Here is a 144,179-nt window from a genome sequence, read left to right on the forward strand (position 1 = left end):
CATACACTTCCCCCTCAATTTCACCGTTTAGAAAACCACTTTTGATGTCCATTTGGTAAAGAGTAATATCATGGTGATTGGCATAAGCAATAAGGATACAAATGGATTCAATTCTAGAAACGGGGGCATAGGTCTCACCATAGTCCATACCTTTGACTTGTGTGTAGCCTTGAGCTACAAGACATGCCTTGTTGCGTACCACTATGCCATATTCATCTTGCTTGTTGCTAAACACCCATTTTGTACCAATGATGTTGTGATCGTCCTTGGGCTTCTTCACTAGTGTCCACACTTCATTCCTCACGAAGTTGTGTAGATCTTCGTGCATGACATTCACCCAATTCGGGTCTTGAAGTTCTTCTTCTACCTTCATACTCTCAATGCTACATATAAATGAGTAGTTCTCACAAAATTTAGCTAATCGAGTTTTAGAGCGAGTGATTTTCCTGGTTTGTATGTCGTCGAGAATTTGTTCGACGGTATGATTCTTGTTCACGCTTGCTCAAACGCATGGTAGATTTTTCTTGTTGGATGGTGGAGCTTACTCTTCATCATCTTCTTCTTCGTTGTTGAAGGTGTCATCTCCTTGAGGTGGTGGTGAAGGAGGTTGAGGTGGATCATCATGATCTACTTCCTCCTCCTCTTCATCTTGTCGTGTACTACTTGTGAATGCTTCATGTCATGTTGTGGTTCACCTTGACGTGGCGTAGGAGCTTCCACTTGTGTTGATAAAGTACTTTCCTTCACCTCCTTGGGACGGGCCTTGCCGATGGACAAGTATTGAATGGCTTTTGAAGGTTCATTATCTCCTACATCATTTGGCAATTGTTTGACTTGCGAACCATTATCTTCATCAAACATCACATCTACCATTTCTTCAACTTTTCGAGTGAAGTTGTTGTAGACACGGTAAGTTTGAGAGTTTGATCTGTAACCAAGTAGGAAGCCTTCATGAGATTTAGGAGAAAATTTAGAATGATGATGCTTATCAAGAATGTAGCACTTTCAGCCGAATACCCAAAAATATTCAACTTGTAGTTTGTTACCGGTGAGTACCTCGTATGCCATTTTACCGAGAAGCTTGTGAAGGTAGAGTTGTTTTGTGGCATGTCAAGTTGTTTCGACGGCTTCTTCCCAAAAGTGTCTTGGTTTCTTGTATCCGACGATCATCTTTCTAAGCATCTCTATGAGAGTCCGGTTCTTCCTCTCAACAACTCAAATTTTGTTGAGGTGTGTACGTAGCCGAGAGCTCATGTGAGATAACCTCTCCGTCAAGAAAGGTATCCACATTAGTGTTCTTGAACTCCGATCCACTGTTGCTCCAAACTTTCTTGACCTTGACTTCAAACTGATTTTGGGCTTTCCGAGCGAAGGTCTTGAAGTTCGTTTGTACCTGCGACTTGTCATCAAGAAAGAATACCCACACAAATCTGGAAAAATCAGCAACAATAACTAGACCAAGAGAATTTGCACTGAGGCTCTTGTAAGCATTGGGACCAAAGAGATCCATGTGAAGCAGCTCGAGTGGCCTCCTAGTAGTCATGATGTTCTTCACAGGATGACTTCCACCTACTTGTTTCCCTGCTTGACAAGCACTGCAAAGTATATCTTTGTCAAAGATAGCATCTTTAACACCAAGTATATGATCACCTTTTATAAGCTTGTGTACATTACACATACCAACGCGCCCTATTCTTCTACTCCCTCCTTCCGGTGAAGAGTGTACAATTGGCTTAAAAAATTATCCACAAAAGAGTGTACTTTTATCTTCCCAGTACACTTTGAAGTGGGAAAAAATGTTTCTATCTCATCATGCGGCAATCAAGACCAATGATATTTTACATATGGTCTCCTAAATTTCTACATTCACTTAGCTCACTGTGTGTTGGGTAACTAAAGGGAAAAATGTTTCTATCTCATCGTGCGGCAATCAAGACCAATGATAATTTACCTATGGTCTCCTAAATTTCTACATTCACTTAAAAGTTGTTTCTATCTCATCATGCGGCACCTTTCCAATGCATTTTTTTACTTCATTCCGTAATTTGTTCTAAATTTTCTATATGCACACTTTTCACCAGATGGAGGGAGTATGCCATAGCCAACCTTTGGAAGATTTTTCAATGAGACATGTACGAGGTTTGAATTTTTTAGTGAAATCGAAAATGTATAGACCATCTCCATAGAAACCGATAAAGACTATGTTACGATTATCTTGACGAAACACTTGGCTATCAACTTTCGTAAATAGTACACTGAAACCAAAGTCTGATAGGCTAGATACAGAAAGAAGATTGTGGCCAAGGGATTCAACAAGCATCGCATTTTGAATGGAACTATCATGCGATATGGCCACCTTAGCAAGACCTAGTACCTAACCTTTGGAGTTTTTTCCAAAAGTCACATACCTTCGTTGTCCATGGTTTCATGTGATATCTGGAAACATATGTCTATCTCCGATCATGTGATCGGTGCATCCACTATCAAGAATCCACTCTTTTCCTTCGGCCATGTAGTCTCTATGGTTCACCATAAGACATAGGCTTCTCATGGTCTTCTCAAATTCGATGTCAAACCTCTCATCATCATCATAGAAGCCATGCTCCACATTGTCATCGTCAAATGGGATATCCTCCTTACAAGAATCAAGAGATTTGTTAGAATTTTGATCATAATAATGTTCAAGTTTATGAATGTGAATTGCTTCCACAATGAACTTATTGATGGTAATGACATCTCCTTTAGCACGCATGAGGTCATGAAGCTCAAGCAAGTAATTATCAAAGTTTGAATCATTGGGCTTCATTTTGTGAAAGACAATAGATTTATGGAAAATGACATCAAGATTTTTCAAGGAATAATTGGGATTTCTTTTATCCAAATCATTCCACAAAGTATAAGCACACTCAAAGTTCTTCATTTGATTAAGCACAATTCTTGGGAACCCTCTAATGATAAGATTAATAGTTCTAAGATTGCAAAGCATATCAAATGCTTCCTCATGAGAAGGATGTAAGGGTTAAATGGGAGGCACATACGGGTTTTCAACATACTTCCTCAAGTGGAATTTATCAAATATATCAAGCATTTCGTATTTCCATTGACTATAGTACTCCCCATTGAGAATACGCACTCTACAACCAAGATTCCCCAAACTAAACATATCCATCTTCCTCCAATGGTGGTTAAACTAAGGCTATGGAGACCAAAGCTCTAATACCAATTGTCGGAAGACTAGTGGGGATGTCTATTATGGAGGGGGGGGGTGAATAGAGTACTTGACAATATGAAAACCAAACCTTTTCCCAATTTTAATGATTGGTAGATTTTAGAAATTATAGAAAGTAAAGCACACCCTACACATGCAATTCTATGAGTATAGCAGAGGAAAGTAAAGACATGCATATGAATGTAAGGAGTATAGTTAGGAAGATCAAATGCAAGGATGACATGGTGATTTTTGGTGTGGTTCTGATAGGTGGAGCTATCGTGCATCCACGTTGATGGAGACTTCGTAACGATCGCGAGAGTCCACAAATAGGTCAACCCGTAAATGATCCACGGAGAAGCAACCTTGTCTATTCCACCATGGATTATGTCCGCGAAGGACTAGCCTCACTCGGGGTAGATCTTCATGAAGTAGGAAATATTCTTGCCCTTACAAACTTCTTGGTTCAACTCCACACAAAGTCGAAGGCTCCCAAGCGACGCCTAACCAATCTAGGAGACACAACTCTCCAAAAGGTATTAGATGTGGTAGTATGATGAACTACTTGCTCTTATGCTTCAAAAGATAGTCTCCCCAACTCTCAATCACTCTCTCACAGATTTGGCTTGCGTAGAATCGATTGATTGTGTGGAAAGCAACTTGAGGAGGCTAGAAAATCAAGATTCATATGGTTGGATTGGAATATCTTGATCTCAACACATGAGTAGGTGGATTTCTCTCAGAAAATGAATTGTGCAAGTGTTGGTTCATTGTGAGTGCTTCCTATACGAATAAGAGGTAGGTGAAGGGGTATATATAGGCATCTCCAAAACTCAAACCGTTACAACATTATTGCCCAACTCGGTGAAACCAAAGTAAAAACTCGGTTGCACCGACTAGTGCAAAGTGTGGCAACTATAATCTTTTCGGTGAGACCGATATATTAATCTCGGAGGGTCCGATTTTGGCTGGCCTAGGGAGTTATCAGACTCGGTGGCACCGATTTGCAAAACTTGAAAATTCCGATTTTAGCAAGTGGTCACTGTTTTTCGGTCAGACTGAAACTAAACTTGGTGGTACCGAGATGTTAAAGTTTGGCATAGGTTCTATCTAGGGTAAAACTCGGTAGGGCCTATTTCGAAGTATTAGTGGCACCGAATTTGACTTTGGAGTTTGGACAGAATATTTGTGGGCAAATTTCATGAGTATTTTTGGTGGCTAATCTCTAAGCACTTGAGAAACCAGATCATCATAGACACCTCATCCACTTTTAATAGTATTGACGTTCTTTTGGACTCAAACGTGATTTCTCACAAAATGTAAAATGTACAGTCTTGAAGCTTGAAGCTTGGTCAATCCTATTCCTTTCCTTCCTTGGGGCTTCTCCTCACAATCCTTCGACAATCCTATCTCTGGACTATATCTAAAATAAACTAGACAAAAACATTAGTCCAACAGACATTGTATGTTGTCATGAATTATCAAAACCACCAAGGGAGCATATGTGCTTTCATGTCCTCCGTAGGTGCCCTGGCCACCATGTGCACCTCGTCGTCATGCTTCGCTGGATCAAGCACAATCCTTGTCGTCCAGTACATCGTGGCACGATGGTCTTTGGGACGCTTGTACTCCGTGTACTTGGCTCACTTGGCCCTCTTTTGAGCGTCACCATAGTCGGCCAAATCCATGTCCTAGCGATGGTAGTCGACTGACATAGCACCCTTTGTCGGCATCAAAACGGCGGATCTTGGGTAGGGGTCCCGAGCTGTGGTCTTTGGATCGATGGGTTGGTGGAGACGATGGAGACGATGTTTTACCTTGGTTCGGGCCCTCTTGATGGAGGTAAAACCCTATATCCTGCTCTTGTTTATATTAATGAAGGAGTATCGAGTACAGAGTTCATCTACCTCAAGATCATATGCCGTGGTCTAAACCCTAATGATGTAGATGTTTTGTCTAATTAATATGAGATTGGCTATCGACTAGCCTGGCCTCGGTTTATATATGCACGAGAGGCCTAGGATAACATGAGTCCTAGTCGCCTACGTCGGTGGAGAGGAGTCCTTGTCTTGATCACCAACTTTTGTGGAATCTTCCTCGTATATGTCATCGGCTGCCCAAAGTCACTTCAGGAATCAACTTCTTTGACATCTGCCATAGCGGATGACAAAGAGGCTGTTCACGGACAACAAAGCCCTTTGTCGCCCGTCTCTGGACAACAAAATTCCAATGCCAACTTTCGACGGCAAAGGGCCTCCTTTGCCGTCTACCGGCTGGAAGCGGACGACAAAGGGCTTTAGCGTCCGCCTTCCGTGGCAAGCAGACGGCAAAGCCCTTAGACGGCAGCCGACAAGGTCTTTGCCTTCTGCAATTTTTTGATGGGTCTTTGTCGTATGCCTTGCGAGGACCTTTGCCGTCTGTTGGCCGTCAACATGGGAAGCCCTTTACTGCCGCCAGTTGGCTGCTCTTTGCCACCAGCCTGCTATTGGTCTTTGCTATCTGCCTCATCGACCGTTTGTCGTGTGCTGGCCGCGGTAGTAGACGGCAAAGTGACCATATGGGTCAGCCACCTGCTACCCCAGGTTGCACAGCTGGGCGCCACATGTCCCATTTGCCGTCCGCTGGCTGATGGCAAAGCCCTTTGCCGTTCGTTGGCAGATGACAAAGGGGACATATTGTCACTGTTTTGTTTGCTTTTGTTTATTTCCCTGCATTTTTAAAATACATATAGTTTCACATATAGTTTCTAACACCCGCATATAGTTTCAAACATCCACATATACTTTCAAACATCAAATAAGTACCTTAGGACATGTATCGATCATCATATAAGAGCAAGAACATCGTATAGGCCATAGGCCATGTATCGAACATCATATCTCCATACATACACATAATTTCATACTATTCATCCATACAAATCAAAACAAAAATTAAACAGTAGCAGTCCAACAATGCTGGCTTCCACGAATGCCACCTTCCATGAGTGAATGAAATTTGCAAAATGAGAATAAGGAAGTGAGAAGAAGAAGAAGAATAAAACTAGTAGAAGAAGAATAAAACTGGAAGAAGAAGTATAAAACTAGAAGAAGAAGAAGGAGGAGACAAAGAAGAAGAAGGAGGAGAATAAGGATAAGGAGAATCAGAAGCAGAAGAAGAAGAAGAAGAAGAAGAAGAAGAAGAAGAAGAAGAAGAAGACGAAGGAGAAGAAGGAGGAGGATAAGAAGAACGATGAGAAGAAGAAGGAGAAGAAGAGGAAGATGATGATTACATCTTATTTTGAGCTTATTATGTCATTTAGGAGGAAGACACATTAAGTTATGAGCTAACCAAGGTTCTTGTGCTGTTTTTGACCAAACTAAGCTAATTATGTCATAAATGAACTAAGTAAGCTAATTATGTCATTTTGGAGGATAATTAGCTAAGTATGTATTTCTTGGGGAAAATAAGCTAAGGAGAAGAAGAAAGAGGAGCAGAAGAAGGAGAAGAAGAAGAAGAACAAGAAGGAGGATGAGGAGGAGAAGAAGAAGAAGGAGAAGAAGAAGAAGGAGAAGAAGAATAAGAAGAAGAAGAAGATAAAGAAGAAGAAGGAGGAGGAGAAGAAGAAGAAGAAGGAGAAGAAGAGGAGGAAGAAGAAGAAGGAGAAGAAGCAGAAGGAGAAGAAGAAGAAGAAGAAGAAGAAGAATAAGAATAAGAAGAAGGAGAATAAGAAGGATAAGAGGAAGAGGATGATTACAATACTTATCTAACTTTGAGATTATTATGTTATTTAGGAGGAAGATACGCTAAGTTATGAGCTAACCAAGGTTCTTGTGCTATTTTTTACCTAACTACGCTAATTATGTCATAAATGAACTAAATAAGCTAATTATGCCATTTTGGAGGATAATTAGCTAAGTATGTCTTTCTTGGGAAATATAAGCTAAGGAGAACAAGAAAGAGGAGAAGAAAGAGGAGAAGAAGAAGAAGAAGAAGAACAAGAAGAAGGAGGAGGAGGAGGAGGAGGAGGAGGAGAAGGAGAAGAAGCAAAAGAAGGAGAAGAAGGAAAACAACAAGAAGAAGAAGAAAAAGAAGAAGAAGGAGGGGAAGAAGAAGAGGATGATTACAATACTTTTCTTATTTTGAGCTTATTACGTCATTTAAGAGGAAGATACTCTAAGTTATGAGCTAACCAAGGTTCTTCTGTTGTTTTACCTAACTAAGCTAATTATGTCACAAATGAACTAAATAAGCTAATTATTTCATTTTGGAGGATAATTAGCTAAGTATGTCTTTCTTGGGCAAAATAAGCTGAGGATAAGAAGAAAGATGAGAAGAAAAGAGGCGAAGAAAAAGGAGAAGAAGAAGAAGGAGGAGGAGGAGGAGGAGAAGGAGAAGAAGGAGAAGAAGAAGAAGAAGAGGATGATTACAATACTTTTCTTATTTTGAGCTTATTATGTCATTTAAGAGGAAGATACACTAAGTTATGAGCTAACCAATGTTCTTGTGTTGTTTTTATCTAACGAAGCTAATTATGTCATAAATGAACTAAATAATCTAATTTTTTCATTTTGGAGGATAATTAGCTAAGTATGTCTTTCTTAGGGAACATAAGCTAAGGACAAGAAGAAATAGGAGAAGAAGGAGAAGAAAAAGAAGAAGAAGAAGAAAAAGAAGAAGGAGGAGAAGGATAATAAGAAGAAGAAGGAGAAGAAGTAGGAGGGGGAGGAGGAGAAGAATAAGAAGAAGAAGGAGGAGAAGAAGAGGAAGAGGATGATTACAATACTTATCTTATTTTGAGCTTATTATGTCATTTATCAGGAAGATACTCTAAGTTAGGTTCTTGAGATGTTTTTTACCTAACTATGCTAATTATGTCATAAATGAACTAAATAAGCTAATTTTTTCATTTTTGAGGATAATTAGCTAAGTATGTATTTCTTGGGGAAAATAAGCTAAGGAGAAGAAGAAATGGGAGAAGAAAGAGGAGAAGAAGAAGAAGAAGAAGAAGAAGAAGAAGAATAAGAATAAGAATAATAAGAAGAAGAATAAGAAGGAGGAGGAGGAGGAGAAGGAGGAGGAGAAGAAGAAGGAGGATAAGGAGAAGAAGGAGGAGGTGAAGAAGAAGAAGAAGGAGAAGAAGAGGAAGAAGATGATTACAATACTTTTCTTATTTTGAGCTTATTATGTCATTTAGGAGGAAGATACGCCAAGTTATGAGCTAACCAAGGTTCTTGTGCCGTTTTTACCTATCTTAGCTAATTATGTCATAAATGAACTAAATAAGCTAATTATGTCATTTTTGAGGATAATTATCTAAGTATGTCTTTCTTGGGTAAAATAAGCTAAGGAGAAGAAGCTAAGTATGCCGTAGAACACTAGAGAAAACTTACTGTCATGGTCGTCAAGGAGGAGAAGCACGAGGGTTCCTTGGGGAGAGTTCATTTGGAGAAGGTTGCCCTGGAGAAGGGTCGTTCGATGTTGCTCAGGAGTTATTCTATAGAAAATATATTTTGCAATGTCTCATTAGCATGATGACACTCAAATGTTAATACTAGTTACTAATGACCATTCAAATGAAACTCACCATTCCAACCACAGAAATGAACGACATCGGCGGAGGGGTCTGGCCGGTCTTGTCGCACATAGACTCCACATTTGGTTTTGAAGAGTCAGTCATATTAGTTAGTAATGAAACAAACATTACACACATGATTTGGGTAATGTGAAAAGGAAACTTACCACAAAGAGCTTGTACATGGCCCGGTGACCTGCCTCATTCCGTGCCCTCTCCTCCTCCAACTGCCGAGTCGTGGTCTGTGCTGCCAGTAGTTCCTTCTCCGCCACCTCCCGGTCCCTCTCCTCCAGAATCACCTGAAGAACAGCCTGTTTGCCGCTCTCTCTTTCTGAAGGGCAGCCTCCAACACCACTCCTCGTTAGCATTGTAATCATCGATGGCCACACACACAATGAAATGGATGAAAGTTTCCTGAGTCCGTATAACTACCTCAATGGCGAGATCGACTGGCCGTGGACGAGGCCTCATCTCAGGACAGGAGCTCAACTGGTGCGCCTTGATCTCCAGGAGAGTGAGTGTACAACGTATTAGCCCATCTCCAATGGCTATCGAGCCATGGGGTCTCCTGCCACCAGATATCATCACCAGCTTTGGATCCAAAGGTTCATGGCTCAGGTTAAAGTCCTCCCCTTTCCTAGCCTTCCCCTCATCCCTGTATCTCACGAGCTTGTTGTGGAGGAGATGTTGGTAAACTTCTCTGGATGATCCAGGTCAGACTCAGAGAATGCCTTAGCCTTCTTGAAGGAGGCAGTATGGGCCATGCCATAGAGGTCTTACAACACTCGCACCTCCATCTTATTGTGATGCGCCTAAAAGAGAGGAACAAAGTATTAGCAAAGGGCTCAAGCTAGCATGAAGAATGAATTGTATGAATCATGAAGCAAACCACATACCGATTTCCGTCCGAACTGAGTTAAGTTGGCGCTGCCTTGATGGTGTGGCACATCAACCATTTGGGCACGCCGGTCCTTCGCATTATCGTGGACGGCTTGCTAGTTGCCTGTGCACCACTCGTCCACCAACGTCTCCCAACAATCCATCATATCCTCACACCATCTCGGGGGCACCTATAAGTTAGTAAAGAGAATTTTGAGTGCTACGCCTATGAATCAAATCAATAAAACTACGTACAAGGCCTTAAGAATAGGTAATTAACTTCATGTACTGCTCCTTCTTCAGATACTTTGCAAGACACTCCTTCTTCTCCTTCTTAACACCACGCATGGCGTAGTAGTCTCCAATAGCCTGCGATCGAGCCTTGTGGCATAAGTTTTGTAATAGCCGCCTGCACTCGGCCTCGAGAACCTTGGCCGCCTCCTCCTCATATCCCTCCTCACACCTGTAGAAGGACTGCAACCAAACGAGACAACACCGATTAGTACAATAACTAGCTATATTGTTAATTTTAGATTGTGTAAAAGGAGAATTTACCCAAAAGCTGTTGATCACCATCTCGGCCCTCGTGTGGCAAAAGATACCATCTATAATCTCCTCCAGCGGGGCCTGGGTAGCCTGGTAGTGCTCCCAGGTAAATCCTAGTGTAGGAACCCGACCTTCACCGGGCAACATGAAAAACCCCGGGAAATTTGTCCGGGAAAGCATAGTAAGGACGGTGTTCGGCTTGTGGACTCCAACGGGCTGTTTCCAACCCCTGCAGTATGAAAAGGTCAACGCATTAAATATTTGAAGAAACTTGAAGGCAAAAGGTAAAAAAAGAGTAAAACACTTACCTCTCCCCTTCGGGGCTAATCGCCGGCCTCTGCTCGCGGGTCACCGGTACGACCGGGAGACGTGTACTACCACGCTTGTACATGGTGACCCTGTCCACCACCTCACCCTCACTATCCGTAGACTCATCCCCACCACCATCATATTGGCCACCCGACCCCTCGGTCCGATGTGGCCAGGCACCCCATCCTGACATCCCTGCATTGGCCGAAGCCTCTGGGCGGGAGTATCCTCGGACGTAGCCTCAGGAACTGTAGTCTCATGGGCTGAATGCTTGTCGACCCGAGAGTCCTGGACCGCAATCCCCGTAGCCTCCACCACAAACGGTTCCACCATAGTAGTCCTGTGCTCGGGGGAATGAGCTGGTGGTGGTGGAGAGGACGGCGTAGCAGTCCGCTTACCTCTCCCACGACCACATCATGTACCCTTCTGTTTCTTCCCTGCCCGACCTCCTCTGTCGGTGGGCAACACCGCCGACCAAGAATCACCCGCGGGTGGTGTCACAGACTGTCCGCCAAGGCTCTATGGAGATACATGTGTGGAATGGAAGTACCACCCCTCGTGCGGGCCACCGTCGAAGAAGTACCCTCCGAGCGATGTGGACCCGAGCCCACCATCTTTCAACACCTGCCATGATAAAGAATAAAAGAAATTAGTACAATAAAAAAATTGAATACCTCACATGAATAATAATATGTACATATATAATTTAAGTTGGGACGCATACAAACTAATAATAGTGTGGATCAATAAATTCATCATCATCATCACTATCACACGTGTCTTCATGAATGAAGTGCTCATGGGGTTCACCGGCATCAACTTGTGGAAGGCCTTTATGAAATCGGTCAAGCATTGATAGGTCATCCGCAACAGTAACCTCTTCTAGTTCCGGCTGTGCTGGTTCCATCTCACAGGTGAAGTCGGATTCACTATCGATGTCTACTTCGATGTTCTCGGGTGCAGTACAATGGTTATTGAAACGTTTCTTGGAAAGACATGTTTTTTGGAAGAATTCTTCGTCATATGTGTGTGGGTTAATGTGAGGTTCATCATCCTCTTCATCTGGGGGAGGTGGTCTAGCATGTGGCCGCACTTCATAAACAACATGCCAACCATTCAGATTGTTATCATATTGGCAGGCCCACGGTAGATAGAAAACTTGGGTCGCCCATTGAGCTATAATATGGACATCGGGAACATCTAAATGGGTGCTTAGATTGATTTTGACTAGCCCTATATGTTCATGAGTCCTTCTAGTATCCTTCAGCTGGAACCAATAACATTTGAAGACGACAACGTTCGGTGGGTTTCCACCATAGAATTGAAGTTCATAAATTGCATCAACTCGTCCATAATACTCGATACCTCCTTCGCTGATAGCAGAGACACAACAATTTGTAGATTTACGGTCGGACATAGATAGCTCTTTGCCGAAGGTACGAAAGCGATACCTGTTGATGTTGTATTTCTCAAATGGACAGACCTTACACTCAAAATCATTAGCGGCTTGTCTCAATTCGGCGTCCATAGACTCTGAATTAGCCTACAAGTTTAATACGAAATGATTGTTGCATTAGCCGCAAATTAGACCAAGAAATGAAATGGTCCATTATTGATAATTACCATTTGATTGAACCAAGAGATGAAACTAGGATAGCCGCCTCCATGCTTTGCGAGAAGCTCATACTCTTCGACAGAATCATTTTGGATCACTGCTCCATCCGATATTTTGGCAACGTATGGGTTGTATCAAATATCCGGGAATAAGAGGAGTTCAAAGGAATTAGAAGTTGCAGAAAAATGTACCGGTAACTTACTTGATGTACAACCGCACTTCTGTTAGGTTGTTGAAGATATACAACGAAATGTTCCGCCATTCTTCAACATCCAACGTTATTGATTTTGAAGCACCGGTTGGTGCGAGTTTCCCTTTGAATAGGCTGAGGTTGGATCCACCTTTTTAGGGTTGGCATCATTGTACCGAGGCTTCGGATTATGCAAATGACAATTTTTGGCTTCGTAGTGTGTTGTCACAAATTTTGCCACCTCCTCAGTAATGAATGCCTCAACCGTCGATGCTTCAATTCTACGTTTATTTTTGCATTTAGCTCGAAGCGTCTTCTGCATCCTCTCACTTGCAAAGCACCAACGATTTTGCACGGGCCCACCCAATTTTGCCTCCGTTGGGAGATGTAAAATCAAATGTTGCGTTGGATTAAAGAAGCCCGGTGGAAAGATCTTCTCTAACTTGTAGAGAAACTCCGGCACGAGCTCCTCCATGTCATCACCACGCCAGGCGATAGTTTTTTTGCCAAAAGAACATAGAAGAAATAGCTCAGCTCCGCCAGTACTATCCATTCATCATCGGGAATAAATCCACGCAACATCACCGACATTACCCGCTCAAGCCAGATGTGCCAATCATGACTCTTGAGACCAAATATTTTCAATTTTTCAAGACTCGCTCCCCTCTTTAGATTCGCTGCATACCCATTGGGAACATGAAGTGCATTTTGACCCACAAGATAATTTCCCTCGTAGCTGGCCTTCCAAGATTGAACCAGGCCTTTGTTTTTGACTAGTTCGTCTTTCCTTTCGATTGTCGCATGTTTTGTAATGGTCTATCACATAGAGTCTGTTGATCGACTCTAGCCTTAGTATTATCCTTTGACTTCCCCTTTATGCCGAACAATGTACCAAAAATGGCCTCTCCAATATTCTTTTCGGTGTACATCATGTCGATGTTTTGTGAAAGAAGGAGGTCTTTGAAGTAAGGCAAATCCCACAAGCATGGATTGTGAGTCCAGGAGTGTTCTGAATTATACCCCTTGAAATACCCTGGATGCTCTGGATCAGGCTCGAGGGAGTTTAACTGATCTAGGATCTGTTGGTCTGTCAATGCAGGTGGCGCCGAGGTTTTGACAACTTTACCTTTGGTAAAGTTCTTCTTGTCTTTTGTGAACTAATGGTGAGGATCCAGGAACTGTCTATGCAAGTCAAAGCAAGAATACTTCCCACTCGCGTGCAACCAATGAAACTGAAGAGCAGCTGCCTTGCATGTGGGCCACGGGAACCTTCCATGCACACACCATCTAGAGAATAGCGCATACGCGGACAAGTCATGCATCGAGTACATGTACCACACATGCATTTTGATTTTTTTTTCTAGTGGCATCGTATGTCTTGACCCCATTATCCCAAGCTTCTTGCAATTCATCCTTAAGCGGCTGTGTGTACACATTCATATTCTTCCCCGGATAGTTGGGCCCTGGAATTATCAACGTCACGAATATGTTCTTTCTTTGCATAATCTGCCCCGAGGGGGGAGACTGACTAGAATGACAAATACAGGCCAGCAACTGTATTGGGTTGCCATCATACCGCAGGGATTGAATCCATCCGTGCCGACGCAGACTCAAGGATGCCTTGGATCTGCCGCTTAATCCGGATGTAATGCGTTGAAATCCTTCCATGCTTCCCCATCCGATGTGTGTACAACCATCTTATTCCCATCTGCATCTAGTTCAGTTCTTTTGCCCAATTAGTTGCATGTCTGGCCGTCTCTTCGACCATGAAAGTATGTTGAAGCGTTGGTATGATTGGCAGATACCGAAGAACATTAACTAGGATTTGTGTCTGGCTCTCCTCACCCATACCGTTGTCTACCACAACATACGTGCAAGACTTGCAAATGGGACAATAGTTCAAGTTTGCATACTCAAGCCTAAATAAGGCACAACCTTTCTCACATGCATGTATCTTCTCATAGGGCATTTTAAGTACGCGGAGTACTGACGGGTACATGTTTGCAGGCATGACATGGCCTTTGGGTAGAAAGCATCCAAATAGTGTCATCATCGCGTCGTAGCATTCTCTGACCAAGTTGAACTAAGCCTTCAAAGCCGTTACTTGTGCAATGGCATCTAGCTGACAAAGCTCGGTGTGCTCGTGGAGAGGACATTTTGAAGACTCCAACATTTCATAGAAGGCCTTTGCAGATTCCTCCATGTCATCGTTCGAATCCCGAGCATTATCAAAGTCTTGCACCATGTCTTCGATCCCGGTACCATGCTCGTAGGTGCAACGACGAACCACCTCAGCTCAGGTGCGTTGTATAGACTCACCATGAAATATTCACACCATATAATTAGGCTTAAAACCACTCCTCTGCATGTGTTTAATCATTACAACCTCTATCCTCTTTTTATATTTGTTGCACCCAGGAAAGGGGCACCCGTTTGTTTCCTGGCCAATTGCAAATGCGACTTTCACAAACTCCTTGGTTTTTATAAACCATCCTTTGGTCATCTCTTTCTGACTAGTGTGACCAGTGTACAGCCACACACGATCACTCATCTTGCGTATGTGCTAAATAAGAGGAAGAGGATGATTACAATACTTATGTTATTTTGAGCTTATTATGTCATTTAGGAGGAAGATACGCTAAGTTATGAGCTAACCAAGGTTCCTGTGCTATTTTTGACCTCACTAAGCTAATTATGTCATAAATGAACTAAATTAGCTAATTATGTCATTTAGGAGGATAATTAGCTAAGTATGTCTTTCTTGGGGAAAATAAGCTAAGGAGAAGAAGAAAGAGGAGAAGAAGAAGGAGAAGAAAAAAAGAAGGAGGAGGAGGAGGAGAATGAGAAGAAGAAGAAGAAGAAGGAGAAGAAGGAGGAGGAGGAGGAGAAGAAGAAGGAGAAGAAGAAGGAGAAGAAGAAGAAGATGAAGAGGATGATTACAATACTTTTCTTGTTTTGAGCTTATTATGTCATTTAGGAGGAAGATACGCTAAGGTATGAGTTAACCAAGGTTCTTGTGCTGTTTTTACCTAACTAAGCTAATTATGTCATAAATGATATAAATAAGATAATTATGTCATTCTGGAGGATAATTAGCTAAGTATGTCTTTCTTGGGGAAAATAAGCTAATGAGAAGAAGAAAGAGGAGAAGAAAAAGAAGAGGAAGAAGAAGGAGAAGAAGAAGAAGAAGAAGAAGAAGAAGCAGAAGTAGAAGAAGAAGGAGGAGGAGGAGAAGGAGAAGAAGAAGAAGGAGAAGAAGGAGGAGGAGAATAAGAATATGACGAAGAAGGACACAAATAAGGTGAAGAAAAGGAAGAGAATGATTACAATAATTTTAATATTTTGAGCTTATTATGTCATTTAGGAGGAAGATACGCTAAGTTATGAGCTAACTAAGGTTCTTCTGTTGTTTTTTACCTAACTAAGCTAACTATGTCATAAATGAACTAAATAAGCTAGTTATGTCATTTTGGAGGACAATTACCTAAGTATGTCCTTCTTGGGGAAAATAAGCTAAGGAAAAGAAGAAAGAGGAGATGAAAGAGGAGAAGAAGAAAAAGCAGAAGGAGAATAAGGAGAAGGAGGAGGAGAAGAAGAGGTTCTTCTCCTTCTTCTTGTTCTCCTTCTTCTTCTTCTTCTTCTTTTCTTATTTTCTTATTTTCTTCTTCTTCTTCTTCTTCTTCCTTCTTTTCCTTTTTCCTCTTTATTCTCCTCTTCTCCTCCTCCTATTCTTCTTCTTCTCCTCCTCCTCCTTTTCTTCTCCTTTCTCCTCCTCCTCCTCTTCTTGTTTTCTCCTCCTCCTTCTAAACTAAACTAAACTAAACTACCACTATACTAAACTAAACTAAAAAAGGAAAACATCAAAAAATGAACAAAAAAGAAAAAAAGTACAAACAAAAATAAAATACCATTAAACTAAACTAAATTATCACTAATTAAACTACGAACTGAACTACAGCAAAAAAAGGAAAACAATACCTTGTAGTGCAGGGCAGTGGGTGGCGGGGTAGTGGGGGGCCGGGGCGATGGGGGACCTCGCGGTGCCGGCGTAAGCAATGGCGCCGGGCAAGGCAGGGGCACCGGTGCGGGGAGGAGGGGTGGCCGTTTGCGGGGAGGGGCAACGCAGGGAGGAGGCCCGGTGAGGGGTGGCCGGTTACGGGGTGGGGGCGGCGCAGGATGGAGGCCCTGCGAGGGGTGGCGGGAGTGGCTGCGGTGGTGCGGGGGCAGCGCTCGGGGTGGTGTGGGGCGAGAGAGAGTGGGAGAGAAAGAGAGAGAGAGTGGGGCGTGTGGGGTTGGCGCTGACCTTTATGGGGTCGTGCCCTTTGCCGTCTGCAGGGAGACAACAAAGGGGTGGTGGCAGACGGCAAAGAGTGGGGTGGGGGGGGGGGTGGCGCCGACCATTATGGGGATGGGGCATGTGCTCTTTGCGTCTGCGTGCACCTTTTCCGCCGTCCGCTGGCACACGGCAAAGGCTTGGCTGATGGCAAACAAGTTCTTTGCCATCAACCATGCCTTTGCCGTCTGTTTTTTGGTAGCTGGCGGTAAAGATGCCCTTTGCGATGAGCCAACACACGACAAAGAGGCCCTTTGTCATCAGCCAGTAGACGACAAAGAAGTAGCTGATGGCAAATTCCCCGATTCCAGTAGTGAGTAGCCCAGGAGTCCAACCCATAGAGATAAGCCAGCGTCCCGAGGACCCCTTAGTCCATGACGCCCTGACTAGCCCCTGAACTGGCAGCCGATGCCGTAATCTAGATCCTCAATAGCTTCACACGTACAAAGTCTTCGGCTTGAGGGGCGAGTTCTTCGCCCCATTTATGTTCAGCCAACACCAGTTTGGCCGCCATTGACTTCCAGATTTCCGGGCACAGGTCTTGAAGTTGGGGATGCTCCTCGGTTCTTGAGAACTGTTCTTCGTTTTCGGTCGCCGGTCTTGAAAATTGGTTCAACAAATCTTCCTATCTTCGATCTTGAGGATCGCCAAACTGAATCCGAAGAGTTCACACGTCGGGCATCCGAGGAGCCCCTCTAAGTTATCGGCCTTTATTAATGGCTAGTAATTTTTCACCCACACCCTGGGTTTGGAAAGTTTCCCGTGTGGTGGTGTCCTCTAGTGTCCGAGCTCTAATGCCGAACTGTATTCGAGGTGTCCTTTTTTAGCCGAGCTCCAACGCTGGTCGGCATCCGAGGTGTCATAGAATACCTCGGTCTGTGAAAATTTGAAGGAATTGCTTCGAGCTTAAATGTCGGAATAGTATTTAATGGAGCCAACCATTCGCATTTGAACTATATGCCGGACTGCTTCTGAGGTGATGCACCACCTCAACCATGGTCTCATTTCGATCAGTGCAATTCTATTACTGTCGAGATATATAGCTAGTAGCCCTCAAGGTGCGAGTCGGTCTAAAACCCGAGATGCTCCTAAAGGAAAAACTAAATCCGCTAATCCGAGTAGCCCATGAGACTTAGGTCGATTCGTGAAATCGGCCCGAGGATCAATTCTTTGCTCGACATGATACTTTAGGAATTAAAACGCGGTGTACAATAGCCCCCGAGACTCAGGTTGGGTGCGGCCGACCGACCCGAGGTCGAATCTCCTCGAAAACCATATTGCACTTGTTTTGTATGTTGTAACAATGTTGAGGTGCAGATCGACCGGAAAGATGCCAAACTGCGGGGCGGAAAAGATTTTCCGGTTGGTGTAATTTATTTTCGGACCAACTATATAAGAAGTAGCCCCCGAGACTTGGGTTGGGTAACATGGCCGACCCTAGGATTGTATCTCCTCGGAAACTATTTCATTCATTAGGTGTGTTTTTACAACACCGAGGTGGAGCTCGGCAGGAAAGATGCCGAACTGTGGGTCAGAAAAGATTTTTCGAGCAGAACCACGACGTAGAACACCTCGAACAAGAGGATGTCCCGCCTCCTGAAAGAAAAACATAAAAATACGTTAAAGGTGTCTAAAGCACGGAAAACCAAAAAACTTCCGCAAAAACATTACGTTCCGAACTAAATCAAGTTTCTTGGTGCCAATCCAAAAATTGGTCCTAAAATTAATATGTGCTTCGGTTATGCTTTAACAAGATACATCCGATCTCTCAGACTTTAAGCGGGCCAGCCTTTGGCTTCAACCTCCATATCCCGAGGGCGGAGTGTTTCTCCGAGGCCTGTTTAGCGAATAAACTCAGGCGGCTTTCGGAAAAATGAGTAGTAGAAAAAGTCTTTGCAACGACCATGAAGAAAACATGTATTATAAAACAGCTAATATAAATTCTTAAGATCCCCCAAGTAACATGGGTAAAGGAAGTGTTTTAATAGACAATGCTCTTAACAAGCTACATTTTTAACAAAGAACTTATCTACTTAACACAAATATAATGGTTGGTTGAACCACACATAAATTAGAAATTGAAAAAAGTTGACCATGAAGTGACTTAGTTGGTTAATGTGCTCGATGTTGACGATGAGGGCCGAGCTAGTGGAGGATCAAGGTCACATCCCCTAAGTCGGTCACGAGTTAGCCAACGAAGAGCTCGGCATGATGAAGTGACTAAACAACACTTCTGAAGGGCTGAGGCGAAACCTTAGGTCTAGCCGAGGAAACATAGTAGTTCAGCAGTGTGACGGCGAAGCCCCCACGTTACTCGACCATGTTGATGATGCAGTTGGGTTGACGAAGGCGTGATGATGACGTTGGTGCGCCGAGGTGACTATCTAACACGGTCGGAGATGATCACCTGTGCGCATAAAATGGTGCAAGCCAAAAGTAATATCAAATAATAATAAAAATCATCTACTTATAATTAATTTAAGTGAAGTAAATAATTAGAAAAATATAGCCTCAACACCGAGGTGCCCGTGCGAAAAGATCGGTTGGATGAAGTTGCGATGCGGCATGGCCGATGTGGCGAGGCGAAGCCCTTAGTCTAGCTGAGATGACGAAGTTGGTCGATCGGTGACGCCGAAGTCCACGAAGCAGGTTGATGAAGAGATGGTGAAGCCCCCGGTCTAACCGAGGAGACGAAGTAGTCTGGTAAGGGGGCGCTAGAGCCCTCATGCCAGCCGACGTGTCGAAGCAGGTCAGCATGTTGAAAGTCGACTTGAAGAAGCGATGGCGCGGTGATGCTGACGCAGGTCGAAATTTATGACGTGATCAATACTGGCTTGATGAAGTAACAACGCGCCCGACCCATGCAACCCATGGGCGACGAGATTCTCCAGAGATTATTCGGCCCTCGCGATGCCAACTCTTGGTCGGATCGCCGAGGTGTTGATCCGCTTAGGTTGACCTCGGCTCGACGAAGCGATGATCTACCCATTGCAGGTCGGCAGCCGTGGAGCAACATTGTCGGGCTGGTTTGACACCAGCATAATGGTGAAGGTTTCCTTGAAAAAGGATTAAAATTTACGGGCATGTGTTTAAGAACAACACATAATACCTTAAAAAGTTTCATTCAAAAAGGATGTCCAAAACCCCGTTTATGAAGAAAGATGAAGTCGGGTCGGATTCATTTTCGCGAAGAAAACAGATCCAAAATTCGTTGTACTCATCGAATGTTTCCCAGAGTTTGGATGGTTGGATCGGGCTGAAAGTTTGAGGGGTGATCACTATAGCAATTCCGCAGCCGATGAATGGTGGGATTGTCCAACGGATGTGCGAGCTGGATACTGGACCCCTCGCTCTAAAATCCTACAAATTCCCGTCCAGATTCAATAGGGCCCTAGTATATCAGAGATCGCCGAAGATTCATCCATGGGAACACGACAAAATTTTGCAGGGTTATTGTAGATACAATTCCGCAATATTCCACCCGAAGCAATCGTCCAAACGATTCTCGAGGAAATGGGACAACAAACACAAATTCGCTGCCCAAAAAAACTGCAATCAATCTGCAAAGGAGGCATCAATCCTTCTGCCGATCACACAGCAGTACTCTCAATGAAATCACCAATGTCGGTGTCAAAACCAGAGGATCTCGGGTAGGGGGTTCTAAACTGTGGACCTTGGATCGTTGGGTTGCGGGAGACAATGGAGACGATGTTTTACCTAGGTTCAGGCCCTCTTGATGGAGGTATAACCCTACGTCGTGCTCTTGTTTATGTTGATGATGAAGTATCGAGTACATAGTTGAACTACCTTGAGATCATATGTTGTGGTCTAAACCCTAATGATGTACACGTTGTGTCTAATGAATATCTATCAACTAGCCTGGCTTCGGCTTATATAACACACCGGAGGCCTATTATAACAAGAGTCCTAGTCGGCTACGTTGGTGTAGAGGAGTCCTTGTCTTGATCGCCAAGTTTTGTGGAATCTTCCTGGTATGCGTCATCGGCTGCCCGAAGTAGCCCAGTAGTCTGGCCCATAGAGATAGGCCAGCGGCCCGAGGTCCCCTTAGTCCATGACCCCCTCACCCTTGGGTGGGTCAGGAATCAACGTCTTCAACTCCTTCACTCTCGCCTTCTTCACCATACTATCGGCCTCCTTGCCACTTCTTCCATGATCATGTAGTTCAAGCACACTTCCATTGTGTCCTAGAACTTTGCATGATCACTGAGCAAGCACCCGAGGAAGAATTCCTTCCATCCCATGCGCCAAGGGAAGAGGTTGGGTTTGAAGTTTGATAATCCCCAAGTGCAAGGATTCATCGTAGCACTTTCCATAGATGGAAGTCGTAAGTATGGAGTGTCGAACCAACAAGGAGCTCAAGGTATGCATAATACTCTCTCAAGTCCTATTTGCCATCGATACGACTCTACATACACCAAATATTTTCTTCTATCTAGTAATGAGAAATAAAACTGTGTTGTGGGTATAAAGAGGATAGCTTTGCATGATATGGGAGAACTAAAACATGAAAATAGTTGGTACACTAAATAGAGTTATAATATATTACAAATAGCAATTGTGGAATAATGATGGTATGGTGTGTGGAATCATCCTAGGCAATTGATAATAAGATCGGTAATCATTCCTGCAATTTTATACGAGGGAGAGGCATGAGCTAACATAGTTTCCGTACTTGGATCATATGAACTTATGATTGAATCTCTAGCAAGCATCCGCAACTACTAGAAATCATTAATGTAAACCCAACCATAACATTACACATCAAGCCCCCTTTACTCCCATATGTCAACCACCCCCTTACTCGGGTGTAAGCTTCCGTCACTCTAGTCACCTACTATAAGCAAATCTTGAACATGTTGCAACGCCCTCCAGCGTGAATCCTTCACATGTGCGCCTCACGGAAGGCACCCTAGGATGACACCAAAATAAAACACACATTCAAACAAATATAGATCATCAATCAACCCAAAGGACAACATAGATCTACTCAAACATCATATGATGGCAACACATCATTGATTAATAATATGTGGCATGAAACACCATGTTCAAGTATAGGATTACAACAGGGTGGGGAGAGTGGACCGCTAAAAAGATATCAGGAAGGTGATGAAGACGGTGATGTTGATGAAGACGATCACCGCGTAGATGGCTCGCCTAGTGGCACTTCGGCCCCATCGGAAGAAAGGGGAGAGAGTCTCCCCCCTTGGGATCTGATACGTCTCAAACTTATCTATAATTTTTGATGGTTCCATGCTGTTATCTTGTCATCTTTGGATGTTTTATGTACCTTTTATATCTTTTTGGGACTAACTTATTAATTCAGTGCCAAGTGCCAGTTCCTGTTTTTTCTGTGTTTTTGGCTCTTTTCAGATCTGATTTTGGAACGGAGTCCAAACGGAATAAAATCCCCGAAATGATTTTTCCCGAACGGAAGAAGATCACGGGGCTTGTGGGCCAAGCCAGGAGGGCTACAGGGAGCCCACAAGCCCCCATTCCGCCACCAGGGGGCGGCAGTGGACAGGCTTGTGGCCTCCCTGGCGCCCCCCTGACCTAGATCTTTCGTATATATATTCCCTAAAATACAGCAAAAAAATCAGGGGATTCACGAAAATACTTTTCCGCCGCCCCAAGCTTCCGTTTCCGCGAGATCTCATCTGGAGACCCTTTCCGGTGCCCTGCCGGAGGGGACTTTGGAGTTGGAGGGCTTCTACATCAACATCATTGCCCCTCCAATGACTCGTGAGTAGTTCACTTCAGACCTACGGGTCCATAGTTAGTAGCTAGATGGCTTCTTCTCTCTCTTGGATCTTCAATACAAAGTTCTCCATGATCTTCATGGAGATCTATCCGATGTAATCTTCTTTGGCGGTGTGTTTGTCGAGATCCGATGAATTGTGGATTTGTGATCACATTATCTATGATATATATTTGAGTCTTTGCTGATTTCTTATATGCATGATTTGATATCCTTGTAAGTCTCTCCGAGTCTTGGGTTTTTTATGGCCAACTAGATCTATGTTTCTTGCAATGGGATAAGTGCTTGGTTTTGGGTTCTTACCATGTGGTGACCTTTCCCAGTGACAGTAGGGGCAGCAAGGCACACTTCATGTAGTTGCCATCAAGGGTAACAAGGTGGGCTCTCTCGTAGATATGAGATTGTCCATCTACATCATGTCATGTTGCTTAAAGCGTTACTCTGTTCTTTTGGACTTAATACACTAGACGCATGCTGGATAGCGGTCGACGTGTAGAGTAATAGTAGTAGATGCAGAAAGTATCGGTCTACTTGTTTTGGACGTGATGCCTATAGATATAATCATTGCCATAGATGACGTCACGACTTTGCGCGGTTCTATCAATTGCTCGACAATAATTTGTTCACCGACCGTCTACTTGCTTTCATGAGAGAAGCCACTAGTAAACACTACGGCCCCCGGGTCTATTCATATCTAAACGTTTTCACTCTCGCGTTTACTTTGCTTTGTTACTTTTTTGCTTTCAGTTCTCACTTGGCAAACAATCTATAAGGGATTGACAACCCCTTCATAGCGTTGGGAGCAAGCTTTTGTGTTTGTGCAGGCTCTTGTGATACTCCTTCACTGGAGCGATACCTTGGTTCTCAAACTGAGGGAAATACTTACCACCGCTGTGCTACATCACCCTTTCCGCTTCGAGGGAACACCAACGCAAGGCTCCAAGGCCACGGGGGAAATCCTTTGCATATTTGCCTAGGAAGTCCCTTAAGGCGTAGCTGTAGCAGAAGGATTCCTCGTGCCGTCGACACACCTATTTCTGGCGCCGTTGGAAGGTCTTTTGTTGCAGTAGCAGAAGTATTTCTGGCGCCGTTGCCGGGGAGGAGAGATCTATCCAAGTAGGTCTCACAAACTCATCTCTTGCATTTACTTTTTTGCCAGTTGCCTCTCATTTTCCTCTCCCCCACTTCACATTTGCCGTTTTCATTTGCCTTTCTCCTTTGCCTTTTTCGTTCGCCCTTTTCTCTCACTTGCTTTCTGTTCGCTTGTGTGCTATGTGCCTTCATTATGCTTGCATCTTCGGTAGCTGAAAATCTATTGATATGGATCCTCATCCACTAGCTAATCTCTTTAAGAGACCCACTTATGTGGAACAAATTGCTAGTGAGTTGAGTGCATTTGACTATCTTTATGGAGTTTTGCTTGAGATGCGTGAATCTGAAAATTTTGAGGACGAAATTTATGAAGTGATTCACGAGGGCTCCTTGGATGAAAAGCATGATTGCAATGGTTTCACTATAAATTCTATTAGTGACAATCATGCTAAAAATATGCAAAACCCTAAGCTTGGGGATGCTAGTTTTTCTTTGTCCACTACTTGTTGCAATAATCATGATTGGGGTGATGATCTTTCTTATGATCTTGAAAATTTGTTCAAACCTCATGATGAATATGATATTTGCAATAACATTGAAAGTGGGTTTGGAGAAGTCATGACTTTAGTTGATGATAATCCCACTATTTTTGAAGAGCGTCAACTTTGCATGCATGTGGATCATGAAAAGAATATCCTATGGGATAGCTATATTGTTGAATTTGAATATGATCCCAGATGTAATTGCTATGAGAGAGGAAAATATTTTGGTAGAAACTTTCATGTTAGCAAATTACCTCTTGTTATGTGGAGATTGTTATTGTCTCTTTCTTCTTCCTTGCATATGGCAACTATTGGTTGTCTTGACAATCTGTTTTCCTATAAAATTCCTATGCATAGGAAGTATGTTACACTTAGATGTGGTTTTCACATGCATTATGATGCTCTCGTTTTGCTTCAATTCTTGCCTTTTGTGTGAGCATCATTGAATTATTGCCTAGCTAAGGGCGTTAAACAATAGCGCTTGTTGGGAGGCAACCCAACGAATCTATCCTTTTTCTTTCTATTTTGTGTTTTCCACACTTTCATAATTCTGTTATAATTGTGTTTTTTGTGTTTCTTTTTGCGTTTGTGCTAAGCAAAACCGTTATGATTAGTCTTGGGGATGATCGTTTGGTCATGCTGGAAAAGACAGAAACTTTCTGCTCACGAAAAGAATTTTCATTTTTTTTCAGTAAGCGCTTTTGAGTTGATTCTTTTTGCTGCTGATTGCTACACAAATTATTCAGACTGTCGTAATTTTGCAGGTTTTGTGAAGTACCAGAAGTATACGAAATATACAGATTGCTACAGACTGGTCTGCTGTTAACAGATTCTGTTTTTGTTGTGTTGGTTGCTTGTTTTCATGAAACTATGGACAATATCGGGGGGTATTAGCCATGGAAGATTGAAGATACAGTAACCCAACATCAGCATAAGTAGAATTTAAGTTTTCTACAGTACCTAAGGAAGTGGTGGTTTGCTTTCTCATACTAATGTAATCACGAGTTTCTGTTTAAGTTTCATGTTGTGAATTTTTCAAGTTTTGGGTGAAGTTCTTATGGACAAAGAGATAAAGAGTGGCAAGAGCTCAAGCTTGGGGATGACCAAGGCACCCCAAGAGATTCAAGGATGTTGAAAAAGCCTAAGCTTGGGGATGCCCCGGGAAGGCATCCCCTCTCTCGTCTTCAATCCATCGGTAACGTTACTTGGGGCTATATTTTTATTCACCACATGTTATGTGTTTTTGCTTGGATCGTCTTGTATCATAGGAGTCTTTTATTTTTGTTGTGTCACAATCATCCTTGCTGCACACCTAGAGAGAGACATGCACTCACCGTGATTTTGTCGAGCTTCACTTATATCTTTTGGTAGACAATTCAGCTCACATGTGCTTCACTTATATCTTTTGAGCTAGATACTTTTGCTCTCTGTGCTTCACTTATATCTTTTAGAGCACAACAGTGTGTGGCTTGGAAGTTGATCTATGGTTTTAAAGTAGTCTCAAAAGGGGTAGTTATCCAAAGGGATACGAAAACTTCCACCTTCATGTCCATTGAATAGTTAGAGAAGTTTGATTCATCTCAATTAGTTTTGAGTTGTGGTTTTGGTAATATTGAAGTTATGCTAGTAAGGTGTTGTGGATCTAGAAATACTTGTGTTGAAGTTAGTGATTCCCGTAGCATGCACGTATGGTGAACCGCTATGTGATGAAATCTGAGCATGATTAGTCTATTGATTGTCATCCTTTGCGTGGCGGTCGGGATCGCGCGATGGTTTATACCTACCAACCCTTCCCCTAGGAGTATGCGTTGAATGCTTTGTTTCGATTACTAATAAAACTTTTGCAACAACTATATGAGTTCTTCATGACTAATGTTGAGTCCATGGTTTAGATGCACTTTCACCTTCCACCATCACTATCTTCTTAGTGCTGTGCAACTTTCGTCGATGCACAAAACCCACCATTAGCCTCCCTCAAAACAGCCACCATACCTACCTACTATGGCTTTTTCAAAGTCATTCTAAGATATATTGCCATGCAACTACCACCATGACATGTGCCACCACGTCTACATTGACATTGCATGATTGTAAGATAGCTAGCATGATGTTTCCATTAATGTCTGTGCCATGCTAGATCATTGCCACGGTACACTACCGAAGGCATTCCATATAGAGTCATCGTTGCTCTAAGTTGTGAGTTGAAAGTGTGATTATCATCATTGATGGAGCATTGTGCCATGTGAGGAAATAAAAGAGGCCAAAGAAGCCCACCAAAAAAAAGAGGCCAAAGAGCCCACCAAAAAAATGAGAGAAAAAGAGAGAAGGGACAATGCTACCACTTTTCCACACTTGTGCATATTAAGCACCATGATCTTCATGATTGAGAGTCTCTTGTTTTGTCACCACCATATTGCTAGTGGGAAATTTTCATTATATAACTTGGCTTGTATATTCCAATGATAGGCTTCCTCAAAATTGCCTTAGGTCTTCGTGAGCAAGCAAGTTGGATGCACACCCACTAGTCTTCTTTAAGAGCTTTCACATACTCTTAGCTCTAGTGCATCATTTGTATGGCAATCCCTACTCATTCACATTGATATCTATTGATGAGCATCTCCACAACTCATTGATATGCCTAGTTAATGTGATCATCTTCTCCTTTTTTTGTCTTGCAACCTCCACCACACTCCACACCATCTATAGTGCTAAAACCATGGCTCACGCTCATGTATTGCGTGAGAGTTGAAAAGGTTTGAGAAAGTAAAGGTGTGAAACAATTACTTGGCCAATGTCGGGGTTATGCATGATTTAAATTCATCGTGCAATGATGATAGAGCATAGCCAGACTATATGCCTTTGTAGGGATAACTTTCTTTTGGCCTTGTTATTTTGAAAGTTCATGATTACCTTGCTAGTTTGCTTGAATTATTATTGTTTCCACGTCAATAGCAAACTATTATTTTGAATCTAATGGATCTGAACATTCACGTAACATAAGAGGAGTTACAAAGGACATCTATGCTAGGTTGCATGAAAGCATCAAAAATTCATTCTTTATCACTTCCCTACTCGAGGATGAGCAGGAGTTAAGCTTGGGGATGCTTGATACGTCTCAAACGTATCTATAATTTTTGATGGTTTCATGCTGTTATCTTGTCATCTTTGGATGTTTTATGTACCTTTTATATCTTTTTTGGGACTAACTTATTAATTCAGTGCCAAGTGCCAGTTCCTGTTTTTCTGTGTTTTTGGCTCTTTTCAGATCTGATTTTGGAACGGAGTCCAAATGGAATAAAATCCCCGAAATGATTTTTTCCCGAACGGAAGAAGAACAGGGGGCTTGTGGGCCAAGCGAGGAGGGATATAGGGAGCCCACAAGCCCCCACTCCACCACCAGGGGGGCGGCGGTGGGCAGGCTTGTGGCCTCCCTGGCGCCCCCTGACCTAACTCTTTCACCTATATATTCCCTAAAATACAGCAAAAAATCAGGGGATCCACGAAAATACTTTTCCGCCGCCGCAAGCTTCCGTTTCCGCGAGATCTGATATGGAGACCCTTCCCGGTGCCCTGTCGGAGGGGACTTTGGAGTTGGAGGGCTTCTACATCAACATCATCGCCCCTCCAATGACTCGTGAGTAGTTCACTTCAGACCTACGGGTCCGTAGTTAGTAGCTAGATGGCTTCTTCTCTCTCTTGGATCTTCAATACAAAGTTCTCCATGATCTTCATGGAGATCTATCCGATGTAATCTTCTTTGGCGGTGTGTTTGTCGAGATCCGATGAATTTTGGATTTGTGATCAGATTATCTATGATATATATTTGAGTCTTTGCTGATTTCTTATATGCATGATTTGATATCCTTGTAAGTCTCTCCGAGTCTTGGGTTTTTTCTGGCCAACTAGATCTATGATTCTTGCAATGGGAGAAGTGCTTGATTTTGGGTTCTTACCATGTGGTGATCTTTTCCAGTGACAGTAGGGGCAGCAAGGCAAACATCATGTAGTTGCCATCAAGGGTAACAAGGTGGGCTCTGTCGTAGATATGAGATTGTCCATCTACATCATGTCATCTTGCTTAAGGCGTTACTCTGTTCTTTTGGACTTAATACACTACGTCCTGATTGGTGTTTGTATTGATGATGTTTCGATTACAAGGGGGCGTAACTCGCCTGACCTAGCACTCAATGATTTCTAACCTGCCCTCTCCTTCCCTGGGACTCGCCTTTATATACAGGTCGAGCCCTTAGGGTTTACAAGAGTCCTTTCCTTTATATACATCGTGATTCTTCCTATCTCTAAGTCACCATCTTTCCAAGACTTGGAGATCTTCCCTACAATGGACTTCTCCCGAAGGTCCTGAACCGTCATACGACTCCCGGCCTCACTAACCAAGCCCAGAACCACTTGCAGATGAGTCGCCAGCTTGGGCGACCCGGCCCAACTAGGGCGGGTTACCCAACAGATAATATCCCCAACATTAGGCCCCAGATTGACTTGAATGTTTTCACACCAATATCCTCACCCTAGTTAGGGGCGATTCATCTCACTCTTTTTACGCACCATGCACTTAAACCGCCATCTGTTGCAGAAAAACTCAAGTCGCCGAACCACTTCTTCTTGGCGCCTTCTTATCCCTTTAATCTCGGAAGAGATGATGACGTAATCTCCAACGGATCCTTCGGTATCGCTATCCCGAAAATTTTGGGCGCCGTCATGTTGAATCTTTATCTTTTGGCAGTTCCTGCTCGTGGCGCCTCGATCTCAGCGCCAGACCCAATAAATAGGCGGGAGGAGGGGGCAGGGCGCATTTCCATCTACCCATCTTGTCGCCCCCTTCTTCCTCGCCGTCGCACCAAGAGCCTCGCCGCCACCCGAGAGCTTTGTCACTGCCCGAGCACTTCGTCGCCGCCCGAGAGCTCCGCCGCCGCTCGAGAACTTCGTCGCCGCCCGAAAGTTTCGCCGTCGTTTGAGCACTTCGTCACCGCTCGAAATCTTAGCCATCGTCCGAGCACATCGTCGCCGCCCGTGAGTTTCGCCGTCGTCCGAGCACTTCCTCGCCGCCCGAGAACTTCGTCGCCGTCTGAGAGCTGCTGAACGTGCGACGCTCGCCGCGAATATTTCTTCGGACGCCTCCAGCTGCATTTACCAGGGTCAGCCTCCACCATTGAAGGCATATCTAAGCTTCTCGAGGTTCATGTCCACTGTTTCTTTAGAACATCTCGAATAGCTTTGTAATTCCCGGCTAGTTGGTGGTGACGAGAGTGAGTACAACAACATTTTCCATACCCTTAGTTGCTTAGCCTTGATTTGCAGACTTAGAAAGGATTTCACCAGATCAATTGTACTGTTTTCATCTTAGTCATAGGCCGTTTTACCCAGACCTTTTCGCATTCATTTCTGCCTGTTCTGTAGATCCATGTATTACTGCCGGTCGCGTGAAACCTGTTTATAGAGTCATACTTCACCATTTTGGCGGACACTACTGAAGCTCTGAACCATTTTTCCTTGAAGTAGTAAGAATTTCATAAGTCGCCCTGGTATCCTGACCCGGACCCTTATCGGCAAGTCAAAAAACTCCCTCAGCTATCAGGCAAATTGTTTGGCGAGTCAAATGAATCCGTTTCACCATTTAGTAGGTGCTTGGCGAGTTAATTTACCCGTAATTTTGTCCCTTTGTAGCATGGGCACCGTTTTCAAAAATGATTGGCTCCCGACCAAGGTTGATGATACTCTCCTTAACAACTGTGTGAAAACGGGGAATCTGGACCCTCAAGAGGTTATCGGTTGGCGTTCTGGGTTAGGAGAGGAGATCCCCAACCCGAAGGAAGGGGAAATTGTTGTTTTTGTTGAACACCTTGAACGGGGTTTTAAACGGCCCAGATCAAAATTCCTCAGAGATGCCATGACCTTCATGAATGTCCGCCTCCAGGACTTAGGACCCAACTCGATAAGCAAGTTATGTCAGTTCCAAGTGTTCTGTGAAGCCTACTTGCGGATGGAACCTTCAGTTCCTTTATTCTGGTATTTCTTCCATTTGAATCGCCAGACAAAATTTTCCAATGGTCCTAGCTTGGAGCTTGGAGGTGTCAATGTTCAACGCCGTAGGGATAGTTCATTCCCATCACTCGCCATGCCAAGCCACCCCAAAGGCTGGGGCGAGCCTTGGTTTTACTGCCAGGAAACTTCGCCTGAGGGTGAAAACAAGATTCTTGGTTATAGGAAGGAGCGTCTTCCAACAAATTTCAAACTCCCAGAGAAGCTCACCGAAGAAGAGGACTCAGATTTCATCCCAGTACTGTCCGAGTTAAGATCTGTGACAAACAACAGACTTCTGGGGTTGACTTAATCTGTTGCTGGGTTGAATGGCGTATCCTCTCCTTAAGTCGCCGAGACCGATTAATGTGTGATTTTGACGGTACCTTGGATCACCCCCAGTGCTATTTCCACACAACACTAACAGAAAATGATATTGTAACCATCATCAAGAAATTGAACGGTGAGCCCATGGCCAAGTGCGGCCAAATAGGTCTTAAGCCGTTCTGCAAGATCAACCAGGCACCAAAGGTAAATAACTTAACTCGCTTTTACCTTATTCCTTTCGTCTTACTTGAGCCATGACCTCTTATAATAAAAAAACGCCTTTTCAGAAAGGTGACAAATTTTGGTCCAGGAGGCCAAAAAAGATGGCCTTGAAGCAAGCCAGACCGCCTCCAAAAAAGAAATCCAAGGGCAAGGGCAAAGCCGCCGTTACTGAGCCATCTGACGCCGACGAATCCCAAGTCGGCGACGTACTTTCAGAGGTAAAAATCCATCTTCTTTGACTCGCCATGCATTGTTGATAATTTTGTGTTTACGCCTCTTGTATCTCTTGTGTAGAATGAGGACAATGAAAGCCAGGAAGACTCCGTAGAGGTAATTTCTGTTTCCTCCGACTCATCTTCTTCTCCACCTAAGCCGGCCAGGCGAATTTGTGGGAAAGTTCCCTTCTCACACCCACGTGCTTGTTTGGATCCAAATTTCCTTTTGAAGAAAGCGCAACATGCTTCCAATCGGAAAACTCGGAGTCATTCTGGAGACTTGGTGTCCGGGTTACCAACAAAAACCGAGAAAAGGCAAAATGAGGTATCTTTTAACAGCACCTCTTCATTTCCTTTTGGATTACGTTTATAACTCGCTCACATCTTGAAGTGTTTATTTTGCAGAGTTCTCCTCCTTCATCAGGCGACTCAGTAATGTCAGCACTTCCACCGATGATCCGCTTCCCAGGGTAAGTCTTTTATAACACTTACCTTATTCTGATGATGGTAATGTCTATTTCTTTAAGCGCACTCCCTTTTCCTTTTAGGGCTCAGGCGAAGAAAAGGAAAACTGGCGGGTCAGCTTCCATTACTGCTTCGGAGCCTATTGAAAAATCGGCGCCGATCCAAGATAACCCGGCCCAAGATAAACCTGAAAATCAAATGAATCTCCCAAGCTCGCCCAAGGAAACCATGGAAACGCCTAATCCGCCAAGTCCATTAAAAACAGCAGAAGACCCAGACGCTGTGGTCATCATCGGTACTCGCTTTTCTAAGCCGGCCTCAGCAGTTTTGTCAAAGCATGTATCATCATCATCAGCTCAACCTGCTATTGAGTATGAACTTTCCAAGGCTAAGCTCTCCCAGTATGAAAATCTGAATTCATAGAACTTTGCTCGGGCTTTGCAAGTCACCTGGAGGCGAGTTATGAAATGGAAAAAAGTCTGTGTCTTATGCTGAAGAAAAACATGAGGTATGTCTTATTGAATATCGTATTATCCTTATTAACCCCCAAGGGCCGGGTCATCTAAAAAGATGATCCGGGTCTTTAATAGTAGAATGAGTCTGTCGACCTGTAACCCCCAAGGGCCGGGTCATCTGTAAAAATATGAGCCGGGTCTTGATAATTGAAGAAAACTTTCGACCTTTAACCCCCAAGGGCCGGGTCATCTGTAAAAAGATGAGCCGGGTCTTGATAATTGAAGAAAACTTTCGACCTGTAACCCCCAAGGGCCGGGTCATGTGTAAAAAGATGAGCCGGGTCTTCATACTGTATAATTTATCTAAAAAATTATACATTAGCCACCAAGTGTCAGGGATGTTGCTTGAAATAATTCTCAGACTTGCCCCTTGACCATATATTTTGACAGGAATCAGTTACCCAAGCCAAATCAGCATTTGGCGATTTGAAGAAAAATTTAACCGATCAGCAGGATGCCCGAGAAAAATCAGAAGAGAAGTGTCAACTGATCTTATCTGAGATGGAGAAGCTAAAAGCCGACTTAAAAAAGGCTCAAGCTAATCAAGATACCCTGATAAAGCGAGCAGAAAAAGCCGAAGCTAAGTTGGATACTGTGCAACAAGAGCTGGCCGGCTTAAAGCGACATATCTCCAACATGGCACAAGCCGTCTTTGGTAAAAAACCAAACCCTGACCTTGCACTTTGTAAATAAATAACTTGTAGAAATCGCTGACCATCATTACTCCTTATGCAGGTCCGAGAGCCGCCAATCTTCAGAACGATTGTGTCCTGATGCTCAAGGCGATTTACACGTTAACGGAGCAGCTGTATACCGGAAATGTGCTGACCGTGAAAGAAGTGATGGGTGCCAAGGAACCCATAACATCGATAAAGAAGATGCTTGGCTGCTTCTCTACTCTTCCTCTTCAAATTGGTGAGCTGACTCGGTCTGCTGCCCAAAAAGGGGCCCTGACTACGCTGAGTAGGTGTCTGGCATATGATCCAGAAATAAACACTAAAGAAGTAGCGGCAGGCTTTCCCCAACTCAAGGATGACGGGTCAGAATTTGCTGAAGAAGATTACCAGCGTGATGTCAAAGAATCCCATTTGGCAGCGACTCAGCTTGCCGCAAGCTTGGATTTATCAAAATACCAAGCCGCCTATGACAACAAGAACAAGAAAGTTAACCCGCCAACCTTTGTAACGACCAGCTTAACTCCGCGTCGACCCAAGAATCCTTTTGACTTGGAGGTGGATCTCTCATCAGTGCTGAACGATGAAGATGAGTTCGCCGCGTTATCCAAGTGTGACTGGGTACTGGGCGACTTGTGAATTGAAGTCGGCCAGAGCTCGCAGCAGGCTGACCCGAGGACATCAGTAGAATAATCCTTCATAGATTTGGCCATAAGAGCCATGTAATAAGTCCTTTAGAGATCAAACTGCTTCTGTGATGTCTTGAAAACCCTTATGTCGCCCTTAAGGCGCCTTAGACTGCTTGACCCGCCCTCAAGGCGTTTTTATGATGCTTGACCCGCCGTGTCTAGAATGATTTTGATCATCAACCTGTTAGGCTTAAAAACATATATCAAATCATCTCAGTGAGTAATGGATGATAAAATAATAATCGACCCAAGATATTTGTGGCGAGTCAGAAAAAAGTCTGAAAGACCTTGTGGCAGTGCCAGGAAGGTAAAAAATAGCAATTTCATCGGCTCATCAGGTCGCGACAGGATAGGACGAGTTATATAAACTCAAGTGCTACCCGAGGGAGACTTTTGTAAAAAAGCTGAAGTATTTAGACCGGCTGATCAGGCGCGAGTCAAGCTTCAGTGAAGAGGGTTTAGTGAACCAATGGTTTCTCTATTTTCCATGTGAGGCGCTAGCCGGTACCAGACATGTTTTAACCAAGGCGAGTTCAGGGTCCATAAGCGGAGTAACTCGCCAAGAGTTCATGGGTCCATATGGCGATTCGGCCAACACACAGTCCAGTATAACCATTTGTAATGCGGTAATTTTTCGCTGGCCAAATGGGTAGTAAGGCTGATCTCAGTGAGAGGAAGCCCCCAAGTGACCTATGATTAAGGGAAAAACCCGTCATAGGATTGTAGAAGCGTATACGCTATTACCAAAAAACGACTTGAGAGCAAACTGCCCTCAAGTAAGCCGGCCTAATCCACAGAATCATATAAGGCACCTATGTTTGAATCGCGCGCTTGTAGCGACTTCGATCCTCTTTGGCTTATCGATACCCAGTTTTGTAATAAGTGCATCATGGGGACTTAAGCTGTTTGGTATAGATAGCATCCATGCTTGGGCGACTTTTTGAAGAGTAAAATAAAGATCCATATTTTCAATAAGATGAATCAGCAGGAAAGCCCCCAAGCCTGGAGGCATCAACTTTATTGCTTCATAAGAAATTAAAAAACCTACAAAAAGGCAGAGCTAATTAGCTCAAGTGTAATAAGGCCGCAAGTGGGCTATGTTCCAGGGGCGAGTTGACTCAGCCTCCGTGGTTGGCCCATTAGGCCGTAGATCCACCAGATAATAGGACCCGTTGCGAAGGCTTTTGCTGACAATGAATGGTCCTTCCCATGGTGGTGATAACTTATGCATGCCAGTACGATCTTGTATCAATCGAAGTACTAAGTCGCCCTCCTGAAAGGTTCGGCTCTTGACCCGGCGGCTGTGATAACGCCGCAAGTCCTGCTGATAGATCGCCGAACGGGCTGCAGCCAAATCGCGTGCTTCCTCCAAAGCGTCCAAAGAATCTTGATGCGCCAACTCGTCGTCCTGTTCCACGTAAGCGGCGACTCTGGGCGAGTCATGCCTAATGTCAGTGGGAAGAACGGCTTCTGCTCCATATACCAGAAAGAAGGGAGTAAAACCCGTAGAACGGTTTGGGTGGTCCGAATGCTCCATAGTACTGAAGGCAACTCCTCAACCCAACACCCCGGGATGCGTTCTAGGGGAATCATGAGTCGGGGTTTTATTCCTCGCAACACTTCCTGGTTCGCCCGCTCGGCCTGCCCATTAGATTGCGGATGAGCTACTGCAGAAATATCAAGCCGGATATGCTCACGATGACAAAAATCCTGCATCGCTCCTTGAGAAATATTAGTGCCATTGTTAGTAATAATGTTGTGTGGATATCCGAACCGGAAGATCAACTTTTTCAAAAATTTGACCGCTGTCTCCGCGTCGCAGGCTCCAACAGGTTCTGCCTCGACCTACTTGGTAAACTTATCAACCGCCACCAGCAGATGAGTTTTTTTGTTGGACGACATCTTAAAGGGGCCAACCATGTCTAACCCCCAGACCACAAAAGGCCAAGTGATAGGTATCATCCTTAACTCTTGAGCCGGCACATGGGCCTATCGTCCATAACACTAGCATCCGTCACATCGACGAACTATCTCTTCTACATCTGCATGGGCCGTCAAATAGAAGAAACCATGACGAAACGCCTTTGAAACCAAGGAACGTGACCCGGCGTGATGTCCACAATCTCCGGAATGAATGTCGTTTAGAATTATGCATCCTTCTTCAGAGGAAACACATCTTTGGAAAACCCCGGAAGTGCTTCGTTTATATAATTCACCATTGATGATCACCATGGATTTGCTTCGCCGAACGATTTGGCGAGCCAATACTTCATCCGAAGGTAACTCGCCTCGGGCGAGATAGGCCAGATACGGAAGAACCCAATCCGGCGTAACATGGAGAGCCACCATGAACTGAGACTCAGGGTCTGGTATTGCCAACTCCTCCTCCGAGGGTAACCTTACGGAAGGATTATGCAGAGTATCCAGAAAGACATTGGGGGGAACCGGCTTACGCTGCGAACCGAGACGCGAAAGGGCATCAACTGCTTCGTTAAGGCGTCGGTTGATATGATCGACCTGATAGCCATGGAAGTGACCCGCCACATCAGACACAGCCCTCCTGTAAGCCGCCATCAGGGGGTCCCGAGAATCCCAAGTACCTGAAACTTGTTGAGACACCAAATCAGAATCGCTAAAACATCTGACCAGCGTAAGGTTCATCTCCTTGGCGAGTCGCAAGCCATGAAGTAAAGATTCGTATTCCGCAGCGTTGTTGGTACATGGAAACATGAGTCGGTGGACATAGCAGAATTTGTCTCCTTGAGGTGATATCAGCACCACGCCAGCCCCCGAGCCTTCCAACTGTCTAGACCCGTCAAAATAAATAGTCCAGTATGTAAGGTCAGGCCTGTCTTCCGGGATCTGTAACTCGGTCCAATAGTTGACGAAATCAACCAAGGCCTGAGACTTGATAGCCGTGCGAGGGGTGTATCGCACGTGGTGCGGCCCGAGTTCGATTGCCCACTTGGCGATTCGCCCTGTCGCTTCCCGATTCTGGATGATGTCCCCGAGGGGAGCGGAGCTAACCACCATGATGGGATGCTCTTGGAAATAATGTTTGAGCTTTCGGCTTGCCATAAAAACCCCATAAACTAACTTCTGCCAGTGTGGGTATCGTTGTTTGGAGAGAGTTAGCACCTCGCTAATGAAGTACACCGGGCGTTGTATTGGATACTCCTTCCCTTCCTCCTTCCTTTCGACGCCCACTGCCACACTCACCGCTTTGGAGTTTGCCGCAATATACAGAAGCATGGGCTCTTTCTCAGTCGGGGCGGCCAAAACCGGCGGGTTGACCAGCTGCTGTTTTAAGGCTTCGAAAGCTTCATTGGCTTCGTCTGTCCAAACAAAATGGTCAGATTTTTTAAGCAATTGATAAAGGGTAATAGCCTTTTCACCCATACGGCTTATGAAGCGACTTAAGGCCGCAATACGACCTGCCATCCGTTGAACTTGATTAATATTCGCTGGTTTCCCAAGGAAAGTAACCGCCTCGATTTTGTCCGGGTTAGCTTCAATGCCGCACTCAGATACCAGGAAACCCAACAATTTTCCTGCAGGAATACCAAAGACACTTGGTGGGATTAAGCTTCATCTGGAATACCCGCAGATTATCAAAAGTTTCCTTTAGGTCTCCCAGTAGTGTTTCCTTCCTGTGAGTTTTAACCACAATGTCATCAACGTAAGCATGAACATTGCGTCCGATTTGGCCACAGAGGCAATTTTGGATGCAGCGCTGGTAAGTCGTCCCTGCACTCTTGAGTCCAAATGGCATGGACACATAAGAAAAAGCCCCGAAGGGGGTTATAAAAGCTGTTTTCTCCTGATCTTCCACGACCATCTTGATTTGGTGATATCCGGAATAAGCGTCTAGGAAGCACAAACGTTCGCATCCCGCCACCGAATCAATAATTTGATCGATGCAGGGAAGGGCGAAAGGATCCTTTGGACAAGCTCTGTTAAGATCCGTGTAATCAATGCACATGCAGAAGGTACCGTTCTTCTTGAGCACCAGGACCGGGTTAGCCAACCATTTGGGGTGGAAGACCTCTAAGATGAATCCGTCGGCCAAGAGACGGGCAACTTCTTCCCCAATTGCCTTGCATCGTTCCTCATTGAACCTGCAAAGATATTGCTGAATCGGTTTTTCCTTTGGGTCTACATTAAGATGTTGCTCAGCGAATTCTCTCGGCACACCAGGCATGTCAGAAGGTTTCCATGCGAAGATGTCCCGATTCTCACGGATGAATTCGATGAGAGCGCTTTCCTATTTGGGGTCTAAACCCGTCCCGATAATGAACTGCTTGGTTGAGTCGCCACAGACAAAATCCATTGTCTTAGTGTCGTCTGTTGGTTTGAACTTGAGGGGCGGCTCAGCGTCTGTCGTTGGCTTCTTTAAAGGTGACACGTCAGCCGGATCAACATTGGCCTGGTGATATTTAAGCTCTTCCGCAGCGCAGGCGACTTCTGCGTAAGCAGCATCCCCTTCTTCACATTCTCTTGCAATCCTCCTATCACCATCAACTATGATGGGTCCTTTAGGGCCAGGCATCTTGAGTTTAAGGTAAACATAGCAGGGGCGAGCCATGAATCGGGCGTAAGCCGGCCGCCCAAACAACGCATGATAGGGGCTTTTTAACTTGACCACCTCAAACATGAGCGACTCACTTGTGTAGTTAGACGCTGTTCCAAACGCGACTGTGAGCCTAATTCGGCCTATGGGGTACCCGATTTACCTAAGACAATCCCGTGGAATACCGTGGTTGAGGGCATCAAATCTTTCTCCAACAGGTTCATCCTTCGAAAGGTGTCGAAGTATAATATGTTGATGCTGCTACCACCATCCATCAGTACCTTTGATAAGGTATATCCTCCAACTTGAGGAGCCACGACCAACGCTAAGTCGCCGGGATTGTCAACTCTCGGCGGGTGATCGTCCCTACTCCATGATATAGTCTGCTCGGACCAGTGGAGATATCTAGGGAGTGCCGGCTCAGATACATTGTACGCTCGGTGACTCACCTTTTTATCACGCCTGCAGGCATTGGTGGTGAAAACGTGGTATTGTCCGTTGCTTAACTGCTTGGGGTTGTTGCAGAAGCCACCATTGTCATCCTGCCCCTGCGGAGCCCCCTGTGGGGGTGGTTGTTGAAAGACTCCCGGCGGGTTATACCACCGTTGGTTGTGCACTGGATACTGGCCACTGCTTGGCTGCGGGCCTCCCTGTGCCCCGGGTTCGGGGAAGCCGCCGAAGGGGTTCTGGCGTTGATTAGACGCGCCAAACTGTTCCTGCCGTTGGTTCGGGTCGCCGCCTTGCCCTTTTTTTATCACCTCCGCCCGAAACTCCCGCATCACGTAATAGTCCTCCTAGGAATGAGTCGCTGGCCCGTCCGCCATGGCGTGATGCGGGCAGGGGCCCTTGAGTAACTCATTATAGTTGCGTGAGTTTTTGCCACTGTAACCTCTATTCTTCTTCTGGCGCTGGTTGCCATTGTTGGCGTTGGTGTTGCCGACTAAGTCCGAAGACTCTTCCTGCTGCCTTCTTTTGCCATTCTCTCCATGATTATGGCGGGCGCGTCCCTGGAACCGGGTGTGGTTTTTGGATGACTCGCCTTTCCTAGGCGAGTTGGCCTTACCACCATCTTCTCCTGGATCTTTGGTGTCGTCCGCCTCAGCGTACCTAGTGAGGGTGTCCATTAGCTCCCCCATATCTTGCACCTTTCGCTTGAGTTGTCCCAACTTCTGCACCAAGGGCTCATAGTGGCAGTTCTGCTCCAGGATTAGCACAGCCTGAGCCGCCGTGATTCCATCTGATGAATGAATAATTTCCGTGACCTGCCGCGTCCAGCGGTGGGCCGACTCATCCGGGCGTTGAACGCAGTGCTGTAAATCGACTATTGTCATCGGGCGCTTGCAGGTCCCTCAGAAATTTTTGATGAAACTCTCTATTAATTAGGCCCAAGACTGAATGGAGTTGGGGGGCAAGTTCTTTAACCAAGTACGCGCTGTCCCTTCGAGCATCATTGTAAAGTATCTGGTGCAGACCGCTTCGCTTACATCGAGCATGTCCATGGCGATTTCGTAACTCTCGAACCATGACGCCGGCTCAAGGTCCGGAGTGTAGTTAGGCACCTTTCTTGGTCCTTTAAAATCCTTGGGAATTCGCTCGTTGCGAAGGGCGGGGGCCAAGCATGGCACCCCCACTTCTCTTCCGCTTCCAACAAGAGGTGCTGGGGCGACTTGGGTGTCCGGGTGATCCCGACCTGGAGGGTCTCGGTGATCAAGCGAGTTGACCTGGGCAACTTGCTCCAGATGAACTGAAACTTTAATGAGAACTTTTATCGAATATTGAAGATTTTCTGGGCAAAAAATATAATGGAGAGGGGCCACCAGCTGGGCACAAGCCATCGGGGCGCGCCCCCTTGCAGCGTCCTGATAGCTTGTGGGCCCCAGTTGGCCCTCTGGCAACCATCTTCTCCTGTATGGTGTGTTTTACCCTAGAAAAAACATAAGTTATTTTTCGGGACAAAGAGCCGGCGTCTCGAGGCGAAAACCTAGGCAGAGGCCCTTTTGCTCTCAGGGAGAGAGATTCTGCCGGGGGAACTCCCCTCCAGGAGGGTGAAACCGAAGCCATCGTCATCACCAATCTTCATCAACATCTTCACCATCACCATTTTATCTCCAGCCCTAGTTCGTCACGTGTATCCAATCTTTGTCTCAAAACCTCAGATTTGTACCAGTGGGTTGCTACTAGTGTTGATTACATCTTGTAGTTGATGATTGTTGGATTACTTGGTGGAAGACATTATGTTCAAATCCTTAATTATTATTATTTAACCTCTGATCTTGAACATGTTGATGTTGTGTGAGTAGTAATTATTGTTCCTGAGGACATGGGAGAAGTCTTGTTATAAGTAATCATGTAAAGTTGTTATTCGTTCAATATTTTGATGATATGTATGTTGTTACTTCTCTTAGTGATGTCATGTGAACGTTGACTACATGACACTTCACCATGTTATGGGACTAAGGGAAGTAAATGTGGAGTAACAAATAGCTGATGGGTTGCGAGAGTGATAGACGCTTAAACCCGAGTTTATGCGTTGCTTCATAAGGGGCTGATTTGGATCCACATGTTTCATGCTATGGTTAGACTATTATTAGTTCTTCTTTAGTAGTTGCGGATGCTTGCGAGAGGGGTAATCATTAGTAGGTTGTTAGTTCAAGTAAGAACAACACCTTAGCACTAGTCCACCCACATATCAAATCATCAAAGTAGCAAACGTGAATCATCTTAATATGATGAACATGATTAGACAGAAGTTCCCATGTGTCCTCAGGAGAGCTTGCCTTATATAAGAGAACTTTCAGGCTTGTCCTTTGCTATAGAAATTATTGGGATACCTTGCTACACCTTTGCTACTATTGCTACTTTTCACTTGTTACAAATTATCTTGCTACAAAACTGTTTATCACTCCTACTTACAACACTTGCAGCGAATTCCTTGAGGAAAACTACTTATCATTTCCTTTTGCTCAGCGTTGGCTTCGACACTCTTACTTATTGAAAGGACTACGATTGATCCCCTATACTTATGGGTCATCAACACTCAAGGCATATTTTTAGAACAAGCAGTTTCAGTTGAACACATATGAAGATAGGGGCTTAATATTCTACCTTTTGACTTATTTATCTCAGGGATAATGTCAACAATAATGAATCATGATCACCTATATCCAACTGGATATATGTGCCTGGATCTTTCCCCATCACATGATGCTTGCCAACTAAAGAATTAATAGATTGGAATAGGGATGAACATTATTACCTCTTGCATAAAAGTAAAAAACAGAAAAGTAAAAGATAAGCCCTTCATCGAGGGAAGCAGAGGTTGCCATGCACTTTTTAATTTTGGATGTGCAATCTCTTAATGAAAAGGAACGTCACTTTATATTGCCCCTTGTGATAGCAAACTTTATTATACAATCCATCTCTTTTATTTCTTTGCCATCACAAAATCGTACAAAGGTAGTTTTCCCTTACAATGAAAGAACATACATGTTTAGGATCAATTTTTATTACCTTGTGCACCGATGACGACTTACTTGAAGGCTCTTATTCAATCCATAGGTAGGTATGGTGGACTCTCATGGCAAGAAACTGGGTTTCAGGGTTATGGATACACAAGCAGTATCTCTACTTAGTGCAAATTTTGGGGCTAGAAAAAGATACTAATTAAGCAGCACATGTTAGAGGATCCATGCCAATATAACTACTATGCGGATATAAGAAAACATAACCATTACGTTGTCTTCCTTGTCCAATGTCAACTACTTGATCAAGTTTGAAAATAATAAATGGGGGCTCACAATCATAGAAGATGTCCAAGATAGTATATTTACATGTGAAATCTCTCTTCCTTCAATATTCTTTCTTGAATTGTTAGAGTGAGAAATGCTATGTTTGCTAACCTCCAATAAATTTTATTGCTTATACTCTTAGTATGTAAAGTCACTGCTCCTCATGGGACATGCATATGAAACATATATAATTTCACATTTTACGACATTCAATTCATTCAATATTTTCTCTTAGGGTATAAGTTAAGCACAAGAGTGATCATCAAACTACTCTCAAATATATATAAGTGAAGTTCATAGAGCATTCTTCAATGAATACAGAGAGACCAATATCTAAGATCAAAATATATAAGTAAAGCACACGAAGCATTCTATAAAGTCATACTTAAAAGATATAAGTGAAGTGCAGGAAGCATTCTATAAATCAACCAAGGACTATCTCACACCAACATGGTGCATAAAAATAAAATGGTATAATACTAAACGCAAAATATTCTCCAAGAATAGCACATGTGAACAAATGAAAATTAGGATCAACATTAGCTAACCGATAATTGTTGACGAAGAGAGGTGGGATTCATAGCATCCCCAAACTTAGATGCTTGAAAGTTCTTCTAATATTTACTTGGAGTGTCTTTGTCATCCCCAAGCTTGAGCTTTTGTATCTCTTTCAATCATCTCATATCCTCGTTTCACCTAAGTCTTAAAAACTTCATCCACACAAAACTTGAAAAGAACTCGTGAGATAGGTTAGTACACATAAGAATTAATCTACACTTCATTTACTTCAAATATAACTTGCATAGTAATTTTAAAACATTAAGTGTTGTATACTTTCATTTCCACAATTTATATCTACCAATATAAGCCATGAAAACTCTAGGATAAGTAGATAACAAAACTATGACAACAATCTGTCCATACAGAACAGTATATAGAAATTCATTTAAATAGTGTATTTCTGTATCTCTAATTTATTTGAAACATTAAGTACTTTTGTATGATAGTACAGTATGAAAATTTCAAAAACTTTCCATGTTCGAGTAAAATATCAAAATTCAAATAGTACAACAAAAGTTTCCGTTTTATACACCACACCTCACACATGCAATTCAAGCATTCTAAAGGCAATTCTTGGAACTCTTTATTGAAAAACAAGATTATAAGTAAGAGAAAGAAAATACTAAAAAAATGATGCTCCAAGGAAAACACATATTATGCGACGAATAAAAATATAGCTCCAAGTAAGATATATCGACAGTGTTGAAGAACAAAGAGGGGATGCCTTCTGGGGAATCCCAAAGTTTAGATGCTTGAGTATTCCTTGGATATTACCTTGGGGTGCCTTGGGCATCCCCAATATTAGGGTCTTGACGCTCCTTATTCTTCTCATATCGGTATATCACCCAAAACATGAAAACTTCAATCACACAAAACTTAACAGAAACCTCGTGAGATCCGTTAGTATAATAGGAAAATCACAAATTTAGGTACTGTTATAAATTGATTCATATTTAATTATTGAAGAAGTTACAATACTGTAACTTCTCCATGGCTTATACCCCAATACAATCCATAGCATCATCAAAACAACCAAACTACGCAAGCAAAAACAGAATATGTCTAAAACACAATAGTCTGTAATGTTCAGTATAAATACGAAACTTATATAACTGAGAAAACTCTAAAAAATTAGGAGGACATGGGGAATTTTTATATTAATGTTGTGTAGAAAATTCATATCAAAATATGTTCCAGTTAAAACACAGAAATTCTTCATTGGACGTCAAAGTTTCTGTTTTTTTGCCGTATCAATTCTACTTATCATCCAAATCATCCCAAAGGCTTTACTTGGCACATTATTGAAATAAAACATACAAAACATGATTACCATAGTAGCTTAATCATGTGAACACACACAAACATAAAGGATAAGTGTTCGGTTGTCTCCCAACAAGCGCTTTTCTATAAAGCCTTTTAGCTAGGCATGATAATTTCACTTATACTTACATAAGGATGGTAGATGAAACAAGCAAAAGCGCATCATGAATATTATGACAAGCACAATATTTTTATGGTACAGTGGTATATACAAGGGAATAATTATTTTTATGAGAAACTTCCATGAAAAATTCTACATTGTTTCCATGAGCTTGAACACAAGTGTTCAAGGTCGACCCTTACTTCTTGAATGCATAACTTTCCAATCGCTTCTCTTTTAAGAGGCAAGTAATTTGTTTTTTTGTTTTTATTTTTTTCAATTTTTTTGTTTCTTTCCCCCTCAACTAAAGAAATAAAATAATAAAACATAAACTAAGAAAAACAAAATCTACTTAGTGATAAAAGCAAATAGGCATATACGAAAATATTAACCCCACACTATTGCACCCCCGCAACGAAGCCACAAAAGAGCTTGATAATACCCAAGTGCAAGGAATCATCGTAGTAGTTTCCATAGATGGAAGTGGCAAGTATGGAGTGTCCAACCCGATAGGAGCTAAAGGTAACATCAATATTCTAACAAGTCCTATCTGCCATCAACACGACTCTACATACAGCGTATGTTTTCTTCTATCTAGTAACAAGAAATAAAACTGCGTTGTGGGTATAAAGAGGATAGGTGTTCATCATATTGGAGAACCCAAATATGAAAATAGTTGCTGCATTAAATAGAGTCAGAATATATTACAATATATTACAAATAGAGAGTGGAGTAATGATGGTATGGTGCGCAGAATCATCCTAGGCAATTGATAACTAGATTAGTAATCATTCTTGCAATTTTATATGAGGGAGGGCATTAGCTAACGTACTTTCTATGGTGGCTTTGTCATCGTAGATGTCCTCGTGAATGGACTTAGTGGTGAGGCAATCGTCGCGGTGTGGCGAATCAAAGGGGTTGATCGGGAACAAGAGGTGGATTTACCCAGGTTCGGCCCCTCCGATGGAGGTAAAAGCCTACGCCCTGCTTTGGTGTCTATATTGATGGGGATATCGATTACAAGGATGCAGAATCGCTAAGCTAGTTCTTGAGGATTTCTTCTTGACCGTTCTGCCTCGAGGGTTCTCCTTTTATATATAGGTAGAAGCCTTGAGTTACAATAGAGTCCGGGTGGAATAATCACCTATGACTTACTACAATTCTGCTTCATCTTGCTTCCCAAGTTATGAAAGGTTCTAGCATCTCCTGCCTTGTGGGCCTTGAGTCGCCGTCTCCTGTCATTGGGCTGCCAGGCGGCTTTTCTAGATAAGTCTTTGAGCTCATCTTTCTGCCTTGTCTTACGGTTTGACCCGGCCCCAAAGGCCGGGTTACATCCCCGACACTTTCCGTTCTTAGATCATATGAAGTTATTATTGAATATCTAGCAAGCATCCTCAATTGCAAGAAATCATTAAGTTAAACCAAACCATAACATTAAAAATTAAGTCCCTTTACTAACATACGTAAATAACCCCCTCACTCAGGTTTAAGCTTCTGTCACTCTAGCTACCCACTATAAGCGAATCATGAACGTATTACAACACCCTCCAGCTGAATCCTTCATGTATGCACCTCACAGAAGGCTCCTGAGGACAACACCAAAATAAATCATACACTCAAACCAATCAAGATCATCAATCAATGCAAATGACAATATAGATCTACTCAAATATCATAGGATGGAAACACATCATTGATTAATAGTATGTGGCATGAAAAATCATGTTCAAGTAGGGTATTACAGCGGGGTGTAGGAGAGTGGACCGCTGAAGATAGATGAGGAAGGTGATGAAGACGATGATGTTGATGAAGGCGATCACACCAGCGATGGCTCCCCCGGTGGCACTCGGACACCACTAAGACAGAGGGGGAGATAGTATTCCAGCTTAGACTTCCTCCTCCATGGCCCATCCTTGGAGAACATGGCTCCGAAGGGGCGAGAGCCCCTTTGAGATTGGATCTCTCTCTATGTTTCTCTCCTGTTTTTCTCCTATTTTTTGGCCCTTCACCGTTTCTTAAATATCCGAAGACCCATAAATCCGATCGGGCTGAAATTTTGAGGATATTTTTATCACGAAAATATCTTTCTTATCGGGAAACAAAGTCCCCAACCGACTTAAGGGGTGTCCTCAAGCAATCAGGGGGCGTCCACCCCATGGAAACTCCCTGTTGGCTTGTGAGAGCCTCGGGCATCATGCGGTGTTGATTCTTCTTCTCAAAGTTCACATATATTCAAAAAAATCTTCATAAAATTTTATAGCATTTGGTGTATGTTTGATATGTTTTTATATAACACAAAAACCACACAAAAGCAGTCCCAAAATAATATAAAATGTTGCAAAAATATATGAAAGTTGTAGAATATTGGCATGAATACTTCATAAATTATCAATAAGTTGAAGAGGCTTAAGATTTCATGGTGAGGGAGAGGTGGTGAAAATAAGAGAGGAGGTGAAAATGAGAGAGGGCTTGAGTGTGGTACTGGGTAAGAAGTGTGGGTAAATATAGGAGTGTTACACTGGTAGGAACGAATGCTAACCTTTGAACTATTAATAATGCATATGCATAAGGGCAAGAGGTGTTGCCACCATTGGAGAAGGGCAAGGAAGTGGTGCTGGTGCAGGACTACCCTAACACCAAGCAAATGAGCTATGAGCACTACCATGAGGAGGCGAGACCAACCCACTTCTGCAAGGTGATCTTTGCTTCGAAGCTCGAGGCTTTGCCTTTCCATGTGGACTTCACGAAGCACTTCCCCACTTTGACTATAGAATTTAGTCTGAATACGAACACCGGCTGCTCATGGAGTGTCATGTTTAAGGTGGTCGACGTCAGGGTCACCCTTCATCAAGGTTAGGTCACCTTCGCCGTCGTTAACCAGGTAAGGATCGGGTACATGCTGACTTTCAAGTTGCTCACCCCGAACACCATGAAGTTGATGTTCTTCAATGAAGACAACATGAAGGTGGTCACCAAGTGAAAGAAGCACGACGAGGCCTGATAACCCACAAGTATAAGGGATCGCAACCGTTTTTGAGGGTAGAGTATTCAACCCAAATTTATTGATTCGACACAAGGGGAGCCAAAGAATACTCTCGAGTATTAGCAGTTAAGTTGTCAATTCAACCACACCTGAAAGACTTAGTATCTGAAGCAAAGTTTTAGTAGCAAAGTAGTATGATAGTAATGGTAGCAGCGGTAACAGTAGCAGTAGTAATTTGTATAGCAAGTGTGACAACAGTAGCGGTAAAGTAACTTAGCAAGGACCAGTATAGGAAAAGCTCGTAGGCATTGGATCGGTGATGCGTAATTATTTCAGATGGCATTCATCATGTAACAGTTATAACATAGGGTGATATGTAACTAGCTCCAGTTCGTCAATGTAATGTAGGCATGTATTCCGTATTTAGTGATACATGCTTATGGAAAAGAACTTGCATGACATCTTTTGTCCTACCCTACCGTGGCAGCGGGGTCCTAATGGAAACTAAGGGATATTAAGGTCTCCTTTTAATAGAGAACCAGAACAAAGCATTAGCACATGGTGAATACATGGGATCCTCATACTATGGTCATCTCCCGGAGTGGTTCCGGCTATTGTCACTCCGGGGTTGCCGGGTCATAACACATAATAGGTGACAACAACTTGCAAGATAGGATCAAGAACACACATATATTGATGAAACCATAATAGGTTCAGATCTGAAATCATGGCACTCGGGCCCTAGTGACAAGCATTAAGCATAGCAAAGTAGTAGCAACATCAATCTTAGAACATAGTGGATACTAGGGATCAAACCCCATCAAAACTAACTCGATTACATGATAGATCTCATCCAACCCATCACCGCACAGCAAGCCTATGATAAGATTACTCACGAACGATGGTGAGCATCATGGAATTCGCGATGCAGGATGGTTGATGATGACGACGGCGTCGATTTCCCCTCTCCGGAGCCCAGAACAGACTCCAGATCTGCCCTCCCGAGGAAGAACAGGCGGTGGCGGCGGCTCCGTATCGTGAAATGCGATGAACTCGTCTCTCCTTTTTTTCTAGGCGAGAGAGGTTATATAGAGTTGGAGATGAAGTCGGAGGAGCCATGTGGCCCCCACGAGCCTGCTAGGCGCGCCCTAGGGGGGGCGCACCTGCAGGGCTCGTGGCCCACTGGCAGCATATCCTCAGTTGATTCTTTCTCTCATATTTTTTATATATTCCATAAAAAATCCTCGTAAGTTTCCAGGTCATTCCGAGAACTTTTATTTCTGCACAAAAACAACACCAGTCTTAAAGTCCAAGAGAAGGGCAAAAGAGTTTGGAAAAGTAGATACGTTGGAGACGTATCAACTCCCCCAAGCTTAAAGCCTTGCTTGTCCTCAAGGAATTCAGTTGATAAACTGGAACAGACAAAAGAAAAACTTTTATGAACTCTGTCTGATCTTGTTGTTGTAATTATGTCTAACTCATATTCAGATTTTCAGCAAGATCATAAGCTAACCACATAAGCAATGACATTTAGGTCTCATGGTATACTCATATCAATGGCGTAATTAAATAGCAAGCAATAATAATAAGTTTGAAACGTCAACACTTCAATCAAATAATCATGATACAATATGAATAAATGGTATATCGCTCGCTGATATGTCCATTTTGCATCATACTTTCATGTTGATATTTATTTCTTTTTGGGCTGTTATATTACTTGTGGTACCATATTTATGCCTTTTCTCTCTTATTTTGCAAGGTTTATTTGAAGAGGGAGAATTCAGGCAGCTGGAATTTTGGACTAGAAAAGGAGCAAATCCTAGTCCACTATTCTGCACATCTCCAAATGTCCTGAAAAGTTATGTGGATTTTTTCTGGATTATATAAAAAATACTAGGCGAAAGAACTACCGTAGGGCGGCTGCCAGGGCGCCACAAGCCTTGACACCGCCACCCCCTGGTGGCCGAGTGGTGGCTAGTGGGCTCCCTGACCGCCCACTAGCCCCCCTCTTTTGTTATATGAAGCGTCCTAGTCCAGAAAAATCAAGAGGGAGCTTTTTCGTGGTTTCGCCGCTGCCACGAGGCGGAACTTGAGCGGATCCAATCTAGAGGTCCGGCAGGACGATCCTGCCGGGGAAACTTCCCTCCTGGAGGGGGGAATCGTCGCCATCATCATTACCAACACTCCCCTCGTCGGAGGGGAGGCATCTTCATCAACATCTTCATCAGCACCATCTCCTCTCCAATCCCTAGTGCATCTCTTGTAACCAATCTTCGTCTCACGACTCCGATTGGTACTTGTAAGGTTGCTAGTAGTGTTGATTACTCTTTGTAGTTGATGCTAGTTGGATTACTTGGTGGAAGAGTTTATGTTCAGATCCTTGATGCTATTCATTACACCTCTGATCATGATTATTATTATGTTCTGTGAGTAGTTACTTTTGTTCCTGAGGACATGGGATAAGTCATGCTGATAATAGTCATGTGAATTTGATATTCGTTCGGTATTTTGATATGTTGTATGTTGTCTTTTCCTCTAGTGGTGTTATGTGAACGTCGACTACATAACACTTCACCATATTTGGGCCTAGAGGAAGGCATTGGGAAGTAGTAAGTAGATGATGGGTTGCTGGAGTGACAGAAGCTTAAACCCGAGTCTATGCGTTGCTTCGTGAGGGGCTGATTTGGATCCACTAGTTTAATGCTATGGTTAGACTTTGTATTAATTCTTATTTTGTAGTTGCGGATGCTTGCGAGAGAGGTTAATCATAAGTGGGATGCTTGCCCAAGTAAGGGCAGTACCCAAGCACCGGTCCACACACATATCAAACTATCAAAGTAACGAACGGGAATCATATGAATATGATGAAACTAGCATGACAGAAATTCCCGTGTGTCCTCGGGAGCGTTTTTCCTCCTATAAGACTTTGTTCAGGCTTGTCCCTTGCTACAAAAGGGATTGGGACACTTGCTGCACCGTTGCTACTACTTGTTACTTGTTACTTTTTGCTCGCTACATTTCACCTCGCTACACAATCACTTGTTAGTGCTACTTTCAGTGCTTGCAGTTATTACCTTGCTGAAATCCGTTTATCAGAGCCTTCTGCTCCTCGTTGGGTTCGACACTCTTACTTATCGAAAGGACTACGATTTATACCCTATACTTTTGGGTCATCAAGACTCTTTTCTGGCGCCGTTGCCGGGGAGTGAAGCGCCTTTGGTAAGTGGAAATTGGTATGGAAACATTTTTATACTGTGCTGAAATTTATTGTCACTTGTCACTATGGAAACTGTTCCTTTGAGGAGTTTGTTCGGGGTATGTTCACCACGAACAGAAGCACGAGGAGTTTCTCCTCAACCTGAGGTACCTACTGAAAATATCTTTTATGAAATTCCTTCGGGTATGCTTGAGAAACTGCTGGCTAATCCTTTCACAGGAGATGGATCTTCACATCGAGACTTGCATCTAATCTATGTAGATGAAGTTTGTGGTTTATTTAAGCTTGCAGGTTTGCCCGAGGATGAGGTAAAGAAGAAAGTCGTTCCTTTATCTTTGAAGGATAAGGCGTTGACATGGTATAGGCTATGTGATGATACTGGATCATGGGGCTACAATCGGTTGAAATGGGAATTTCATCAAAAGTTCTATCCTATACATTTAGTACATCGTGATCGAAACTTTATTTATAACTTTTGGCCTCGTGACAGGAAAGCATAGCTCAAGCTTGGGGAGGCTTAAATCAATGCTATATTCATGCCCCAATCATGAGCTCTCGGGAGAAATCATCACTCAAAACTTTTATGCTCGGCTTTCTCATGAAGATCGTACCATGTTTGACACTTCTTGTGCCGGTTCTTTTTTGAAGAAGGCTATTGATCACAAGTGGAATTTATTGGAGATAATCAAATGCAACTCTGAAGATTGGGAGCTGGAGGAAGGTAAGGAGTCAGGTATGAATTTCCAGTTTGATTGCGTTAAATCTTTTGTTGAGACAAACACTTCTAGAGATTTTAGCGCTAAGTATGGACTTGACTCTGAGAGAGTAGCTTCTCTATGTGAATCTTTTGCTGCTCATGTTGATCTTGCCAAAGAGAAGTGGTTTAAATATCATCCTCCTGTAGAAAGCAACATATCCAAAACCAATCTAGTTGAGGAGAAAGTCATTGCTTTTAGTGATCCTGTTGTTCCTTGTGCTTACACTGAGAAACCACCATACCCTGCTAGGATAAAGGATTATTCTAAAGCTCCAACTGTGATACGTAGGGGTTACATTAGACCACTTGCACCCCCTGAGGAGATTAGAGTTGAACCTAGTGTTTCTATTATCAAAGATCTCTTAGCCGAAGACATAGATGGGCATGTTATCAAATTCTGTGAGGACTCTGCTAGAATTGCTAAACCTCACGCGAAAGACAAACAAGGACCTGTAGTTGGCCTGACCGTTGTTTCTGTTAAGATAGGAGATCACTGTTACCATGGTTTATGTGATATGGGAGCTAGTGTTAGTGCAATACCCCGTTCTCTATATGATGAAATCAAAGATGAGATTGCACCTGCTGAGTTAGAACCCATTGATGTCACTATTACGCTAGCTAATAGAGACACTATGTGCCCTCTAGGAATTGTGAGAGACGTAGAAGTCCTGTGTGGTAAGACGAAGTATCCTACTGATTTCCTCGTCCTTGGTACTGCACAAGATAGCTTTTGTCCCATCATATTCGGTAGACCCTTTCTCAACACTGTCAACATTGATTGCATTAAGCAGACTGTCACAATAAGTTTTGAGGGTCTGTCTCATGAATTTAAGTTCTCCAAGTTTGGAAGACAATCCCATGAAAGAGAGTCGTCTGGTAGAGATGAAATTATTGCTCTTGCCTCTATTATCGTACCTCCTACGGATCCTTTAGAGCAATATCTGCTTGAGCATGAAAATGATATGCATATGGAGGAGAGAGATGAGATAGATAAAATTGTCTTAGAAAAATATCCTATTCTCACGAATAATGTGCCTGTTGAACTGCTTGGGGATCCTCCCCCACCAAAGGGTGATCCTTTGTTCGAGCTTAAACAGTTGCCTGATACTCTTAAGTATGCCTATCTTGATGAGAAGGATATATATCCTGTCATTATTAGTGCTCTCCTCTCAGAGCGCGAAGAGAAGAAGTTACTAAAAACTCTGAGGAAGCACCGCGCTGCTATTGGATATACTCTTGATGATCTTAAGGGTATTAGTCCTACTCTATGTCAGCACAAGATTAAAACCGATCATGACTTTAAACCAGTTGCTGATCATCAAAGGAGATTAAATCCTAAGATGAAAGAGGTCGTTAGAAAAGAAATATTAAAGCTTCTGGAAGCAGGAATCATTTATCCTGTTGCTCATAGTGATTGGGTAAGTCCAGTACATTCCGTACCTAAGAAGGGAGGTATCACCGTCGTTCCTAATGATAAGGATGAACTAATCCCACAAAGGATTATTAGAATGGTGATAGACTTCCGGAAACTAAACAAGGCAACGAGGAAAGATCATTATCCTTTGCCGTTTATCAGCCAAATGCTAGAAAGGCTATCAAAGCACACACACTTCTGCTTTCTAGACGGTTATTCAGGTTTCTCGCAGATACCTGTTGCACAATCTGATCAAGAGAAAACCACTTTCACCTGCCCTTTCGGTACCTTTGCCTATAGACGTATGCCTTTTGGCTTATGTAATGCACCTGCCACCTTCCAAAGATGTATGATGGCTATATTCTCTGACTTTTGTGAAAAGATCGTCGAGGCTTTCATGGATGACTTCTCCATTTACGGGTCTTCCTTTGATGATTTCCTCAGCAACCTTGATCGAGTCTTATAGAGATGCGAAGAAACCAACCTCGTCTTGAATTGGGAGAAGTGCCACTTTATGGTTAATGAAGGTATCGTCTTAGGACACAAAATTTCTGAGAGAGGCATTGAAGTTGATAAGGCTAAGGTTGATGCAATTGAGAAAATGCCTTGCCCCACAGATATCAGAGGTATACAAAGTTTCTTAGGTCATGCTGGTTTCTATAGAAGGTTCATTAAAGACTTCTGTAAGATTTCTAGGCCTCTTACCAACCTCTTGCAGAAGGATGTTCCTTTTGTTTTTTATGAGGATGTGAGGAAGCTTTCGAAATACTAAAGAATGCTTTGATAACCGCACCTATTGTTCAACCACCTGACTGGAACTTGCCCTTTGAAATCATGTGTGATGCTAGTGATTATGCTGTTGGTGTTGTTCTAGGACAAAGAGTTGACAAGAAGTTGAATGTCATTCACTACACTAGTAAAACTCTAGACAGTGCCCAAAGAAACTATGCCACTACGGAGAAGGAATTTTTAGCACTCGTGTTTGCATGTGAAAAGTTCAGATCTTACATAGTTGACTTTAAAGTCACTATTCACTCTGATCATGCTGCTATTAAGTACCTCATGGTGAAGAAGGACACTAAGCCTAGGCTGATCAGATGGGTTCTCCTGCTATAGGAATTTGATTTGCACGTCGTTGACCGAAAGGGTGCTGATAACCCTGTAGCAGATAACTTGTCTAGGCTAGAGAATGTCCTTGATGACCCACTACCTATTGATGACAACTTTCATGATGAGCAACTAAATGTCATCCGCACTTCACATAGTGCACCGTGGTATGCCGATTATGCAAACTATATCGTAGCCAAATACATACCACCCAGTTTCACCTATCAACAAAAGAAGAAAATCTTCTTTGATTTGAGACACTACTTTTGGGATGATCCTCACCTTTATAAGGAAGGAGTAGATGGTGTTATTAGACGTTGTGTGCCTGAACATGAACAGGGACAAATCCTGCAGAAGTGTCATTCCGAAGCCTACGGAGGACACCATGCTGGAGATAGAACTACCCATAAGGTATTGCAATCAGGTTTCTATTGGCCCACTCTCTTCAAGGACGCTTGTAAGTTTGTCTTGTCTTGTGACGAATGCCAAAGAATAGGGAACAACAGTAAGCGTCAGGAAATGCCTATGAACTATTCATTTGTCATTGAACCATTTGATGTCTGGGGTTTTGATTATATGGGACCCTTCCCGAGTTCCAATGGGTACACTCACATCTTAGTTGCTGTGGATTACGTTACTAAGTGGGTAGAAGCTATCCCCACTAAAAATGCTGATCACCACACCTCTATTAAGATGCTTAAAGAAGTCATATTCCCAAGATTTGGAGTCCCTAGATACTTGATGACTGATGGCGGTTCACATTTCATTCATGGTGTTTTCCGCAAGATGCTCACTAAGTATGATGTCAACCATAGGGTTGCATCTCCTTATCATCCTCAGTCTAGTGGTCAAGTGGAGTTGAGTAATAGGGAGATCAAGTTGATCCTACAAAAAACCGCCAATAGATCTCGAAAGAACTGGTCTAGCAAACTTGATGATGCACTATGGGCTTATAGGACTGCTTATAAGAATCCCATGGGCATGTCACCGTATAAAATGGTTTACGGTAAGGCCTGTCATTTACCTCTTGAGCTGGAACACAAAGATTATTGGGCAATCAAAGAGCTCAACTTTGATTTCAAACTTGCCGGTGACAAGCGGTTATTTGATATCAGCTCGTTAGATGAATGGAGAGCCCAGGCATATGAGAATGCCAAGTTGTTCAAGGAAAAGGTTAAGAGATGGCACGACAAAGGAATAGAGAAACGAGAGTTCAATGTAGGTGATTATGTCCTGTTATACAATTCTCGTTTGAGATTCTTTGCAGGCAAGCTTCTCTCCAAATGGGAAGGTCCCTATGTTATCGAGGAAGTATATTGTTCTGGTGCCATCAAAATCAATAACACGGAAGGAAATTTTCCTAGAGTGGTAAACGGGAAAACAATCAAGCACTACATCGCTGGTACTCCCATAAATGTTGAGACCAATATCATCAATGTCATAACTCCAAAGGAGTACATAAGGGATGTTTATCAGCCTATTTCAGACCATGAAAACGAAGATGTATCTGTTTCGGTAAGAAATTGGACTCCGATACTTTTCCAATAGGAAATTTCTTCCGTTTTGGAATTTTTGGAAAATTAGAAAAATAAAAAGCAGTCCAGAGAGCGAATGAGGCGGCCACAAGCCCTGCCACCGCCCCCTACCCCCCTGGTGGCGGAGGGCAAGCTTGTGGGCACCTCGTGTGCCTCCCAGACTCCGTTTTCTTGCGGAAGACTCCTTCTGGCCTAGAAAAAAATCAATATATAGTCGCCCGAAGGTTTTGATCTCCGTATCGCGCAGTTTTCCTCGGTTTTCGTTTCGAGCTTGTTTCTGCCGCAAATCTAGGTCAAGATGTTTTCCCAGGATTCAGAGGGGGAGAGCTATGTGGCTGACTACCTTGCTAACCCCAAGGTCTATGGGGACTTGGAACCATATGGCCGGACCACTGATGAGGAAGAGGACTATGAGCCCAAAGGGAAGGAGCAAACGAGTTCGATAAAGAGGAGGCTCCTCTACCTCAACCTGCAAACACCCATGTGGAGTTTAAGAAGTCAAGCCTCCCTGACCATAGGAAGAAGCCTAAGACCTTGTTTATCCCTTCTAGTTTCTTGCAGGAGAGTAAGCAGGAACTTTTCCATAGAGTGTTGAAACTTGAGGAAGAAAATGACGATCTAAAAGAGCATAACTTTTTGCTCAAGTGGAAATTAGACAAGCTCAAGACTGCTTCAACAACTCCACCACCATCACCACCAAAGGAAGACAACTAAGCATTGGTATGGGCAATCCCCTTGGCTTCTGCCAAGCTTGGGGGAGTTGCCCTGGTATCGTATCACCTCTATATCTTTCGCTTTTACCTTTGTTTTAGTTCTTTCCTTTTCAGTTTTTATTTCTTCTTTTAGAGGAATAAGTCTTTAGTTTTTAGTTTGAGTCTTTTGCTTTTGTCTCTTCCCCAATGTATTCGAGCTTGCGAGCTATAAAATAAAGAGTATCTTAGTAAAGGGCTTTTCTTTGTGGCTTGATCAAAAGTATGAAAAGAACGATAGCATGAAAGATCATGAGACGATCTTATGGAAAGTGATAACTTCACTTGTGACGCGTATGATGATTGAAACTTGTTGAGAATAAATCAACATAGACCTCAGTCATTGTTGCAATTAATAAGAAGTAATAAGGAAAGAGAGGTTCACATATAAATATATCATCTTAGACACTTTTTACAATTGTGAGCACTCACCAAACTATTACATGGTTAGGAGTAGATGTTGGACAAGGAAGACAACATAATGAATTGTGTTTGATTGGTTCCAAACAATGTTATATGATTAGAGATCCCTTAGCATGTGACGATTGCTTCCACCTCATATTAGCCAAAACTCCCGCACCAAGTAGAGATACTACTTGTGCATCCATAAACCTCCAACCCAGTTTTGCCATGAGAGTCCACCATACCTACCTATGGATTGAATAAGATCCTTCAAGTAAGTTGTCATCGGTGCAAGCAATAAAAATTGCTCTCTAATATGTATGATCTATTAGTGTGTGGAAAATAAGCTTTGTACGAACCTGTGATGAGGAAGACATAAAAGCGACAGAGTGCATAATAAAGTTCTTTATCACAGGAGGCAATATAAAGTGACATTCCTCCGCACTAAGAGGACACGCATTCAAACCTCAAAAGCGCATGACAACCTTTGCTTCCCTCTACGAAGGGCCTATCTTGTACCTTTACTTTTTACCCTTGTAAGAGTCATGGCGATCTTCACCAATTCCCTTTTTGCCTTTGTCTTGGCTACCGTCACATGCTTGGGAAAGATCTATACTCATATATCAACTTGGAGTTGAGTACTCATGCTTTATTAATTTGGACTTTATCCTTGAGGTAAACCGTTGGGAGGCAAAGCTATAAGCCCCTATCTTCCTCTGTGTCCAGCTGAAACTTTGACACCATGAGTACCACATGAGTTGTAACAATTGTGGAAAACAAAAGAGATGATTGAGTATGTGGGTTTGCCTTACGAGCTCTTATTTGACTCTTTCTGATGTTGTGATAAATTGCAATTGCTTCAATGACTATTGACTATTGTTGGTTACTTCTCGGTAAGGTTTTTGCTTCATGCTTTGCTTTGTGAAGGAATTGTTACTTTCCCATAAGAATTTTTATGATGTATTGTTGTTCTATGTGTGATCATGATGCCCTCATGTACGTATTATGTTTTATCGACACCTTCGTCCCCAAACATGTGGACATGTTTATGGGACTTGGTTTTCGCTTGAGGACAAGCGAGGTCTAAGCTTGGGGAGTTGATACGTCCATTTTGCATCATGCTTTCATGTTTATATTTATTGCTTTTCGGGCTGTTATATTACTTGTGGTACCATATTTATGCCTTTTCTCTCTTATTTTGCATGGTTTATTTGAAGAGGGAGAATTCAGGCAACTGGAATTCTGGACTGGAAAAGGATAAAATCCTAGTCCACTATTCTGCACATATCCAAATGCCCTGAAAAGTTACGTGGATTTTTTTGGATTATATAAAAAATACTGGGTGAAAGAACTACGGGAGGGAGGCTGCCAGGGCGCCACAAGCCCTGACACCGCCACCCCCTGGTGGCGGAGTGGGGGCTTGTGGGCTCCCTGACGGCCCACTAGCCACCCTCTTTTGCTATATGAAGCGTCCTGGTCCAGAAAAAATAAAGAGGGAGCTTTTTCGTGGTTTCGCCGCCGTCATGAGGCGGAACTTGAGCAGATCCAATCTAGAGCTCCGGCAAGACGATCCTGCCGGGGAAACTTCCCTCCCGGAGGGGGGAATCGTCGCCATCGTTATCACCAACACTCCTCTCATCGGAGGGGAGGCATCTTCATCAACATCTTCATCAGCACCATCTCCTCTCCAATCCCTAGTGCATCTCTTGTAACCAATCTTCGTCTCACGACTCCGATTGGTACCTGTAAGGTTGCTAGTAGTGTTGATTACTCTTTGTAGTTGATGCTAGTTGGATTACTTGGTGGAAGAGTTTATGTTCAGATCCTTGATGCTATTCATTCCACCTCTGATCATGATTATGATTATGTTTTGTGAGTAGTTACTTTTGTTCCTGAGGACATGGGATAAGTCATGCTGATAATAGTCATGTGAATTTGATATTCGTTCGGTATTTTGATATGTTGTATGTTGTCTTTTCCTCTAGTGGTGTTATGTGAACGTCGACTACATAACACTTCACCATATTTGGGCCTATAGGAAGGCATTGGGAAGTAGTAAGTAGATGATGGGTTGCTGGAGTTACAGAAGCTTAAACCCCAGTCTATGCGTTGCTTCGTGAGGGGCTCATTTGGATCCACTAGTTTAATGCTATGGTTAGACTTTGTCTTAATTATTCTTTTGTAGTTGCGGATGCTTGCAAGAGAGGTTAATCATAAGTGGGATGCTTGTCCAAGTAAGGGCAGTACCCAAGCGCCGGTCCACCCACATATCAAACTATCAAAGTAACGAACGCGAATCATATGAACATGATGAAACTAGCATGACAGAAATTTCCGTGTGTCCTCGGGAGCGTTTTTTCTCCTATAATACTTTTTTCAGGCTTGTCCCTTGCTACAAAAGGGATTGGGACACTTGCTGCACCGTTGCTACTACTTGTTACTTGTTACTTTTTGCTCGCTACATTTCACCTCGCTACACAATCACTTGTTACCGCTACTTTCAGTGCGTGCAGTTTTTACCTTGCTGAAATCCGTTTATCAGAGCCTTCTGCTCCTCGTTGGGTTTGACACTCTTACTTATCGAAAGGACTACCCATTGATCCCCTATACTTTTGGGTCATCACTCGCCCTTTTTAAGACCGCAAAACATAAATGCAGAGCACCTTCAAAGACCAAAGGCCGGCTGGAAATTGTAATTCATGGCAAAGAAGATCCAGTCATAGTCATACCGAATATCAATTAATAGCAAAGCATATAAATGACGGAGGTGGTCTCTAACTGGTGCTTTTTAATAAGAAGAGGATGACTCAACACAAATATAAATAGATAGGCCCTTCGCAGAGGGAAGCATTGATTTGCAGAGGTGCCACAGCTCAAGCTTTTTAAAACAGAGATAAATAATTTTGGGTGGCATGCTTTCATTGTGAACGCGAAGACCAAGAGTTTTCACCATCTTCCATGCTACACATATTATAGGCGGTTCCCAAACAGAATAGTAAAGTTTTGAATCCCCCACCACCGATCAATCACACTCCACAACTAGCCGAATCCTCGGGTGCCGTCCATACCAACAACAATCCAGGGGAGTTTTGTTTGCAATTATATTTTTGATTTGATTTGAGCATGGAACTGGGCATTCCAATTACCGGCCCCTTTCTCGTGAGTGATAGTGAATAAACATGTATCGAGGATAACATGCCTAGCATGGAAGATACTAACCGCCCCTTGTAACCACATGAGCGGTTCGGGCATACAAAACAGATTATTATTTGAAGATTTAGAGAGTGGCACATGCAAACTTACTTGGAACGGCAGATAGATACCGCATATAGGTAGGTATGGTGGACTCATATGGAACAACTTTGGGTTTATGGAAGTGGATGCACAAGCAGTATTCCCGCTTAGTACAAGTGAAGGCTAGCAAAATACTTGGAAGCGATCAACTAGAAAGCGACAACAGTCATCAATATGCATTGAAATTAACCAATGTTGAGTGCAAGCATGCATAGGATATAAATCACCATAAACATGAATATCGTAGAGGCTATGTTGATTTTGTTTCAACTACATGCTTGAACATGTGCCAGGTTAAGCCACTTGAATCATTCAAAGGAGGATACCATCCTATCATACTAGATCATAATCATCTTGAAATTCATGTTGGCATCCAAGACAAACCATTATAAGCTCCTAGCTAATTAAGCATGGCATCAGAAACTATGATCTCTAAGTTGTCATTGGAAACATGTTTCTCTCATAACAATGCTGAATTAGGAACGATGAGCCAGTCATATTTACAAAAACAAAATAGGTTGAGTTCATACCAGCTTTTCCAGGATCAGTCACTTCATCATATATCGTCATTATTGCCTTTCACTTGCACGACCGAATGATGTGAATAATAATAAGAGTGTTCGTGCATTGGACTTAGCTGGAATCCGCAAGCAAATCTAGAGGAGAAGACAAAGTAATATGGCTCTTTGACGGATAAAAAATAATGCATATGAGAGCCACTAATCATTTTAATCATGGTCTTCTACCTCGACCCAAAGAAAAAGAAAACTATTTACACGGGAAAGCTCCCAACAAGCAAAAGAAGAACGGGAAATCTTTTTGGGTTTTCTTTTTAATTACCACTAAGCATGCTGGAAAGTAAACTTACAACTATTTTTTTGTTTTTCTCATTTCTAAACAAACACACGAGAAGAATGCAAAAAAAGAAATAAACTAGCATGGATGATACAATGGAAGAGTGTGAACACCGACTATCAAAGTGAATGTGTGAGCATGAATATAAAGTCGGTGAGAGACATGTACTCCCCCAAGCTTAGGCTTTTGGCCTAAGTTGGTCTACTCCCAAGGAGGGAAGTAATCGCCTCCGGGGGTACTCCGGAGTGTACTGAGGGTGCCACTTCTGGGTGAGCTCCTATGGCTCCCACTGATAAACTGGCGTCTGGCACTCGACTGCTGGCGCGGGCACGGGCGCCTGTGGTGGCGCCATGCCCCAGTATGCGTGGATGTCCGATGGCATAATAATGTACCTGCCTAGACGAATGTTGAAGAAAGAAGGAGCAGGCAAAGTAATAGTCTCACGAGTACCCTAGCTAAATACCAAGTTATAAATCATCCTCTTATCATTATCTTTATCAAGAAAATCATGGCGAACCATGCTATCATAATCTAAATATATCTCAGGAAGAAGCATCTCTTCTTCCTCGTACAGTCTAATAGGTATCTCAAAATGTTTAGCAAGACGGGTAGCATAGATACCTCAATAAACAACGCCCTTGGTACGGTTCGTGTTCAACCGTTGAGCCACTATAGCGCCCAAGCTATAAGTTCTATCATTATAAAGAGCTTCGCGCAAAACCGCAAGATCTGGGGAGCTAAGAGCCCCAGCTTTCCCACGACCAATCAAACATTTTCCCAGGAATAATGAGAAATACCAAAGCATGGGAAAATGTACACTAGCAACTCTAGCACCAGACACCCCTCTCTCCTCTCCTACAGCAATAGTATCAATGAAAGCCTCCAAGTCCCGTGGACGAGGTTCATGAATATCCCCAACATAAGGTAACTTGCAAACATTGTAGAAATCCTGAAGTGACATGCGCTGGGGGATATCATATAACTTGAACTCAACCATAAGAGGACTCTTCCTCGGATAAAAATTGAAGCTTTGCACGAAAGTATTAGTGAGGAGGACGTATTGTGGACACTTATCTTCGAAAAATGCGGTAAGGCCTGCTTTCTCCACCAAGTAATAAAAATCCTCATAAACACCAGTGGCGTGTAAGAAGACATCACTTGGCCACTCGCATGCTCGAACTTCTCCAACTCGGGGGACCGGATACTTGGGGTTCTTCTTCTCATTTTCATCTTCTTTGGCGTCACCGCTCGAAGAGCCTCTTAGAAACCTCCTCATATTTTCCTTTTTCTTTCTCTGAAAATTTCTGAATTTTTTGGTGAGTCAAAATAAAAGTGAACAAACCTTAACAAAACTTATAGGAACTACTCCTACAAGTGCCTAGAGGCCATATCATGCACCAAAACTACTTGGGACCAACTAAAATTAACATGCAAAGCTCAAGAACAGGGTCACTAAGGCAGCAATAATATGCAATGAATAAAGCACTAGAATAAAAACTAATTGGACCAATGGAGGGATCACATACCAAGGAACAATTCCCCAAAACAGTTTGGTGAATGGGGCTTTGCACAAGGAGATCGAAAAATGCAGCAAAACGAGCAAGAACACGGGTTTGAGATGTGGAATGATTTTTTCTCGAGGTAGATGAAGGAGATGGGTGCTGGAATAAGTCGAGGGGGGCCACGTGGGACCCACGAGCCTGCTAGGCGCGCCAAGGGGGGTGGGCGCGCCTCCTGGGCTCGTGGCCCACTGGTGCAACCCCCTCACTAGTTATCTATCTCAGAAATTCTTAAATATTCTAGAAAAAATCATACTTTAATTTAAGAGGCATTTGGAGAAATTTTATTATCAGGTCATTTTTAATTGAACGGATAATGCAGAAAAGAGGAAAATCATGCTATATTTATTTTTATTCTACTAAATAACAGAAAGTAAAAGTTGGGAACAGAAGGTTGTGACTTCTAGATTCATCCATCTGATGGTCATCAAAGGAAATCCGTCAATCAGGTTGATCAAGTCTCCTTGACAAAAAAAAATTCGAATCACATAAAACCGGAGAATTTTCGAATAATCACTAGGTTACCTCAACGGGGGTGTGCATATCCCCAATAACAAGTATATCATATTTCATCTTGATAGTACGTATAGGGAATTCAAAGCTTCCAATAATAATTGATGAAGATTTTTCAATAGCATTAATGCAATGAACTCGATATTGTTTCTTCGGAAAGTGCACCATGTGCTCATTACCATTAACATGGAAAGTGACATTGCCTTTGTTGCATCATCCTCGGGAATATCAAGAATAACAAAGTCCGTTAAGATAGTAACGTTCGCACCCACAATAGGCACATCCTCGCAAATGCCGATAGGTAAAGCAGTTGATTTGTCGGCCATTTGCAAAGAAATTTCAGTAGGTGTCAACTTATCCAATTCAAGTCTATGATATAAAGAGAGAGGCATAACACTAACACCGGCTCCAAGATCACATAAAGCAGTTCTAACATAATTTGCTTTAATGGATCAAGGTATAGTGCGCACTCCAGGATCACCGAGTTTCTTAGGAGTCCCTCCCTTAAAAGTGTAATTAGCAAGCATGGTGGAAATCTCAACATCAGGTATCTTTCTTTTATTAGTCACAATATCTTTCATGTACTTAGCATAAGGAGACATTTTAAGCATATTAGTCAAATGCATTTGCCAAAAGATAGGTCTAATCATTTAAACAAAGCGCTCAAAATCCTCATCATCCTTTTCCTTGGATGGTTTGGGAGGAAAGGGCATGGGTTTCTGAACCCATGGTTCTCTTTCTTTACCATGCTTCCTAGCAATAAAATCTTATCATATCTCTTATTCTTAGGTTGTGGGTTATCAAGATCAACAGCAGGTTCAATCTCCACATCATTATCATTACGAGGTTGAGCATCAACATGAACACCATTATCAATATTATCACTAGGCTCATGTTCATCACCAGATTGTGTTTCGGCATCAGAATTAGGAACATCATTTGGATTCTCAGGTGTAACATCAACAGGTTTACTAGCATGCAAGTTCCTATCATCTTTCTTTTTCTTGCTATTACCAGGATGACTAGGTGCATCAGTATTAACTCCTTGAAAATCTTGTTCAATTCTCTTAGGATGGCCCTCGGGATACAAAGGTTCCGGAGTCATTCTACCACCTCTAGTAACAACTCTAACAAAATTATCATTCAATTCATTAAGCAAGTCATTTTGGGCCTTAAGTACTTGTTCTACTTGAGTAGTGACCATAGAAGCATGTTTACCAATAAGCTTAAATCATTAACATTTCTATCCACACAAGCACTTATATGATTAATCATACGAGCATTATGTTTCAATTGTCTGCTAACATAATCATTAAAACTTTGTTGTTTGGCAACAAAGTTCTCAAATTCATCTAAGCATAAGCTAGCAGGTTTATCATAAGGAATATCACTCTCATTGAATCTACGAAGAGAATTTACCTCTACTACCTGTGTCGGGTTATCAAGACCATGTATTTCTTCAAAAGGTGGTAGATTCTTAACATCTTCAGATTTAATACCTTTCTCTTGCATAGATTTCTTGGCTTCTTGCATATCTTCAGGACTGAGGAATAGAATACCTCTTTTCTTCGGAGTTGGCTTCGGAGGTGGTTCAGGAATAGTCCAAGCATTATCATTGCTCAAGATATTATTCAATAGAATTTCAGCTTGTTCCATAGTTCGTTCCCTGAAAACACAACCAGCACAACTATCTAGGTGGTCCCTAGAAGCATCGGTTAGTCCATTATAAAAGATATCAAGTATTTCATTTTTCTTAAGAGGGTGATCAGGCAAAGCATTAAGTAACTACACAAGCCTCCCCCAAGCTTGTGGGAGACTCTCTTCTTCAATTTGCACAAAGTTATATATATCCTGCAAAGCAACTTGTTTCTTATGGGCAGGAAAATATTTCTCAGAGAAGTAGTATATCATATCCTGGGGACTACGCACACAACGAGGAGCAAGAGAAGTAAACCAAGTTTTAGCATCACCCTTTAGTGAGAAAGGAAACAACTTAAGGATACAGCAATAGCGGATTTTTTCCTCATTAGTGAATAGAGTGGATATATCATTCAGTTTAGTAAGATGTGCTACAACATTTTCAGATTCATAACCATGAAAAGGATCAGATTCAACCAAAGTGATTAACTCAGGATCGACAGAGAATTCATAATCCATATCAGTAACAAAGATGGGTGAAGTAGCAAACTTAGGATCATATTTCATTGTAGCATTCATAGATTTTTCTTTCCACTTGCGTACTAAATTCTCAAGATCATAGCTATCCTTACAAGCAAGAAATTCTTCAGCTACCTCTCCCTCCATAACATAACCCTTAGGTATATTAGGCAATTCATATCTATGAGAGCTAGGTCTAACATGTGTCACAGCAGGCTCAACTTCAATAATTTCACGAGTTTCAGAAGTAACTCTAGCAATTTGTGCATCAAGAAATTCACCCAGTGCCATATCACTATGAAGCAAAGCATCATCATAAGCATCATGGATAGCAGAAGTAGCATCATCAAGCACATGCGACATATCAGAATTACTAGTAGGTGGTGGTGTCGCAAATTTACTCATAACAGAAGGTGAATCAAGTGCAGAGCTAGATGGCAGTTCCTTGTCTGTCCTCGTAGTTGAGGGCAAGACTTCAGTTTTTGGATCTCTCAAATTCCTCATAGTGATCAACAGATGTAAATTCCAAGTGACTCGGAGAATAGAGGTATGCTCCCCAACAACGGCGCCAGAAAAAGGTCTTGATAACCCACAAGTATAGGGGATCGCAACAATTTTCGAGGGTAGAGTATTCAACCCAAATTTATTGATTCGACACAAGGGGAGCCAAAGAATACTCTCGAGTATTAGTAGTTGAGGTTTCAATTCAACCACACCTGAAACACTTCGTATCTGCAGCAAAGTTTTAGTAGCAAAGTAGTATGATAGTAACGGTAGCAGCAGTAACAGTAGCAGTAGTAATTTGTATAGCAAGTGTGACAGTAGTAGCGGTAAAGTAACTTAGCAAGGACCAGTATAGGAAAAGCTCGTAGGCATTGGATCGGTGATGGATAACTATGTCGGATGGCATTCATCATGTAACAGTTATAACATAGGGTGATATGTAACTAGCTCTAGTTCGTCAACGTAATGTAGGCATGTTTTCCGTATTTAGTCATACGTGCTTATGGAAAAGAACTTGCATGACATCTTTTGTCCTACCCTCCCGTGGCAGCGGGGTCCTAATGGAAACTAGGGGATATTAAGTTCTCCTTTTAATAGAGAATCGGAACAAAGCATTAGCACATGGTGAATACATGGGATCCTCATACTATGGTCATCTCCGAGAGTGGTTCCGGCTATTGTCACTCCGGGGTTGCCGGGTCATAACACATAGTAGGTGACTACAACTTGCAAGATAGGATCAGAAACACACATATATTGATGAAAACATAATAGGTATGGCACTCGGGACCTAGTGACAAGCATTAAGCATAGCAAAGTAGTAGCAACATCAATCTTAGAACATACTGGATACTAGGGATCAAACCCCATCAAAACTAACTAGATTACATGGTAGATCTCATTGAACCCATCACCGTCCAGCAAGCCTACGATAAGATTACTCATGAACGATGGAGAGCATCATGGAATTGGCGATGGAGGATGGTTGATGATGACGAGGGCGTCGATTTCCCGTCTTGGGAGCCCAGAACGGACTCCAGATCTTCCCTCCCGAGGAAGAACAAGCGGTGGCGGCGGCTCCGTATCGTGAAACGCGATGAACTCTTCTCTCCTTTTTTTGGGCGAGAGAGGTTATATAGAGTCGGATATGAAGTCAGAGGAGCCACGTGGGCCCCACGAGCCTGCTAGGCACGCCTTAGGGGGGCGCGCCTGCAGGGCTCGTGGCCCACTGGCAGCGTATCTTGAGTTGATTCTTTCTGTGATATTTTTTATATATTTCATAAAAAATCCTCGTAAGTTTCCACGTCATTCCGAGAACTTTTATTTCTGCACAAAAACAACACCATGGTAGTTCTGCTAAAACAGCGTCAGTCCGGGTTAGTTTCATTCAAATTATGCAAATTAGAGTCCAAGACAAGGGCAAAAGAGTTTGGAAAAGTAGATATGTTGGAGACGTATCATGGCCTTTGCCGTGAGCTTGTAAATGATCTCTGGTTCCTAGTTCCGCACTAGTGCAGAAAAATACTAGCTATGGCATGGTAAAAATGTCCTTGCTCGCGTGGACACCACACGCGACCAATAGGGCACCACAGTTACCAAATACTCGTGGCAGTGCAGATGATGCCAGCAGTATTTGGAATACCTACGACATTGGATTATGTTATACGTCGACTTTAGGATCTGTTTCTATGGTGTCCACATTATTCAAACATCACAAGTACTGAAAAACATTACACGCGTAGGACCTTCTTACAATGCTGTCGGCGTCAAAACGAGCGGATCTCGGGTAGGGGGTCCGGAACTGTGGATCCTGGATCGATGGGTCACAGGAGACAGGGGAGACGATATTTACACAGCTTCGGGCCCTCTTAATGGAGGTAAAACTCTACGTCATGCTCTTGTTTATATTGATGCTAGAGTGTCGAATACAGAGTTGATCTACCTCGAGATCGTATGTTGTGGTCTAAACCCTAATGATGTAGACGTTATGTCTAATGAATATGAGATTGTTTATCGACTAGCCTGGCGTCGGTTTATATAATGCACCATAGGCCTATGATAACAAGAGTCCTAGTCGGTTACGTTGGTCTAGAAGAGTCATTTCCTTGATCACCAAGTCTTGTGGAATCTTCCTCGTCTATGTCATCGGCTGCCCAAAGTAGCCCAGGAGTCCGTCGCATAGAGATAGGCCGGCGGCCCGAGGACTCCTTAGTCCATGACTCCCTCGGTAGCCCCCGAGACTCAGGTGGATTTGCGAAATCGGCATGAGTATCAATTCATTACTCAGCGGCATACTTTAGGAATGAAAACATGGCGAGCAGTAACCCCCGAGGCTCAGATTGGGTGTGGCCGACCGACCTGAGGATTGAATCTCCTTGGAAACCATATTGCACTTGTTGTGTACGTTTTAACAATGCTGAGGTGTAGATCGACAAGAAATATACCGCACCGCGGGTCGGAAAAGATTTTCCGGTTGGTGTATTTTATTCTCTGACGAGCTATATAACCAATAGCCCCCGAGACTTGGGTTGGGCAACATGGATGGCCCTAGGATCGTACCTCGTCGTGAACTATTTCATCCATTAAGTGTGTTTTGACAACACCGAGGTGGAGCTTAGTAGGGAAAATGCCGAACTGTAGGACAGAAAAAAATCTAAGCAAAATTCCAAGCAAAAATGCCAAACTGAGAAGATGTCCTGCCTCTTGAAAGAAAAACATAAAAATATATTAATGGTGTCTAAAGCACGAAAAACCAAAAAACTTTAACAAAAACATTACGTTTCGATCGTGCTTTAACATTATATCAAGTTTCTTGGTGCCAATCCGAAAATTGGTTTTAAAATTAACTTGTGCTTCGATCGTGCTTTAACATTATACATCTGATCTCTCAGACTTCAAGCAGGCCATCCTTTCACTTCAATCTCCATATCCTGAGGGTGGAGTGTTTCTCCGAGGCCTGTTTAGTGAACTAAACTCAAGCTGCTTTAGAGAGAAACCAGGCTACCCGGATATTGAGCAAACACTCGTGTCGAAAAAATGAGTAGTAGAAAAGGCTTTGCAACGACCAAGAAGAAAATATTTATTATAAAACAACTCATATAAGTTTTTAAGAGCTCCCACGTAAGATGGGTAACAAACAACTTATTTGCTTAACACAAATATAATGCATGGTTGAACCGCACATAAATTAAATATTGAAAAAAGATGAGCATGGAAACGATTTAGCTGGTTAATGTGCTCGGTGTTGATGACGAGGGCCGAGCTTTTGGTGGGTCAAGGTCACAGACCCCAAGCCGGTCATGAGGTAGCCGACGAAGAGCTCGGCGTGATGAAGTGACAAGACAATACTTCGAATGGGCCGAGGTGAACCCCAGGTCCATCTGACGATACAGAGTAGTTCGGTAGTGTGACGACGTAGCCTCCACGTAAGTCGACCATGTCGATGACGCAATTCAGTTGACGGAGGCGTGACGATGACATCGACGTGTCGAGGTGACTGTATTAGACAGTCGGAGCCGATCACCCGTGCACATAAAATATTGGAAGCCAAAAGTAATATCAAATAATAAAAATCCTCTACTTAATTAACTTAAGTGAAGTATATAATTAGAAAAAATATAGCCTGAGCGCACAGGTGCCCGAACAAAGAGACCGTCTTGATGAAGTCACGTCGTAGCATGCCTGTTGTGGCGAGGCGAAGCCCTCGGTCCAGCCGAGGTGACGAAGCTAATCGGCCGATGACGCCGAAGTCTCTGCAGCAGGTTGATGAAGAGACGACGAAGCCCACGGTCTAGCCGAGGTGACGTACTAGTCCAGCTAGCCGACATGTCGAAGCAGGTCGGCTGTTGAACGTCGGCTTTAAGAAGCGATGGCACGGTGATACCGACGCAGGTCGGAATTTGTGACGCGATTAATGATGTCTTGCCGAAGTAACAGCGCACCCGACCCGTGCAACCTGTGGGTGACGAGATTCTCCAGAGATTATTCGTTCCTCAAGATGGCGAACTCTTGGACGGATCGCCGAGGTGTTGATCCGATGAGATTAACCTTCGCTCGACAAAGTGATGATCTACCTAGTGCAAGTCGGCAGTCATGGAGCAACCTTGTTGGGCTCGTTTGTCACCAGCGTAATGATAAAGATTTGATATGGAAAAGTCTCAAAATTTATTAGCATGTGTTTTGGGACAACACATAATACCTTAAAAAATTCCTTCAAAAAGGATGTCCAAAACCCCGTTCATGAAGAAAGATGAAGTCGGGTCGGATTCGTTTTCGGGAAGAAAAGAGATGCAAAATTTGTTGTACTCATCTGATGTTTCCCGGATTTTAGACGGTTGGATCGGGCTGAAATATTGAGGGGTGGTCGATATAGGAATTCCACAAATGATGAACGGTGCGATTATGCAACGGTTGTCCGAGATAGATACTGGACCCCTCGCCATAAACTCATCCAGATTCTCATCCACATTCAACAAGGCTCCGGTATACCATAGATCGCTGGAGATTCCTCCATTGGAACACGAGAAATTTTGCAGGCTTGTTGTAGATACCGTTCCGCATAGTTCCACCAAAGTAATCGTCAAAGAAAAGCTCGAGGAAACGGGGACGACAAACACAAATTTTCTGTCCAGAAAAAACTGTAATCAATCTGTAGGCAAGCCATCAATCGTTCTAAACATCACACAGCGGGACTTTCAATTAAAGCACCAATGTCAGGATCAAAACCGGCAGATCTCGGGTAGGGGGTCCTGAACTGTGGATCTTGGATATATCGATGCTAGAGTATTTAACCAGGTACTTGCCCTCTTGATTGATCTCGGGTTTTGGATCTTGGAGACAAGGGAGACGATATTTACCCAGGTTTGGGTCCTCTTTATGGAGGTAAAACCATACGCCCTGCTCTTGTTTATTTTTATGCTAGAGTATCGAATATAGAGTTGATCTACCTCGAGATCGTATGTTGTGGTCTAAACCCAAATGATGTAGACGTTATGTCTAATGAATATGAGATTGTTTATCGACTAGCCTGGCCTCGGTTTATATAATGCACCGTAGGCCTATGATAACAAGAATCCTAGTCAGGTACGTCGGTGTAGAGGAGTCCTTGCCTTGATTACCAAGTCTTGTGGAATCTTCCTTGTCTATGTCATCGGCTGCCAAAAGTAGTCGAGGAGTCCGTTCCATAGAGATAGGCTGGCGGCCCGAGGACCCCTTAGTCCATGACTCCCTCACATGCCATTACTTAATTTGCAAGCATCGAAAAATCACTGCCACGACAGCAGGAAACAACAACATTCACATGGCAGAATAAGGTAACAAGTCCGCAATTAAAAGACATTCAAGATATAACTATGTACTGTCATACATAGTGCTTTCAAGTACAGTAACACAGAACCACACAAACATGTAGCTGATCGAGCTAGTAGTATTCTACAACCAACAACATAGGTAGCCGACACTATCCTATTACATATCGGCATAAGGATCATTAACATACTTCTTCGACACATCCACGAGAAACATAGGACCGTCACCATTAAGCCCCTACTTCCGAAGGCAAGCTTTTGTCTCATCCTGACCAGTAGGTGTACCGCCGTTGAAAACCCCGGCATGGTCGATGACATCCTTGTTGAGGATGGTAGCAAACTTCAGCTGAATTTTTCTCAACTCATCTCTTCTATTTCTAGGGCTAATTTCCTCCATTTTATTCCCCCATGTGATGAAGTATGGGTTCTTTTAAGGTGTTCTACCTCCCGTATGTACTCCTCCATGTGGTGGACGACGTAGTAGCCATCTATATCACTGTTTTCCGGCTGCTGCATGCAACAAAAGTCGATTTTGTGGCTGAAGAGTACCGCTTCAATTTGTCAACCGATAACCCACAAGTATAGGGGATCGCAACAGTTTTCGAGGGTAGAGTATTCAATCCAAATTTGTTGATTCGACACAAGGGGAAGCAAAAGAATATTCTCGAGTATTAGAAGTTGAGTTCTCAATTCAACCACACCTGAAAGCCTTAGTATGTGCAGCAAAGTTTCAATAGCAAAGTAGCGTGATAGTAACAGTAGCAGCTGTAACAGTAGCAGTAGTGACAGCAATAGCGGTAACAGTAGCAGCAATGACATCAGTAGCGACAAAGTAACTTAGCAAGGACCAGTAGGAAAAACTTGTAGGCATTGGATCGGTGATGGATAATTATGCCGGATGACATTCATCATGTAACACTTATAACATGGGGAGATATGTAACTAGATCCAGTTCGTCAATGTAATGTATCCATGTATTCCGTATATAGTCATTTGTGCTTATGGAAAAGAACTTGCATGGCATCTATTGTCCATCCCTCCCATGGCAGCGGGGTCCTAATGGGAACTAAGGGATATTAAGGTTCTCCTTTTAATAGAGAACTGGAACAGAGCATTAGCACATAGTGAATACATGAACTCCTCATACTACGGTCATCTCCGGGAGTGGTACCGGCTATTGTCACTCCGGGGTTGCCGGGTCATAACACATAGTAGGTGACTACAACTTGCAAGATAAGATCAAGAACACACATATATTGATGAAAACATAATAGGTTCAGGTCTGAAATCATGGCACTCGGGCCCTAGTGACAAGCATTAAGCATAGCAAAGTAGTAGCAACATCAATCTCAAAACATAGTGGATACTAGGGATCAATCCCCATCAAAACTAACTCGATTACACGATAGATCTCATCCAACCCATCACCGTCCAGCAAGCCTACGATGAGATTACTCACGAACGGTGAAGAGCATCGTGGAATTGGCGATGAAGGATGGTTGATGATGACGAAGGCGTCGATTCCCCCTCTCCGAAGCCCAAAACGGACTCCAGATCTACCGTCTAGAGGAAGAACGGGTGGTGGCGGCGGCTCCGTATCGTAAAACGCGATGAACTCTTCTTCTTGAATTTTTCCCCGCGAGAAAGAATATATAGAGCTGGGATTGGAGGCGGCGGAGCCACGAGGGGCTCACAAGCTTGCCAGGGACGGCCAGGGGGGCGCGCCTCCTGGGCTTGTGGGCTCCTGGCTCCACGTCTACCGGTGATTCTTGTGCCAGTAATTTTTATATATTACACAAAAATCCTCGTAAATTTCCAGTTCATTCCGAGAAATTTTATTTCTGCGCAGAAACAACACCATGGCAATTCTGCTGAAAACCACGTCAGTCCGGGTTAGTTCCATTCAAGTCATGCAAATTAGACTCCAAAACAAGGGCAAAAGAGTTTGGAAAAGTAAATACGATGGAGACGTATCATCAACCTTCCTATATCCCTCTCTAATCACTCTTTCCCGCCTGGTATACTCGGAAAGTGCTTCATAAAGGACCTTCTTGATGCTTGTGTAGTCTTTTTTGACTTTCCTCATCGAATCCAAGAAATAAGTTTCAAAGATTTTTGGGGTAACAATAATGAGGACACAATGTTCCCTGCATAAAAATATGAGTTAATGGTTTTACGTGGAAGCATACATAATGAGATTGTACGAAATAAGTATATAATCTCGCTAGACAAAATTACGTACTTCGGATAGTAGGGCACGAGAAGGCAGACTTTGTCCATGTTGGCAATCATGAAGTCCGTCAAATACTTTCACATAGCTTTTTGGCGCTCAAGGTGACTGGCGTTGGTCTCGTGCATGAGGTACGAGTCCGCTACCGATCTTTGTTGAGGTCACATTTGTTAGTGTAGGCATCATTGATTGCCCATAGGCATACTAAGGAAGAACTCCCTTCATTAGACGAAACATGTTGAAGATGTCTTCGAACAACACATAGGATATTTCCATGGGAAAATCGTCGCACAAACCAAGATTTGGTGGCACCATCACTGAAAAAGGGGCAAAATTCACCTCCACTAGAGAATGCATACTTCTCCCTACATAGAACTGTGCCATGCAGAATCCTCAATTCCGTCTGCACAAGATTGTTGAGCTCCTTCAGAAGGATGGGTTCACCTGAGGAATGGTAATTCCGCCAGGCAACGACAGACATAACTTGTTTACTCTTCAGAACTAGCTAGCTAGCGTTGGCCTTCATCTTATTACCTCGTCGCTTTCTTTTCTTGCGTGTCAGGTTAGTATAGCTGGCTATATTGTTTGGTAATGCATTTTTGATAGTCGCATTGAGTGTCTCGACAATGCTTCACTGTGTGGTGGATGTTGTGTGTCTAGTGGCGTGAAGCATTGAACATACTCTTATGGCAAGGAACAACACGTTCGTGTTGAGCAAGCGGAGGCATGGAGAATGCTTCGATAGGACAAACAGACATCGGTTAATTAGGAAATATCTATTGACAAGTAGATCCTCTTCACCACACAAATCACCACCATTGTTCACATGGCCCTCACCGCCGAGATCCCCACCATTGACGTGGCCCCCACCGCCAACATGCCCACCATTGACATGGTCCTCACGACCAACAACCACATTTCGTTGTCCTCACCGACATGCACATAGTCGTTGTTACAAACTTCTGGTTGAATCTTACCCAAAGTAGATGGTCCTCATCCACATGTGTTTTCATTGTTCATCTGCTATGAGGCTAGAGAGATTTGGATGTTTCCTAGCCAAATTTGATTCTTCGGCCACTGCATTGACCAACCTAAACATCCTGCAAGGGTCAACTAGCTATCCAAAACCACAGGTCGTATCGGAAGAGAAATATCATCGAAACCCCTTACAACTGCAGATAACTCAACTTTGAAGACCCCCTCAAGCATCTGCAATCCGTGCGTCAGGGTATCTTCGAGGCAAATGATCGCCCCAATGCAACTTTAACCAGTTCACCATGCACATAAGCTAAGAGACTACATTGAGTGTCTTGTGTAAGACCAATAAGAGTAGCCATTAGTGATGGGTTAGTGCTACTGCAACAAAAGACCTTCCAATGGCGCCAGAAATAGGCACGTTGTTGGGAAATTATCTTGACGTGCTCCTCAGCAACGGCACCAGGAATCCTTCTGCTACGGCTACGCCTTAAGGGAATTCCTAGGCAAGTATGCAAAGGATTTCCCCCGTGGCCTTGGAGCCTTGCGTTGGTGTTCCCTCGAAGCGGAAAGGGTGATGTAGCGTAGCGGTGGTAAGTACTTCCCTCAGTTTGAGAACCAAGGTATCAATCGAGTGGAGGAGTATCTCAAGATCCTGCACAAACACAAAAGCCTGCTCCCAACGCTATGAAGGGGTTGTCAATCCCTTATAGATTGTTTTCCAAGTGAGAACTGAAAGCAACAAAGTAACAAAGCAAAGTAAAAGCGGAGGTGTAAACGATGGATGTGAATAGACCCGGGGGCCGTAGTGTGTACTAGTGGCTTCTCTCATGAAAGCAAGTAGACGGTGGGTGAACAAATTACTGTCGAGCAATTGATAGTACCGTGCAAAGTCGTGACGATATCTAAGGCAATGATTATATCTATATGCATCACGTCCAAAACAAGTAGACCGATACTTTCTGCATCTACTACTATTACTCCACACGTCGACCGCTATCCAGCATGCACCTAGTGTATTAAGTCCAAAAGAACAGAGTAATGCCTTAAGCAAGATGACATGATGTAGAGGGATAATATCAAACCAATTATGAAAACCCCATATTTTTACCCTTGATGGCAACTACTTAATGTGTGCCTTGCTGCCCCCACTGTCATTGGGAAAGGTCACCACATGGTAGAACCCAAAACCAAGCACTTCTCCCATTGCAAGAATCATAGATCTAGTTGGCCAAACAAACCCAAGATTCGGAGAGACTTACAAGGATATCAAATCATGCATATAAGAAATCAGCAAAGACTCAAATATATATCATAGATAATCTGATCACAAATCCACAATTCATCGGATCTCGACAAACACACCGCCAAAGAAGATTACATCGGATAGATCTCCATGAAGATCATGGAGAACTTTGTATTGAAGATCCAAGAGAGAGAAGAAGCCATCTAGCTACTAACTAGAGACCCGTAGGTCTGAAGTGAACTACTCATGAGTCATTGGAGGGCGATGATGATGATGAAGAAGCCCTCCAACTCCAAAGTCCCCTCCAGCAGGGCGCCGGGAAGGGTCTCCAGATGAGATCTCGTGGAAACGAAAGCTTGCGGTGGCGGAAAAGTATTTTCGAGGCTCCCTTGATTTTATGCTTAATTTTTGGGAATATATAGGCCAATGATCTAGGTCAGGGGGCGGCCAGGGAGGCCACAAGCCCTGACACCGCCGCCTCCCCCCTAGTGGCGGAGTGGGAGCTTGTGGGCTCCCTGGAGCCCACCTGGCTTGGCCCAGAGGCCCCCTGGTCTTGTTCCGTTCGGAAAAAAAATCATTTCGGGGTTTTTATTCCGTTTGGACTCCGTTTCAAAATCAGATCTGAAAAGAGTCAAAAACACAGAAAAAACAGGAACTCGCACTTAGCACTGAATTAATAAGTTAGTCCCAAAAAAGATATAAAAGGTACATAAAACATCCAAAGATGACAAGATAACATCGTGAAACCATCAAAAATTATAGATACGTTTGAGACGTATCAAGCATTCCCAAGCTTAACTCCTGCTCATCCTCGAGTAGGGAAGTGAAAAAGAATGAATTTTTGATGCTTTCATGCTACCTAGCATAGGTGTCCTTTGTAATTCCTCTTATGTGACGTGAATGTTCAGATCCATTAGATTCAAAAACAATAGTTTGCTATTGACGTGGAAACAATAATCATTCAAGCAAACTAGCAAGGTAATCATGAACTTTCAAAATGACAAGGTCAAAAGAAAGTTATCCCTACAAAAGCATATAGTCTGGCTATGCTCTACCATCATTGCACAACGAATTTAAATCATGCACAACCCCGGTATTGGCCAAGTAATTGTTTCACACCTTTACTTTCTCAAACCTTTTCAACTCTTACGCAATAGATGAGCGTGAGCCATGGTTATAGCACTATAGATGGTGTGGAGTGTGCTGGAGGTTGCAAGACAAAAAAGGAGAAGATAGTCACATTAACTAGGCATATCAATGAGCTGAGGAGATGCTCATCAATAGATATCGATGTGAATGAGTAGGGATTGCCATACAAATGATGCACTAGAGCTACTAGCATGTGAAAGCTCTTAAAGAAAACTTGTGGGTGTGCATCCAACTTGCTTGCTCACGAAGACCTAAGGCAATTTTGAGGAAGCCTATCATTGGAATATACAAGCCAAGTTATATAATGAAAATTTCCCACTAGCTATATGGTGGTGACAAAACGAGAGACTCTCAATCATGAAGATCATGGTGCTTAATATGCAGAAGTGTGAAAAAACTGGTAGCATTGTCCCTTCTTTCTTTTTCTCTCATTTTTTTTTTGGTGGGATCTTTGGCCTCTTTTTTTTTATTTTGGTGGGCTTCTTTGGCCTCTTTTATTTCCTCACATGGGACAATGCTCCAATAATGACGATCATCACACTTTCAACTCAAAACTTAGAGCAACTATGACTCTATTTGGAATGCCTTCGGTAGTGTACCGTGGCAATGATCTAGCATGGCATAGACATCAATGCCAACATCATGCTAGCTATCTTACGATCATGCAATGGAAATGTAGACGTGGTGGCACATGTCATGGTGGTAGTTGCATGTCAATATATCTCGGAATGACTTTGAAAAAGCCATAGTAGGTAGGTATGGTGGCTGTTTTGAGGGATGCTAATGGTGGGTTTTGTGCACCGGCGAAAGTTGCACGGCACTAGGAAGATAGTGATGATGGAAGGTGAAAGTGCATCTAAACCATGGACTCAACATTAGTCATGAAGAACTCATATACTTGTTGCAAAAGTTTTATTAGTAATCAAAACAAAGCATTCAACGCATACTCCTAGGGGAAGGGTTGGTAGGTATAAACCATCGCGCGATCCCGACCGCCACGCAAACAATGACAATCAATATACTAATCATGCTCAGATTTCATCACATAGCGGTTCACCATACGTGCATGCTATGGGAATCACTAACTTCAACACAAGTATTTCTAGATCCACAACACCTTACTAGCATGACTTCAATATTACCATAACCACAACTCAAAACTAATTGAGATGAATCAAACTTCTCTAACTATTCAATGCACATGAAGGTGGAAGTTTTCGTATCCCTTTGGATAACTACCCCTTTTGAGACTACTTTCAAAGCATAGATAAACTACCAAGCCACGCACCGCTGTTCTCTAAAAGATATAAGTGAAGCACATAGAGCAAAGGTATCTAGCTCAAAAGATATAAGTGAAGCACATGTGAGCTGAATTGTCTACCAAAAGATACAAGTGAAGCTCGACAAAATCACGGTGTGTGCATGTCTCTCTCTCTAGGTGTGCAGCAAGGATGATTGTGACACAACAACAAAAAAAGACTCCTACGATACAAGACGCTCCAAGCAAAAACACATAACATGTGGTGAATAAAAATATAGCCCCAAGTAACGTTACCGATGGATTGAAGACAAGAGAGGGGATGCCTTCCCGGGACATCCCTAAGCTTAGGATTTTATGGCATCCTTGAATATCTTGGGGTGCCTTGGGCATTCCCAAGCTTGAGCTCTTGCCACTCTTTATCTCTTTGTCCATAAGAACTTCACCCAAAACTTGAAAACTTCACAACACGAAACTTAAACAGAAACTCGTGATAACATTAGTACAAGAAAGCAAACCACCACTTTCTTAGGTACTGTAGAAAACTTAAATTCGACTTGTGCTTATGTTGGGTTACTGTACTTTCAATCTTCCATGGCTAATACCCCCCCGATACTATCAATAGTTTCATCAAAATAAGCAACCAACACAACAAAAAACAGAATCTGTTAACAGCAGACCAGTCTGTAGCAATCTGTATATTTTGTATACCTATGGTACTTCAAAAATTCTGAAAACTTACGACAGTCTGAAGAATTTGCGTAGCAATCAGCAGCAAAAAGAATCAACTCAACAAATCTTACAGAAAAGAATTGAAAATTCTTTTGGTCAGCAGAAAGTTTCTGTCTTTTCCAGCATGACCAAACGATCATCCCCAAGACTAATCATAACGGTTTTGCTTGGCACAAAAGCAAAAAAGAAACACAAAAAACACAATCATAACAGAATTATAAAAGTGTGAAAAACACAAAACAGAAAGAAAAAGGATAGATTCGTTGGGTTGCCTCCCAACAAGCGCTTTTGTTTAACGCCCTTAGCTAGGCATTCAATGATGCTCTCACAAAAGACAAGAATTGAAGCACAACGAGAGCATCCTAAAGCATGTGAAAATCACATCTAAGTCTAACATACTTCCTATGCATAGGCATATTATAGGAAAACAAATTGTCAAAACAACCAATAGCTTCCATATGCAAGGAAGAAGAAAGAGACAAGAGCAATCTCAACATCATGAGAGGTGATTTAGTAACATGAAAGTTTCTACCAAAATATTTTCCTGTCTCATAGCAATTACATGTGGGATCATATTCGAATTCAACAGTGTAACTATCACATAGGATATTCTTTTCATGATCCACATGCATGCAAAGTTGATGCTCTTCAAAAATAGTGGGATTATCATCAACTGAAGTCATGACTTCTCCACTTCCACTTTCAATATTGTTGTAAATATCATATTCATCATGAGGTTCGAACATATTTTCAAGATCATAAGAAAGATCTTCACCCCAATCATGATTATTGCAACAAGTAGTGGACATAGCAAAACTAGCATCCCCAAGCTTAGGGTTTTGCGTATTTTTAGCATGATTGTGACTAATAGAATTTGTAGTGAAACCATTGCAATCATGCTTTTCATCCAAGGAGACCTCATGAATCACTTCATAAATTTCTTCCTCACAATTTTCAGATTCACGCATCTCAAGCAAAACTCCATAAAAATAATCAAGTGCCCTTAACTCACTAGCAATTCGTTCCACAATAGTGGGTCTCTTAAAGAGACTAGCAAGTGGGTGAGGATCCATATCAATGGATTTTTAGCAAGCAAAGATGGAAGCTAAAAGAAGGCACATGGTAACACAGGCAAACAGAAAGCGAGCGGAAGAAGGGCGAACGGAAAAAGTCAAAAGAAAATGGCAAAGGAGAAAGGCAAATGAAAACGGCAAATGTGAAGTGGGGGAGAGGAAAACGAGAGGCAATTGGCAACAAAAGTAAATACAAGAGAAGAGTTTGTGAGACCTACTTGGATAGATCTTGATCTCTCCTCCCCGGCAACGGCGCCACAAATACTTCTGCTACTTCAACAAAAGACCTTCCAATGGCGCCAGAAATAGGCACGTTGTCGGGAAATTATCTTGACGTGCTCCTCAGCAACGGCACCAGGAATCCTTCTGCTACGGCTACGCCTTAAGGGACTTCCTAGGCAAGTATGCAAAGGATTTCCCCGTGGCCTTGGAGCCATGCGTTGGTGTTCCCTCGAAGCGTAAAGGGTGATGTAGCGTAGCGGTGGTAAGTATTTCCCTCAGTTTGAGAACCAAGGTATCAATCCAGTGGAGGAGTATCTCAAGATCCTGCACAAACAAAAATGCTTGCTCCCAACGCTATGAAGGGGTTGTCAATCCCTTATAGATTGTTTGCCAAGTGAGAACTGAAAGCAACAAAGTAACAAAGCAAAGTAAAAGAGGATGTGTAATCGATGGATGTGAATAGACCCGGGGGCCGTAGTGTTTACTAGTGGATTCTCTCATGAAAGCAAGTAGAGGTGGGTCAACAAATTACTGTCGAGCAATTGATAGAACCGTGCAAAGTCGTGACGATATCTAAGGCAATGATTATATCTATAGGCATCACGTCCAAAACAAGTAGACCGATACTTTCTGCATCTACTACTATTACTCCACACGTCGACCGCTATCCAGCATGCATCTAGTGTATTAAGTCCAAAAGAACAGAGTAATGCCTTAAGCAAGATGACATGATGTAGAGGGATAATCTCAAACCAATGATGAAAACCCCATCTTTTTACCCTTGATGGCAACTACTTAATGTGTGCCTTGCTTCCCCTACTGTCACTAGGAAAGGTCACCACATGGCAGAACCCAAAACCAAGCACCTCTCCCATTGCAAGAATCATAGATCTAGTTGGCCAAACAAAACCCAAGACTCGGAGAGACTTACAAGGATATCAAATCATGCATATAAGAAATCAGCAAAGACTCAAATATATATCATAGATAATCTGATCACAAATCCACAATTCATCGGATCTCGACAAACACACCGCCAAAGAAGATTACATCGGATAGATCTCCATGAAGATCATGGAGAACTTTGTATTGAAGATCCAAGAGAGAGAAGAAGCCATCTAGCTACTAACTACGGACCCGTAGGTCTGAAGTGAACTACTCACGAGTCATTGGAGGGGCGATGATGATGATGATGAAGCCCTCCAACTCCAAAGTACCCTCCGGCAGGGCGCCGGGAAGGGTCTCCAGATGAGATCTCGCGAAAACGAAAGCTTACGGCGGCGGAAAATTATTTTCGAGGCTCCCATGATTTTTTGCAGAATTTTTGGGAATATATAGGCCAATGATCTCGGTCATGGGGCGGCCAGGGAGGCCACAAGCCCTGACACCGCCGCCTCCCTCCTGGTGGCAGAGTGGGAGCTTGTGGGCTCCCTGGAGCCCACCTGGCTTGGCCAGAGGCCGCCTGATCTTCTTCCGTTCGGGAAAAAATCATTTCGGGGTTTTTATTCCGTTTGGACTCCGTTTCAAAATCAGATCTGAAAAGAGTCAAAAACATAGAAAAATAGGAACTGGCACTTGGCACTGAATTAATAAGTTAGTCCCAAAAAAGATATAAAAGGTACATAAAACATCCAAAGATGACAAGATAACAGCGTGAAACCATCAAAAATTATAGAGACGTTTGAGACGTATCAGTTACCAATGAAAGAGACAAACGAACTACTATCCTTGGGCAAATTTGGATGACAACGTTTCCTAGTGCGTCGCTCTTGAACCAATTCTTCACGCTCTCGGTTATTGAAGGCAACATGGCTTGGGCATGGGCTTAGCTTTGAATGTTGATGTGTTCTTCGATGTTGGTTGTGCCTGCGGCATTGGCTGTGGTTGTGGCTTCCAGTATTTGTTGTTTAATGCTCGACTTGTTGGCTCTCCTTCTTTGTCGTTGCAGATTGGAGTCTACGGGATAATGATAGTCCCATTTGGACCCGCATCCATCGTTGTTCGCACGGCCACCCGCCAGCGGTGCTAATGGCTGCTTGCCAAGGGTAACGTTCATTGACTAGTTAAGAGGAGTGATCCATTTGGCCAACGACCCTTGCGAGCTCTAAGGTACTGCATGCTGCCTTGCCAGTTCTTCTTCTAGTTTCCTTGTTGGGTGATTCGTAGTAAATTCCCCTGTCACATGATCATAATGGTATCGCCCCTAATATAGTTATATTCTAAGGGTCCTTGAATTGCTCTATGTGGTTTCGGATGCCCTTTGTTGCAAGTGTAGTGTCCTTCTTGTCCCATACATGCTTCTTCCCAACAAAAACACGACTATCGAGGGTATTGTTACTTAAAGTCCTTTGTCGCATGTCCTTCCCCCCATGATGACTCGGTCATCACTGAGTTGTCCTGATTTTGCATCTTGAAAAGGTTCCAATCATTTACACCAATGGTAGGCCACTTCTGCTGGATCTCGGAGACATCTATGTCGGGTTTCGTAGCAATCTCTTTTCATGCTGCAGATTTCCAAGAAATCAAATTCTTCGAGAACTTATGGATTGCATGGTTTTTAACCTGATTCATTGGGTACATAGATTTTTATACTCGTCGGGAAACTTGAATCTTGCGTGCACCCTTCTCATGAGGAATTCTCACAGATTAAATTTGTCCACATCCCTTTAATTTGACTCGTTGATGGAGCAAACTTCTCAAAGGATGACAACTAAGGTGTTGCCGTAGTAAGCAGCGGCTTTCCACGGACTAACATGCTCACTAGTATCATTAACTCGTGTGACGACAAGCCTGTCGGTGCCGATAGCATTTCGGCTCCTAGGTTTTTGCTGATTCTTGGATTTTGACACGTGCTCATTCACCTCCACCTTATCTCCGGAGATACTCATTTGTATTCTCTTCAATCAGTGCCCTTTTAAGGATTACCCTACACACCAGGAACAATTGCTTACCCACTGCCTCTCACATAGAAATCATCTGGATTAACCTCCTGATCATAATCTTCCTGGCCCCGTACGTCCGTAAATGCATCTTCGCCATTTGCCGAATGTGTCGAAGAAGAGTCGGCCATGTCGTTCGTTCGATTGGACATCTCTACAAAAAAACAAAAAGGATATATACTTTTTAATTCATATACAAAATACAAAATTTGGGCATGAGATTTGCTGAAATTAGGACATATTGGTTGCCAGAAATTTAACGAAACGAAAATTAATCAACGTTTTGCAAAAACATTGGCAACCATATGCATTCCGTGCAAACAATACATAAGCAACCACATTTCCATTGAAAAAAAATTCAACCACATTTCCTCAAATACATCTCCAAAACAACTCACAATGTTACAACTACAACTAACTTACTATAAAATGATTTGTAGTAATTCTAACCCATATGTGTATGAACTTAAAAAAAGGAATCTCTATCGTTGGGCCGGCGGCGCGATGCAGGGAAGGGCGACAACGAGGTGGCAGCGGCGACGCAAGGAGCAAAATGTGTGAGCACGCGAAACGAAAGTTTTACTATGAACATTTCCCCCCATATTGACAAAGACAAAGGGGGAAATAGCTATGGCGTTGGTGATGTCACAAACGCCATAGCTATTTTCCTTCCAAACTTACGTCTGACTCAACTTCCAAAGGTCAATACAAATTGAGAAGAACAAAATATGGTTAACACAAAAATGTTAAAAATGATTTTTTTTCTCGATTAATAAAATACAAATGTAGAATTAATAATAAGTAAAAGATAGATAAAAATGAACTTTGACTTCGTTTCTCAATTTCTCTTGTTTGTGCGAGGGCTTTTAATGAAAGTTCTTCATTTGTTTGTGCGGGGGATGTCAATGGAAGTTTCTGCATCCACCGTGCTTCCGCGCCTTTCTTATACTTTTTTTTTAATAATGTCATCTTCTTCTTGATAGATGACAAATTGGTCGTAGTCATCTTTATCTTCTTTCTTCGAGAATTCTTTACCACCACGTTCTTTTTGTCCGTCAAAGGTGATTTTCATGTTTTGAAACATTCTTCACACCTGCTTCTAGCTCATCATCATGTATCACCCCTTTGACTTCGGCATCCTTCTCTTCCTCATCATGACTTGTATTTTTGCCGATTGTGCCTTTTTTCCGTTTCATTATTTCAGCTCTGTGTGACCGTGTTCTGGATTACAGACCTTTTAAATGCTTTATTTAACAAAATGCTTGCATACATCAATTTGATGGAGAGACCGGGGTAATCTTTTTCTTAAATGTAGTGGCATCCTTTGTTACAACGAATGAACAGTGGTCCAATCGAGCTGTTGTGTCCTTTGGATCGAGTACTAGCTCGTAGTACAGCTAGACTCTGCTAGCGCAACGGAAGGACAGTTCTATCTCCATCCGATCCGCAAAAAGAATACTATAAGTAAAACGATCTCGATCAGGAGCACAGAAGCCGGGCCGTAGCAAGGTAGCAGGATCATGCTGATCTCCACTGCCCTTAATCAATCCGGCACCACTTAGCGCGTCGTACGTATCTGTAGCAATCTGGAGTTCGTTCCAACCGCATGCGTTACCTGTGGGAACGCAGTTTCCCTCCGGTGAATCACCCAACCATGCATGCATGTTCTTCTTCATCTTCAACATCGTCGAGAAAAGGATCCGGTGGAAGCCACGTACTTGGTGTAGCACCCTGGAGCCCAAACAACATCGACTCGAGATCTACCCAGAAAAACACTGACTATTGTCTTTATCGCTCCTTGTCGACCTGTATACTCTCCGTCCGTCCAGGCCCCGAAATGTTCACACGCATCCCATGCATTCTGCTACAGCTGGAGTGCAGAAGTGGTGGTAGTCTTGAATAGCCTTTCGCTTACCAATAATTCCTTATATGCCGCACGTGCCGGCCGGGATCGATCAAGATTCCGCCCTCAAGTGCCAAAGCCCTCCCACGTGGTCGAGTTTTTGAAGAATTAGTCAGGTTGTCCTTCGTGTTACAGTCGAGATCGATGGAATAGTGTATGTGCACCGCTGTCCGCGGATCGTTGCTGGGCTAGAGTATTTTTTATTTTATTTTTGCAAAGTCAAAGGGAGTTTTATTGCAATGGTATGGTGTTACAATCAAGAAGTCATAACTCCTCAATACAAAATGGAGCCGAGACTAACCACAACGCAGTTGTACTCTCGGTACGATTATAATGAGTTGGTCGATCTGCAACTCTATTTCAACTACGAAGAACTTTTAGAGGACAACACTCCCTACAACTCGTTAACTCTTTAATCTCTCTAATCAAGTGACCATACGACGACCGAACAAGATGATTGTTAATTTGATAAGCAAGACAGTGTTTTCGAAGAGTCCGATTACACAACGACTGGAAGTGTAGAAAGTTGAATTGCAAGTGTCATCCCTTGCATGATTGCATGTAGTTTTGCTTCCAACGGGTTATTGCAGTGGAAAATAACACGATATGCCGAAGAAGAAAAATGTGACTACCTACTTTGTTTCTAAGAACCATTCCAGCTGATGGCATTTTCCCTTTAATGATTTCATCTGTAGAGATCCGTCCAGTCAAGATGATTGATTTGTGGTAATTATCCAGGAAATCCACCGTAGCAAGGACAGGTGGGATCTCCTTCCCTTGTGTGTGATCAGTGATCCGCACGTAGCTGCCACACCCGCCAAATGAGCATAATCACCATATCACGTACGTCGTGAGAGCACCTGGAGAGCAAGTGCAGTAACCATTCCCGTCCGGTGTCCACAAGTAAACTCATCAGGGGGTAGGGGCCATCTATTTCGCATAACACACCAAATATTCCTGGCATGAACACAAGATACTAGAGGGTGCAATGTGCCCTCCTCCTGTACACCGCAAACTGGACACGTCGACCGTTTCGATAGATGCCTAAACACTTTGCATTTCTCAGTTGGTAGCGCACTAGAAGGAACCTTCCAAGCAGAAATTTAAATCTTCTAAAGAACGGACGATTTCCAAATGCAATTTCAAATGGGTCTATAGCTCATGTGCGACACATTTCATGTGAATTGAAAGAAGTGCGACGTACTTGTCAGAAATAGCTCGTGTGCGTCATCTAACATGGCAATAATAGCTACAATACGATCAGGTGGTTGAAACACGGGTCCGGTCGTCAACGGGACTGCGGTTAAGGTAAAAACAGGGGGTCAAACTAATCAGTGCGTTTGGTGGTGGGTCCCACTTGGCAGTGCATCGATTTTCTGCTTGGCTAAATGCGTGCTTCTCCCCGCTTCTGGCTGCTGCTCTCTTCTTTGTTCTCGTCGACGGCTTCGGTGGAGCTTTCGTTCACGACCGCGGCTGCGCATGTGGTGTGTATTCGGCACCACTCTGCTCCCTCTTGAGTTAAATCTGGCCAAGTGAGCCTGTGTTTGTCCCCGTCTTCCACGGGATCCAGATTGTGGAGGTGCATGAGCCTGGGGAGCGGCGGCGGGGCGGCGTTGGACTGAACGAGATGGAGACGTCGACCAGGTAATCACCCTGTCCAACCTCTTCAACCCTGCGATGTGTGCCTCGTCTTGTTTCGCTGCCTCATAGTGCCCGTCATTGATAAACATGAGCAATGTTGCTCGGACCTTTGAATTCAGTGTTGAATTCTTATCATCTAAAGCAAAGCTAGTTGACGGTAGTGTGCGAGACATATAGAGAGAGATACAATTGTGAAATGGGAGGTTGAATTTGAAGAGATTGATCCACAGGAAATACAGAGCATGGAAGAGAGGGTCGTGAGGAATGTTGTGGAGAAAATTGGGGAAAGCATTTTTTTGGGTCCAGAGCAAGAGGTATCATTGTTACGGTTTGATAATTGGAAGGGTGAGTATGTGAGAATTGAGAATGGTGAAGAGATGGTTGATGAAACCGATCGAAAAGACGACTGGGCAAGCTAACAGGCTAGCTTTCATACAGAGCTCGTTGATCTGAAAATAGATTCTAAGGTTGGATATGTGCTCTCAAAGTTGGCTTCGCAGATGGTAGATGATGATTGGGCTTCACAAAGACAGATAATGCCCATGTGTATGGGTGAAGTGATAGTGATACATGGGGTTGATCAAGATGCAGAAGAGGGATGTGATGGTGTTGCAAAGGTTGTTTGTGTTGATTGGGATTCAGTACAATTAGAAGACACTAGTGATTTGGTTATTGCAACAATGGCTCACACTTAGATGGCCAAATTTATTGGCATGCCAGTAGATCCAGTAGTTCATCAAGATGAGGAAGATAGGGGTGAATCAAATTTGCCTAATGATGCTAACATAGATGCTTGTGAAGATGTGGATGGACAACTCATGAAGGACGTTGCAGATGATGTAGATAATGCACATAATGATGAGCTTGTAAGTGTGTATGACAAAGAAAATATTGTTGTTGAAGTAGGCAAGTTATTCCCAAGCAAGAAGGAGTTTAGGATGTGCTTCAAGACTTATGCAGTCAAACATGAGTTTGATGCCAAGACTATGTGGACTGATGGAAAGAAATTTTATGCAAGGTGCAAAGGTTTTGATGGAAGTGTTAGACCTTGCAAGTGGTACATATCTGCTAGAATTCAACCTAATGGAAGTACCATCAGGGTTAATCAAATCCCAAATCCACATACTTATATTACAAGTTCACAGAGAGTATCAACCATGACATCACAACTTTGGATGACAGAAAAGATCACTCCAATTTTAGCCAAGAAAACAAACACTACATCAAAGAATCTTAAAGTGGATCTGGAAAAGAAGTACCCCACTAAGGTGAAGTATACCACCGTGTGGAAAGCAAAACAGAGGGAATTAAAGAATTATATGGTGATTGCGCAAATACTTTCAGGATGCTTTATAACTTCAAAGTAGAGGTGGAGAAGAGGTCACCTGGCAGTGTTGTGGAGATAGATACCGAGGTAACACAGGATGCTGGAGTTCTTTTCTCCAAGTTCTTTATGGCTTTAAAGCCTTGCATAGATGGCTTCAAAGCAGGGTGTCGTCCATATTTGAGCATAGACTCATCTTGGAATGGTCAATTGGCAGCACGCAATGCTTTAAATGGACACAACTGGATGTTTCCTGTTGCTATTGGTTTGTTTAGATCAGAGACAGAGGTTTCATGGACATGGTTCATGATGGAGTTGAAAAGATGCATAGGGCCAGTGTCACCTTTGGCAGTACAAACAGGTGCATGTAAAGGGCTAGAAAATGCGGTGAAGAATATTTTCCTCATTATGAGCAAAGGGGGTGCTTCGGCCATATATGGATGAATTTGATCAAAAAATTCAAAGGAGAAGAATTTGGGAGAATGTGGCCAGCAGCAAGATCTAACACCAAACACACACATTCATATCATCTTTAGAAGATAAAAGCATCACAAAGTGAGTTTGGTCCATGGCTGAACACATATCATTCTCTATTGTGGTATAGGTCGGGATTTAACACTGCCATCAAGTGTGATCATATCAACAATAACTTGACAGAAAGTTTTAACAACAAGATAAAGCAGTTAAAGAACTTGCATGTGCATGACATGGTTGACCAAACCAGGATCATGATCATGCGCATGTGGGAATTGAGAAGAAGGATTGGTGAGTGTGTGCAAGGGGGTTAGCTTCCTGCAATGGTACAACAGGTGGTGAACAGGAGCAGAAATCTTACACATTTGTGTGTTGAAAAATCTTCATTGTGGGGTGCTGAAGTTAGAGATACCGAGATTTGAAGGAGGCATGTTGTTAATACTCACTTGCATGACTCCACTTGCCTCGAGTGGAAACACACTCGGAAACCATGTGACCATGCCATACTTTTCTTGGCCTCCCAACTCAAGATAAACATGCACCCATAGTTGCATGAATATTACTCACTCGCAAGATTCAGCTGCATCTGCAACACCAATTCGAGCACGTACAGATTAGCCTTAGTGGCCTGAAGTGGAAATTAGATTTTCCATGTATCCTCCCCTAACAAAAATAAAGTTTAGCAGGCCTAAAGAGAGTAGATTCAAGGCAGAGAATGGTGGGAGTAGTAAAAATGGGAAGGGGAAGAACGATGCAAAGCCAAAAAAGGTCCCAAAAAGGTAACAAAAATAGATGCAAGTTGTGCCAGGAACTTGGGCACGGAAAAGGATCTTCAAAATGCAGTTACACTCGTAAAAGGCCAAAGTATGTTTATGTTTGTGTTTTTTTATTTGGATGTTGTTTTTAATTACTAGCCAAATTGCAATCTTTGTTTTAAAGGAAGAAGCGTGGAGGTCAACCCCTTGTTGTTGAAGATTGCTGGGCAACCAAAAAGGCAAGAATCAATGGCTGTAGAAAAAGAGAAGTTTTGGTAGGAGTGTGCAAGATGAGCCAAACTTGGATGATGTTGTGGTGCAAAATGAGACAAACTTGGATGATGTTGTGGTGCAAAATGAGCCAAAATTGGATGATGTTGGGGGTGCAAAATGAGCAACATTCGGATGAAGTGCACAATGAGCAAGATTTGGATGTGGGGCAAAATGAGCAAACTGAGCAGAATGTGGTGCAAACTAGAACTGAAGTTGATGCGGCTCATGTGCAAACTGAACCTATATTGGAAGTTGTGTTACAAACTGAAGCTGTTGTAGTTTATGTTGTGCAAACTAAGCCTCATTTAGATGTTGTGGTGACAACTAAAGCTGTCCTAGATGGCCGAGTGAAGAAAACCAAGAGATTGAGTGAACTCGGTGTCGTACCCGTTGTAGGATCAACAAGTGCCAAGAAAAAGAAGAAGAAATCGAGTGGTAAGAAGAAGTAGAAGTGAAATATTGTTTTTGTGTGAAATAAAAAACTTGCCTCGATTTGTGTAACAAAATTTCCTAAATTTGTGTAATGATGTTTTGAATTTGATGGGTATTTGTGTATCTCTATTCAAATTCTAGCCGAATTTCAAATTTGAGCCAAAATTCAAATTTAAAGTTGTTTAGTTTGGGTATTGATGTTACGATGCTTTCTCAAATACTATGCATGTTAGGTGATAAATCTGATGTGTTTTTCTTGAGTGAAACACTAGTCATGAAAAATGTGCTCCAAAGCTAGGATAAACACCCCATTTGTAAGCAAGTTTTTCCCGACCTTCTCTAAATGAGCCAAAAATCAAAACTTGACATCATGTGTGCAAATATAGGGTCCTTGTCCAATATTGGATCATTTGGATAAACTATGACATGCTTAACCCTAAACCCTAATCCGAATCCCACACAACCTCGTTCGTGATATCTAGGTTTTGTGAAGCGTTTTTCATAAATATACCCGTAGACCAGGTTTCTTATTTTTACCAGCAACCTAGTAACATAAAACGATGATGGGTGCAAGTTTCATATTTTATGATTTTTTTAAATTAGTTATGGTCAACCCTAGCCCTCAATCCCATACAATCTCGTTCGTGATAGCTAGGTTTTGTGAAGGGTTTTCATGAATATACCCATAGACCATGTTTCTTATTTTTCCCACCAACCTAGTAACATAAAATGATGATGGGTACAAGTTTCATATTTTTCTGATTTTTTTAAACTAGTTGTGGTCAACCCTAACCCTCATAACCCCTTCAAAACCCCTCATAACCTCTTCAAAACCCCTCAAACCCTAGCCAAAACCCCGCATACTTCTGGCCTGTTGGATCGCTCCAAATGGACGGTGTGGGTCAGGTGCTAGGGCAATGCCAGCGATCCGATTGAGGCGCTCTAGTTAGCCGTATTCGAGAACGCTGGATCACTCCCCCCAACCATTTCTGGTCGTTGGATGTGGAGCAACGATTGGCTGGATGTGGATCGACCATTTCTGACCTGCATTGCCACATTAGCGATCCGCGCGACACTAGTTCGGCGCGGTGATTGGGTGGATTTGAAAACGGCTATTTTTTGCCCATGGTTTGTTTTGCGCTCGAGGGTGGGCTGTTGCCATGCATGCACGCTGTTGGGCTGTGATAAATAAGCCCACCCGTTGGACCTTTGGACTGAACCTTGCAACGCCTCCCCCTGTCCAGGCCCTAGCGAGTAGGCTACATTGCCATGCATGCGACCGAGCAGCCTACGATGCATGGGCATAGAAGACCGAACAAGCGTGAACCCCCGACCAACGACACAACCGCGTGCGGCGCTGAAATGTCGCAGTCTCTCTATTGATGCAGCCTTGGGTTTCCCATGCGTGTACACACCCCCCCTCCCGATGCCACGAAACGTCGCCCACTTATTACTTCCACAGGGTGAAACCGGTCAAAAGACACGTTGCACTAGGGCTATTTTAGCCACCTATTATCTTCCTCCTTGTCTCACACACTCATACATCTCCCATCCTCTCCTGTCTCACTGTCATTCTTCTTCTCACCACAAACAACCCCAAAACGATGTCGCCACAGCCATGCAGTTCACTAGGCCAACCTTCTGCTTTCCCCACACCGTGCTGGAGAGGCTCTACCCCTATCGAGGTGTACGTGGAAAGGACCCTTCGGGTGAGGGCGATGTCAAGATGGAGGGGCGCAAGGGAGTTCACCAACGCCTTCCTTGCGCTCGGCTTAGGCCACCTCCCCCGGGGATCTCCAAGGATGTACCGAGTCGAGGAGGTCATCCACAACGGGGTTGTTGTTGTTATCCTTGCCCACTTCGCCAACAACATCAACATGTTCTACCTCCTCGGTCGCGTGTTTTTGTGTGGCTGCGAGTTCATCACTTTCACTACCAACAACATCTTCACGGACTACAACAACATCTCCCCCACCGCACAGCGCATGCACACTCTGACGTACCCCATCGACAACACCCCAAAGGAGGAGGATGAGTGAAGAGTGCCGAGAGAAGGAGCGAGGTGGCGGAAGAGCGAGGAGGAGGCAGACGATCTACCCATCTATCTATCTTTTCTATCTATCTATGTTATTTAAGTTGTAAGCGTACTATGGGTATTTTATGTGTCCTTCTATTATTAAGTTCTTGCTACTTATGGTACTATGGATCTATCTATATAAGTTGTAGGGTTAAGTTGTAATGGTACGTACTATCTATGTTGTGCTTGTGTTTAACAGGGAACTGTAGACATGCATAAAAACCATGGACATGGACATGCAAACATGGAACCGTATTTTTTACTGGATCCGCAACCATGGACATGCAAGTAGGAGGACATGCAACTAATATAACTCATCTAAGCATGCAACTAATTTGGGTTTCATGGAACCGTAGATTTTCATAAAAATAATCACAACACAATAGTGGAAAAGCAACAAATAAGTAAAGCAAACAATAGAAATTACAATACATACATGTCTTCATGCAGCCATGCATGAATGGATCTATCTCCCACAAAAAATGAATGGATCTATCTATCCTACTTAAAAAGATTCTATTTATTTAATATATCATAGAATGTTTTACCGATTTATAGTAGTGTATCAAAAATGATCCATCACAAAATTAAGTGCATGAACTTTTTTTGTCAAAGCAACATGGGTGCACTAAGCAGTTGGGCTTGTTTGGGCATGCTTTTTCTATTTGGGCTTGCTTTTTCTCACAGTCCTCATTAGCCCATCGCCCAATAACATTTTTTTACCATGAACTCTGCATATGCACTTGTTAACTGCAGAATTACTGCATTTTATGACTTGCTACATTTTATTCATCAATTGCTGCATTTTATTCATCAGGTGGAGCAAATAATCCAGGCTTTGCTTCACACAAATTCAAATTCAGCTGAGAATATCATTGGGTCCAAATATCTTTACCAGAATCCAGGCTTTGCTTCACACATATTGAAATTCAGCTAACAAATGATCCCTAACTAACTCAAACTACTAGCTAGACACACTAACTGAAACTAGGGACCCCTGCACCTAGCTTGACACACTAACTGAAACTCTAACAATTTCTAGCGACTCATGAATGTCAAGTAAGAGAAATCCATAGCAACGACACAACAATAAAATGCTCCAGCCATCATATTTGATTCCCGCTTCAAATCGATCAACTGCTTTAGTTGCTTGCCCATTTTCTTCAATTCACACTTCAGTTCGGGTGACCCCTTAAATTCAGCATTGTCCATCATCGGATCGGCTCTGTGCAACAAACGGGGGGCGTGCTCCACACCAAGCTGCCCCCCAAAATAGGGCTCTTGTGTTTATGCCTGCAATTTCGACCTCTCAATGTACTCATCTAGCCATTAGAAATGTCCACATTTCTTCAAAACCTGGAAAACGTGGGTCGATGGTACATGAAACATAGATCATATCCACCACCCAAATTCGACGGAAAAAGAAACAAATAGGGAGAAATTTGATGATACGATTGGTGAAATCGGGAGCATTTCAAGAACTCACGCCCACAGTTGCCACTTTCTTCCTTCACACAAGTCGAACACTTGAGAGGTTCCACGCATGGGCAATCAGGGCATCTTGTCAATGACACTGGACCGTACTGCGGCCATGATTGGCCGGAGGCCGGAGTCGAGATAGACATCAGTCGCCGGCGGCACACTCGTCGGCGACGCGCTTCGTTACCGGAGAAGAGGAAGAACAAGGTGGGGGAAAGGAAAGGGGAAGGGCAAGAAATGGGGGTGGGCTGGCTCGGGCTCATGGTTGGCTCGGGTCGGGGCACGCTCATGAGCATAGGCATGCTTATGTGGATAAGTTGTGGTTCCCGCATGCATGTGAGTAAGTGGTGTGTCCCACATTGATGTGGATAACTAATGGGTCCTCCGTATCATAACTCAAACCGCTAACCCCTTGTGTTTTGCATTTCATTGTTAAACAGGCCATGTCACATTGGAGCTATAGTTGGCTGCAAAGATGTTGCACAAGAGCTATTTGCGGCAACTATGTTGCACTTCATCCAATTTGCCTCAAAGGTGTCACACATGAGATATTGACCCAATTCAAAATCGAGTGATTACCATCAGGTGCAGAACTGGAAGTACTCCCCGCCACATGGATATTATGATCACATGTAGGATGTGGCCAAATTATAGGCACTTTTAACCGAAAATTAGCCATTCTTTTCCGAGTCCCAAGAGATAAAGTGAGACCTTTCCCGTGGGGAGTTTTGATCTTCACAATATGTTGAATGTCCATTAGCCAAAAGTGACGCGTAGGCGATCCAGCTTCCATGCACTATTTCCATCCAAAAAGTGGGAGAAACGATTAAAGCAACAATTTCACTTTGGAGTAATGGGGCAGTAGGAGTAAGGCTGAGGGTCGTGTCGCCCCCCCCCCCCCCCCCCGGTGACCTGGGATAAACCCTAGCTGTCGAGCCAACCACCGTGCTACTGCAACAAAAGACCTTCCAACGGCGCCAAGAATAGTAGTGTTGCTTGATACTCCCATGCCAGAAATACTTCTGTTGCGGCTACGCCTTAAGGGACTTCCTAGGCAAGTATGCAAAGGATTTCCTCCGCGGCCTTGGAGCCTTGCATTGGTGTTCCCTCGAAGCGGAAAGGGTGATGTAGCATAGCGGTGGTAAGTATTTCCCTCAGTTTGAGAAGTGGAGGAGTATCACAAGAGCCTGCACAAACACAAAAAGCTTGCTCCCAATGCTATGAAGGGGTTGTCAATCCCTTATAGATTGTTTGCCAAGTGAGAACTGAAAGCAACAAAGTAACAAAGCAAAGTAAAATCGGAGGTGTAAACGATGGATGTGAATAGACCGGGGGCCGTAGTGTTTACTAGTGGCTTCTCTCATGAAAGCAAGTAGACGGTGGGTGAACAAATTACTGTCGAGCAATTGATAGAACCGCGCAAAGTCGTGACGATATCTATGGCAATTATTATATCTATAGGCATCATGTCCAAAACAAGTAGACCGATACATTCTGCATGTACTACTATTACTCCACACATCGACCGCTATCTAGCATGCATCTAGTGTATTAAGTAAAAAAGAACAGAGTAACGCCTTAAGCAAGATGACATGATGTAGAGGGATAATCTCAAACCAATGATGAAAACTCCATCTTTTTACCCTTGATGGCTACTACTTAATGTGTGCCTTGCTTCCCCTACTGTCACTTCGAAAGGTCACCACATGGTAGAACCCAAAACCAAGCACTTCTCCCTTTGCAAGAATCATAGATCTAGTTGGCCAAACAAAACCCAAGACTCGGAGAGACTTACAAGGATATCAAATCATGCATATAAGAAATCAGCAAAGACTCAAATATATATCATAGATAATCTGATCACAAATCCACAATTCATCGAATCTCGACAAACACACTGCCAAAGAAGATTACATCGGATAGATCTCCATGAAGATCATGGAGAACTTTGTATTGAAGATCCAAGAGAGACAAGAAGCCATCTAGCTACTAACTACGGACCCGTAGGTCAAAAGTGGACTACTCACGAGTCATTGGAGGGGCGATGATAATGATAAATAAGCCCTCCAACTCCAAAGTCCCCTCCGGCAGGGCGCCGAGAAGGGTCTCCAGATGAGATCTCGCGGAAACGGAAGCTTGCGGCGACGGAAAAGTATTTTCGAGGCTCCCCTAATTTTTTGCTGAATGTTTGGGAATATATAGGCCAAGGATCTAGGCCACGGGGCGGCCCGGGAGGCCACAAGCCCTGATACCGCCCCCCTAGTGGCGGGGTGGGAGCTTGTGGGCTCCCTGGATCCCACCTGGCTTGGCCCAGAGGCCCCCTCATCTTCTTCCGTTCGAGAAAAAATCATTTCGGGGTTTTTATTCCGTTTGGACTCCATTCCAATATCAGAGTTGAAAAGAGTCAAAAACACAGAAAAACAGGAACTGGCACTTGGCACGAATTAATAAGTTAGTCCCAAAAAAGATATAAAAGGTACATAAAACATCCAAAGATGACAAGAGAACAACGTGAAACCATCAAAAATTATAGATATGTTTGAGACGTATCAAGCATCCCCAAGCTTAACTCCTCCTCATCCTCGAGTAGGGAAGTGATAAAGAATGAATTTTTGATGCTTTCATGCTACCTAGCATAGGTGTCCTTTGTAATTCCTCTTATGTGACGTGAATGTTCAGATCCATTAGATTCAAAACAATAGTTTGCTATTGACGTGGAAACAATAATAATTCAAGCAAACTAGCAAGGATCATGAACTTTCAAAATAACAAGGCCAAAAGAAAGTTATCCCTACAAAAGCATATAGTCTGGCTATGCTCTATCATCATTGCACAACGAATTTAAATCATGCACAACCCCGGTATTGGCCAAGTAATTGTTTCACACCTTTACTTTCTCAAACCTTTTCAACTCTCACGCAATACATGAGCGTGAGCCATGGTTATAGCACTATAGATGGTGTGGAGTGTGGTGGAGGTTGCAAGACAAAAAAGGAGAAGATAGTCACATTAACTAGGCATATCAATGAGCTGTGGAGATGCTCATCAATAGATATCAATTTGAATGAGTAGGGATTGCCATACAAATGATGCACTAGAGCTACGAGTATGTGGAAGCTCTTAAAGAAAACTAGTGGGTGTGCATCCAACTTGCTTGCTCACGAAGACCTAAGGCAATTTTGAGGAAGCCTATCATTGGAATATACAAGCCAAGTTATAAAATGAAGATTTTCCCACTAGCTATATGGTGGTGACAAAACGAGAGACTCTCAATCATGAAGATCATGGTGCTTAATATGCACAAGTGTGGAAAAGTGGTAGCATTGTCCCATCTCTCTTTTTCTCTCATTTTTTTTATTTGGTGGGCTCTTTGGCCTCTTTTTTTGGTGGGCTTCTTTGGCCTCTTTTATTTCCTCACATGGGACAATCCTCCATTAATAATGATCATCACACTTTCAACTCAAAACTTAGCGCAACTATTACTCTATATGGAATGCCTTCGGTAGTGTACCGTGGCAAAGATCTAGCATGGCATAGAAATCAATGGAAACATCATGCTAGCTATCTTACGATAATGCAATGGCAATGTAGACATGGTGGCACATGTCATGGTGGTAGTTGCATGGCAATATATCTCGGAATGACTTTGAAAAAGCCATAGTAGGTAGGTATGGTGGCTGTTTTGAGGGAGGCTAATGGTGGGTTTTATGCACCGACGAAAGTTGCACGGCACTAAGAAGATAGTGATGGTGGAAGGTGAAAGTGCATCTAAACCATGGACTCAACATTAGTCATGAAGAACTCATATACTTGTTGCAAAAGTTTTATTAGTAATCGAAACAAAGCATTCAATGCATACTCCTAGGGGAAGGTTGGTAGGTATAAACCATCGCGCGATCCTGACCGCCACGCAAAGGATGACAATCAATATACTAATCATGCTCAGATTTCATCACATAGTGGTTCACCATATGTGCATGCTACGGGAATCACTAACTTCAACACAAGTATTTCTAGATCCACAACACCTTACTAGCATGACTTCAATATCACCATAACCACAACTCAAAACTAATTGAGATGAATCAAACTTCTCTAACTATTCAATGCACATGAAGGTGGAAGTTTTCGTATCCCTTTGGATAACTACCCCATTTGAGACTACTTTCAAAGCATAGATCAACTACCAAGCCATGCACCGCTGTGCTCTAAAAGATATAAGTGAAGCACATAGAGCAAAAGTATCTAGCTCAAAAGATATAAGTGAAGCACATGTGAGCTGAATTGTCTACCAAAAGATACAAGTGAAGCTCGACAAAATCACGGTGAGTGCATGTCTCTCTCTCTAGGTGTGCAGCAAGGATGATTGTGACACAACAAAAATAAAATACTCCTACGATACAAGACGCTCCAAGCAAAAACACATAACATGTGGTGAATAAAAATATAGCCCCAAGTAACGTTACCGATGGATTGAAGATGAGAGAGGAGATGCCTTCCCGGGGCATCCCCAAGCTTAGGCTTTTACGGCATCCTCGAATCTCTTGGGGTGCCTTGGGAATCCCCAAGCTTGAGATCTTGCCACTCTTTATCTCTTTGTCCATAAGAACTTCACCCAAAACTTGAAAACTTCACAACAGAAACTTAAACAGAAACTCGTGATAACATTAGTACAAGAAAGCAAACCACCACTTCCTTAGGTACTGTAGCAAAGTTAAATTCTACTTGTGCTGATGTTGGGTTGCTGTATTTTCAATCTTCCATGGCTAATACCCCCCGATACTATCCATAGTTTCATCAAAATAAGTAACCAACACAACAAAAACAGAATTTGTTAACAGTAGACCAGTCTGTAGCAATCTGTATATTTCGTATACCTCTGGTACTTCAAAAATTCCGAAGAATTACGACCGTCTGAAGAATTTGCATAGCAATCAGCAAAAAAAAGAATCAGCTCAACAAATTATTTTCGTGAGCAGAAAGTTTCTGTCTTTTCCAGCATGACCAAACGATCATCCCCATGACTAATCATAACGGTTTGCTTGGCACAAAAGCAAAAAGAAACACAAGAAACACAATCATAACAGAATTATGAAAGTGTGGGAAACACAAACAGAAATAAAAAGGATAGACTCGTTGGGTTGCCTCCCAACAAGCACTTTTGTTTAACGCCCTTAGCTAGGCATTGATATTTCAATGATGCTCACACAAAAGACAAGAGTTGAAGCACAATGAGAGCATCATAAAGCATGTGAAAATCACATCTAAGTCTAACATACTTCCTATGCATAGGCATTTTATAGGAAGACAAATTGGCAAGACAACCAATATTTACCAAATGCAAGGAAGAAGAAAGAGACAATAGCAATCTCAACATAACGAGGGGTAATTTGGTAACATGAAAGTTTCTACCAAAATATTTTCCTCTCTCATAGCAATTACATGTGGGATCCTATTCGAATTCAACAATGTAACTATCACAAAGGATATTCTTTTCATGATCCACATGCATGCAAAGTTGACGCTCTTCAAAAATAGTGGGATTATCATCAACTAAAGTTATGGCGTCTCCAAACCCACTTTCAATAATATTGCAAATATCATATTCATCTTGAGGCTTGAACAAATTTTCAAGATCATAAGAAAGATCATCACCCCAATCATGATTATTGCAATAAGTAGTGGTCATAGCAAAACTAACATCCCCAAGCTTAGGATTTTGCATATTTTTAGCATGATTGTCACTAATAGGATTTATAGTGAAACCATTGCAATCATGCTTTTCATTCAAGGAGCCCTCGTGAATCACTTCATAACTTTCTTCATCACGATTTTCAGATTCACGCATCTCAAACAAAACTCCATAGAGAAAGTCAAGTGCCATCAACTCACTAGCAATTCGTTCCACATAATTGGGTCTCTTAAAGAGATTAGCAAGTGGGTGAGGATCCATATCAGTGGATTTTTTGCAAGCAAAGATGCAAGCTAAAAGAAGGCACATGGTAACACAAGCAAACAGAAAGCGAGTGGAAGAAGGGCCAACAGAAAAAGGCAAATGAAAAAGGCAAAGGAGAAAGACAAATGAAAACGGCAAATGTGAAGTGGGGGAGAGGAAAACAAGAGGCAACTGGCAAAAAAGTAAATACAGGAGATGAGTTTGTGAGACCTACTTGGATAGATCTTGATCTCTCCTCCCCGGCAATAGCGCCAGAAATACTTTTGATGTCAGCTGTGCTTCCCCGGCAACGGCGCCAGAAATCGGCACGTTGACGGGAAACTATTCTTGACTTGATCCTCCTCGGCAAGCGATCCTCCTTCCCCTGCAACGGCGACAGAAATACTTCTGCTACTGCAACAAAAGACCTTCCAATGGCGCCAGGAATAGGAGTGTTGCTTGATACTCCCGTGCCAGAAATACTTCTGCTGTGGCTACGCCTTAAGGGACTTCCTAGGAAAGTATGAAAAGGATTTCCCCCGTGGCCTTGGAGCCTTGCGTTGGTGTTCCCTCAAAGCGGAAAGGCTGATTTAGGATAGCGGTGGTAAGTATTTCCCTCTGTTTGAGAACCAAAGTATCGATCCAGTGGAGGAGTATCACAAGAGCCTGCACAAAGACAAAAAGCTTGCTCCCAACGCTATGAAGGGGTTGTCAATCCCTTGTAGATTGTTTGCCATGTGAGAACTGAAAGCAACAAAGTAACAAAGCAAAGTAAAAGCGGAGGTGTAAACGATGGATGTGAATAGACCCGGGGGCCGTAGTGTTTACTAGTGGCTTCTCTTATGAAAGCAAGTAGACGGTGGGTGAACAAATTATTGTCGAGCAATTGATAGAACCGTGCAAAGTCGTGACGATATCTATGGCAATGATTATATCTATAGGCATCACATCCAAAACAAGTAGACCGATACTTTATGCATCTAGTACTATTACTCCACACGTTGACCGCTATCGAGCATGCATCTAGTGTATTAAGTACGAAAGAACAGAGTAATTCCTTAAGCAAGATGACATGATGTAGAGGGATAATCGCAAACCAATGATGAAAACCCCATCTTTTTACCCTTGATGGCTACTACTTAATGTGTGCCTTGCTGCCCCTACTGTCACTGGGAAAGGTCACCACATGGTAGAACCCAAAACCAAGCACTTCTCCCATTGCAAGAATCATAGATCTAGTTGGCCAAACAAAACCCAAGACTCGGAGAGACTTACAAGGATATCAAATCATGCATATAAGAAATCAGCAAAGACTCAAATATATATCATAGATAATCTGATCACAAATCCACAATTCATCGAATCTCGACAAACACACTGCCAAAGAAGATTACATCGGATAGATCTCCATGAAGATCATGGAGAACTTTGTATTGAAGATCCAAGAGAGACAAGAAGCCATCTAGCTACTAACTACGGACCCGTAGGTCAAAAGTGGACTACTCACGAGTCATTGGAGGGGTGATGATAATGATAAATAAGCCCTCCAACTCCAAAGTCCCCTCCGGCAGGGCGCCGAGAAGGGTCTCCAGATGAGATCTCGCGGAAACGGAAGCTTGCGGCGGCAGAAAAGTATTTTCGAGGCTCCCCTAATTTTTTGCTGAATGTTTGGGAATATATAGGCCAAGGATCTAGGCCACGGGGTGGCCCGGGAGGCCACAAGCCCTGATACCGCCCCCCTAGTGGCGGGGTGGGAGCTTGTGGGCTCCCTGGAGCCCACCTGGCTTGGCCCAGAGGCCCCCTGATCTTCTTCAGTTCGGGAAAAAATCATTTCGGGGTTTTTATTCCGTTTGGACTCCGTTCCAAAATCGGATCTGAAAAGATTCAAAAACACAGAGAAAACAGGAACTGGCACTTGGCACTGAATTAATAAGTTAGTCCCAAAAAAGATATAAAAGGTACATAAAACATCCAAAGATGACAAGATAACAGCGTGAAACCATCAAAAATTGTGGATACATTTGAGACGTATCACACCCCTCACCAGTCCTCCTCCCCCTCGCCGCCACCGACAGGCGCCGCCGGGCAAAGCCCCGCGCGGTGTCGACATCGGTGGGGCACTTCGTCCATCCCTCTCGCGAAGCCGAGGTTGTGCGGGGCTGCCTGGCAAAGGAGATGCGCGAGGACGCGCGGGGAGCTCAAGCCGGCTGGCGTTGCGGGTTGAAGCTGGTGCGCGCCATGGCGCGGTGAGCGGGTGCTGGAGGTTGCGGGCCTGCCGCAGGTGGGCGTGGCAGTTGCCATTGGCATGCAGCGGGCGGCTTCTTGGGGATGGCGGAGTAGCTATGTTGCACGCGGGGCACAGGATGCGCGTGGTCGGCTCCCCCATGCGCAAGGTCGGCACCCCCTGCGCGGATCTGATGGGTGGGAGTGCAGGAGGAGGTTGGCACCGTGGCGGTCGGGGGCTCGTGACGGACGCGCCAGATCTTATCGGCTGGTGGCGTCTGGTTGCGCCAGCGGATGTTGGGGGATCCTCCCTTCAAGCTCGTGCACGTCCAGCTCCTCAAGCAGGGGCGTTGTCCAGTCTGTTGGTGCTAGGGGAGGGTCGGTGTCGTCGTTTTGTCATGACAGTTTTCCTCCTGAGAGGACTTAGTGATGAGGGCATCACAACCATGTGGCGACTCAAAGGGGTTAGCAGGGATCAAGAGACGATTGTACCCAGGTTCGGCCCCTCGGATCGTGGTAAAAGCCTACGTCCTGCTCTGTGTATATTGCTGTGGAAATCGATTACAAGGGTGCGAATTCGCTTGACCTAGCTCTCGATTGGTGGTAAATTAATCCTATCAGCCCTAGAGACTTGCCTTTATATACATGTCGAGGCTCTAGGGTTACAAGAGTCCCCGTCACATTATGATCCGTGACCGGTTATGTCTCTAACTCGCCTTGCTCCTTGATCAAGGAAACTCCTGGCGACCTTCTCCCTTTTGGGCCATGATCCACCACCTTCGTGTCTTGGTCTGCTGCCAGCTCTCGTTGGTAAGCCGCCTTGCGCCTCCCGCTTTGTTGGTCAGGGCCCATCTTGAGTATGGACGTTGAGCCGCCACCATCTTGACCCGGCCTCTTAGAGCGGGTCATATGGCGGGATAACATCCCCAACATTAGGCCCCAAATTGACTTGAATTTATTCATGTCAATAGACTTTACTTTAATCATGGCGGCTCATATAAACCCAAGTCTTACCTTTGAAGGAAGAAATGTCGTCTTCAAACGTCCCCTGAAGCTCTCGCTCTGTTTTGTCCGTGACGTCACCCGCCCCGAGATTTTAGGGATCTTAATGACGTCATTCCAACGGATCTATTGGCTTATTTGTTTGGCCCGACAATCGAGGCGCCATCAACTCTGAAATTTACTGCGCCTCCTAGATTCCCGTGCCTCCCATTTCCATTTCTGCTCCAGCCTTTAAATAGCGACAAGGGTATCTCTTTTACCCTTACCTTGCTCCTCTTCTTCATCTTCTACCTTGGGTTCAAATCTACATCACTCCACCGCTGCGCCTCGCATCATTCGGAACTCCGGCACGAGGGCTCCACCGTCATGTGTCTTCTGCACCGAAACGCAAGCTTCTTCCACCTCCGTCAACGCCATCAGGTAAGGCTTTGTTTCTTATACTCGATCTGCCTAGGTCGCTCACCGTAGTTCAACAGAGTTCATAGGGTTCATCCTGTAGCTATCGCCATTACAGATCTATTTGACTTCTTGATGAAAATCTACCCCAACGATAGGTCGCGGAAAGAATATAAATCTTAATCCCACATAAACTTATTGGACATTTGGTGAGAACCTCATGAACACTTGTTGTTGCTGCCCCACGTTTTAGTGTCGCCTAGGACTATTAAATTCTTTTTTCCGCACCACTGGTAGATCCGTCCATCTATATAATTTGGTAGAAAATTGTTTGTCTAGTACTTAGTGGAATCTGATATCATAGTTCCTCAGTAAATCATTGTCACTCTCACGCCGATTGGTTAGACATTTTGCAACTCACCATCTCCGTGAACCGCCTTTTCCATTAAGGCGACTGAAATATTATGAACTTCATCACTCCTTGTTTCTCCAAACAATTTTTCTTCGTTGGAATAACCCGCCAGACATACTTATGCATCTTGTTTCCTTTTTGGACCTATCGACATGTCAAAACCATCAAAATGTGACTGGTTACCCTCTGAAGTTGGTGATGCCGCCCTGCAACGATGCATGTCAGTAGGGACCCTGTCTTCTAAGGAGATGATCGGATGGAGAGCCACCGCTGGAAAAGTGCGACCTCAACCCGCCGAAGGAGAGGTTGTGGTTTTCACTGATCATTTAGAGCGAGGTTTCTCTCCCCCTGGTTCGAAATTCTTTCGGGACGCTCTCAACTTCTACAACCTTCACCCCCAAGATCTAGGTCCCAAGTCAATCAGTAATTTATGCCAGTTTCAAGTCATCTCTGAGGCATACTTAGGGATATAACCCACCATTCCCTTATTTAGGGAGTTCTTCTACTTGAACCGCCAAACAGAATGGGCTGATAGCCCCAGCTTAGAACTCGGCGTGAGTGCGGTTTTCCTGCTGTCACCCTACCCAGTCACCCCAAGGGCTAGGGAAAAACTAGGTTTTATTGGAAGAATACCGCACCGGCTCAGGAAAATCCTTTGTCGGGTTTCAGAGAAGAGCGTCTTCCAATGGATTTCCAGCTCCCCGGTGCACTGACCCCGGAAGAACAAGCTTCCCACACCTTTGTTTGGGCAAAACTCCGACCTTTGAATGCCAACTGCTTGACTGGAGTTGACTTGATCAAATGCTGGGTGGAATGTCGCATTATGCCCTTAAGCCGCCGGGATGGGCTGATGTGCCATTATAACGGCGACTTAAACAATGCTCAACGCTTCACCAATGTAATGCTTGACTCTGAAGAAGTTAATAGCCTTGTGAAGAAATTATGTGGTGAGCCCAAATAAGCTTGTCCCAAAATTGGTCTAAAACCATTCAGCATCCTGAGTCCGGCTCCTGAGGTAAATATATCCAACCTTCACCCGCCTTATTTGGTATTACCTTTGTTCCTTATAGAACTAACTTCCCCTGCTATAGAAAAACAAGCCCTTATGGAAGTGTAGACCAGTAAAGCCGCATGTTAAAAGGGTCACGACAGCCGCAAAGAAGAAGAAGAAAACCAAAATAGTTGGAGGCGAGTCATCTGTTGTGAGCGAGTCACAGAACATTGAAGAACTATCTGAGGTAAATGTCTAGACTGTCCCCTTATTGTGCCACATGCTCCTCTAATTACTCAACTTATTCTCAGGGGTATGATGTTGAAAGTGACGTTGAAGATGCTAAGGTAATTTCAATATCTTCTAACTCAAATATTTCCTTGGGAAGACCTCGAAGGCGGGTTTGTAGGAAAGTTCCTATGAATCATCCAGATGCTCATTTGGATCCTAACTTCCTTTTGAAGAAGGCTTTATATACTCCAAAATGCCACACCCGCAGCTCCTCGGGTGATCTTATGGCGGGTCTGCCTGAGAAAACATCCAGTCGTAAACGCCGCACTGAGGCGCCTTCTCTTTCTTTATCAAGTATACCTTGTTTGTCAATTTGCTTAAGCTCACGAGATTTTTCCACTGTAATAGGTGTCCCCTCCTTCATTTGGCGATTCAACATCTTCAAAATTGCCTCCCCTTGTTCGTCTCCCAGGGTACGTCACTACTTGTTTTATCAGCGCTTGCTTCAATACTTTACATGTCATTATACATACCTTAACCTTCCATTTTTTAGGGCTCAAGTGAAGAAGATAAAAACCGGCAGGTCAACCCCAAATAATGAAGCACCTGAAGTGGAGGAGACAGATGCCTCTATCCGTGATACTCCGGTTGAACGAGCTGAAACTTATGCTGCTCCTCCTCATAGTAATGTTATGGATAATATCCCTGACATTAAAGCCGAACCAGCAAAACCTGACGATGCGACCATCGACCCGAGTCAGAAAGAGAATCTCAACCTGCCAAGCCCCCTGAAATCATCCAAAGATGCCATGCTTGAAGAAGAGGTTGTCCTTATTACTGGGACGGGTCACACGACGCCCATTCTTAATGTGTTGGCTAAGCATACTGCCAAGGATGTCTCAACCGAAATAGACAAAGGGAAAGCTAAACTTGAGCTTCCCAATATTGAGAAACTGAACTTTGAAGAGTTTCATGCGGGATATCTAAACCGCCTCTCCATGAGCCGAGACCTGGAAGCTGGTCTGGTAAATATGATGAAGAAAAGATATGAGGTATGGTGTTGTGTAATAACTTACCCCATATATCCCTTTGTATCCCCCAAGGGTCGTATCATCTTCTTGAAGATGAGTCGGGTCTTGTTTAATAATGTTGAAAACTTCAACCTGTGGCCCCCAAGGGCCGGATCATCTTCTTGAAGATAATCCGGGTCTTGTTTAATAATGTTGAAAACTTGAACCTGTAGCCCCAAAGGGCCGACTCATCTTCTTGAATATGAGTCGGGTCTTGTTTAATAATCTTCAAAACTTCAACCTATAGACCCCAAGGGCCGGGTCATCTTCTTGAAGATGAGTCGGGTCTTGTTTAATAATCTTGAAAACTTCAACCTGTGGCCCCAAGGGCCGAAGATGACCCGGGTCTTGTTTAATAATGTTGAAAACTTCAACCTGTAGCCCCCAAGGGCCGTGTCATCTTCTTGAAGATGGGTCAGGTCTTGTTTAATAATCTTGAAAAGTTCAACATATAACCCCCATGTGTCGGGTCATCTTCTTGAAGATGAGCCGGATCTTGTTTAATAATCTTGAAAACTTCAACCTGTAGCCCCCAATGGTCGGGTCATCTTCTTGAAGGTGAACTGGGTCTTGTTTAATAATGTTAAAAACATCAACCTGTAGCCCCCAAGGGTCGGGTCATCTTCTTGAAGATGAGCCGGGTCTTGTTTAATAATCTTGAAAACTTCAACATGTAACCCCCAAGGGTCGGGTCATCTTCTTGAAGTTGAGTCGGGTCTTGTTTAATAATCTTGAAAACTTCAACCCGTAACACCAAAGGGCCGAGTCATCTTCTAGAAGGTGAGTCGGGTCTTGTTTAATAATCTTGAAAAAGCTAGTGCATTAGCCCCCAAGTGTCAAGTGTATTGCTTGCAATATGCTTGAGACTTGATGTCAAATGATCAATCCGACCAGGCAGTACCAAGGTAACTTATCCACCCTCCTTGATTATGTAGGAAGCAATAAGTCAAGCTTACTCATCCTTGAGTGGTATGAAAAAAAGTGTGGGACGTCAACAAGGTGTGAGGGTTCCAGCTGAAGAAAAACTTCGAGTCTCTTTGGCAGAAATTGAAAAAGTCAAGGCTGAGGACATACTATACAAAGAGTCTGCTTAAGCTGACAAAGCCGCCCTGTTGAAACATGTTGAAAACACCGCGGGTCAGCTGAAAGTAGTCACGGAAGAATTGACTGGTCTTCGGCGACACATCTCCCAGATGACCAGTGTTGTCTTTGGTAAGTCTTTGAGATAGTGTGTATTGTAACCATTGCAAAGGACACAAGGTGCTAGACGACTTATGTTTCATTTGCTCCTTGCAGGCCCTCGATCCGCCAATCTTCAGGATGACTGTGTGCTGAAGCTAAAAGCGCTACATACCCTAACAGAACAACTCTATGCTGGCGGCTTACTCGCCATCAAGGCTGTATGGGGTGACAAAGACCAAGTAAAATACATCAGGGACATGCTGAGGCGGCTCTCAACCATACCCCAACATATAAAGGAAATAAAGAATTCATCCGCACAGAAAGGCCTGATCAGGCTATGAGCCAGTCTTTAGCCTATGCTCCAGAACTCAAACCAGACGAAATAGCCGGTGGGTTTCCAAAGTATAAGGATGATGGCTTAAAATTTACGCAAGAAGACTACGCCCAGTGCGTAAGGGATGTTCGTCCTGCAGCAAGCTGGCTTGACGAGAGTCTTGACATGTCCAAGTATCACTCGTCCTATGATCATAACCATAAATGTGTGGCGCCTCCCAGTTTTGCACCAATGGATTTGACTCCTCAGCGCCGTAATCATCATTTTGCCTCTGATGCTGACCCGTCAACCATCTTGACAGAGGAAGCTGAATTTCATGCTTTAATCAATTGCACCTGGGATGTGCACTACAGGGAATATGCTAGTACACGACGCTATATTTTCGTCGCTACATCGTCACGGTTTTTAGTTTACGACGATCTCACGACGAAAAACCAAGCGTCAAAAACGGAGCGTCACAAATGAACAGCAACGACGTTTTGACCAAAATTGTCGTAACCTTTATGACGATTCCTGGATCGTCGTAACCTTTACGACGATCCTAAATCGTCGTTGGCAATCCAACCCAGTCCTACGTGGCAGTCCTACATGGCAATATTATGACGAAATGAAAACGTCATGGCTGAAATCAACCCAACCCATTTCAATTGATCACATGGGCTCGTTTTATTTTTTTGAGCTTTTATTATTGGGCTTATTTTTGGGCATTGGCCTATTTTCAACCACTTTAGTTTTTGTTTCGAATTTTTTTATCATTCTAATTTGGGCTTCTTTTGGGCCTTGGCCTTTTCATGCCCAAATACATTTGATCCATTCTGAGTTTTGGCCCTTTTTCATTTTTGAATTAAGCAACTTTTTTTTCTTTTATGTCCAAATAAATCTGAGCCCATACAGATTCGAAGCCCATACACATAAATCTGAGCCCATGGAACTTTGAAGCCCATACACAGATTCCAAAACATCTCAGCCCACATCACAAAGTCAGCCCACATCACAAAGTATGAAGCACAACCAAAATCTGATATTATATAGCCCACATCACAAAGTATGTAGCACAACCAAAAATTTCAGCCCACACCAAAAATAGCATAGCACATACAGATCCTAAATATGAGCCCATACAGATCCTAAATCTGTACCACAAGAACTGCTACCAAAATCTGAGCACAACCAAAATAAATTTCAGCCCACACCATAGTTATCAAGTGCACAAGAACTGCTATCAAAATCTAATTCTAAAACCAACTAGTTTCCTGTTTTGGCTCCAAGCAACACCATCAGCTGAGCATACTTCGCATCATTTTCTTCCGCCTTCTTGAGCAGCAGCTCATAGGACTTGTCGCGTTCAGCTTGTGCAGCTTCAGCTTCTGCTGCCTTCCTCTTCATAGCATCCATCTCTTCACGCATAACTTCACTTCTTTGACGCGACATCTCGAGCTGCTCTTGTAGATCCAGCACACGAGCATTGATAGTAGCATTTGACTTGCTGGACTTGTCAGTAGAGTTTGGCTGCAGACCAACATTCTTCAAAAATTTGCTTGATGAGCGATGCTTGGTCAGAACTTCCGCAACAACTGAAACAGAAGACTTTCGCTCTTCGCCTTCTTGTACAGGAGCAGTCATCTTCGCTTCCATCTCAGACTGAAAGATAATGAATGCATTGAGAAAAAATTTAAATCCATGAGAAACAAAGCAAAATAAGCGCCCAATAATGAGGAAAGCAGACATAATGAAACCAGATTTCTGTTTCATGTTAATAGAACCAGTAGAGTTTGGCAGTACCATCTCCCAATAAGATAGGAATAAGTTTCTGGTTTCATGTTAATAGAACTAGGGAGAGGAAACTACTTATACAGAAATTACATACAGAAACTAATGAAACCAGAAACTACATAAAACCAGAAACTAATGAAACAATGAAACTACATACAGAAACTACTTATACAGAAATTAATGAAGAATAATGAAGAATACAGAAACTACTTATACAGAAACTACATACAGAAACTACTTATACAGAAATTAATACAGAAACTACTTGTACAGAAACTACATACAAAAACTACTATTTTACTCGTTGTTATTTTAGACTCAGCAAACTACATGTATAAGCATGTATCAGCACATAGCAGGATAATAATACAAAGGCAAACAAGCATTTTACGGGTTGTTACAATAAAATGCTGGACACAAACGGAGCTGATGCATATAGGGCGTGTTTGGTTCCTTGCGTCGCACCTGGCTCGCATCCACGGTGCAATACTCTCAATGTTTGGCTGCCCTCTACTTCTATTATTGTGGAATTAGATCTAGCACCAATCTACTCTTCCCCTATGGATTAGAGATGGCTGGGTAGTTTTGTATTACGCCAGGCTGGTCATTAGCATGGATATGTGCAGGCAATCCATGGCCAAAGACCGCACCCTGCCGGCTGCTGTTTTGTTGGTTAGTAGGTAGACAAACAAGCAGCCATGGCCATGAACTAGAACACTTTGCTAGCTTCTGAAGATGCTCAGTAGGTAGACAAAATAGTCATGCAAATGGTGTAAATAGTATTAATAATCTGTGCATATATTTTTACCGCCGGAGCATACTTGGACTGGGAATCCAGCCTCTGATGGTGTTATTGACATAGAAAATGATGTACTATGTTTGCCATTAGTGATGTAATAGTAATATGTGTTCTAAGATGTACTATGTATTATGTATTCTGTGACCAGGTTTAATAATTGTGTTCATTGTTCTAAAATTCTGTGACCAAGTTAGTTGTATGTTGCATCTCTCATACAACCCAAGATGCAACATACCAAACAAAATCTGAGCTGAACCCGGCTCGTACCATGCAGTACACCAAACACACTTCTCATCTCTATTTTGCATCGGCTCAACCAGGCCAGACCCACCCAAGCTCCTTCATGCAATGCATCCTGGATGCACCCAAGCAACCAAACACGCCCATACTACTTATAGTGGCTCATCCAGAAACAAAACCATGTTTTTCACTCCTAGAGCATACAACGGTATAGCACATGAGGCCAGAAACAAATCCAAGGAAGATTACTTACTATAGCAATTTGAACATCCTCTGAGAATCCATGTTTGGTGATGTTGTGTGTCGCCTTGAAAATATCCAATGCAGATAACACTTCACCCTTTCTTTGCTCTTGCTGAAATGTTTTTCAACAACAACCCAACCATTAGCTTTTGCAACAAATTGATGCTTATGTCTAAAGGAAAACAACTAAAGGAACAACAGTGTTGGATCTTACAGTTGCATGCACATGAGCAACATAGCATCTTGAACCAGTTTTCTGCGCAAACTTGACTTTTGTTCGATTAACCTTGTTATTGGCACATGTCTCCTACATATGTGCACATCAGATCATCACTTCCATACAATAAAGCAAATCACACAGTTTGCATGGGCAAGGTAAAGCACCAGTCAAGCATTTACATATCTTGTGTCTTGGAGTTGACCACAGCTCGACCAGCCTTTGCCATTCAGTATCCGTTATGTCAGAAACAGGTGACTTGATATTAACCTTGCTTGCTTCGACATTGTCAAAGTAATCCTTCTTGACATGATGGCATCTGTTCCTCAACGAATTCTTCAAGATATCAGTGCATGCATACTCAATGACACTTGATTCCGTGTCCTTCTCAAAATTTGCCTACAAAGGCAGCAAACAAGATGAGTACCAAGATTAACCATCATATGAGATGTATAATAACAAGGAATAAAGACCACATTCAGCAACAAGATAGTTAGCTTACATATACTTTTCCTATATAATTCTGCACAAGACTTGGGTTCTTTTTATACTCCTTGAAGTGAGGAAGCAGCGGCATATGAGCTCTCGCAAGGAGACCACCCTCAGATGCTAGCTTCGCAGCCTGCACGGGCTTCTCCGGACGCCTCATCCCTTCAGCGATTTCAATTCTCACCTTTCCTCCCATTGCACGTGTCAACTTTTCTAGCCTTTGCCATTCCTAGAACTCTTGACCACATCAACATCGCCTGAGAAGGATACATTCAAACATTAGTCAAGACTAGTAGTCACCCATACATGCATTGCTTACATTTAGAAAATGAACTAGTAAGAAAATAAAACTAGATGAACATGCCTTCATCACCCATTGGGTGCTCAGGTTCTGTAGAAAGGATTGTCAAGTTCAACTCATGGCCATGATTGCTGACCACAGAAGGTGCAACGGGGCTGAGGTCCATGCACATCCTGCTTCCTTCTTTCATGGAGGCCAACTCATCATCAGTTCGCAGTGGTCCTTGACCCTTGTGCAACAGGCTCTTGTCAACATCCTCCCTTACTTTCTGCCTAGTGTGTCTAGCCACAACTGGTTCATCATCAGGTGTCAGAAGCCTCTTTGATCCTTTTGTGAGTGTAGCCACAACTGGTTCATCATCAGGTGTCAGAAGCCACTTTGATCCTTCTGGAGATAGAGCTAACATTGTTGGGGATATTATCTGTTGATAACCCGCCCTAATTGGGCCGGGTCACCAAAGTTGGCGACTCGTCTAAGATGTAGTTTGGGCCTTGGTCTGGTAGAGCCAAGAGTAGTATGGCGGTTTATGACTTTCGGAAGGAGTCCATAATAAAGAAGGTCTCCAAGTTTCGGAAGGAGGCGACTTAAAGATCACAAGGGTCACGATTTGTGAAAAGAAAAGGATCCTTGTAAACCCTAAGGACTCGACCTGTATATAAAGGCGAGTCCCAGGGGAGAAGAGGACAGGTTAGAAATCATTGATTGCTAGGTCTGGCGAGTTACGCCCTCCTTGTAATCGAAACTCCGTCAATACAACCCAAAGCAGGACGCAGGCCTTTACCTCCTCACGAGGGGCCGAACCTGGGTAAATCGCCGTCTCTCTCCCATTCAACCCCTTTGAGTCGCCACCAAAGTGCGATGGCTCCAGTACTAAGTCCTTTCACGAGGACATCTGCCGTGACAAAACCACGACAGTTGGCGCCCACCGTGGGACCTGCGCACGGTGGAGTTGAGTTCTCAAAGGGAGCCCTACCAGGGTTTAGGAGCTACGCGACGGAGCTCATGACCCGGAGCCACCGTGGGGAGTTCTACATCAACAACCTGCAATGACGGCCCAAGGCGGATTCGATCGAATCTGGTTACAGGGTCCCCTTCGGCAAGATCAACGTCTTCATCGACATGATTGGATCATCCGTGCCTGAGCCGGACATCTCCACCGACATCGTCGAGCCGGCCAGTTACTTCCGCCCACTAACGACGTCAAATCTGACTCGCCCGATCTTTGTTGGATTCACGAAGGGATCTGAGGAGCCAGAACACTCAGCGACCCAGGAAACCACACCCGTCAACACGGATGACGAATCATCCATGGGCGATTCAGATTCAATCCGGTCTCTACATGGGGATTGTCTCGGGGGCTTGTCGTTGGCCATGGACCCGGAAGTCCTTGACCGAACCCGCCGCCAGATCGCTATTTACATGGCTGGGGCGACTCAACCCTCGCCAAACCTGGCAGGCGGGGATGGGCCTGGCGAGACATCTAGAAGCCCGGTCGCTGTCTTGGTGGAATTAGCAGCAGAAATTACGAGGCATATGGCGACTCCCATCACACCGGAAAACCAGGAGGCAGTAAACACGGAATTGGCGAAGCTAAGAGAAGCAGTGGCAAAAGCTCATCGGGATGCCGAGGTGGAATCTGCCACAATCGAGACCCAGCAGGCTCAAATTACCGCCGAGAGAATTCGCTTAAATACTGACAACTGGCGGCTCGAAAGACACCAGCGCGCACCTGACGACGTCCATCAGCGGAGGCACCAGGGTCGCCTACCCCCTGATCTCAACCCGACTCGCCTGTTCGATACTCTCCGAACTCCCGGGGCGGGAACCACCCCAGGGGGAGGACCGGACCAACCACCTAACCCGCCGGTTCAACCAATTGAGGATCACGTGCCCCGATTCCGGACACCTCAAGGTCACTTTTCCAACCCAGTGGACGACGTCCTTGCTGCAACTCGCCATTTGGAATCTCTTTCGATTCACGGCAATACTCCTGCCGAGATAGAAGCAAGAAATGCCATTGAGATGTTGAAAACGCCGAGTTCTCACATAACCTAGATAGGCTACATTCCACTCCCCAGGCGAGTCACACCAGGAGTCGGCCACAGGACCAGCCCACTGTAAACAGCGGACGGCGACTCATCCCCCAGGACAACCCGCCTGACCATCAAAACCCGCTGGGCCGGGATCTCCCGAACATCCAAGTCGCCCCAACCCCTCTCGTCGGAAGTGGTGGACGAGTGGGGGTGCCGTGCTTGGCCCCCGCCCTCCGCGATGAACGAATGCCAAAGGATTTGAAAGGACCAAGAAAGGTGCCTAATTACATCCCGGACCATGAGCCGGCATCGTGGGTCGAGAGTTATGAAATCGCCATGGACATGCTTGACGTAAACGAAGCAGTTTGCGCCAGATACTTCACGATCATGCTCGAAGGGTCAGCACGTACTTGGTTAAAAAACTTACCCCCCAACTCCATCCAGACCTGGGCTGAATTGAAAGAGCGCTTCATCAAAAACTTCCGAGGAACCTGCAAACGACCAATGACGATTGTCGATCTGCAGCACTGTGTTCAGCGCCCCGATGAGTCGGCCCACCATTGGTCACGGCGGGTCGCGGAAATTATCCATTCATCAGACGGTATCACGGCGGCTCAGGCTGTGTTGATCCTCGAGCTGAATTGCCACTACGAACCCCTGGTGCAGAAGTTGGGGCGACTAAAGCGAAAGGTCCAAGACATGGGGGAGCTAATGGATACTCTCACTAGATACGCTGAAGCGGACGACACCAAAGATCCCGGTGAGGACGGTAAAGCTAACTCGCCAAAGAAGGGCGAGTCATCCAAAAATCATACCCGGTTCCAGGGACGTAACCGCCACAATCAGGGAGCCAATGGCAAGAGAAGGCAGCAAGAAGAATCTTCGGAGTTAGTCGCCAATACCAACACCAACAATGGCAACCAACGACAGAAGAAAAATAGGGGTTACAGTGGCAAGAAGCCGCGTAACTATGAAGAGTTACTCAAGGGCCCTTGCCCACACCATGCCATGGCAGACGGACCGGCGAATCATTCCTCGGAGAACTGTTTCGTGATGCGGGAGTTTCGGGCGGAAGCGACCAAGAAAAGCCGAAATGGTGACCCGGACCAACGGCAGGAGCAGTTTGCTGCAGCCAACCAACGTCAGAACCCCTTTGGCGGTTTTCCCAAGCCGGGGGCTCAGGGGGGCCCGCAGCCAAGCAGCGGCCAGTGCCCAGTGCATCACTAGTGGCGGTATAACCCGCCCGGGGCTTTTCAGCAGCCACCCCCACAGGGAGCTTCGCAGGGTCAGGATGACAACGGCGGCTTTCACAGCAACACCAAACAGTTAAGCAATGGGCAGTACCATGTTTTCACCACCAACGCTTGCAGGCGTGATAAGAAGGTGAGTCACCGAGCGTACAGTGTGTCTGAGCCAGCACTTCCCAGGTACCTCCACTGGTCCGAGAAGACCATATCATGGAGTAGGGAGGATCACCCGCCAAGAATTGACAACCCTGGTGACTTAGCGTTGGTCGTAGCTCCTCAAGTTGGGGGGTACACCCTGTCCAAGGTACTAATGGACGGTGGCAGCAGCATTAATATCTTATATTTTGACACTTTCCAAAGGATGAATCTATTGAGAAGGATTTGATGCCTTCAACCACGGTATTCCACGGAATCGTCCCGGGCAAGTCGGCGTACCCCATAGGCCGAGTCAGGCTCACAGTCGCATTTGGAACAGCATATAACTACAGGAGTGAGTCGCTGATGTTTGAGGTGGTCAAACTGAAAAGCCCCTACCATGCGCTATTTCGGCGGCCGGCTTACGCCCGGTTCATGGCTCGCCCATGCTATGTTTACCTTAAACTCAAGATGCTTGGTCCTAAGGGACCCATCACGGTGGACGGTGATAGAAGAATTGCAAAGGAGTGTGAAGAAGGGGACGCGGCTTATGCAGAAGTCGCCTGTGCTGCAGAAGAGCTCAAGTATCATCGGGCTAATGTTGATCCTTCTGACATGTCACCCTTAAAGAAGCCAACGATAGATGCTGAGCCGCCCCTCAAGTTCAAACCAACAGATGACACTAAAACAGTTGATTTTGTTCCTGGCGATTCATCCAAGCAGTTCACCATTGGGACGGGTCTGGATCCCAAATAGGAAAGCACGCTCATCGAATTCATCCGTGAGAATCGGGACATCTTCGCATGGAAACCTTCTGACATGCCTGGTGTGCCGAGAGAATTCGCTGAGCACCATCTTAATGTTGACCCAAAAGCAACACCTGTCCAGCAGTATCTTCGGAGGTTTAATGAGGAGCGGCGCAAGGCAATCGGGGAAGAGGTTGCCCGTCTCTTAGCCGCTGGATTCATCATGGAAGTTTTCCACCCCAAGTGGTTGGCTAACCCGGTCCTGGTACTCAAAAAGAATGGCACTTTCCGTATGTGCATTGATTACACGGACCTTAACAGAGCTTGTCCCAAAGATCATTTCGCTCTTCCCCGCATCGACCAGATTATTGACTCGGTGGCGGGATGCGAACGTCTGTGCTTTTTGGACGCCTACTCTGGTTATCATCAAATCAAGATGGCCGTGGAGGATCAAGAGAAAACAACTTTTATGACCCCCTTTGGGGCTTTTTGTTATGTATCCATGCCGTTTGGGCTCAAGAGTGCAGGGGCGACTTATCAGCGCTGCATCCAGAACTGCCTCTGTGGACAAATCGGACGCAACGTTCACGCCTATGTCGATGACACTGGGATCAAGACCCGCCGGGGGGAGACGCTACTGGAGGATCTCAAGGAAACTTTCGATAATCTGCGGGTGTATCAGATGAAGCTAAATCTCACCAAGTGTGTTTTGGGTGTTCCAGCAGGGAAATTGTTGGGCTTCCTCGTGTCTGAGCGTGGCATTGAAGCTAACCCGGACAAAATCGAAGCAGTCACGTCCCTTGGGAAACCGGCAAACGTTAACCAAGTCCAACGGATGGCAGGTCGCATTGCGGCTTTAAGTCGCTTCGTAAGCCGCCTCGGAGAAAAGGCCATTCCCCTTTATCAATTACTAAAGAAATCTGACCATTTTGTTTGGACAGATGAGGCTTTCGAAGCCTTGAAACGGCAACTGGTCAACCCGCCGGTCTTGGCCGCCCCGACTGAGAAAGAACCCATGCTTTTGTATATTGCAACAAACTCTAAAGCAGTAAGTGTGGCGGTGGTCGTTGAAAGGAAGGAGGAAGGGAAGGAATACCCAGTGCAGCGCCCGGTATATTTTGTTAGCGAAATGCTAACTCTTTCCAAGCAACGGTACCCACATTGGCAGAAGTTAGTGTATGGGGTGTTTATGGCGAGTCGGAAACTTAAGCATTATTTCGAAGAGCATCCCATCATGGTGGTTAGTTCCGCCCCTCTCGGGGACATCATCCAGAATCGGGAGGCAACAGGGCGGATCGCCAAATGGGCGATTGAACTTGGGCCGCATCACGTATGATACACCCCTCGTACAGCCATTAAATCTCAAGCCATAGTTGATTTCGTCAATGATTGGACGGAATTGCAGGCCCCGGAGGACAGGCCCGATCTTACATACTGGACTATTTATTTTGATGGATCCAGGCAGCTGGAGGCTCGGGGGCTGGTGTGGTACTGGTATCCCCTCAAGGAGACAAATTCTATTATGTCCTCCGACTCATGTTTCCGTGCACTAACAATGCTGCGGAATATGAAGCTTTGCTTCACGGCTTGCGACTCGCCAAGGAGATGAACCTTACGTGGGTCAGATGTTTTGGCGACTCTGATCTGGTGGCGCAGCAAGTTTCAGGCACTTGGGATTCTCGAGACCCCGTGATGGCGGCTTACAGAAGAGCTGTGTCCGATGTGGCGGGTTATTTCCATGGCTATCAGGTTGATCACATTCACCGATGCCTCAACGAGTCAGCTGATGCCCTTTCACGTCTTGGTTCCCAGCGAAAGCCGGTTCCCCCCAATGTTTTTCTGGATATTGTGCATAATCCCTCCATGAGTTTGCTGTCGGAGGAAGAGTTGGCAATACCAGATCCTGAGTCTCAATTCGTGGCGGCTCTCCACGTCACGCCGGATTGGGTTCTTCCCTATCTGGCCTATCTCGCCCGGGGCGAGTTACCAACAGACGAAGTTTTGGCCTGCCAAATTGTTCGACGGAGCAAATCCATGGTGATCATCAATTGCGAATTATATAAACGGAGTGCCTCTAGAGTTTTCCAACGATGCGTTTCCTCCGAAGAAGGATGCATAATCCTAAATGACATTCATTCCGGAGATTGAGGGCATCACGCCGGGTCACGCTCTTTGGTTTCAAAGGCATTCCATCATGGTTTCTTTTGGTTGACGGCTCATGCAGATGCAGAAGAGATAGTTCGTCGGTGCGAGGGATGCCAGCGTTATGGACGACACGCTCATGTGCCGGCTCAAGAACTAAGAATGATTCCCATCACTTGGCATTTCGCGGTCTGGGGGTTAGACATGGTTGGCCCCTTTAAAATGTCTTCCAACAAGAAAACCCATTTGTTGGTGGCGGTTGATAAGTTCACCAAGTGGGTAGAGGCAGAACCTATTGGAACTTGCGATGCGGAGACGGCGGTCAAATTCTTGAAGAAGCTGATTTTCCGGTTTGGATATCCACACAGTATCATTACTGATAATGGCACTAACTTGTCTCAAGGGGCGATGCAGGAGTTTTGCCGTCGAGAGCATATCCGGCTTGATGTTTCTGCGGTCGCTCATCCACAATCTAATGGGCAGGCGGAACGAGCAAATCAGGAAGTTTTACGAGGAATTAAGCCCTGACTCATGGTTCCCTTGGAAAAGACCCCGTGATGTTGGGTTGAGGAGTTGCCGTCACTGTTATGGAGCATCCGGACCACCGCGAACCGGTCCACGGGTTTTAGCCCTTTCTTTCTGGTCTATGAAGCAGAAGCTGTTCTTCCCACTGACATAAGGCATGACTCACCCAGAGTCGCCGCTTATGTGGAAGAGGACAACGAACTGGCGCGTCAAGACTCTTTGGACGCCTTAGAGGAGGCGCGTGACTTGGCTGCGGCCCGGTCGGCCATTTATCAGCAGGATTTACCGAGTTATCACAACCGTCGGGTCAAGAACCGAACCTTTCAGGAAGGCGGCTTAGTACTTCGGCTGATATAGGATCGTGCTGGCATGCATAAGTTATCACCACCATCGGAAGGACCGTTCATCGTCAGCAAAAATCTTCACAACGGCTCTTACTATCTGGTGGATCTCCGTCCTGACCAGCCAACCACGGAGGCTGAGTCGACTCGCCCCTGGAATATTGCCCACTTGCGGCCTTACTACACTTGAGCTTTTAAGCTGTGCATTTTGTAAGTTTTTTAAGTCCTTATTATAAAGCAACAAAATTAAAACGCCTCCCGACTTGGGGGCTTCCTCTTATTGAGAACAGCTTTATTACCATTTTTGTCTATGAAATTATTATGTTGGGTGGCGCTTGAGCTTTTTGACTCGCCCTATCCTGTCGCGACCTTTTGACCCGACGAAATCATTATCTTGGGCGGCGCTTGAGCTTTCTGACTCGCCCGATCCTGTCGCGACCTTATGACCCGACGAAATCATTATCTTGGGCGGCGCTTGAGCTTTCTGACTCGCCCGATCCTGTCGCGACCTTATGAGCCGACGAAATCATTATCTTGGGCGGCGCTTGAGCTTTCCGACTCGCCCGATCCTGTCGTGACCTTATGAGCCGACGAAATCATTATCTTTGGCGGTGCTTGAGCTTTCTGACTCGCCCGATCCTGTCTCGACCTTATGAGCCGACGAAATCATTATCTTGGGCGGCGCTTGAGCTTTCTGACTCGCCCGATCCTGTCTCGACCTTATGGGCCGACGAAATCATTATCTTGGGTGGCGCTTGAGCTTTCTGACTCGCCCGATCCTGTCGCGACCTTATGAGCCGACGAAATTATTATCTTGGGTGGCGCTTGAGCTTTCTGACTCGCCCGATCCTGTCGCAACCTTATGAGCCGACGAAATTGTTATCTTGGGTGGTGCTTGAGCTTTCTGACTCGCCCTATCCTATCGCGACCTTATGAGCCGACGAAACTGCTACCTTGGGTGGCGCTTGAGTTTTTTGACTCGCCCTATCCTGTCGCGACCTTATGAGCCGATGAATGTACTATTTTTTTACCTTCCTGGCACTGCCACAAGGTTTTCAGACCTTTTTTCTGATTCGCCTCAAAATATTTTAAATCACTTATTATTCAGTGAGATGGTTTCACATATGTTTTTCAAAAGCTTAGAACAGGTTGATGATCGAGATTACTCTATCCATGGCAGATTAAGCATCATAAAAAAGCCTCAAATGACGGATCAAGTATTTCACATCGCCTCAAGGGCGACATAAGGATTTTTTAAAGGTATCACAAAGGTAGTATCGATTCCTAAAGGAGACCTATTACATGGCTCTCATGGCCAATTCAATGAAAATTTATTCTGCTGACGCCCTGGGATCAGCCTGTTGCGAGCTTTGGCCAACCTCAATCTGCAAGTCGCCCAGTACCCAGTTACACTTGGACAGAGCGGCAAATTCATCGTCATCGGTCAGGATTGATGAAAGATCCGCGTCCAAGTCAAAAGGATTTTTGGGTCGCTGCGGAGTTAAGCTGGTCGTCAGAAAGGTTGGCGGGTTGACCTTCTTGTTCTTGCTATCATAGGCGGCCTGGTACTTTGATAAGTCCAGGCTTGCAGCAAGCTGAGTCGCCGCCAGATGGGAGTCCTTGACAACACGCTGCTAGTCCTCTTCGGCGAATTCTAACCCATCATCCTTGAGTTGAGGAAAGCCTGCCGCTACTTCTTCTGGGTTGAGTTCTAGAGCATATGCTAAGCAGCGATTCAGTGTAGTCAGCACTCCCTTCCGGGCGGCTGACCGAGTTAACTTGCCAATCTGGGGAGGAAGCGTGGATAGGCAGCCAAGCATCTTCTTTATGGAGGTTATAGGCTCCTTGGCGCCCATCACTGCTTTCACAGTCAGTACACTGCCGGTATGTAGCTGCTCTGTCAGTGTGTAAATCGCCTTCAGCGTCGGAACGCAATCATCCTGAAGGTTGGCGGCTCTCGGACCTGTACAAGGGGTAATGATAATCAGCGACTCAGATAAGAGTTATTTGTTTAAAAAGGTCAAGAGTTAGTATTTTACCAAAGACGGCTTGCGCCATGTTTGAGATATGACGTTTTAAACCGGACAGCTCTTGTTGCACAATAGCCAGCTTGGCTTCAGCCTTCTGTGCTCGCTTTGTTGAAGCATCTTGGTCAGCTTGAGCCCTTTTTAAATCGGCTTTTAGTTTTTCCATCTCAGCTAAGACCAGTTGATACTTCTCCTCCGATTTGGCTCGGGCATCCTGCTGATCAGATAAGCTTTTTCTTCAAGTCGCCAAGTGTTGACTCAGTCTGGATAAGAGATTCCTGTTGAAGCATATGATTAAGGGGCAACTCTCACAACTATTGCAAGCAATATCCCTGACACTTGGGGGCTAATGTATAATTTTTCAGACAAAATTATACAGCCTCAAGACCCGGCTCATCTTTTTACTGATGACCCGGCCCTTGGGGGTTACTGGTCGAAAGTTTTTCTAATCATCAAAACCCGGCTCATCTTTTTACTGATGACCCGGCCCTTGGGGGTTACTGGTCAAAAGTTTTTCTAGTCATCAAGACCCGGCTCATCTTTTTACTGATGACCCGGCCCTTGGGGGTTAATGAAGATAATATGGTATACAACAAAACTTACCTCATGTTTGTTTTTCAGCATCCGAAGCAGGCTTTTCTCCATCTCATAACTCGCCTCTAGGCTACTTGCAAAACCAGAGCAAAGTTCTTTGAACTCCAAATGTTCATATTGGGAGAGCTTAGCTTTGGAGAGTTCATATTCAAGAACAGTTTGAGATGATGATGACACATGCGCTGATAAAACCGCTGTGGCCGGTTTAGAGAAGCTGGTACCAGTGATAATTACAGCGTCCGGGTCTTCTGCTGTTGTCAATGGACTTGGCGGCTTGGGGCATCCATTGTCTCCTTGGGAGAGCTAGGGAGATCCACTTGATCCTCAGGTTTGTCTTGGTCCGGGTTACCTTGGATCGGCGTCGGCTCTTTGATAGGCTCTGAGATTATGATGGGAGTTGACCCGCCAGTTTTCCTTTTCTTCGCGTGTGACCTGAAAGAGGAAATAGGCGCGTTTAAGGACTGAGAATTTATCACCACCAGATTCAAAGTAAAAATTATCAAAAGACTTACCCAGGGACACGGATCATTGGCGGAAGTGCCGACATTACTGAGTCACCAGATGTAGGAGGAGAATTCTGCAAGAGTTGCACGTCGAAGATATAAGCGGGTTACAAATGCGATCCAAAGAGACAAGAAGTGTTGTTAAAGGATACCTCATTTGGCCTTTTCTTGCTCCCTGTGGGTAAACCGGACACCAGATCACCGGAATGACTTCGGGTCTTCCGATTCGAAGTGTATTGTGCTTTCTTCAGAAGAAAATTTGGGTCCAAACAAGCATTTGGATGTGAGAAGGGAACTTTCCCACAAATTCGCCTGGCCGGCTTAGGTGGAGAAGGAGATGAATCGGAGGAAACAGAAATTACCTCTACAGAATCCTCCTGGCTTTCGTTGTCTTCATTCTATTCCAGAGATGCAGAGGTATAAATACAAAGTTAACAGTAATGGATGGAGAGATAAGAGAAGATAGGTTTTTACCTCCGAAGGTGCGTCGCCGACTTGGGATTCATCGGCCTCGTATGGTTCAGCCACAGCAGCTTTGCCCTTTCCCTTGGTTTTCTTCTTTGGCGGCGGCCTAGCTTGCTTCATGGCTGGCTTTTTGGGCTTCTTAGACCAAAATTTATCACCTTCCTGAAATGGCATATGTCGAAAGAGGCCATAATTCGAATGAGACATAAGAAGTAAAAGACAAAAGGCGGGTTAAAGTTGCTTACCTTGGGTGTCGGGTTAATCTTGCACAAGAGTTTGAGACCTATTTGGCTGCATTTTCCCGCAGGCTCGCCGGTCAGCTTCTTGATGATGGTGACAATATCGCTTTCCGTTAGAGCCGTGAGGAAGTAACATTGAGGATGGTCTAGAGTGCCGTCAAATTCAAACATTAACCCGTCCCGGCGACTTAGAGGGAGGATGCGCCATTCGACCCAGCAGCGGATCAAGTCAACCCCAGTAAGGCCGTTGTTTGTCAAAGATCTTAATTCGGACAAAACTGGGATAAAATCTGATTCTTCTTCTTCGATGAGCTTTTTCGGGAGCTTGAAATTCGTTGGGAGGCGATCTTCCCTATAACCCAGAAGCTTGTTTTCACCTACAGGCGAGGTCTCTTGACAATAGAACCAAGACTCGCCCCAGCATTTGGGGTGGCTCGGCATGGCGAGTGACGAAAATGGGCTATCCGTGCGGCGCTGAACATTTACACCGCCGAGTTCCAAGCTGGGACCATTGTGAAATTCTGTTTGGAGATTTAAGTGGAAGAGATACCAGAATAAGGGAACCGAGGGTTCCATCCGCAGGTAAGCCTCACAAAACACCTGGAACTGGCATAGGTTGCTTATCGAATTGGGCCCTAGATCCTGGAGGCGGACATTCATGAAAGCCATGGCATCTCTAAGGAACTTCGATCCGGGCGGCTTAAAACCCCACTCAAGGTGTTCAACGAAAACAACTATTTCCCCTTCTTTGGGATTGGGGATTTCCTCTCCGAACCCGGTACGCCAACCGATAACATCCTGAGGGTCCAAATTTCCCGTTTTCACATAATCCTCTAGTATGGCATCATTGACCTTGGTAGGAAGCCAGTCACTTTTGAAAACGGCGCCCATGCTACAAAGGAATAAAGTGCGGGTGAATTGACACGCCAAAACATCTACTGTAAGAGGTGAAACAATTTCATTTGACTCGCCAAGTAATTTGTCCGCGGGCTAAGGAAAAATCTTGATCCGCCAAACGAAGGCACGAGTCAGGTTGCTATGGCAACTTACGAAGTTTGGCTACTTAAAGGAGTTGTGTCTCAAGGCGTCAGAGGCATTTATCCAAAAATGGTGAAGTATGGAGACTACAAACAGTTTTCATATAACGAGCGGTAGATTATGGATCTACTGGACAACTGAGAATAAATGTGGAAAATGACCGGATGCGGCAACCTATGACCAAGATGTGACAATGTTGTTGGTTTGGTGAAATGCTACTCTAAGTGTGCAAATCAAGGGCTGACAAATAAAGGTATTAGAGACGTTGGTTTTCTAGTCATCATCGATATCAACAAATCAAGAACAAGTAACAACTATTCGGGGAGGCATCAAGAACATGGCAGTGATGAACTTCAAAAAGAATAGGGACCTGCTCTTGAGTAAACAGAGACCTAACCTGGTGGGTTCGGCCGGAGATGGTCGACGGCGATGAAGGCTTCTGGAGGGGCGCGGAAACCTTGGGCGGCATCGGAGTATTCGGCGGCGACGAAGCGTACGACGGTGATGAGAAGCTCGACGGCGGCGAGGCGTTCGACAACGACGAGAACTGCTCGGCCCCCATAGGGTGTTCGGCGGCGACGAAGCCTTCGGGCAGCACCAAAGTATTTGGGCGGCGACGAGGACTTCGGACGGTGGCGGAGCTCTCGGGTGGCGTTGAGTTTTTCGCTACGGTAATGGGGAGGAAAGGTGACAAGACTGGTGGGTGGAATGCGCCCAGTCTTGTCCCCCCACCTATTTAACAGGGCAGATGCTGGAATCGAGGCGCCGTGAACGGGAACTGCCAAACGGAAAAGATTCGCCATGATGGCGCCCCCGAAATTTTTGGGATAATGATGTCGAAGGATCCGTTGAGAGATTACATCATTATCCTTTCCGGGATTCGAGGAAGGAGCTAACAAGAAGCGGTTTGGCGACACAGATTTTTCCGCAACAGATGGCGGTTCGAGTGCATGGTGCACAACAAGAGTGAAGATGAATCGCCTTTAAGTTGAGCAAAGATATTGGCGTGAAAGAAATTCAAGTCAATCTGGGGCCTAATGTTGGGGATATTATCTGTTGATAACCCGCCATAATTGGGTCGGGTCACCAAAGCTGGCGACTCATCTAATATGTAGTTTGGGCCTTGGTCTGGTAGAGCCAAGAGTAGTATGGCGGTTTATGACTTTCGGAAGGAGTCCATAATAAAGAAGGTCTCCAAGCTTCGGAAGGAGGCGACTTAAAGATCGCAAGGGTCACGATTTGTGAAAAGAAAAGGATCCTTGTAAACCCTAAGGACTCGACCTGTATATAAAGGCGAGTCCCAGGGGAGAAGAGGACAAGTTAGAAATCATTGATTGCTAGGTATGGCGAGTTACGCCCTCCTTGTAATCGAAACTCCATCAATACAACCCAAAGCAGGACGTAGGCCTTTACCTCCTCACGAGGGGCGAACCTGGGTAAATCGCCGTCTCTCTCCCGCTCAACCCCTTTGAGTCGCCACCAAAGTGCGATGGCTCCAGTACTATGTCCTTTCATGAGGACATCTGTCGTGACAAAACCACGGCAAACACCCTTCCTGGAGCCATTGGACTAGATGTTTCTGAAACTTTCCTCCTGTTTCTGTTAGCACACTTCTTATTCCTAGAAACCTGCAGGGTGTCGTATAAAAGGCAAGGACAGCAGAATTAGATCACAAGAAAATTCTGCAATGTACGAAAAAAGAAAGCACACAACATACAACTCCCACCCTAAACAAGATAGAGTTTGCACCTTTCCTTTCTTCTTCACTAATTTGTCATCAACTTCCTCTCCATCAATAACTTCATCATCTTTAGGGTTGTAGTCTGAGCTTCCAGCTTGTGTTATGGCAGATGTGGATTCATCACAAGTAGGTGCACTACCATCTTCACGTGCATTTGACTTCCTAATCATTGATACTATCGCACCAAGACCTAGCGATTGGAACATGCGGTTGTTCCTCATCATAGTTCTAGCCCTAATCTTCTCGATCTCAGTGAGGGGTTCTTCTTTACATGAATAAGAAAACATAGCCATTAGATGAATGGTTGAAATGCATAGGGAAGCAAGACAACTCAAACAACTAAGGTATCCTATAAGATCTTAGTTTTGTTTAATCCTAGTACATTAATGGCACAAGCAAAATATAAACCAATTGTTTGGACTAAAACAATACATTTCAATTACCAGATTACAAGCATGAGCTAGGCATATTTCTATAGTTAGTACATAGACACACCCAGGCGCCACATACTATATTTTGTGTGAAACTTACAAACAAACAATATTGCACCCAATGTCCCTTGCATCCTGGTAGCTTAACATGGCTGATAAAACAAACGGTACAATAAGTAGCAAGTTGTATACCAGGCGACGGCTACTTCGTCCTTGTCATGGCTGATCTCGAGGGGCTGTAGGCTGATCTCAAGGGGCTGTATATGTGCTGATTGTGCTGATGGTATCAAGTTGCCCTAATAGCTTGCAAGACAGAATGAACACGAATGAGATACAATGGGGATAAAGTAGAATGATCCTCCAATGAACTAATATTTTATCAATCAATTTCAGGAACAAAACCACCATAAACAGGGCCAAGAACTCAATAGATTCAATTAATATCTAGGAAGAAGCACTTGTATAACAAGCTTATACAATAGGGCCAATCAAGCTTGATGTAATAACAGGCTAGTGATGCGGTACAAAATATAGATTAAAGTAAAAGATGAGTTACTAACAATAGACCATTTACATTAATAGTTAATAACAAACCAACAACCATATACACTTTCTTTAGATTAACTAAAACTACTAGCCTACCAGCCACATGACCACTTGCTTCAGATCCACAATTGTGTTCAGATCGACAAGAATTATTAGATGCACAAATCAAAACCTTCAACAAACAAATTACTCCCAGGATTTTATTTACAAGGTGATGAGCACTGTCAATGAGCACTACCGTATACAGCATAGACTACCATATAAGTTCACAACTTTACATAAGTGTTCCACACCATAAATTTTACAGAATCACAACTAACAGAAATTAGGGAAGCGAGATAACCAAAATATCACACGGTCACAGCAGCTTGACTCCAAAACTTGGCACCTTCAATGGAATAAGAAATATTACTTAGCATATACAATGAGCTACCTGACAAAAGCATGTGAAAGAAGATCGCGCTATATGTTTAATGATCGCGTTCCTATGTTAAGATACATCGAATTGCACCTTGTTTCCACATGACCTGATCACCACCTTGATCCTACAGCATCTACGCACATTTTCTGATGGCAAGAGCCAACAAGTACCATTAAACTAGTAAATAAGCATACCAGGATCATAGTACTGTACAAAATTAAAAAGAAACAAGTCTGGTCCATAGCTTACATGCTACTCCCTCCGTCCCATAATATAAGAGCATTTTGCAAGCCAACATAACTTGCAAAAATGCTCTTATATTGTGGGACAGAGGGAGTAAAAATTAGTGTGCCCGTATTTTGCTCCCATAGACTTAGAGTAAAAATATGATAAACATCCAGATAAGATGAATGACTGCATTCAGGTTGTATATACAAAAACAGAGGAATGATTATGGTTTAATTGAAAGTATAGCAACCACTGACATTACTGTATCAGAGAGTTGTGTCTACCATTTGTAAGTATCAATAAGTAATGCTGTGGAGTTACTGAAAACTAATATTGTTGACCTTTTAATCTAATTGATCAAAGTGTTTTACGCATAAACATGCAGAATGGATGGTGCATTACTTTTGGCAAAGTTGAATGTGTGCCATAATTACAACAGCTTTCCAGCAAACGAACATCCATATTGATGACACAAAACAATCGAAATTCTGCAAGAACACGATATGTATGATGTCACGTCACATAAGCATAATTACAACAGCTTTCCAGCAAACTACTAAAGGGCCTGAAGGTAGCACTGGGCAGGACACTAACCAGGCCAACTTACTACTCCTGGTAACACTATTCTCACGTTCAGAAGTAGTACCCCTTATATGCAATAGCTAATAGCTAACTAAACACATACACACACACCAACATGCCTACTAGCATGAGCACTCTCATGGCTCTCATGTGCTTGTGCAATTGCACAAGCATGTGTGAGTGATTCACACATATTGCACACACTCTCACACACACTCACACATCGTGATCTACCTATACTCAAGCCTTGGGGGTGTTTGCACCACACAAGCACACATGCACCTAGTGGCTTGCTCACACAAACACTAGCATCACCTACATCAACTAACATAGCAATAAAATACAAACAACAAAGGAATTAGGCAAAAAAAATAAAAGGTTGGGGGTGTTTGCACCACACAAGCACACATGCACCTAGTGGCTTGCTCACACAAACACTAGCATCACCTACATCAACTAACATAGCAACAAAATACAAACAACAAAGGAATTAGGCAAAAAATAAAAGGCTTGGGGGGGAATCGATCCCAAGACCCCGTGGAAACTACACACAACAGCATGCCACCGTGCTACTACTCGAGCACTTGACTGAATAGGGACTGCTATCAGGGTAACTCCTCTACTAATCAAAATTAAAGACGAAAAAAAGACATGCATCCGCGCATATATGAACCTGCGGCTAGATCTACTCGCAGATTTACCGCTACTAAGCAGAGGCACCCGCGCAAAATAGAACGCGGTGCTCAGCTGAGAAAATCCTTCAAACCGCGGACGGAATCGACATGCATCACCGCAAAAAGAGCCTAAAACTCGATCTACTAGCAGAGCATGGGTACTACACGCAAGCAAGCACGCAGTTCTGAAGCTATTCGAGACCACGGACAACGAATCGAAGCAGGGAAGGTGGAACGGATCGGGATGCTCACCATCAAGGAAGGAGAAGGACAGTCCCAGACGAGAGCCGCTCCGCGCGTCGTCGCCGTCGACGAGAGCCGCTCCGCGCGTCGTCGCCGTCGTCAGTAGCCGCCCCGCGTCATCTCCCCGCAAAGTCGCGAGCCGTCGCCGTCGTTTGTAGCCGCTCCGCACGTCGTCGCCGTCGTCGGGCGTCGTCGCGAGCCGTTTGGGGAAAGTGGATAAGGGTTTGGCCGCCGGTGGAGAGGGGAATGGGGTTTGGCCGCGGGTTTGGCCGCGGTGATGGGGTCGGTCGGCCGGTTGCTGCGGCGGGGGAGGGGAGAGGGAGAGCTGTTGATACGGCGGGCGACGGGGCAGGCCTTGGAGGGAGGGCGAGGAGGCGGCCGGCGGCGGTGAGGGCCTCGTCGGCGAGGGAAACCCTAGGCTTTCGATTTGGGGGAGACGGGGTGGGATGGGGGAGAAGCAGACAGCCGACCAAGATCCGATTTGGTGTTTGTTTCGGGTGCGGGGTTTAGCCGGGAGGGGTTTGTCGCGTGGAATGTGGTTTGGCGCGTGGGAAGGGAAATTTTCCCTTTTTTGACAAGAATTGGAGGGAATTTTTCCGTGTTATTTTTTAGATAGTTTTTATGTAAAATATTACAATCTTAAATATTGTGAAAAAAGGTTTAGTGCTAGTTTGGTAATGTAGTATTTTCAAATCCATAGTAATTTAAAACCTTAGTAATTTAAATCCATAGTAATTTTAGACGTGGTATTTTTAAAATTGTGGTATTTATTCAAAGAAACCATTGTATTAAGAAATCCATAGTTTGCTACGAATGCCTAAGGTTACGAATGCTATGAATGATAGCCTGCTCGCTCCCTACTCAGAGAAAGATATCTCGGATGCCCTTTTTCAAATTGGACCGATGAAGTCCCCCGTGAAGGTGGTGCAACTGTTCTTTACAACGGGGTTGATGCCTAAAGGGGTTAATGACACCTCCATCGTGTTGATTCCCAAAGTCCAGCACCCCTCCTCCCTGAAGGATTTCCGACCTATCTCATTCTGCAATGTTTGTGTGATCTGCTGGGGCTAGACACCAAACTCACTAGCATTTGGTCACTTACCAAGATCAAATATCATGGTGCCTGGCGTCTGGCCCTTTGCCACGTCAGCCGGTCACGCGGGCCACATGCTAGACGCCAGAGACCATGGCATTCATCGTATGACTCATTGCCCGTAGGTGCTAATAAACGTCCTGATTCATGAGCAGGTTGCTCGCGGGGTTCGTTGCCTACTCGACACCACAGTTGAAGATTGATCTCTGATAATTCCATTATCGCCTTCGAGTGCATACATTATATTGAAACAGGGGCTGGAAGCAATGATTTTTGCGTCTACAAGTTGTTGTTGTTGTTGTCGTCGTTGTTGTCGTCGTCGTTGTCGTCGTCGTTGTTGTTGTTGTTGTTGTTGTTGTTGTTGTTGTTGTTGTTGTTGTTGTTGTCGTCGTTGTCATTTTTGTTGGATGTCATTCTCGTTGTCGTTGTCGTTGTCGTTGTTGTTGTCGTGGTCGTGGTCGTGGTCGTGGTCGTGGTCGTGGTTGTTGTTGTGGTTGTTGTTGTTGTTGTTGTTGTTGTTGTTGTTGTTGTTGTTGTTGTTGTTGTTGTTGTTGTTGTTGTTGTTGTTGTGGTTGTGTTTGTTGTGGTTGTTGTTGTTGTTGTGGTGGTGGTGGTTATTGTTGTGGTCGTGGTCGTTGTCGTGGTCGTGGTCGTGGTCGTGTGGTTGTGGTTGTGGTCGTTGTTGTGGTCGTCGTTGTGGTTGTGGTTGTTGTTGTTGTTGTTGTTGTTGTTGTTGTTGTTGTGGTTGTGGTTTTTGTGGTTTTTGTTGTTGTCGTTGTCGTGGTCGTGGTTGTGGTTGTGGTTGTTGTTGTGGTTGTTGTTGTTGTTGTTGTTGTTGTTGTTGTTGTTGTTGTTGTTGTTGTTGTTGTGGTTGTGGTTGTTGTGGTTGTTGTTGTTGTTGTGGTTGTTGTGGTTGTTGTTGTTGTTGTTGTTGTTGTGGTTGTTGTTGTCGTTGTCGTTGTCGGTGTCGTTGTCGTTGTCGTTGTCGTTGTCGTTGTCGTTGTCGTTGTCGTTGTCGTTGTCGTGGTCGTGGTCGTGGTTGTGGTTGTGGTGGTGGTCGTGGTCGTGGTCGTGGTTGTGGTTGTGGTTGTTGTTGTTATTATGGTTGTTGTTGTTGTTGTTGTGGTTGTGGTAGTTGTGGTTGTTGTTGTTGTGGTTGTGGTGGTGGTTGTTGTTGTTGTTGTTGTTGTCATTGTCGTTGTCGTTGTCGTTGTCGTTGTTACCTGGATGACTAGGCCGTCGCAAGAGGCCGTGAGACGGAAGGACTCGTCAAGTCGGGCAATGGGTTGGATCTGGGCGTCCGCGACGGCCCGGTGATCGAAGGTGTGTATGTGATCGTATGCCCCCCTGGGGTATTTATGGCTGTTGACAATTGGAAGTGAGGGCTGGTGGGCGTCGTGGGCAAGGAGGAAGTCACGGGAGGTGGTGACGCGTCGCCAGGCGCGGCAGACGGTGCGGCAGCGGAGGAGGGATTTTGGGGGTAGACGGACAAGGATCTCCCAGACGATGATCTCCTCTGGAAGGCCACCGCCATGGTAGTGCAGATGCATCGCTCATGTCCTTGCAGTCTTCGCCATGGTCACCGATTTGGGAGGAGATAAGTTGTGATGGTGTGGTCTACTCTTCACCGATTAAAAGACTGGTTTTTATCATTAGTGTTCATAATAGTGCTTCACGTTCTTGTTAGAGCATATTTCACACCAGAAATATAGGCCTGCTTGGTCATTTTTTGCATTGGCATGGCCGTTAAAATACGCAACGACGGCGAGCTTGGTCCCAGCATAGGTGTTATGAAAGAGTCTGAACAGGAGGATTGAGATGATAATTCTACGGTGAAACCAAAGAAGAGCATCATGCACATGGCCGCAATCCTGACGAACCAGGATAAGCTGAAGGAGGAGGACGAGGAGCCAGACTCCTCCCACACTTCTGGCACCGCGTCGTGGATATTTCCTACGGTAAAAATTAGGATAGAACGTAGTATGTATGATTGTCTTTTACATGTTTTGTATGGTTCTAGGGTTTAAATATAAAATATTCAAATGTGGACGAACATATTTGAAGAGTGACTGGTGAGTACCCACGGCGTTTGAGGGTTTGAATTAGCAAATCGCGGTTGTAGATGCTCTAATAAGTTCCAAAAATGATATGGGTTTGAACGTAGTTTTCTTGTGGAAATTTCACATGTTTAGCAAGTCAAATTTGGAAAGTTAGGCAAAACTATTTGTCCCTCCTCTCCTTAGAACCAGAGGCAGAAACGCAAGATCACACACACACAAAGACACTTGGTCTGGCTGACACGCGGGCCCCCGAGAAGAAGATGCACGGGCATGTCCCACAGGTCAGCGTGTGCACGCAGGCGCAGCGCATAGGGTCCCTGCGGGTGGGCTCCTTCACCGTTCGGTGCCTGCATTCGGTGGCCAGTTACCCTAGCCCTCGCCCGGAGAGAAACCCTAGCCCGCACGCACGCCCGCCCGCACGCACGCCCGCCCGCACGCACGCCCGCCCGCCGCCGCCGCCGCGGGGAGACACCCGCACGATAGCGAAGCCTCTCCGTGGCCGCTCCGCGTCCTCGTCCTCGGACTCCTCCCGCTCCGCGTCCGCGTCCTCATCCTCGTCCCGCCGCGGTCGGTCGCGCTCGCCGTCTTCGGGCTCCTCCTCTCGCCGCGGCCGCTCGGGCTCGCCGTCCTCGGGCTCCTCCCCCCGCCGCGGTCGCTCGGGCTCGCCGTCCTCGGGCTCCTCCCCCCGCCGCGGCCGCTCGGGCTCGCCGTCCTCGGGCTCCTCCCCCCACCGCGGCCCCTCGGGCTCGCCGTCCTCGGGCTCCTCCCCTCCCGCCAAGCGCACGTGAGCCTTTACTTCTGCTTTAGGAAAGTATGGCCACCCTTGTTTGTATGATTATTACTAGTAGGCTGTTGTTTTTTGGATGCTAATGTAGTTTTGATAATCCATACAACAGTATTGATAAGTCAAACTGACCCAACCCAAGATGTCAGTTAGAGAAACTGACCCAACCCAATGTTGCATAGCTCGCTAGAGCTCGATAGCTTTGAAGTAGCACAGAATACACCAATGCTCAAGCTTGACCGAGCCATAGACGAGCACAGATTATCACATGTAGGCATGTACAATCATTATCAGTAAGTTCTACCATCCGTAGACTTTCACCCATGCCTTGTTAACTAGTTTTCCAGAGCATGCAATCTGGAAAAGTCGCTGCCATATTCAGTTTTTCCTGCCCGTAGTGTCATTTGATTTATAGTGCCTCTTCTCCGAAACAAATGTCATGGTTTTGAAACCAAACTAGCTGGGCTAGGCTGGGTGGTTTACTGCTTTCTTGCTTCAAGCCACTCCACTCCAGCAAGCTTATTTTGGCAAACAATACTGGCATGTGGCCTTTCATCTATACTACACAGGATAGTCACTATTATGGGAGTGCCCTGTTCTCAGAAGTTTGCCAAAACAGCAAATATTTAGTTGAACATTAACAGTGTTTCTTGTTTTTCCTATCAAGGCAGTTTGAAAAGTTACAGGGTGCTTTAAGATTTATATGTGCTTTATTGGAAAACTAATAAAATATAACAGTGTTATGATAACTCCATTTTCAATAGCTATAGTATTATTGTCAGGAGCATCTAGATACTGAATAATGTCCATCTTTCGGACCAGGCAAGTGTAAAATACTGAAATGTTGGTCAATATATGTAGTAGTATTGTAAGGGGCATCTAGATACTGAATAATGCCCATCTTTGTACCAGGCAAGTGTAAAATACTTAAATGTTGGTCAATATCTGTAGTAGTATTGTAAGGAGCATGTAGATACTGAATAATGCCCATCTTTTGGTAAAATACCGAAATGTGATGGATGATCACTTTTATGTTTGAGAAAGGTCTCAAGCATGAAGAATCCTAGTAGCCTCTGTTCAATACAGTTGAATGTGCTTGTCTTGTATCCATGTACTGAAATGTTTCACATATGTATGTATCACCATCACATGGGATAGCCAATATCATGGGCATCCCCTGTTCTCTGAAGTTTACCAAAATATGAAATATTTAGTTGAACATCGACTGTGTTTCTTGTTTTTCTCATCGAGGCGGTTTGAAAAGTTACAGGCTGTTTCAGATTTATCTATGCTTTCTTGATCAAAATTATGAAATCTCCATGGTGAATATCTGTAGTATTACTGTAAGGAGCATATCAAAATTCAATTATACCCATCTTTCAGACTAGGTAGGTCTAATATACTTAGATGTGATTGATAATCTGTTTGATGTTTGTGAGATTTAAAGGCTCAAGCATGGAGAGTCCTAGTGGCCTTTGTTCGTCATTGTTGAATGTGCTTGTCTTATCATCATGTACTGGCTTGTTTGTTTATTGCCAGTGTAAGATACCACATGCCAGTATTGTTCTGGCTTGTTTAGCTAGTAAGGTTGTTTTGCTAGTGAAAAAATGGTTGCCTGCTACGCTGTTGATTGCCTCATTTTATTCATCTTCTCAATATATTCATTTGTTTGCCTGCTACATGTCTGCTTAAATACTGATGATGGTACTGTCCACATCTTGTTCAGCTAGACTGACTAGATGCTCTTCTCGTTAAACTTATTTTTGGAGAGAAACAAATATTGCAATTTATGTTTCTCCAACTTGACATGGTGGTTACATTATCATGTCATCTTGCATTGCATTTGGCCACTTTATTTCTAGTTTCTTATCAGATGCACAAATACTTTTGTTGCAGATGCTAGTTTCATTTGTCTTGCTGCATGATGCACTAAATTGAGGAACACACATCCCATTGAGCATGAACCAGGCCCTGTTGGAAACTGATGTGTGCACTTTTACATGTATTCACAATCTAATATTGGCTCTAATATTGCGTTTTCTTAATCAAGTGCCAGCCTTAAGTTCTGAATCATCATCTAATAAGTGTGCAAGTTAGTGGTTTTGTGACAAGGTTTATATCAAATTTAGTGCGGTCCAATTTAGTGTACTGAACAAATAGATAACATAACAGGCTTTGTTTGCATTCGTAGGCTGACGGAGGTCATTGTACTTAGCTCTGATGATGAGGCTGCTGTCAAGATGAAAACACAAGGTCCCAACAAAACAGGGAATGCTAATTTTGATAAGCATTGCGTGTATGCTAACAAAGTCGCCTTTAAGCCCTCACAGGTTGAAAAATTAAAGCGCCGAATTCCTGATCGAAAGCCAACCATACCTTATTATGTATGCAGCATTCAAGAAGCTCACGTGATACCGAAGAAGGCAAAAATGGTAAGAAGTTGCCCATCTTTTTAATAAGTTGTCCATGTTGCCCATGTTTTTTACAAGTTGCCCATGTTTTTTATGTGTAGTACTTCAACAAGCCCTACACCACTCAACACATCAAAAAGCGTCTTGCCTTGGAAGAAGAACATTCTCTCGAGGTCTATTACAAGGCGAAGAACATTGCTCAAGTTAGGATGATCTTCAGCAGGGCAAAGAAGAAGGGTGCTAGCATAACAATCAATTGGAAGAATGTCGTGGACAAGACCAAGATGAAGAGGGGAGATATCTTCGTGTTTTGGTTCCGCCATCACTTTGGTGGACTCAAATTAATAGTTACTAAACTAGTGTAGGACTATCTAGGTGTTATGGCTATGTAAACTGATGGTACCCTGGTTATGTATGTGTTATGGCTATGTAAACTGATGGCACTTGTTATGTTATGGTACCCAGTTTGATCAGAATCAAGTTTGAGAAGTACCCTGTTCTTAACTCAGTTTCTGGTTATTAAATCAGTACCCTGTTATTTTGTGTTGTTGTTTCAGTTTCTAGTTATTTTGTGCTGCTGCTATTCTAGTAATTAAATCAGTTTCTGGCAGTTGCACTTGCTGCTAAATGCATGAATATTTTGGCTATTCTAGTTATTAAATCAGTACCCTTTTATTTCTCAAAATGCATGAATACTTTGTGAAAATATTCTGGTTATTAAATCAGTACCCTGTTATTAAATCAGTTTCTGGCAGTTGCACTTGCTGCTGCTATCTTGTCATTTGTGTTGCTGCTATCTTGTCTTGTGAAGCATCAGGACAACTTGAGCATGCCAGTTTGATCAGAATTTTGTGCTACTGCTATCTTGAGCATCAGGACAAAATGAGAAACTGGTATTGTTTTTCTTTTTTCTTTTGTGCTATGGCATGCTAGAGGAAGACCCAAAGACTTCATATTTGCAGATAGGACAGGTCTGTTTCTTCATTTCCTTGTTCATATTTTACAAGGGCGGACAAAAAACGCATACTATAAAACATATTTTACAATTTGAAAAAACAGATTACACAAAGCTTAAAAGCTGATTGCACAAGATCTATTTTTTCATTTCCTTGAACTGATTGCACAAGCAAAAGCTAGACTAATTATGTAGCACAGCACTCAGATTCTCCGGTACTTAAAACATTGAAAAACTTAACTGATTACACAGAGAGAAAAACTGAACTGATTGTGGCAAAAGATGCATGAGCGAAACTGCTACTCGTCATCGTCCATATCATTCTTGCCGTCGCTACAATATTGGAGGATTGTATCATTAGTCCCAATCTCTTCATCATCCTCGCTTTCATGACCATCCACTACCTCCTTCCTCCTTTTCTTCATTCTTTCTACCACTGCAGCCTCAACAAACACGCCTTCCCTGTCCCTTCGCAATCTGGTTTGCACATTGGCTTCTTGAGCTTGCAATGGAACTTCCGGGGTGTCATCATCTTGGTATGATAGCCCGATACCACCGGGACCATCTCCTATTTCATTTTCAGTCACACTCCACAAATGCCTAAGCTGGAACTTTTGCACAACTCGCCAATTTCCATGCAAACGAGTGTCTGGCACATAGAATACCATTGTTGCTTGTGTTGTTAGAATAAAAGGATCATTCTTGTACCAACACTTTCCAGTGTTAATGCTTATGAAGTGTCCATCATCATTGAATCCTGTGTAGGATTTCTTGCAACTAAGATCAAACCAATCACAACGGAATAAGACGAACGAACGACGGACACCTCTGATAGTGTTGTACTGCAGCTTTATGATGCTTTTGAGCTGACCATAGAAGTCGATGTCAGCACCTTCATGTTCTCCCTCGGTAAAAATTCCACTATTCTGTGACTTTCGATCTTTCTCGCGGTCAACAGTGTGGTACCGGACACCATCAACAATACACGCAGAATACAATCTCACTCGCTTATCCGGTTCACATGCCAAGGCAAAGAGATCATCACTAACATTGTTCTTCTCATGTAATTTTCCAATCTGCACAAATAAAACTAGGGTGAATAACACACATGGAAAATTACGTGTCAATTGATCAAATGCTAAATATCTAACATGAGTCTTAAACCATTGAGAAAATCCCTTCGCAAGCCATTTATCAACATTGATGATACCTTGCTGGTTCAGCTCTTCCTTGCACAAGCTGTAATGCCAACAAAATAATAAATTAAAGCATCAGGCCTAAATAATAAATTAAAGCATCAGGCCAACGAAATGATACAATTAAGTGCACAAGAGATGCGATACTCGATATAGGGTTGAACCTCAAGGCAACTTCTGAGGACATACCAAACCATCTTGTCATAGTCATCACCAGTAGGCACGTAATCTGAAGCTCCAAGAAAGCTCACACCATGCTTGAAAACCGAGAGATCACCACCTTGCGAATCATCCCGCTCTCTGTTTCTACTCGGTCGATTAAATCTCGTTTCCACATCGTCAAAGTACCTCGAGCAAAATGTCAAGCACCCATCGACAATATATGCTTCGGCAATGGATCCCTCCGGTCTGGCCGTGTTTCGCACATACCGCTTCAGTGTAAGCAGCCTTCTTTCGATCGGGTACATCCAGCCGTATTGTACAGGTCCTCTAAGCATTGCCTCTTCAGGTAAATGGATGGCCAAATGAACCATAACAGTGAAGAAAGATGGAGGGAAAATCTTCTCTAGCTTGCAAAGGATAATTGGGATTTCTTTTTCAAGTCTTTTCAGAACATCTAGCTTCAATGTTTTGCAGCACAACTCTTTAAAGAAATTCCCTAGCGCAGCAACCGCTTCATATATTTCCTTATCCATCAAACCTCGGAGTCCCGCCGGTAAAATCCTTTGGAGCAGGATGTGACAATCATGTGTTTTCAGGACTTGAAGCTTGCATCCATCAGGAGAAACACATTTTGCTAGGTTCGCGGCGTACCCATCTGGAAATCTCACATTCATTATATATTCACAGAATGCAAGCTTTTCTTCTTTAGTCATTGTATACCATGCTTCTGGCATTTCGAATGACTCTCCGTCTTCAGAAGGCTGTAGGTGCAAATCTTCTCTTATGCCCATGTCTTCGAAATCTAGCCTGGAGTTAACCGTGTCCTTTGTCTTTCCTTCAATATTCAGAAATGTCCCTAGCAGATTCTCACATATGTTTTTCTCGATGTGCATAACATCGAGATTATGCCTGAGCTTCAGGTGTTTCCAGTACGGGAGGTCCCACAGAATAGACCTCCAGTCCCAACATTGACCCTGCTGACGCTTTCTTTTCTTTCCATGCTTTCATGGTCTCACATCTTTGACCTTGTCAAGTTGCTGCTCAAGCTCTTCTTGAGTGAATTGTGCTGGCTTGTCGCGAGTTTCAGTCTCGCCGTTAAAATCCTTGCTTTTCCGCCAAGGATGGCTGCGACTAAGAAAACGGCGGTGCCCAGTAAAGCATATCTTGCTCCTTATTCTTTTTGAGCAATGGTCCTTGTCACAACGAACGCATGCTTGATACCCCCATGTGGTCCTCCCCGATAAAGTGTGCAGCGTCGGGTAATCATGGATGCACCATAAGATCGCAACACGTAGATTGAACTTTTCGGGATTCCGGCATCATATGTAAGTACACCCTTCCATAGCAGGAGCAGTTCATCTACGAGGGGCTCCATAAAGACATCAAAATCCTTGCCGGGAGAATTTGGACCCGGAATCAGCAACACCGTCATGACGTTGGACTGATCCATACATGCCCATGGCAGAAGGTTGTATGGAATCACAAATACAAGCCACATACTATAGGATGTGCTCATCTTTCCAAATAGATTAAAACCATCACCGGCAATGCCGAGTCTAAAGTTACTTGCATCAGCGGCAAATTCTTTATCTAATTTGTCCAACTCTTTCCATGCCTCCCCGTCAGTTGCATGGCTGAGTTCACCCTCCATGGCTTAACGATTTAGCTTGTGCCATTGTACCTCCTCCGATTGTTTCTTCAAAATAAACATCCTCTGCAGCCTTGGAATCAAAGGAAGGTGCCTCAATACCTTCACCGATATCCGCTTCTTCCCATCAGCATTTTTCCACCTGGAGGCATTACATTTTGGACACTCGTCGTAGTGGGCAAACTGCTTTCGAAACAAGACAGAGTTATTCGGGCAGACATGGATTGAAACATAGCCAAGTCCCAATGTGCTGATTATACTCAATGCTTCATCATAAGATTTGGGAATTTCGCTATTTGGATATTGCAAGGTCATGATACGGAGAAATCCGTTGAATTGAACATTGGTCATCCGGTAGAAAGACTTGGCGTGAAGTAACTTCACGGTGAAGGAAAATTTGGACAATTTACCACCATCACTAGCTGGGCGCTTCGACTCCTCTAACAGCTCGGCAAAGATTGTCTTCTGTCGATCACCTTGCGATTCTGAATTGTAGAAATCCTTTAACAACTCAGGAATTTTGTCATCTTCATTTCCACCCTCCTCAAAACCAGCACCCGCTGGCGGATCATCTTGTACAAAATCATTGCCTTCATCAACATGGTGTGGGTATGCATCAGGTTCAGGTTCAGGTTCAGGTTCAGGTTCAGCATGTAAAGGTTCTCCATGATAGACCCACCGATCATATGTGCCTGCCATCCCATAAATCAACAGATGAGCCTCTACAGTTCCTAGAGGTTGTTGTGCACGGTTGAGACAGCTCCGACATGGGCAAAGAACATGAGCATCCTCGGCAGCACTTCTACGAACAAATTGCATAAATTCTTCGACTCCTTTTGTATGTTCAGCGGAAAGCCTTCTAACTCCTTTAATCCAGCTCCTGTCCATGTGCCAAAGACCAATAAATGTTGCAACTTAGCATCAATCAAAGCTCAGAGACCAACAGTAGCTAGCAAAAAGCAAACCAAACCTAGAGAACAATTCTTGCCACTACCTCTACTTTCACCAAGTATAAATATAAATATAAAACATGTAGATGCAGGCACTGCTAAGACCCTATCCCTACTTTCACCAAGGCATATTCATCTAAGATCTGCACATGCCACTGCAGACACTGTCCCTCCATGGATATGCTGCTAGTGCCATGCCACTGCACTGCTAAGCCCCTTCTTCTTGATACAATGTTAGGAGAAAAATCTTACTCCAACGTAATGATCATTATCCTCTCCATATGACTGCAGACCTTTATGCATCTCTCACCGCACTCCTGCCTCCAAAGATATACTGGCACATACAAGGAAACGGCGGCGATGTAGGGAAGCAAAAAGAGGAAGACTCACTTCCCTGCGATTTCATCACCGTCGTGCGCCAAGACTACTTCGTCTAGAAAACTCTGAGGACGGCATATACGTTTCATGTGCCGGCCAGCCTCAAGACCTTCATGTGGAGAGGGTGGACACCGAGGCTAGTTACCGACGGTAATGACGCCCTCAAGGCCATCCTGGCCTAAAAAATGTTAAAATTTTGCAGAGAGATCGTGTTGTACAGCCTATACCATGACCAAACCGGTTGCAAAGAGTATTTTGAGTGCTGTGCAGAGTATTCACGAACAGGAGGTGATGCCTGAAGTTCAACTCTTTGCCAGGAAGCAGGATGCAACAGACATTCTGCAGTTTTTCCCCCTCCCATGCCTCGGTACTTCCATGGATATGCTGCTAGTGCCTTGGTACTTCCATGGATATGCTGACAGACAAGAAGAAGTGTCATGCTGCTAGTCCCATACCTCCAATAAGCAGGGGAACAAGTGCGTGTCGCCGCCGCCGGACCAGCTCCCTTCGCCGCTCAGAGCCCCACACCAGCTCCCTCCGCCACTCAGCGCGCGCCCCCGCACCAGCTCCTTCCGCCGCTCAGCGCCCCCGCACCAGCCCCCTCCGTTGGGCACAGCCGGACCAGCCACCGCCGTCGGTCACCTTCGCATCAGCCCCCGCCGCCGGCCACCTCCGCGTCAGCCTCCGCCGTCGGTCACCTTCGCATCAGCCCCCGCCGCCGGCCACCTCCGCGTCAGCCACCGCCGCGGTCACCAGATCCGCCGCCGCAACATATCTGAAAACATCCCTCTGCGCTCTTGTATCTATCTGAATTAGGGAAGGATATCTTTCCAAACTTACTATATACTGGTTGAGTTGTATCCAACTAACAGAAGTTAGTGGCTTGCACAGTGGCTAACGTAGTGGGGGTTAGCACAGAGCTCTCGGGTTCGAGTCCCAGCAGCGCCGAATTTTTGCCAGCAGGGGTTGTAAATGGCGCAGTGGTGCACACGATGTGGACAAGCCCATTAGCAAGCCCAATATAAAAGTAAGATGAAAAAAATAGCCAACAGAAAAGTAAGATGAAAAAAAATAGCTAACAGAAAAGTGATATAAAAAAATTCAATACATTTTACGATGTTTTTTTAATCGTCGTAAAAATTATGTTACATCGTGTTACGATGTTTTTATAATCGTCGTAAAAATTATGACGATCTCATCTTATGCGGTTACGATGTTTTTGACTCACATCGTCGTAATTTATATGTAGATTTGATCCCCTTAAACGGCTTACGACAATCTCGGATGAAAACGTCGTAGATTTATGACGAATTCATCAACGACATTTTAAAAAACGTCAAGTATGAGCATATTTCTCGTAGTGGTGGACAACTTCCAGATCCAAGACCCCGAAAGCTCGGCACAGGATAACCCAGAGGCGGCTTAGATGAGGCGACCCTCGAAACTTCAACCTGAAGAGAAAGACTGAACCCGGAGGAAACTTGCCACCCGGTTAATATGAAAAAACTTTTGGCATTCATGAGCCATGTAATTTGCTTTTGAATATACTTAAACTGTTATATATTTGCATGAGTATGGATGCCAAAACTTTCCTGGCATTTCCTTGTAATATAAGTTGCCTGTTTGAGATGTCTCTGGTTAGCAAGTATGTTGTATTCCCCTCCTTGAAAGGAAAACCCATAGAATCACCCAATTTAGAAGACTCAGTACAACTGTTCGATCTCTGCCTGAAAATATAACACCATATAAGGTGAAAAATAAGCCGACTCAGTGAGTCACGTCGGGTAGACGGGCTTGCAAGGCTCTAGTCGTACCCTAAGAGGTTTTTGCAAAAACCTTTATGTTTTTAGACTAGCGGATCAGGTTCAAGTCAAGCTTCAGTGAAGCAGGTTCTGTGAACCCATGGTTTGTCTATTTTCCATATGCTGGCTCTCGCAAGCACCTAAATGTTTTTACCTTGGAAGTTCAGGGTCCAAGATTGGATTGACTCACCACGAGTACACGGGGCTTATGGGGCGAGTCGCAAAACATACAGTCCAGTATAACCATTGTAATGCGTTAATTTTTCGCTAGCCAAGAGGGTATTAAGGCGGGACTCAATGAGTCAGAAGCCCCAAAGTGACCTATGGTCAAGGAAAAACGGGCATAGGATTGCAGAAGACAATGCTATTATTGCTAAACAACTTGGGGACTAGTAGCCCCCAAGTAAGCCGGTTTTTATCATTCATGATCATACATTGGCGCCTATATTTGAACCATGCATCAGGGCACTTGGTCCTCTTTGGCTTACTAGTATCTATGTTTGAACAATCAGAACAGGGTGACTCGTTCTCGTTTATACTAATAGCATCCATGTTTTAATTGCCTCCCTGGGTGGCGACTCATCCTCTTGGGCGGATTATTTAATCAATAAAGAATCATGCTCAACATATAGGCTGAAACGGCAGAGATCCCAAATTCCGTGGGCGCTGGCTTTATTGATGTGATACAAAGAATAGAGAAATACTGAACTATGTACATGGATAAGGAGCCAATGGCTCTAAGTATAGTAAGGCTGCAGATGAGCAATGTTCCACGGCCGAGTTGTCTCTTGCTCCGAGGTTGGCTTATCAGGGCGAAGCTCAATCAAGTAATAAGAGTCATTGCGAAGGTTTTTGTCGACGATGAAAGGTCCTTCCCATGGAGGCGAGAGCTTGTGCATGCTCGTGCAATCTTGAATCAGTCGAAGCACTAAGTCGCCCTCCTGGAAGACCCGGCTCTTGACCCATCAACTGTGGTAACGATGCAGGTCTTGTTGGTAGATAGTCAATCGTGCTGCGGCTAAATCACGCTCCTCCTCCAAAAAATCCAAAGAATCCTGACGTGCTTGCTCATTATCTGCTTCTACGTATGCGGTGACTCTGGGAGAATCAGGCCTTATATCACTTGGAAGAACCGCCTCCGCCCCATAGACGAGAAAAAAGAAGTGTAACTAGTGGATCTGTTTGGTGTTGTTCTAATGCTCCAACGTACGGAAGGAAGCTCTTCGACCCAACAACCTGGAGTGCGCTGCAAAGGAACCATGAGCCGGGGCTTGATTCCATGCAAGATTTCATAGGTAGCCCGCTCAGCTTGAAAACTGTATTGTGGATGAGCCACCGCATATACATCAAGCTGGATGTGCTCTCGCTGACAAAACTCCTTCATTGCCCCCTTAGAAAAATTAGTGCCATTATCAGTAATGATGTTGTGGGGATAACCAAAATGGAAAATCAGCTTCTTGAGGAACTTGACTGTTGTCTCTGCCTCACAATTGCCGACCGGCTCTGCTTCAACCCACTTGGTAAATTTATCAACCGCCACCAACAGATGGGTCTTTTGTCGGAAGACATTTTAAACGGACCAACCATATCAAGCCCCCAAAATTCGAAAGGCCATGTAATTGGGATCATGCGCAACTCCTGAGCCGGCACATGTACTTGACGTCCAAACTTCTGACATCCATCACATCGGCGCACTATATCCTGTGCATCGGCATCAGCCGTCAACTAGTAGAAACCATGGTGAAAAGCTTTTGACACCAAAGATTGTGACCCGGCATGATGTCCACAGTCGCCTGCATGTATCTTATTGAGAATATCTCGCCCTTCTTCCAGCGAAACACAGCGCTGGAAAACCCCACAGGTACTTCGTTTGTGTAACTCGCCTTTATGTATAACCATGGACTTGCACCGCCGCATGATTTGTCAAGCAAAAATTTCATCAGACGACAACTCGTCTCGGGCGAGATAAGCTATGTACGGTATTGTCCAGTCGGGAATCGCCCAGAGAGCCGCCACCAACTATGATTCCATGTCAGGAACTGCTATGTCTTCTTTAGAAAGCAACTTCACAGAAGGGTTATGTAAGATATCCAAGAACACATTGGGGGGGAAGAGGTTTACATTGTGATCCAAGTCGTGATAAAGCATCAGCCGCCTCGTTCTGTCGACAATCAATGTGATCAACCTCGTAACCATGGAAATGACCAGCCACTTCAGTTACCGCATGCCTATAAGCCGCCATCAATGGGTCTTTAGAATCCCAGGTCCCAGTTACTTGATGAGTGATGTCTGCTAGAACTACGTCGGTATTTCCCCAAAGAAGGGATGATGTAGTATAGCTACGGTAGGTATTTACCTCGGCGATGAGACCAAGGTTATCAAACCAGTAGGATAAATAGATCGCGGAACTAATAAATTGCAACAAGGTATTTTTTGTATTTTTGGTTTAATAGAACTGAAAATAAAAGCAAAGGAAAAATAGATCGCAAAAGCAAATATGACGAAAAGCAACTCGGGGGCCGTAGGTTTCAATAGTGGCTTCTCTCGAGAAAAATAGCGAACGGTGGGAAAACAATTACTATTGGGCAATTGATAGAACTTCAAATAATCATGACGATATCCATGCAATAATCATTATATAGGCATCACATCCAAGATTAGTGGACCGACTCCTGCCTGCATCTACTACTATTACTCCACACATCGACCACTATCCAGCATGCATCTAGTGTATTAAGTTCACGAAAAACGGAGTAATGCAACAAGAACGATGACATGATGTAGACAAGATTGCTACGGCAACAGACAACAGCACCAAAAATTAGCACGTTGATGGAGACTTGGCTTGCGCTGGTTTTTCCCTTGAAGAGGAAAGGGTGATGCAGCACAGGAGCAGTAAGTATTTCTCTCAGTTTGAGAACCAAGGTATCAATCCAGTAGGAGAATCGCGTCAAGTCTAGAGTACCTGCGCAAACACAAAAGAGCTTTCACCCAATGCTATAAAGGGGTTGTCAATCCCTTCAAGATTGATTGCAAAGTGAGATCTAAAGGCGAAAAGTGCAACGAAGTAAAAGTGTAAGGCTGAAAATATGATGTGAAGTAGACCCAGGGGCCATAGTGTTCACTAGAGGCTTCTCTCAAAATAGCAAACATTACGGTGGGTGAACAAATTACTGTCGAGCAATTGATAAAACCGCGCAAAGTCATGACGATATCTCAGGCAATGATCATACATATAGGCATCACGTCCGAGACAAGTAGACCGATACTTTCTGCATCTACTACCATTACTCCACACATCGACTGCTATCCAGCATGCATCTAGTGTATTGAGTTCATGACGAACAGAGTAACGCCTCAAGCAAGATGACATGATGTAGAGGGATAAACTCAAACCAATGATGAAAACCCCATCTTTTTACCCTTGATGACAACAACAAGATGCGTGCCTCGCTACCCCTTCTGTCACTAGGTGAGGTCACCACACGGTATGAACCCAAAACCAAGCACTTCTCCCATTGCAAGAATCATAGATCAAGTTGGCCAAACAAAACCCACAACTTGAAGAGAATTACAAGGATATGAAATTATGCATAAGAGAGATCAGAAGAAACTCAAATAAGATTCATAGATAATCTGATCATAAATCCAGAATTCCTCGGATCTCGACAAACACACCGCAAAAGAAGATTACATCGGTTAGATCTCCATGAAGATCATGGAGAACTTTGTATTGAAGATCCAAGAGAGATAAGAAGCCATGTAGCTACTAGCTATGGACCCGTAGGTCTATGATTAACTACTCACGCATCATCGGAGAGGTCATGGTGTTGAGAAGAAGCCCTCCGTATCTGAATCCCCCTCTGGCAGGGCACCAGAACGTGCCCCAGATGGGATCTTGCGGAGACAGAAGCTTGCGGTGGCGGAAAAGAGCT

Source organism: Hordeum vulgare, chromosome 7H (assembly GCF_904849725.1).
Source record: "Hordeum vulgare subsp. vulgare chromosome 7H, MorexV3_pseudomolecules_assembly, whole genome shotgun sequence".
Lineage (NCBI taxonomy): Eukaryota > Viridiplantae > Streptophyta > Magnoliopsida > Poales > Poaceae > Hordeum > Hordeum vulgare.